The 144,179-nt window shown below is 45.9% G+C and overlaps 1 protein-coding gene across 1 annotated transcript; it reads left to right on the top strand.

Moving 5' to 3' along the window:
* The first annotated feature begins 52,162 nt into the window (after nt 1-52,162).
* LOC119461778 (lanC-like protein 3) lies at nt 52,163-113,725 on the top strand. The gene is made up of 5 exons (XM_037723154.2): nt 52,163-54,587; nt 59,611-59,737; nt 77,942-78,065; nt 85,489-85,704; nt 99,100-113,725. Exons 1-5 carry the CDS (start codon nt 54,157-54,159, stop codon nt 99,459-99,461), a joined length of 1,260 nt encoding a protein of 419 aa, XP_037579082.1. The 5' UTR covers nt 52,163-54,156; the 3' UTR covers nt 99,462-113,725.
* The last annotated feature ends 30,454 nt before the right edge of the window (nt 113,726-144,179 follow it).

The raw sequence follows: 144,179 nt of genomic DNA, 5'->3' as shown, positions 1-144,179 counted from the left end.
TAAACGAGGACAGCGAAAGGAAAGCGTCAAAATGTGTTGGCGGTGTGGCTCTTTTAAGCACGTGAGCAAAAACTGCAGACATGCGTCAGCGACGTGTTTCGGCTGTGGCAAGAAAGGGCATATTCAGCGTATATGTCAGTCTGATAAGAACGCAAAGTTGTCTCATGCGCGAGCGCACAACATGAAAGTTCTTGACTGTGCCACAGAAGTGATGCTAAACGGCATGACGTGCTCGGCAAAAGATTCCATAATCGTACGCCTGCTGATAAACAAGACTCCGCTTGAAATGGAATTGGATACGGGAGCGGCGGTATCCGTAATTTCTCGCAGGCAACAGCAACAGTTGTTCCCCTCTTTGAAGTTGCGCATGACAAATTTGCGCCTACGCACTTACACAGGTGCATTAGTCGAACCAGCAGGAGTGGCTGAAGTTGTTGTTGAACATAATGGGCAAAGTGTTCCATTACCCTTGTATGTCACTGAGCAGGGAGGACCGCCACTTCTGGGCTGAGAGTGGTTACAGCACGTGCGGCTCGACTGGAACGCTGTACTTTCCTGCAACAAGCTCTGCTCGGCACGGGAGCCGACGAACACGGAAGCAAAAGTAGAGGTGAGCAAGCTTTTGCAAAAGTACAGCAACCTTTTCAAAGAAGAATTGGGATGCATCACAGAAGAGAGGGCAGAACTCTTTCTCAAAGCGGACGCTCGTCCAAAGTTTTTGAAGGCGCGCAGTGTGCCTTTCGCACTGGTTCAAGCAGTTGAAAAAGAGCTTGACAAAATGCAGTCAATGGGTGTGATCACACCATTAGCCACGTGCGAGTATGCCACGCCGGTAGTGCCGGTGATAAAGAAAGACGGAAATATCCGCCTGTGTGGCGACTATAAGACAACGGTGAACCCTATGCTAGACACCGATCGCTATCCTTTACCACGTGTTGAAGCAATTTTCACTGCACTCGGTGGAGGACAAGAATTTTCCAAAATTGACTTGAACAGGGCCTATCAACAGGTAGTGCTAGCGGAACCGGCACGTCGTCTTCTGGCGATCAACACGACGAAAGGACTGTTCGCTGTAAACCGGCTACCTTTCGGCGTGTCTTCGGCGCCTGGTATTTTTCAGCGAATAATGGACACCATGCTCAAAGATCTCAAAGGTGTCGCATGCTATTTGGACGATATTCTAGTGACCGGAAGGACTAGAGCCGAACACCTGCAGAACGTGGAAGCAGTTTTAACCCGTTTGGAAAGCCGGGGAGTTCGATTAAGAGCTGAGAAATGCACTTTTTTTCAGAAGAAATTGACCTACTTGGGGCACAAGTTGAGTGCCGATGGCATACATCCCACGACGGACAAGACTGATGCCATTATAGCAGCACCAGCGCCAGAAAACAAGCAGCAGCTTCGTTCTTTGCTCGGAGCCGTAAACTACTACGGAAAATTTCTACCTCAACTGGCAACGCTGGCCCATCCCCTGTACAAATTGCTGCGTGACGACCAAGCATGGGCGTGGACCAGCGAGTGTCGAATGGCCTTTGACGACATTAAGGCTGCGTTGGCGTCTACAGAAGTTCTGGCTCACTATGATCCGCAAAGACCACTTCAAATGGCTTGCGACGCATCTCATTACGGGGTAGGTGCTGTACTTTCTCATATTTTTGCTGATGGCACCATTCGCCCTGTTGCTTACGCTTCACGGACGCTGTCCGATGCTGAGCAGAAGTATAGCCAGATCGAGAAAGAAGCGCTAGCTATCATCTTCGGCGTTAAGAAGTTTCACTACTATATTTACGGGCGTCCGTTCACCCTGATAACGGACCATAAACCACTGCAGACTATTTTAGGCCCAAAGTCTGGCATACCAACTTTGGCAGCAGCAAGACTTCAACGTTGGGCAGTGACGTTGTCTGCCTACACGTACTCCTTGAAGTTTCGACCGGCGAAAGAAAATCTAGAGGCTGACTGCTTGTCGCGCTTGCCAGTTCGTCAGGAGTCCGCTAATGACGCAGAAGAAACGTTCTACTCGTTACGCTTGCAATCAATGCCGGTCACACACAAAGATATTGCACGTGCAACCTCGCAGGACCAACTTCTTTGCAGAGTACTCGAGCTCACAAGTACGCGGTGGCCTAACCTTACGGACGACGTGGAGCTCAAGCCTTTCTTTGACAGGCGAACACAGTTGACCACACACCAAGGCTGCCTCCTGGGGGGATGCGTGTTGTGGTGCCTGCAAAGCTGAGATCTCTGGTTCTACAAGAACTTTACGACGGTCATCCAGGTATTGTGCGATCCAAAGAGTTGGCCCGCAGCTATGTTTGGTGGCCTTCAATTGACGCGGATCTTGAGTCTCACGTCAAAGGATGCAAACCTTGCCAGGAGCAGCGTAGTGCCCCTAACAGTGCTCCTTTGCACCCATGGTCGTGGCCAACATCCCCCTGGAAGCGAGTACACATCGATTTTGCTGGGCCCTTCCGGCAGCACATGTTCTTAGTTGTGGTGGATGCGCATTCTAAATGGCCAGATTTGTGCATCATGAAAAACACAACTAGCACGGCAACCATTGATCGTCTTCGCGAAATGTTTAGCCGCTTCGGTTATCCGGCAACAATCGTGTCGGACAACGGGCCACAATTTAAGTCTGCCGAGTTCCAGACGTTTGTTCGAGAGATAGGAGCGCGCCACGTCACAACAGCGCCTTATCACCCAAGTTCGAATGGCTTGGCAGAACGTTTCGTTCAGTCCCTAAAGACTGCCATGAAGAAAGATTTTAGCACTGGAAACCTGCAGGCCAGCCTTAACAGCTTCTTACTTGCTTATCGGAATACACCCCACGCTACGACAAAAGAAGCGCCGGCTAACCTTATGTTCGGTCGCCGTCTTCGTTCCAAACTGGACATTCTCAAGCCAGAAGTAGAGGAATTAGTTCGCCACCAACAATTTATTCAGTCCAGCCAAGGCAGCTTCAACGCTCGACAGTTTGCTGTAGGAGACTGTGTTCTTGTTCGAAATTACAGGGGACCACCCAGATGGCTTCCGGGTACTGTGGTACGGCAGAAAGGACCCGTTTCGTATGCCGTCAAGGTACGCACGCCAAGGGGCCTGGCCGTGTGGCATCGTCACCAAGATCAGCTTCCCCTGGGCGCAGCTGACGTCTCCAAGGGTGAGGAGAACAAGGACACCTTCTGGGAGTTCTCGGACGCCACTGCGGAGACGCCTACGGCAGCGCCCGCAGCCTCGGAGGCAGCACCACCAGTACGAAGATATCCCGTACGCAATCGACGAGCGCCAGATCGCTACACGCCATCTTAATTTTGGTGTAACGGTAGTTCCCCACAATTAAGCGGGAGGAAATGTCATGTATGCGATAGCGCCACGTGTTGTTGATAAGAGCGGCCAGCTAAGCTGCCCAGTAATCATGTGACCCGACTGCGATAACTATAAAGCTGGCATGTCTCGGCTGCCTCCGCGCTCACTGTTCACTTCCTTTTGTACCGTCGTACTTGCGGCACTATGTAGCAATAAAGTGCTTGCTACTGTTCTACGTTTGTCTCCGGGCTTTGGACATAACAGCTAGCATTAGCCAAATTAAAGCAAACAAAAGCTTTGAAAGTTGAGGAAGTGCCGTCAGAACTAGAGGGTAGACCTCAGGCGTTTGAGGGCGGTATTCTTGCCGGTTTTAGGATCGCACTGGATCGTGATGACATAGGAGGTAAGCCGCCGTCCTAGAGCAGGAACCTTCGGAAGGACTCGCACGCTTCCGCTGGTATAGTTCCAGAGCAAGAACGCTTGGCGTTGGTTGGCGCGTGCGATACCGGTCGTGACGGCGCGGTCGTAGTAGAGGCGGAGATCGAGGCACTAGATGCGATCGACGCAACGCAGGCCATTGTGGGTTTGGAGGCGTCGGATCCTAGTTTTAGGGATGAGGAGAGTTCTCAGCGTGAGAGCGTGTGTCTGAATGAGGAGCAGGATCCACAAGCTCAACTGGTAGTTCCAATTGCCGACCGAGCGCGTGATCGTCATTGCGCTCGGTCGTTCCCTGTCCCCCCTTGTCCGCCGCCCCCCCGCTGTGGAGGAAAACTAAAAGGCGCAGTTCCGGAGGCAAGAACTGCGATCTCATCGAACTGCTCAAGCCCTCGCTTATCCCCTGCGAACGTCATTGAAGTTTATGCGGAAGGTATCGCTGTTCACGCGCTTGTCGACACCGGTGCCGCGGTGTCAGTGATTGCCGACCAGCTTCGCCGTACGCTCCGCAAGGTCGCGACGCCGTTTTCCGCTATTTCGCTACGTACAGCAAGCGCTGAGCCAATTGAGCCTGTAGGAACTTGCACCGTCCGTGTCGCCATACAAGACAGTTTATATCACATTGAGTTTGTTGTTCTTCCCCGCTGCTCTCATGCCATCATTCTAGGATGGGACTTCCTCTCTTCTAATCGCGCAGGTATTGATTGTGCCCGTGCAGAACTTGCGCTGACTACATTTTGCGGAAGCCTTTCTGAAGATTTGCCTCTTTCTTCTGCTAGAGTGTTCGTCGCCGCCGACACCGATATCCCTGCTTTCTCTTCCGCCCTTGTGCCCGTTTCCTGTGCTGCTTTCTACGAATCTACAGTTCTCTTCACGCCATCGAAACTTGCTGCACGCCGTCGTCCCTTCTTGCTTCCCTTCGCCATCCTTCCCATTCGCCAGAGCTCCAGCGCACTTTACGTTACGAATCCGTTTTCGTGTCCATCAAGCCTACGACATGGCGAGTGCCTCGGGTCTGCTGACGAATTCGAGCCGAACTTTCTCTACGATGTGCCTGATGACTCGACTCCTCTTCAGGTTGACGCCATGGCTCTTCCTGTCTCTACGTCTGAGCCAGCATGTGACAGCACGTTTGCTCGGTGTATTGATCCGCAGCTCACTCCTAGTCAGCGCGCGCAGATCGTCGACCTCCTTACCCGATTTCGCACTTCTTTTGACCACCAACAACAATGTTTAGGGCGTACAGCTACAGTCGTTCATCACATCGACACCGGTAGCCATGTCCCACTACGACAGCGTCCATACCGTGTGTCCGCGACGGAGCGCCGTGTCATCGACGAGCACGTAGGCGACATGCTTCAACGCGGCGTGATACAGCCTTCCCACAGTCCTTGGGCCTCTCCAGTAGTGCTGGTGAAAAAGAAAGATGGGACAATTCGTTTTTGTGTGGACTATCGACGCCTGAACAAAATAACCCGGAAAGATGTCTATCCTCTCCCCCGTATCGACGACGCACTAGACTGCCTCCAAGGCGCTGAATTCTTTTCGTCCTTAGACTTACGATCTGGTTACTGGCAAGTCCCGGTGGCTGAGTCAGATCGCCCGAAAACGGCATTCGTTACGCCTGACGGCTTATATGAATTTACCGTGATGCCCTTTGGCCTGTGCAATGCGCCTGCCACATTTGAAAGAATGATGGATAACATCCTCCGCGGCCTCAAGTGGCAGACATGCCTTTGTTACCTCGCTGACATTGACATTGTCATCTTTTCCCCGGACTTTTCTTCTCACCTGCTCCGACTCGAACGCGTTCTCACTTGCCTCGCCGACGCTGGACTCCAGCTCAACATCAAGAAGTGCCGCTTCGCCGCCTGACAGCTAGTCATCCTTGGCCACGTTGTTTCGAAAGATGGTGTGCTTCCAGATCCTACCAAACTCAAAGCAGTCGCCGAATTCGCACGACCAAAGACCACCAAAGAACTCCGCAGCTTCATCGGATTGTGCTCATACTTTCGCCGTTTCATCCGCAACTTCGCCACCATAATAGCGCCTTTGACGCAGCTTCTCGCGGGTAACCACGACCTCTCGGCCTGGTCGCCACTTTGCGATGCCGCATTCACGACGCTGCGTCGTCTTCTAACCTCACCCCCGATTCTCCGTCATTTCGACCCCAGCGCACCGACAGAAATTCACACGGATGCTAGTGGTGTCGGCATTGGCGCTGTTCTTGCGCAACGAAAGACTGGCTTCGATGAATACGTCGTTGCTTACGCCAGCCGCGCTCTGACGAAAGCGGAAGCCAACTATTCCGTTACAGAAAAAGAATGCTTGGCTATCATTTGGGCCATAGCTAAACTCCGCCCTTACCTCTACGGCCGCCCATTCGACGTAATAACTGACCATCATGCCCTCTGCTGGCTGTCGTCCTTAAAAGACCCTTCAGGTCGACTCGCTCGATGGGCGCTCCGCCTCCAAGAGTACGACATTCGAGTGCTGTACCGCTCTGGCCGTAAACATACGGACGCGGATGCCCTGTCCCGCTCCCCTATGCCAGGCCAGCCCAATTATTCGAAGGTACCGATATGCGAGTCCTCCCTCACCGCCACGGACATGCTTTCGGAGCAGCAGAAGGATCGATGGATTGTCTCTATGCTGGCTTTTCTGTCCAACCCATCAGCGCCTTCTTCTGACCGTACACTGCGTCGCCAAGCACACCACTTCGCTGTTCGTGACGGACTCCTTTACCGCCGTAACTACCTCTCGGACGGCCGCAAATGGTTACTCGTGGTCCCACGGCATCTACGTTCGGACATATGTGCAGCGTTTCACGATGACCCGCAATGCGCGCATGCAGGAGTTCTAAAAACGTGCGCGCGCCTGCGACTCCGTTATTACTGGCGCGGAATGTACCGATTCGTCCGCCGATATGTGCGCTCCTGCCTCGCTTGCCAACACCGCAAGAATACCCCTTGTTCCTCAGCTGCCCCATTGCAACCCTTGCCTTGCCCAGGACGCGCCTTTGACCGCGTCGGAGTTGATCTTTACGGGCCCCTGCCGAGTACTTCAGACGGCAACCGCTGGGTGATTGTGGCAATAGACCATCTAACGCATTACGCGGAAACTTCGCCTCTGGCCAGCGCATCTGCGCGTGATGTTGCATGGTTCCTTCTGCGTAACATCATACTTCGCCATGGAGCCCCCAGAGAATTGCTCAGCGACAGAGGCCGTGTGTTTCTCTCTGAGGTTATAGAAGCCCTACTCAAGGAATGCCACGTAATTCACCACACCACTACTGCATACCACCCGCAGACTAATGGGATGACTGAGCGCTTTAACCGTACTCTTGGCGACATGTTATCCATGTACGGCGCATCTAACCTGACCAATTGGGACCGCGTTCTACCCTTCGTGACGTATGCTTACAACACCGCCACACAGACCACTACGGGATTTTCCCCGTTCTTTCTTCTTTACGGACGCGAGCCTTCCTGCACAATGGATACCATCCTCCCGTATCGCCCTGACACAACGGAGTCTACTGCCCTGTCCGAAGCTGCTGCACACGCGGAAGAGCGCCGACAGCTCGCCCGCACATTTACTACGGAGGACCAGCAGCGACAGAAGCACCGTTGGGATACTTACGCCTCTCCTGCACCCTATGCTCCTGACTCACTAGTCTGTCTTTGGGTTCCCGCCACCAGCCCTGGACTTTCAGCGAAACTCGTTTCCAAGTACCAGGGTCCCTACCGTGTGGTCAGTCAAACGTCTCCTGTGAACTACATGATAGAACCCCTTGAGCCACCTTCGGATAAGCGCCGCCGAGGGCGCGAAATCGTGCACGTTCAGCGGCTAAAGCCTTATTTCGACCCCCCTGTGCTATCCTGCCCGTCGGTCACCGGGTCGGCTCCTTTTCTCCGGGGAGATAATTGTACTGAAGAAGAACGAGCAGTATGCACTGCTTCAAGAAAGACGACGACGACGAGTTGGTCGAAGCCGTGTGCCTGTGTTGCCTGCGCTGTGTAACCTCTCGTTGCAGTGCTCTACGCTCTAATTAATTAAACTAGAGTGCCTCTCTACAGTAAATAGAAAGTTTTTTTTGCTCTCGTCATCTGTGTCTACTTCGATCGAGCAGAAGCATCCAGCGGACCAGTCGCCGCTATCGTTAGCGGCAGTACATCCTCTACTTGCGTAAACCGGCTCTGGCGGTGCGTCTCGGACGCCCAAGTAGAAGAGTGGTAAAGAAGAACCTGAACTTTACTGTACCTCTCATGAGACGTGAGCCCTGACTGATTCACAGAGGCGGCAGAAAGTTAGGCCACGTGGGAATAAAGCAAACTCGTCTGTTTCTGACGTGAATGATTCATATTCAGGAGCAGAAGCGGGACATTCGGTGGCAATGTTTTATGCAACAATTTCACCGCTAGACGTAAACGCACCAGGAACGCGAGCCCGAGACACGTTGAGTGCCGCCATTGTTGCAGCTTTTCCACCTGCGGCAATGGTGGAGACGCCTGCACCTGCTTCGAAGCTCCGTCTTGGATCAGATCTACCCCGCACCTTCACAGAAAATCTGGCACAAGGAGTAAGCAAGCAGGGAAATATATTTAAACATTTTACGTTATAGTGCCCATTATTTACAAATAATAAATAATGGGCGCTATAACGTAAAATGATTCCAAACTCCTGACGTCAAATTTACGTAACCACCGACGCAAGCATCGGGCGGTAACCCGCAGCCTTGTCTGAACAACCCAATCAAACAGTCTCCTCGTTTATAGTAGGTCACCTTTGTTCGCTTTCAAAACCAATAACATTGTCTACACTCAGCGGTTTTTCTAATCTAATTGGCTGACAAGATGCGAGGAGCACGCTCTACTGGAGAGGGTTTCGATGGAGCCAAGCTAGCACAGTGAAAATAGATGACCACATGAAGAAGGTGGTGCTGGCTTCACCGATTGGTCCGCTTCGCCTTACTTAGCTTGCGGTGACTCGTCGAAAATCGCGGCGGCGTGCAACGGAAGGATAAGAATGCCGCTAAAACCGATCCTCAACAAGGAAGAGTTGGCAGAGCAATGTCGTATGCATGCCGAAAGGGCTCGATAACATTTTACTGCCACGCAAAAAGATTTATCATGAGCAAATAAATACATGCTCACCGGCAGGCGCGAGTAGAGAGGGCATGAGCGATCGGCGGGCAGCCATCTTTTATTCCTTTCGGAACGGGGCAGTGTGTGGCTATTCAGAAAAATTGTAGTTTTGTTCGGCATAATAATGCTTTTTTTTTTCGCGTACACGACACTTTGACGTGGTGAGTATTCGCGGTTTTGTGAGGTCGCGTGACAGACAGGCGAAGTGGGCGTAGCCAGAAAACATTGGACCAAGAGCAGAGGGCTAATGGTGAACAGACGTCGAATCAGGAATGATTATTTTTCTTTTGTGCGGTTCAATCATGCATAATCAGTGTGTACACGTTATATCAGATGGGGAGCTATCGCGGTTTTCGTGACGTCGCGTGACAGACAGGCGAAGTTGGGAGTGGCCCGAAAATCTTTTGACCAATCGTGGATGCTGAATGCAGAAATTGGAATCAAAAGAGTTTGAAATCATTTTACGTTATAGCGCCCATGGTTGTTTGTTCCTCAGTGAAATGGCTTAACTGTCTTGTGGCGATGCGGCATGGATGGGGAAGTATAACGTTTAAAATAATTAAAATGTTCCGGGAAAATTAATTGAAAGAAATTTAGTAAGTGAACCTTGTAAAATTGGAAGTTAACTGCTGCGGATATGAAGTCTACAGTAATTAAATATTATGCGAATCAGTATGTAAATAGAACGAGGGAAAAGGAGACATTTTAGTGCCCGATTCTTTTCGTTCTTAGTTTTCTTGCGCCATGTCCTTTACGGAGAAGAAAAAGCGAGAAATATGGACGACCCAAGCGATTGAATGAAAGCGCGACGGTATTTGCGCTTTCGATAGTAAGATGATCAAATTTTCGCTCGCATATTATTTATTGGTTGTCTTCTTCCTATTTGTTCTTTTTGTTCCCTGTTAAAAGAAAGCGCAAGAAAAGTACGAACGTGCGCCAGGTTGTTTGTTGCTTTGCTGAAGAATTTTTTGGTCTCGAACAGAAAATTGCGAATTATGCGTATTATTATCGCATCTCTGTTACATCACATAGATTCTAGGCAGAGTGGAACTTAAGACCTGAGTTCATGGGGTCTGCAGCATGTCTTATGTAATGTTTTATCAGCAGTAATTTAACTTTTGCATGCACGCTACGAAAATTGTAGCAACGCTCCAAACAATTGCTTTACAGCTGGAGGTACTGCGCTGTAAAAGTGACAACTCATTTTTATATACATGGGCGAATATTTACTTCACTTTACTATACAACACTTTTCGTTACGACCACGTTGCACACTCTGGTCAGAAATGGCTAAAATCTGAAGTCAGTTTGCGCCATTTCATGCAAAGTAAGGCTAACGTCGTTTCACAGATCACCTAACTGAGCAGATTATGCACCTCCCGAATGAGGCTAGTACTCACGCAATAATCTCACGAATAAGATAAGCGTCGCTATAACGGAACGCTCCGGCGACGGTCTCGATTCTGGCGCTGTGGGAGATTGCAGCGAGAGCAGCGACCTATAAACTCTCAGCACACCCAGGGATATAACGGAAGAAAAAAGAAAGAGAAATAAAGATAACGAACAGGTGCACGAGTCGCCCAATGGGTCGACAGCGAGATATCCGAGACCAGGTTTTATGTTGGGCAATCCTTTTCCCTCCAGGTTTAACGCGATTTTCCGGACGTTGCCGGGTGCAGAAATAATGGTTTGCTCAGAGAACAGACGATGCCTGGTCTGCCCACGCGAGATCTCCTGCGGCACGTGGACACTGCAGAAGAAGCAACGAGACAAATACTAAATAAGTACCCGGCCTGCAATAATGAGCCACGCACTGAGGCATCACACACACACACACAAAATGCTCGTCTTTTTCTTCAATATTGGTCGTGCCTGTCTTATTTGTATTTCCCTCTGCCCGTCTCTTCAGCTCCCTGACTTCCCCGTGTTGCGCTGACTTCGTTTCCAGGCAACGAGACAGAGCGTGGGAGTATCACGCTCAGCTTTCTCGTACATCGTTGCGGCTGCTGGGGTACATTATTCCATTCACCCACGCTCGTCGCACCGTGTTCTGCCCCGAAACGTGTATTCCGCCTAAATTTGGCGTGGTTGTACCTCGCTCACTGGATAGAATATTGTTATTTTGCGGGCGTCTACTAGAGCGCCGACAAGCGCAATCGCGCTCGCCCGTTCACCACACAGCCGTAAAAAGAATTGCAGTAGAAGTGGTACGTATTCTTCTCACATTCCAGTGAGAAACAGGACTGATGGTTGCATAGTTCTGCCCCAAAATCGCCACTTGCATTCCGCCTAAATTTGGCGTGGTTGTACCTCGCTCACTGGATAGAAGATTGTTATGCCTGTCCACGAACGTGCTTAATTACCTTCTCTTCGCGTGGGCGAGAGACAGATGACACCGAGGAAAAATGCATCAATGCAAAGAAAGAGTTAATAGGAAAGTGCAGGACACCATCTCACATATATGTATAGCGCGGCACCTCACAGTAGCACACCGCACAACAAGCTTTGTTGGCAGTCGTCTGATCCGAGTTCTTTCTTCACCGCAGCTAGCAAATTGCTCCGCAGTATGTCGTCGGTTCGGTAGTAATATCTTATTTCAAATATACACAATGTTCATGTACGATTATGGCTAAACAATGCAAGGAATGCACGTTCACACGGGGAAAGAAACATGACAAGACTCTGACCTTCGACTAAAATTTTGCACTCACGTGCAATAATTTATTATAAAGAAATCACAATAAATGTTGTCACGTGCAAAGCATGCAGTCGTGGTCGTGATCAGGTGCAAAATGTGGTCTATTTGAAACGCCTTCATTTTGATAGCGTGTATTAGCGCCGTGTCTGTGTGTTCATACGCCTTCTTTTGTTCTCGTCTGTGTGCGCTGCATTAATATTCCGAGTTACCGATGACGTTTGGCCAGTGGCGTACCAGCTATTTCTCGAGTGGAGGGGCCGCAAGCCGCAGACAATCGGACTCTCTCTCTCTCTCTCTCTCTCTATATATATATATATATATATATATATATACAGGGTGTTTCAGCGAACACTATCAAAATTTATTTAAAGGGACACTAAAGAGAAACAGGAAGTTCAGCTGGAATAAAAGAGGGACCTTCAGGAATGCATGCAGTTTTTGTTGGGTGCAAAAATATGAATTATTAGCGGAGAAATTCGTAAACAAAAACCAAATATCTCTTCCTCAATTTCTCTCACCCCAGATTTGGCGCTGAAGCAGTGTCGTCACAGATTTCATTGCTCTCAGCGAATCAGAATGCGCCATGATACGTCACCGCTGCGTAAACGGCCGAGGCGCTGGATGCATCATGACTGCATGCATGGTCGCTGCGTTTGCGTTCGCCGCGATGGATACCATTGCTGCCACTGAACCTTGCAACGAAGAGCTCGCCAGGGAAGCAGGACTGCATTTCAGCGATATTCAGTGAAACGGAGCGCGAAATGATCCTCCGTGCTCGAGCGGTAGGTGTTTCCGCGTGCGATGGCGGTGAGCCGCCGGCCGCGCCGGCGTAAAACAGAGCTTCGTTTTCGTCGACGGAAGGCGAAGCGTCCGGTCCGCCAGGCGACGATGTTCCCGACAGAACAAGCGTAGAAAGTTGCGCACGTACTCGGTATGGTTATTTCGTGGCTTTATTTAATGACATTCAGCACTCACCGAGCCGCCAGTTTGCTGCTGCAGGGGCACCGGTAGGGGGTTTGATGAAGGCCGCATTGAGGGAACAGCTGCTCGAGAAAGGACTGGCCTCTGGGGCACGCCAAGATACTTTCCGAGGGCAGGATTACACACATAATCCGAGGGCGAGAAATGCAGAGAGCACACCATCGGTTTCTCTGGCTCTTTTGCCGTTTTATCATCGGCAGAGCACTGATCATTGCGAACGCCGGGGAGCCGGGGCTCTCCGCGCGACACCACATGAAGGGACACAATCGAGTCAACACTGCCGCTGCCCCTGAGCAAGCGCCTTGGGCCATTTATACAGCCCTCAACACTACACACACGAGGTATTTTCTGGCTGTTTCCCGCGAAGTCAACGTTTTTCGAGCAACGCAACACGCAACCAAACACCGTAGAGCGGAACAGGCGCGCGCGACGATGCATTGACCAAAAACGAAACTACGAAACTATCACGGCCGCATGTATTGCCATGCCATTTTTTTCTTTTTATTTTATTTTGTGCTAAACTTGTACTTCCTCGCTTGAAACGGTTTAAAAAGTTGGCAAATGCTGTTTATGTACGTTTAAGGTGTATTTCATTTTGTGTTTTATTAACAGCGATAAATCGCTCACGACCAATCGCGACCGGCCTGCATTTGTAATCTCCGACGTCACGAACGTGTAGTGCGGGAAATTCGAAGAGGCGTCAGCACCTATCCTTCAGTTTTTCGGTATTTTCTCACTTATTAAACATCTGTTTGCAGTAAGAATGGTATGGCTGTGATCGTGAAAGGATAATCTACCATTAAGGCTCAACTTCCGGTTTCTCTTTAGTGTCCCTTTAAGGTTGCCTGTGGCAGATAGCCCGATTCTACTTAATGAACTGGTCTACTCGAAGAAGTGGACATTACTTGCACAAAAAATTGAAGTGCATAATCGACTAATGAACAAAAGTTCACTAATTAAGTTTCTAACTAATTACCTGAGGGCCCATATTGCAATTTACAAATTGTAGCCGTGGAGTTCGCAAAGCGGATCCTCTTGGAATTAATTCTCAGGATGACACCAGTTTCAAGATAATAATTCCCAAACTTTGGGGAAAATGCATTGGCATTCCAGTTAATTTTGTGTTTCAATGCATAAAGCGACGTTTTGTTAAGAACTTAACTAGAACGCCAATGCATTTCTCCGCAAACTTCGGGAATTAATATCTCGAACCTGCTGTCATCCAGAGAATTCGTTCCAAGTGGATCCGCCTTGCGAACTCCACGGCTACAATTTGTAAATTGCAATATAGGCCATCAAGTAATTAGTTAAAAACGTAATTAGTGAATTTTTGGTAATTATTTGATTATGCATTTCAATTTCTTGTGGAAGTAATGTCCGCCTCTTCGAGTAGACCAGCTCATGAACTAGAATTGTGCTATCTGCCACAGGCAACCTTTAAGGATTTTTGAAAGTGTTCGCTGAAACACCCTGTATATATATATATATATATATATATATATATATATATATATGTGTGTGTGTGTGTGTGTGTGTGTGTGTGTGTGTGTGTGTGTGTGTGTGTGTGTGTGTGTGTGTGTGTGTGTGTGTGTGTGTGTGTTTCGAACTACTATTACAATAACTGAACAAGAATGGAAATCCTTCTGTCCGGCATTTTTTTTTATTTTTAACCGACTTGTAGACCTATTTCTCAATCACACATGGTGAACCATCGAGGCCCGACAAATCATTTGAATTCGCATTTATTTCTTGACGCTATAAAATTTATATGTGATATGTGATTTTTCTCATTCTTCGTATTTCTTTTCATTGTTGCCGCCGCCGCCGCTGCTGCTGCTGCGGCGGCGGCGGTCACCTCCGTTCACATGGTGAACGGAGGTGACCAAGAAACGGCTCGAGTTTTGGTGGCATGGAGGGATGCGCCGATGACTATGCGAACGTTTTTTAACAGCGAAGCTGTTTAAGCCAGCCGTAATGTGTGGTTCGTGTTTCGTGTAAAGAAATTGCCGCGCCGTAGCCATAGCAACCAGCGAGGGCGCCGACACCCAGAAGGGGGGCGCGGAGAATGCGCACGCGGTCTCCTCCTCGACAGCTCCCTCCCTTCCCGACCTCCGCCTCTCTTCTTTCCGCGGCGCGCTGTGCCAGGAGAGAGAAAAAAAGGCGAAAAAAAAAGGGCGCGCAAAGCTCAAGACTCAGCGAAGCTGGCCGATTGATTGCGTCTCTTGGTTGTAGCATACTCCCTATTAAGGGACTATGGTTGTAGCTAAGTTGAACTTGGCTTTGTCGAGGTTTAAACTTCGTTGTAGCTAGGCCTATAGTCATGTGTGCTAGTACTGGAAAGGTTGCGGTAGTACTGAAAGGTGCGCGGCGGTAGCGCGACGGTGCGGAGGAGCATGACGTCAAACCAGCGGTGGCGGCGGCGATAGCGCGGCGGTGGCGTGATGGCGCGGCGCACATTTCCAGTACTCTAACAGCCTTTCCAGTACTAGCACAGATGACGTACACGAGTATAGGCCAAGTTAAAACCAAGTTTAAACCTCGACATAGCCAAGTTCCACCTATAGCTACAACCTAGAGACGCAATCAATCGGCCAGCTTCGCTGTCTTGAGTTTTGCGCGGCCTAGTGCAAGTTTCGCCTTTTTTTTTTCTGAAGTTCACGAAAATATTTTATCGTGTGTGTTTGGTTCTTTTTTTTTTGTTTTTGATGTGGTCACGCCGGTTTGTACACGGCCATTCGTATCGGCGACCCGATACGAAGGGCCGGACCACCATCACCATCATCAGTAGTACCAGTATAGTTGCAGAAGTCTCTTGATCGAAGGGAAGATGTCACCGTCGCACATGCAGAGCGCTTCAACAGCAGTCAAAGAGATGTCCGCTCCTTCTTCGCTTTTGCGTTTCCACTTTTCCCGCAATAACCACAGTTCGGCTCCCATAACACTTGCAGTTATCGGGGCATTCCATCCGACGAGTGAGCCATACCGCTGGGCAACGTCCGTTACTACTTTCGCCTCGCCTTCAGCTGTCATGTTATACAGTTGACACCACTACAGACGAAGAGCCTGCAGACTCCAAACTTATCTTCGTTAAACCCTCATTTGAGGTCTGCCAACGCACTGTCCAGTAGTGGGATGTATACAGGTATCCTGTAGAACATATCTCGATCGAAAGCTGGAGTGTTAGACATGTGGGTCTTTCTATTCGTGATGCAAGGTAGCCGCCGCTCTGTTTCAAGCTCATCCGCTAGCACGATGCCTTGCTCGTAGAGAGACTTGAGTACCTCGCCACAGTTTTTTTTTCTCTGAGCAGTTGTAGGACTTGTGGTGAGTGTCAACGTGTTCCTTGCTGTGTGCACATCGACGCACTCCTTCTGGTAGAGGCGACTCAATGGGAGCGTGTGCACCTGTAGGTCCGAGAGGCAAACTATCGCCATTATAAACTTGCCATGGCCAACAGCGACGCGGAGTGTCCTCGCTTCTAGTATTAAGCGCTTTCCAGTTCTCTCCAGTTGGCGACTGCGTTGAGAACTTTAGCCACGGAGCCAAGTGAGTCTCGAAACTGGATGACACTGTCGTGTGGGTCGACCCATCTCGCCTCGCAAAGGGCTTCAAGCTGGTGGCCAAGTGTCTCTTACGCGTGAGCGTATATGCCCTCACTTTGAAGATTCGCGATGCGGGTGTATGAAGATCGGCGATAAAAATTGGCACAGCGCCAAGAATTAGGTCAACGGCCGATGGCGGATGACCTAGATAAGAATACGCGAACGGCACTGCGGATAATGTCATCGCCAGAGCTGGTACTGTGCCAATTCTCACAGGTAGCGCGGCACGCAGCGGATGGCTTCAGCGCTCGGAGAGGCACATAAGCAGTTCTGTATCTGCTCTATGTCCCCCAAGTGTCTGTACGTACCACCTGAATTCCTCAGTGTCCTACCTCAGGAAAAGCACTTCGTCGTTGGTACAATCCGAAAGAGGGTGGCTTCACTGTTCTCCCGAGGGGTGTTTACAGTACTAAGGCCCTAGATGCTATGTAAACTCTTCATTCCGTAAACGGCATGATGTGTGCCTAGCCAAAGTGAAGAAGCAAGCACGCAGGTTGTATGAAAGCCTTGGATTAGGTGCGCTCCGTCGGAAACTGGACAAAAGCAAAAACTTTAGTTTAGAAATAGTCTTTACGGCCAGAATGCATAAGGATGACTGCCAACTCTAGGTTATTGTTTCTTAAAGCAGTTGCAGGCAAAAATCGTTAGCATGTTTCCTGCAAGCAAAACTGAAAGTCCTAACAATTGATAACCTGTTTCTGATAAAAACTTCTAATGCAGTTATCTAATATTAAAACAACGATACCAAGTGCAGTTTCACTTCCTTTTCTCCAAACATAATGGACTTAGTATAATCCATACCACGAACTGATCTCTTCCTCTGTGGGGAAAGCGCTATTGACACTCATGGTGTAGTGAATTTCCAGAATGAAACAGGTTGATCCTGCTAGAAATTTTTAGAACTTATCAAGTTTTATCTATCCTCAACTTTCGCATCTTGTTGTGATTCTACCTTCATAGAAAAGACATGCGTCCGCAAAGTTCTTGCATCGCGCCTTGTTCGAGTGACTTGTTTCTGGCTCCTCTAGAAAGGAAAAGTGCTTTCAATTGGAGGGACTAGGAGAGCAAAAAATATTCCGCTATGTTGACGACTACTTGGTCTTATTAGGACTCTGACAATAGTTTGTCGGCCGCCGCGACGTCCGCTGTTTGCTTGGTTTTCAATTATTGGCTCAGACCTCATGATATTTTTTGAACATTTCAAGTAAACACGCACATCGAGTTCAGGGGCACTATAACGTAAAATGATTCCAAACTGTTTTGATTCCGAACTCCTGGCTCAAATTTACGTAACCACCGACGCAAGCATCGGGCGGTGACCCACAGCGTTGTCTGAACAACACAATCAAGCACTCTCCTCGTTTATAGGAGGTCACCTTTGTTCGCTTTAAAAACCAATAACAATGTCTACACTCAGCGGTTCTTCTTATCTAATTGGCTTACAAGAGGCGAGGAGCACACTCCAGTGGAGAGGGTTTCGATGGGGCCGAGCCAGCACAGTGAAAATAGATAACCGCATAAAGAGGGTAGTGCCGGCTTCTCCGATTGGTCCGCTTCGCCTTACTTAGCTTGCGGTAGCTACTCGAAAATAACGGCGGCGTGCAACGGAAGGATAAGAATGCCGCTAAAACGGATCCTCACCAAGGAAGAGCTGGTAGAGCGATGTCGTATGCATGCCGAAGGGCTCGATAACGTTTTACTGCCACGCAAAAAGGTTTATCATGCACAAATAAATACATGCTCACCGGCAAGTGCGAGTAGCGAGGGCCTGAGCGATCGGCGGGCAGCCATGTTCTTTTCCTTTCGGAACGGGGCAGTCTGTGGCTATTCAGAAGAATTGTCAGTTTTGTTCGGCATAGTAATGCATTTTTTTTCGCGTCCGCGTCACTTTGACGTGGTGAGCTTTCGCGGTTTTGTGACGTCGCGTGACAGACAGGCGAAGTGGGCGTCGCCAGAAAACATTGGACCAATAGCAGAGGGCTAATGGTGAACAGGCTTCGAATCAGGAATGATTATTTTTCTTTTGTGCGGTTTAATCAGGCATAATCAGTGTGTACACGTTATATCAGATGGGGAGCTATCGCGGTTTTCGTGAGGTCGCGTGACAGACAGGCGAAGTTGGTAGTGGCCCGAAAATGTTTTGACCAATCGTGGAGGCTTATTGCAGAAATTGGAATCAAAACAGTTTGGAATCATTTTAAGTTATAGCGCCCCAGAATGCCGTCACGATAAACGATGCCAAGCGCTGCAGCGCTACGCGCCGCGGGCGCGCCACAAAAAAAAAAAAAAAAAAGAAAAGAAAAAAAAAAACAATTCCGTCCTTCTCTCCTGGCCTTTCCGGTATCCCCAGCGGTCGTCACAATGTCAGCAGGGTGAATCTGGTGATTGCAGCGGCGATGACGTTGCCCACTGGTGGAACAAGAACCTACGACTTCCGGTTTGTCTCTAGCAGGTGCGCGCGCTCCCTGCTCTTCCTCGTCATGTTGCTCGTTTGTGCGCCCTTGCGAATCGGTAATTACAGCCCGCAACGCAAGTACATGAAGTGAATCGCTCGCATTCCAACACAGTCGTGCTTGGCGGTCTGATTAGCTGCACGAACAGAGTGCGACAGTGCTGGCCTTTTTAGACGTGCGCGCAACACATGTCTATAGCGGCACGCTTCGCATAACACGCGTGCCGGCACCGCAGAAGCAGCGGGTAGTCGAGAAGCGCTGAGTCCACGTCCACGTTACCGGCACGGTAACTCGCCAGCACGCCGTTTGCGATTCGCGGGCCGCCGTTCGACAGCGGTTTTGCTCGCTAACGGCGAGATTTCCTTGCTGTACGTAGAGAGGATGAGACCGGGACTCATTTGTGCGGCCGCCTCACCGCCGCTGATCGCTCGACGGCGCCGATATCGTCGCTAGGAATTTCCCGGTTCCCTTCAAAGCTAAAGCGGACGGCGCTTCGAAATGAATTACCGACGCTCGCAAGCCGCAATATTTTCTTATCGTTTTTATCGCTCTTCGCAATAATTGTACACAAAGAAGAAAAATACGCTGATATTAGCGGCGCCGTCGGCTGCGATGCGAGCACAGCCGAGCCAGTCGGCTCTCGTCGGTAGCCGTACACTGCAGCTGAGCTGCAGCCGATGTTTTCGTTGCCGGTGGCGGAGGGGCGCAGCTTCGCGGTCGTCGATTGGCCCGTTGATCGGGCAGCGGGCGGGGCGCCGGCCGAACTGCCGTCTACTTTGGACACACCGCTCGCGGCAGACGTTCTACGGCACTGGAGGCCGGCTCGCCGTCGGTATATGTGCCGCTAGCGTGGATGTGCCTTAACCGGATGTAGGCAGTCTTTTGAGAAGCGCGTTGGCGATGACGTATGTTACGTGACATTTCGAGAAGCACTCGGCGAGGAGGGGAGACCAGCCAACGAGGAGAGTAGCGAAGGAAAGAGCGAAACGAGCGAGGGCCGTTTTTCGATCATCAAACGCGTGCAACTCCGCTATTACGGCACCATTTTGAAAAATTTTCACGGCTACGTGTTTGTTGTAGACTCGTGCACAACTGCAACTCCACAACTAAATTTCGACCTCTGGGTGGTTTAGGGGCCCTTTAATCTAGCACCAATCGGATTGCCAACAAAACTAAACGAAAGAGAAGGCCTAAATAACACCTTATGGACGAATAGTGCCAGTGATGGGCAAATAGAACAAACACTTCATTACGAGAAAGACCGAGTAGAACGATAATTAGAAGGGACTGGGTCGGCCTGCTCTGCAGAAAAGTCGGAATTGTTGCTATACAGGGCCACACGACGAGAACGCAAACAAAATATAATAGCAAAGAACGGAATGAGCCATAAGAAGCCGAAATACAACTAAGAACTGCGGATGGAAAACTCATACCTAAAGTGGATAAAATCAGAATACTAGGACTAATACTAGGACAAAAGCAACAACAGGAAAACAATCAGGAAATTAGAGGGTACGGTTTTTCAAGTAAGGAGATTAATCAAAAGCATAACTAACAAACCAACGGAATGAGAGCAAAAGACACAATAAGACTGGTAAAGGCATTTGTGCTCAGCAGAATAGTATACGTAGCACCATACCTCAGGTGGTATGTGGCTGCAAAGGACAAACTAGAATGCCTAATAAGGAAAGTATACAAGCAGGCGTTAGGACTATCAATAAGCACTAGTACAGAAACACTACTAGCACTAGGATTACACAAGACATTGGATGAACTTATAGAAGCTCAGCGCATATCACAATATGAAAGACTAAGACCAAGAGTATTAGAAAGCATTGGGTATTAACTACCACACACAACACGGAGAAAAGAAGGAAATGACAAAAGAGATGAAGAATAAGATAATGGTTCCCCCCTGCCAAAGAACATGCATCCCATAAAAAATGAAGGACGATGACAAAGCAGAGCCAAGGAGATACAGAAAACATGTGGACAAGATAAAGCAGCAGTTTTTGTATACACGCAGCTAGACTACAACGCAGGAAAGGATTCACTGCAGTCGTAGTAAATAACAAAAAAATCGCAGTTTCGCCCGAAAGGCGGAGCATCAATTGCGATAGCAAATTTACTATAGTATAGAGCTATACAGAGTAAGGATAGTATATTTATCGGTTGCATAAACATGACACATTCGGTTACTAACTGAATTAACAAGCATGGTGTCAGCGCGCACAAGCAAACGCTCGACGATCCCACTCGACGACCGCAGACAACTGCTGTCAAAACGCTGGCGTGAGGAAGTGCAGCAGCAGAAGCTAGCGAAGGTTCGTGCGGTCTATCGCCTCAACGGAAACTGAGCGGTGAAAGCACAGCGCATCTGCTCGCACAGCAGAAGCCGCACCCGGCCCCTCCCTCCAGCGCTTCCTTGCCGCTTTTCTCCTTTCACCTGCGACGATCTTGCAGACGAGAAAATCATCGCCAGATGGCGATACTGCGCCTCCGGACAGCGCCCCCAATATGGAAATGTCAAGCAGCGTGGTCGCGCCGGGGTCCTTTGTTTTAGATTGTTTCGCCCGCGCATTCCTTCGCTGCTCGTGCTCACAGCGCTCCGTTTTCGACGGCGGCAAATAGCCTGCTTTCGGAATATCGATGCAAATATTTCAATAAGGTTGCCGAAGCCGACAGCTTTTTTCGTGGCGGCAACCTCAATAAAGGGGAGCGTCTGCTTGGAGACGTGTATGGTGTTGAACAAATTGTGGATGGTGATGTGACAGTGAAAGCCAAGTACGCCTCGTAGGTGTCCGACAAGATCGTATACGACGTCGAGTTAGAGGTATACACTGAGTTCAGTAATTTAGTCATTTTTAGTTCTTTGTGATGCAGTCACGAAGCGGTCATGCATGCTTGCAGAAATGGGCGGAGCTGGTGACTACTGCTGTTGGTTTCGTTGGTGGCTGGGCGTTTACGTACGGCTGCTCTCATTTTGGCTCCCAGGAAGTGTCATCAGCACTGCGAGCACAGAAAGAACACATGCATTAGGCACCAATAAGCATCGCACTATACCAACAAGAGTTACCTATGGGAACAGCACCACAAGCGCAAGCATTAGCGATACATGCCTCATCAAATAAAATCAAGTTTCTCGTCGGGCGAATGCACCCGCCGCAGCTAAAGTAAGCTCGAAACGATGGCCGGCTACTAAACGAGCCGAAGGTTCTTGGCAGGAGGAGTGAAGCAGGAAGCGCAAGGTGGCAATTACCTTAAAGCATGCTTGGATATTCTGAACCTAGAAAGCATGGCCAAGCAACAAACATAACGCGCACGCCTCGAGCGGCGGCTTTCCGATCTGCCGCGGTTTGCATCAAATACGAATGGCTACCACACAAAAGACAAGTAGCGCGCGACCCCTTCCGTTACCTGCACAACTAGTAATTTAAGTTGCAGCGTTTGGAAAAGGGAAATAAATCTTGAACTTGTCCTTGCTGATCGCGAGTGTTACATGCCAAAACGACGAAATCATTATGAGGCACGCTGTAATGGGGGGGGGGGGGGTCTCAAGAATAATTTTGACCACCGGGGGTTCTTTAACGCACAAAAAAAATCTAAGTACATGGTAACAAGTGTATTCGTGCATTTCGCCCCCATAGAAATGCGGCCGCCGGGGCCGGGAATCGAGCTCGCGTCGTCGAGATTAGCGGCTCAACACGTCTGCATTTACCGCTAAGCTAACACGGCGGATGTCACTGTACGATTCAACTACGCGACACGACTAAATAAACGGCCGTGCACTAAATACAGACATATTATTATTGCGTTTTTATTCGGCAGATGTAATATTGCACGCGAATGCGAAAGTACGTCACTTACTTGACTCGGTGCGCTGCTGTTATCGATGCTTGTCGACGAAGTTGTCTATACTTCTCGTACCACCTCCACGGAAATCTGTAGAACTTCATGGGCGGCTTTCGACCTTTCGTTTTTTCGAAGCTGTTGTGGCAATGAACAACACAGCAGTATTGCGTTTGCTGGTTGATGAGGTCGTGCTCTTCATCCAGAAAACAACGCGTTGGAGCGCTCGCGCCGAACAGAACACGTGCGCGCGCTGCCGCAGCGACGACCTTCGACACTTCCATCCGTCCGCTAGGGAAGCATTTGGCGCTGGTGCCGCGCGGGCAAACTTTAGGTTTCCTCGTCTAACGCCGTTGACTTTACACGGAACCTCACAGTGACGACGACGGCGACGGCAGAAATGCGCTTGGAGTGTCCATATAATTGCTATCGCAATAAAAAGAATGTGGAACAAGCGTCACAATAAAGACAATGTACAGAAGCAGCAGAAGAAACGGTGATAGCACTAGCAATAACACACACTGAAGCATATATAATAATCACTGACTCACTGGCAGCAATTCACAACTATGCAAATGGCCCATTCTCCCCAGAGGCACTACACATATTATTGAAAGGAGCCAAAAAAAATAAAATACAAACACGTTCAATTATTATGAGCACCTGCCCATACTCAGACTTCACCGGGGGACGGCGTAAACAACGAGGCGGCGCACAACGCAGCTCGAGGGCTAACTGACCGAGTTGCGACAAACATTGGTGCCGTCAACTCGGGGGCGCTGAAGAAGGTGAAGACGGAGATTGGGAGTGGGGAGACAGATTAGCCAAATACAAAGATATTGTCACGGAGCGATCCATACATAGATCAACGCGATGCTTGGCAGAGCGACGAAGACGACGATGAAGACACTTGCACGTGTGCCGATTCAGACATCTCTTGCCCTAGCCTTCTTTGTATATATTCTGTAAATATATACTTCGCCTCCATCTCGCTTCCGTCACACTTCGGCGATGGCGCGGGGTACGTCTTGCCTCGCAACGGAACTTCGCAGCGGCCGTCGTTACGGACATATGTCTGCAATGGAGGAAGACACAGCGTCTACCTCAGACACAGCGCCTACATCAGCGCCGCCCGCCACTTCAACAGTCGTGCTGGTGTAACCCCGGAATCCTGGAACGTTCTGCGGTTCCGATGACGCGGACGTTGAAGACTAGCTGGCAGAGTACGAATGCGTGAGTGCGAACAACCGATGGGACCCCACCCTGATGTTAGCAGATATTATCGTCCACCTGAAAAGCACTGCGAATGTATGGTTCGTTAACCAGGAATATGAGATTGGGAGCTGGGAACCTGCAAAGAAAAACTTGGAGGACGCTTAAGATTCGCCTTTAAGAGTAGAACGCAATAGCGTTATCGGGACCCGTTCACATCGCTTCGTTCGCATACGGCAAGTAGGCTTCATTCACTGCAACACTGAACGTGGGAAAACCAGCTTACACCGATCCCCTTAAAGCCGGCTTCACTTTTAAACTGAAATGCATTGCTAGAAAGACGTTTTTCCAGGGGCAATATAAGTGGCCTTATATTAAAATGTCAAGGCCCTAGCACCTTTATTTATTATTTAATAATTGTTTGCTATTGCCCCGACGTGCGCAGGTCTGGTAGAAATGTTTGAGTTTCCTCGTAGCAGACTTAGGCTTTCTCGTACATTCAAATTACAATCCGACGACGATCAGTAAACAATCCCACGCCGAATCCGACGCCGAATGGTAAAGTCGTACTTTACGATTTTTCTGGCGGATTTCACTGCGAGAAATTCAATTTTCGCTCACCAAAACCTTGCACCACGTGGAGGGCCGGCGCGGTCGATGTGGTTGGATGATTTTCTCCGCCACCCGCGATCACACGCCGGTTGCCGACGCCGGTATTTCTGCGATACGGGGCCCTAAACGCTATCGCGTTAAAACTAGGATACTTGTTTGGGACGCCCGTTGGCCGGAAGATCGCCGCGACAAAGACGCTTCCGTCACGTGCGCAGACGGTTACTGAATCTTGCGTTGCGTACATCGAAGACGTGTTAGCGCTATACCGAAAGGCCGACGCCGAGATGCCTGAGGACGACAAGGTTGGGCATGTCTTGAAAGGGATCGCCGAAGACGCTTTCAACCTTTTGATGTGTAGAATTTGTCCTACAGTCGACGCTATTATAAAGGAGGGCCGACGCTTTAAGCAGGCTAAACCGGCGCATTGGCCACTCGTTTGCCCGGCTTACCAACACGGCGGCAAGGTCCTCTTGCGAAGACCGCATGGCTGCCAGATCAGCTGACACTGATTGTACGCCAAACTTGAGGCGGAAATAGGCCGTAATTGAGCCCTGCTCGAGCTCTATTACGGCTCCATCTGTTCAAGCCATTGTCCGGCAGGAGCTCGCGCAAACATGGACCTAACTCTGTGTGCACCGTGGCCAGCCCAACGCAAACTTAGTGCCGTCCGCCCTCTTCCTATCAAGAGCAGCGATTCGCGACACGATGTCGCGACCCTGCTGCATGGAGAACCCCTGACGATCGACCGATATGCTATAATTGTCACCGTATCGGCCACGTCACCCGTTACTGCTCCACCCGCTGGTCCTCGGTGCCTCGAACGCCGTCACCCCTTACGGCCGTCCCGAGAGAACCCGCTGCCCGCCTTCAACCCAGTCCTTTTCCCCCAACGCCGATGTTTTCTCCAGGATAAATAGCCGATCCCCGTCGCCACGTGGTCACCAGTCACGCTCGCCTCCAGGCCGTCGCCAGTCGTCGCGCTCACCACACTCGCTGCCCATCGTCCCCCTTCAACCCTGCTCGTGCCTATCAGGAAAACTAAACAATGCAACGCACGGAGGTGACGCTGCATTGACGACTGCCAACACAAATCCTCTTCTGACGCTGCCGACAAGACTAAGCTTGTTAGACGTTGATGTTGATGGCGTAACTATTTCTGCGCTCATCGACACTGGAGCGCACATCTCTGTAATGAGTGCAGATTTTCGTCGACGCCTTCATAAAGTGCTCACGCCTGCCGCCTCCCGCATCCTCCGCGTCGCTGATGGAGGGACTTCTGCCGTTCTTGGGATGTGCACCGCCCGCGTCTGCATTGCTGGTCATCCCACTTCCGTCGAATTTGCTGTCATTGAGAAGTACCTCTATGACCTAATCCTCGGCTTAGATTTTTTGTCCACTCATTCTGCCCTCATTGATTGTGCGACCGGTACTCTTCAGCTTGAGCTGCCCCATCCTCCGGACAGTCCAGCCGAAATAACGCCGCGCTTATGCTCTCGCCATCACGTTCGTTTGCCGCCTCAAGCTGCAACATGCGTTACTTTGACGTCTTCAGGCGACATTCCCGATGGCGACTACGTCTTGTCTCCGATTATCGACGTCCTGTTAGCCAGCGATGTCGCCCTGGCTCACGCCATTGTTTCCGTTGCTGACAATACGGTGGTCATGCCGCTTCTCAACGTCAGCCTGTTGACTCAGGTTATCCCGCAAAGCTTGTCACTGTCCACCATTTCCGCGCTTGACCCCTGCAAGATTGCCGCTTTGGATGCCGATGTTTCGCCGCCTTCTTGCTCCGCCATCTTCGCGCCTTCGTATCTCGACGACATTAACAAGATGATTGCTCCCGGTCTAACCCAGACGCAAGCTCAAGATTTCTACCGGGTCCTGGCGTCCTATCGTGACATCTTTGATTTTGATGGCCGCCCTCTAGGCCAAACATCAGTCGTGGCTCATCGAATCAACACTGGTGACACCACTTCTATGCGCCGACATCCGTATCGCGTATCGCATCACGAACGTAAAGTCATCCAGAACGAGGTCGACAAAATGATTACAAAACACGTCATAGGGCCTCCGTCTAGCCCGTGGGCCTCCCCTGTCGTTCTCGTGAAGGAGGACGGCAGCTGGCGTTTCTGCATTGATTATCGAAATTTGAACAAAGTCACTCATAAAGACGTCTACCCTTCGCCTCGTATCGATGACGCCCTCGACTGCCTTCATGGAGCCCAATATTTTTCTTCCATCGACCTTCGGTCTGGCTGTTGGCAGATTTCAGTCGACCCTATGGAGCGCAAAAAAACTGTCTTTATTACGCCGATGGCCTACACGCGTACCAATTCAAGGTCATGCCGTTCGGAATGTATAATGCCGCAGCAACTTTCGAACTTATGATGGACTCTCTGCTACGGGGATATAAGTGGTCCATCTGTCTGCTATTTGGACGACGTAATTGTCTACTCGCCTAAGTTTGAGAGCCACCTCACCCGTTCATCAGCCGTTCTTGCCGTCTTCCGAAGAGCCACCCTTCAGCTGAACTCCGCCAAGTGCCGCTTCGGTCGGCGCCAGATAACTATGCTTGGTCACCTTGTCAGTTCTGCCGGTATTCAACCAGATCCCGAGAAGGTGCGAGCAGTGCAACAATTTCCCGTGCCGCGCTCAGCTAGAGACGTCCACAGTTTCGTAGGATTATGTTCCTACTTTCGTCGCTTTGTCCGGAACTTCGCGGACATTGCCCGCGCTCTTACTGAACTCTTGAAGGAGGAAGTTCGTTTCGTGTGGGGACCCGAACAAGCAGCTTCGTTTTCTGCCCTCGTCCACCTACTCACTACACCACCGATACTGGCCCATTTCGACCCCTTATCGCCTACTAAACTTCGCACTGATGCCAGTGGTCATGGAATTGGGGCTGTCCTTGGCCAAAGCCAGCACGGCAAGGAATGTGTCAACGCCTACGCCAGTCGCCTCCTTTCCTCATCCAAACGCAACTTTTCTTCTATCACTGAACGCGAGTGCCTGGCTTTAGTGTGCGCTGTCACCAAATTTATATCTTACTTGTTTGGCCGAACTTTTTCTGTGATTACAGACCATCATGCCCTCTGCTGGCTCTCGTCGTTGAAGGATCCGTCTGGACGTCTCGGCCGCTGGGCACTACGGCTTCAGGTATACTCGTTTGTTGTGCACTACAAGTCTGGAAGATTGCACCAAGACGCAGATTGCTTATGACGTCACCCTGTCGATGCTCCCAACCACATTGACTCTGACTCTGACGCCTGCGTACTGTCCATCCTTGCGTTGGATGATATTCCCGCCGAATAGCGACGAGACGCGTCCTTACGGCTCATCATCGACTGTGTAACCTCTCCTTCACCAGACCATTCTGTTTGCCTGTTTGAGCTACACGACAACCAGGTGCGTAGCCAGGGGAAGGGGGAGGGGCTGGGGGGGCTTCAGCCTCTCCCGAACTTTTTTCGTGCTGGCATGCACCGCCGACCAAAACTACCACCGACGCCGGGAATAATAATAATAATAATAATAATAATAATAATAATAATAATAATAATAATAATAATAATAATAATAATAATAATAATAATAATAATAATAATAATAATTTATTTCCCATGAAAAGAATTGCATGGTGGGGTTCTGGATAAAAAGTTGCACGCAGGCAACTTGACCAGCCCAAAAACCCATCGAAGGCAACAGAGGGCGTCGGGCGCTCACATGTGAGTAAACAGATGGGAAGGTGCCAATTTACAAAAAAAAATGTGTATACGAGATAGGTAGTAATACACTTTAACAGTTAGAAAAACAAGTAGTCTGCATTAACAAGGAAATATTGAATTTATACATGAGCAATATAGATTACATAAAGAAAGTCTTATTACACGAAAACAGGAAGATAAATAGGGGGAAAACATATTCACTATATTGCTTTAGTTTATGCTGCACTATATTCAGTGCAGCATAAACTAAAGCAAATAAAGGGGGGAAAAGTCATACAGTATTTCTTTTTTCAGTTTCAGTTTCAGTTTATTTTCTTTCGTACGTATAATACAGCTTACATAAGTATACAGAAGGAGGTCCCAGAGCATGTAGCTGAAAGGGGACCTCCTGATAGAAAATATACATTTGTGCTAATATATAACTTAAAACAGCAATGTAGTAATCACTAAGTGGAATATTAGGCAAAGTAAATGAAGTACAAACTGGAAATAATACAGAGTCACCAACTATTAGTACAATTAAGGTAGTAGCTAAAGCATTCAAAACAAAACGAATGAAAAAAGTTTATTGTGTGCATAATTGTAAATCATATAAAGGAAAAAGACACGAAAGAGAAATGAGCCGGAGTGAAATGAATAGACTAGATATGTGATCAATTTTGTTTCTCTAGTAGAAAAGTGAATAAGGTTTTCTTGAGGAGACCTAATGAAGAAGAGCGCTTGACATCTAGTGGGAGGCTGTTCCAAGTGGACAATGCTGCGAAATATCCAGATTGTTTTCCATAATTAGTATGAATTAGTGGCAATAGGAAATTATTGTTAGCTGCAAACCTTGTGCAGTTGAAGTATACCAAGGGAACCTCCGAAAATATATTTACTGGGGGAGGACCATTTATTACTTTAAGAAGCATTACGGCTAAATTATATTTAACAAGTTTATTTATTGGCAGTAGATTGTGGTTTTGAAGCATATCAGAAGCACTGCAGTAGAATGAGCTGAACGATAATATCCGGATGGCCTGATTCTGCAAATGCTGTAGCGGTGTTATATGGGTTGGATATGTGTTACCCCACGCTGTAATACAATAATTGATATGGCTATGAATAAATGAATAATACAGAGTTAGCAATGTTGTTTTGCTAAAATAATACCTAGCTTTAAGTAGAATTCAAATACCGCGAGCAAGTCTGCGCTTCAAATAGGCAGTATGCCTTGTAAATTTTAAGTTAGAACCTAGAATTATACCAAGAAATGAACATTCATTTACTGCACTGATGACAAGAGAGTTTAGGTTGACAGTGGGAATTAATTCAGGTGTCCTATGATTTGAATGAAAAAGCATAAAAGACGTTTTGGCAGGATTTATTTTTAGGCAGTTAAGGTGGCACCACATTAAAATATTGCTCAGATCAGTATTTAGCTTAGCAGTCAGAGACGTTAGTGAACGATCGGTTGCAAGTAAAGTGGTGTCGTCGGCGTAAAGGAAGGCCTCAGTTTCTGATAGACAGCCAGGTAAATCATTTACATAAAGCAGGAATAGAAGTGGGCCAAGTATTGACCCCTGCGGAACCCCTTTATGGTTTATTCTGAATTCGGAAAGTGAAGAATTAAAATACACAGCCGGTTGTCTATCTGTTAGGTAACTTTTTATAAGTTCAAGTGCAGGGCCATCGACGCCTACTGCCCGTAGTTTAGCAAGTAAGATGACGTGACTTATTGAGTCAAATGCTTTGGATAGATCGATAAAAACTGATCCTGCGTAGAAACCGGCATCTATGGCGCATTTTATTTTATCTGTGAAAGAAAGTATAGCATAGTCAGTCGAGGAACCTACCCTGAAGCCAAATTGATTAGGTGAAAGAACGTTAAATTTCGAGAAGTATTTAGTTAGGCGCTTTTCAATACATTTTTCGATAACTTTGCTAAAGAACGGAAGAATTGCTATAGGGCAATAATTAGAAAGGCAGGAGCGGTCACCCTTTTTAAATACTGGAATAATTTTTGCTTTTTTCAGTTCACTTGGAAATACTCCGCTTTTAAATACTAAATTTGTAACATGAGATAACGGGCGGGCGATAAGATGAGCTACTAATTTAATGTTAATTGAACTGATTTCGTCCAGACCTGCTCCTGTAACCTTTAAATGATGAATGACATTGATTATTTCATCTGGGCCAGTTGGAAATAAGTAAAATGATTGTAAGCAGCGCTGAAATGCTAATTGAGTGTCATTGGTATGATGGAAACTATGGTCACAGAAAAACTCGTTAAATGCGTTGGCGATGTCTACTGGTTGCGTATACGTGGCATCTGATGAATGAAGCTTACTTATTGGTTTATCCTGACTGGATCGGTTCAAGAAAGAATTTATTATTTTCCACTGTCTTTTGGTATCGCTTCCGGCTTCTGCTATTCTGAATTCGTAATAACTTCTTTTGGCAACCTTGAGCAGCCTGTTTAGGATGTTACAATAGATTTTATAGCGAGTTTTGAGTCGAATGTTAAACGGGCGTTGTTTAACTTTTCGGTAAAGGTTATCTTTTTTACGTAGGCTAGCTAGTAGACCATTGGTTAACCAAGGATTCTGTAACGCTGGAACATGTCTTCTGCATTTCACAAAGCTGGTAGAATTAGTAATACATTTCTTTATTATCTCCGAAAACTCATTAAAAGCTGATTCTGCGCTTGACTGTGATGTCACAGAACACCAATTTACCTCACTAATGCGAGAAATGAAGACATTTTTATTAATCACAGCACTGTAGAATTCATGACAAGGTTTATACAATTGACAAGGAAGTTTAAAAAAGACAGGGAAGTGATCGGTGATGTTATTTTCAAGTATGCCTTAAGCTGGAGGACACATAAGGTTGGAGAATATATGATCTATTAACGTGGCGGAAGCCCCTAAAATACATCTAGTTGGGAGGGAAACCAGTGATTCGAAGCCAAATCCATGAAGGCAATTAGTGTAGGCAGTAGTTGCAGCGCTGCAGTCATCTAAAAGGTTAATGTTAATGTCTCCGAGAAGCACAACATTTTTCCTTTCTGACGACAAGTTACTAAGTACAATATTCAAGTCATCGCAAAAAGCAGATATTGAAGATGAAGGTGAACGGTACACACAACCGATAACTGTCTGGTTCACATCCTCAAGTTCAATCCACACAGCTTCACAATTCGGCACTGAAAAAGATATGTCGTGCCTGCGCTTATAACGTACATCAGGAGATATAAAAACAGCAACACCTCCATAACTCTGGTGAGAACGATAGCAGTATTCAGAAGCATAGGAGGGAAAACCAAATAAGTTATCATCTGCTTGTGATAGCCAAGTTTCCGAAATGCAGATAAGAGAAAATGTATGGTCTAAAGATGCTAAAAAATTGTAGATGTCATCGTAGTGTTTTTTTTTTTTTAGACTTCGCGCATTAAAGTGAATTGCAGATAGGCATTGGTTCATACCAAAAGATTTGAGTTGCTCAGTTGAAAAATAAGGTGACATTTTCGAATGCAACAAAATATGTTAGTTCCCTGACCCTCCAGTATTTACCGGAAGGCCGATAAATCACCCTCGGACGAGATACGATAGACTCGACTCATTGGTATGATGGAAACTATGGTCACAGAAAAACTCGTTAAATGCGTTGGCGATGTCTACTGGTTGCGTATACGTGGAATCTGAAACTCATTAAACAAGGATTAGTTTGACTGAAAGTAGTTGTGCAGGCTGCATAAGGACAGAAGGTCTATTTCTCGTAAGGCGAGGTTATTGAGTAAAGTCGGAAGTGTATGTCGAAGCATTTGTTGACCATAATTCGTTCTTGAGTGCGGAATGTTCCATTGTTCAGGTGTCCTAGTGTCATAGGCTGCGACATGTTCGTGTAGGCGAGCTATGTTCAATCATTCTGCATTCTGTCTACAATGTCTTTTTCACGCTCGAAAGACATTTCGGCACGAACATTGCGAACTCAGGCTGGATCTCGTGGCACCTGGGGTGGATTTCGTGGCAGCTGGGGTGGATTTCGTGGCACCTGGGGTCACGTAACGCAAGGAGCCCCATCCGAGCACAAACTTTCAAGGGCTTTTCGATAGCGAGCGGGCGCGTTGCGGCATCTCGCAGCGGCCGCGGAATCTACGGAGCCCATGGATTTTAATTCCGAAACTTTATCGGTGTAAAGTTCTCATAAACTTTTGACGCGAAAGGTGCACTGACATTTCCAAATGCATGCTTTAAAAGATTTTCAATTCTGGAACTTTATGGGGTTAATGCTGTTATAAACTTGGACCAACATGCGTGCACTGGAGCCCTCGTGTCCAAGCCGTTCCAGAAATTAAAGCACGCGCTCGCAATCTTCCACACACACGAAAATACTAAATATTACCGTGACTGTGAGCTAGCAGCTGATAATTTTCTCCAAACATTTTCAGGACGCGTGCCCAATGTGATCGATCAGCTGGACCAGGGCAGGCAAAGTAAAATTTGAGAAAACAGGAGAAAGGAAATGGCCTATTATTGAGGAAATTCTTTTTGCGGGCTACAAGGTCTGGCTCTCGTTGGCCACAGGGACAGTGGCCCTATGGATTTAAGCATAGGCCCCGCTGAAAATACAGGTATTTTCAGAGCGCTTCTTCGCATGCGAGCTGATTGTGGAGATACATATCTGAAGAACCATTTGAAAAGTTGCCCCAGTAATGCCTCGTATTTAAGCCCGGATGCACAAAACCAAATTATAGAAATTTGTGGCGAAATTATCAAAGAAAGCCTAGTTGCAAAAGCAGGCTGCTTCTCCATACTTCCTGACGAAACAACGGACATCGCTGGAATCGAACAGTGTACTGTTTGTGCAAGGTACCTAAACAAGGATGCCAACGACATCGAGGGAGCGTTTTAGGTTTTAGCACCGGAATAGATGCCCTCTCTCATTGCCACTGCAGGTTCTATGTAAATGTGTACAAACTGTTCCAGATTCTAGTCACCCTTCTAGTGACCACTGCCAGCGCAGAGAGAATATTTTTTAACAAGAGTTTACTAAAAAACTACTTGCGCTCTACAATGTCTGTGGAACGCATGGTTAGACTGGTGCTTCTATACACCCACAGAGACGTCGGCATCAACGTGTCCGAAGTCATTGACAGCTTCGCTCAACTTCCCCGCCGAGAGAAGTTTATCCTTTAGATAGCGAAGCAGCAAAAATTAATGCAAGTAAAAAGCTCTCTTCCTTCACGTCCATAAGCTCGTAATTATGAAAACGTATCATTGTTCGTTAGCTTTTAAAACCGCAGAAATTTTAGCCGTTTATTCTAGCAGTTAGCGTCATGATCAAAATTATCATGCGAATACGGAAATTACGAGGACATCAATAACCAATTTTGACCGACCTTGCTCATTGAAAGCCCGGCCCACGCGGCGTTTGCCAAAAACGCACTCAGATATTGGGTAGTAACTTGCCGGATCATCTGTGGCTTTCGTTTGTCTTTTTCTTTCCTTTTTAGCTGCCTGCTTTTATTTATTTTTGAAACGAAGCAAAACCCTCCTTTAATTTTGGGTGCAGAATAATTGTTGCCGCTGTGCAGGCAATTAAATTACACGTTTTCGAACTGATTTCTGCATTATTCCTCTATTATTCTGCCTGTATGGTGCTGTCGCGACCGCTGCATGGCCCGAGTACATATCACGATTTCTGCGATCATAGTTTTGTTCTTGCCTAGATCATCTGTCTTTCTATGCACAAAGCTTACTGTCTCTGACTCCGCAACGTGTTTATTTGTCTTGTTTGACGCATAAAATACGGTGACGTTTGCTTAAATACGTAGAGTTATTGGAGACTTAGACGTATATTTAAATATCTTGTTGCGAGGTGTTGTGTATACAAGCAGTGAACTTTGTTTCCAGCGACTCTTTTTTGCCCTTTAGCGAGTTGTATCTTCGCATTTGTATATTTCATTCTATCTTCGCATTTCTAATGTATATTTTGCACAACTCCTACTTTTATGTGGCTTCCACAGATACGAAAATGAGAGGATTGCCCTTCGGACGGCTTTGGGGCACTTAGACCACAGGCCTTTTACGAAGGAAAAGATATTGGGCGCGTAGTCTCGTGCGTCTGCTATGTGCAGGGCTACAAAGGCGCTGCTGTGTTTTTTGAAGTGCACAAGCCTGTATGACCGCCTGTGACGAAACTCAGCGATGAACGCTTAACTGTAAATGTGCAACGTGGGAACTGTGAACTTCTCTCTTCCTTCTCTTTCAATCCCTTCTCCCCCTTCCCCAGTGCAGGGTAGCCTACCGGGCTCAGCATGGTTAACCTCCCTGCCTTTCCCATATGACTTCTCTCTCTCTCTCTCTCTCTCTCTCTCTCTCCTACTTTTTATTTGTACTCACTGTTGCGAGTATAATCTCGGTGTAATTACAATACACGACCGGTAACAGCTGCTCCTGCGCAATCTATTGCAACGAGGGACAGCGTCATTGAGGTTTTTTCCTGGCCATTGCATATGTGCAAAAATGTAAACAAGGTTCTTGAATGACGAAGATTCATCAAAATATTTGTCCTCAACTTATTCATTTCATGGCCTTTACGTTCTTCATATCAGCTGTATACACTGCTTTGCTGGTTTCGAACTGATATAGTTCTAATGTCCGTGTGATATTTGCTTTCCTTATTTACTAGAGAAAAAAAACGCGGCCGCAGTGATATCAGTTATTTCTGCCAGAATTTTTAGGACATACGAATATATTCTTTTATGGAAAAATACTTATTTTACTTGACAGTGCGTAGCGTTCAATAATTCGTTTGCAGCATAAAATATACAATGGCATTGGCAATGCAGTTATTATTCATGTATTTGATCCCTCGACAACTTCTATAAGGAGGAGGCCGCGCTGCAACCTGAGCCCCCCCCCCCCCCCGAACAAAATTTCTGGCTACGCCACTGACGACAACGTTCTGTATCGTAATCTCAGCTCAGATGGCCCTGAGCTTCTGCTTGTCCTACCTTGCCATCTACGCTCCTGTGTTCTTCACCAGCTTCACGACGTACTAACTGCTTGTGAACGCTGCGAACGCCGCAAGCGCCCTTCAGCACTTCCTGCAGGCCAGCTACAACCTACTGATATCCCTGCAGAGCCATTCTTCCTCGTCGGCCTTGACCTTCTAAGCCCTTTCCCTACATCCATCTCGGGAAACAAATGGGTTGCGGTCGCGACAGACTATGCCACGCGCTTCGCAATCACCAGGGCATTGCCAACAAGCTGTTCTACAGACGTCGCTGACTTTCTCCTACATGACGGAATTCTACATCATGGCGCCCCTCGGCAGCTCCTCACCGATCGCGGGAGGTACTTCCTATCAAGAGTGGTAGATGACATGCGTCGTGCCTGCTCGACTAAACATAAGCTCACTAGCGCTTATTATCTCCAGGCGAATGGATTGACCGAGCGCCTGAACCGAACGCTAACCGAGATGCTGGCCATGTATGTTTCACCAGATCACCGTGACTGGGACTGCACGTTAACATTTGTTACCTTTGCGTACAATTCGTCATGGCATGACACTGCTGGATATTCACCGTTTTATCTGCTGTTTGGCCGACATCCTGCGTTGCCCTTCGCGACTCTCCTTCCTTAGGCTCCTCACTCGTCTACTTGAATACGCCCGTGCCGTCGCAGCTCGAGCCTGTGCAGCTCGTCAATTTACCCACGATCGCCTTTCTGCTTCGCACGCAGCCGAAAAGTTCCGTTACGACAGCCGACACAGAAGCGCCACTTCACGCCTGGCTTTCTGGTCTTCCTATGGTCGCCATGCCGCCGCATTGGCCTATCAGAGACGCTCCTCTCACGTTACACCGGGCCCTACAAGATTCTTCGTCAACTCGGTGACGTAAATCACGGGATTGTACTCCTGGATCCTGCTTCTTCGACCTCATCGCTGCCAACTGAAGTTGTTCATGTTTCCCGAAAGGTCCCGTTACGACAGCCGACACAGAAGCGTCACTTCACGCTTGGCTTTCTGGTCCTCTTATGGTCGCCATGCCGCCGCAATGGCCTATCAGAGAAGCTCCTCTCACGTTGCACCGGGCCCTACAAGATCCTTCGTCAACTCAGTGACGTAAATTACGAGATTGTACTCCTGGATCCTGCTTCTTCGACCTCATCGCTGCCAACTGAAGTTGTTCATGTTTCCCGAAAAGTCCCGTTACGACAGCCGACACAGAAGCGTCACTTCACGCCTGGCTTTCTGGCCCTCTTATGGTCGCCATGCCGCCGCAATGGCCTATCAGAGAAGCTCCGCTCACGTTGCACCGGGCCCTACAAGATCCTTCGTCAACTCAGTGACGTAAATTACGAGATTGTACTCCTGGATCCTGCTTCTTCGACCTCATCGCTGCCAACTGAAGTTGTTCATGTTTCCCGAAAAGTTCCGTTACGACAGCCGACACAGAAGCGTCACTTCACGCCTGGCTTTCTGGTCCTCTTATGGTCGCCATGCCGCCGCAATGGCCTATCAGAGAAGCTCCTCTCACGTTGCACCGGGCCCTACAAGATCCTTCGTCAACTCAGTGACGTAAATTACGAGATTGTACTCCTGGATCCTGCCTCTTCGACCTCATCGCTGCCAACTGAAGTTGTTCATGTTTCCCGAAAGGTCCCGTTACGACAGCCGACACAGAAGCGTCACTTCACGCCTGGCTTTCTGGTCCTCTTATGGTCGCCATGCCGCCGCAATGGCCTATCAGAGAAGCTCCGCTCACGTTGCACCGGGCCCTACAAGATCCTTCGTCAACTCAGTGACGTAAATTACGAGATTGTACTCCTGGATCCTGCCTCTTCGACCTCATCGCTGCCAACTGAAGTTGTTCATGTTTCCCGAAAGGTCCCGTTACGACAGCCGACACAGAAGCGTCACTTCACGCCTGGCTTTCTGGCCCTCTTATGGTCGCCATGCCGCCGCAATGGCCTATCAGAGAAGCTCCGCTCACGTTGCACCGGGCCCTACAAGATCCTTCGTCAACTCAGTGACGTAAATTACGAGATTGTACTCCTGGATCCTGCTTCTTCGACCTCATCGCTGCCAACTGAAGTTGTTCATGTTTCCCGAAAAGTCCCGTTACGACAGCCGACACAGAAGCGTCACTTCACGCCTGGCTTTCTGGTCCTCTTATGGTCGCCATGCCGCCGCAATGGCCTATCAGAGAAGCTCCGCTCACGTTGCACCGGGCCCTACAAGATCCTTCGTCAACTCAGTGACGTAAATTACGAGATTGTACTCCTGGATCCTGCCTCTTCGACCTCATCGCTGCCAACTGAAGTTGTTCATGTTTCCCGAAAGGTCCCGTTACGACAGCCGACACAGAAGCGTCACTTCACGCCTGGCTTTCTGGTCCTCTTATGGTCGCCATGCCGCCGCAATGGCCTATCAGAGAAGCTCCTCTCACGTTGCACCGGGCCCTACAAGATCCTTCGTCAACTCAGTGACGTAAATTACGAGATTGTACTCCTGGATCCTGCCTCTTCGACCTCATCGCTGCCAACTGAAGTTGTTCATGTTTCCCGAAAGGTCCCGTTACGACAGCCGACACAGAAGCGTCACTTCACGCCTGGCTTTCTGGCCCTCTTATGGTCGCCATGCCGCCGCAATGGCCTATCAGAGAAGCTCCGCTCACGTTGCACCGGGCCCTACAAGATCCTTCGTCAACTCAGTGACGTAAATTACGAGATTGTACTCCTGGATCCTGCTTCTTCGACCTCATCGCTGCCAACTGAAGTTGTTCATGTTTCCCGAAAAGTCCCGTTACGACAGCCGACACAGAAGCGTCACTTCACGCCTGGCTTTCTGGTCCTCTTATGGTCGCCATGCCGCCGCAATGGCCTATCAGAGAAGCTCCGCTCACGTTGCACCGGGCCCTACAAGATCCTTCGTCAACTCAGTGACGTAAATTACGAGATTGTACTCCTGGATCCTGCCTCTTCGACCTCATCGCTGCCAACTGAAGTTGTTCATGTTTCCCGAAAGGTCCCGTTACGACAGCCGACACAGAAGCGTCACTTCACGCCTGGCTTTCTGGCCCTCTTATGGTCGCCATGCCGCCGCAATGGCCTATCAGAGAAGCTCCGCTCACGTTGCACCGGGCCCTACAAGATCCTTCGTCAACTCAGTGACGTAAATTACGAGATTGTACTCCTGGATCCTGCTTCTTCGACCTCATCGCTGCCAACTGAAGTTGTTCATGTTTCCCGAAAAGTTCCGTTACGACAGCCGACACAGAAGCGTCACTTCACGCCTGGCTTTCTGGTCCTCTTATGGTCGCCATGCCGCCGCAATGGCCTATCAGAGAAGCTCCTCTCACGTTGCACCGGGCCCTACAAGATCCTTCGTCAACTCAGTGACGTAAATTACGAGATTGTACTCCTGGATCCTGCCTCTTCGACCTCATCGCTGCCAACTGAAGTTGTTCATGTTTCCCGAAAGGTCCCGTTACGACAGCCGACACAGAAGCGTCACTTCACGCCTGGCTTTCTGGTCCTCTTATGGTCGCCATGCCGCCGCAATGGCCTATCAGAGAAGCTCCGCTCACGTTGCACCGGGCCCTACAAGATCCTTCGTCAACTCAGTGACGTAAATTACGAGATTGTACTCCTGGATCCTGCCTCTTCGACCTCATCGCTGCCAACTGAAGTTGTTCATGTTTCCCGAAAGGTCCCGTTACGACAGCCGACACAGAAGCGTCACTTCACGCCTGGCTTTCTGGCCCTCTTATGGTCGCCATGCCGCCGCAATGGCCTATCAGAGAAGCTCCGCTCACGTTGCACCGGGCCCTACAAGATCCTTCGTCAACTCAGTGACGTAAATTACGAGATTGTACTCCTGGATCCTGCTTCTTCGACCTCATCGCTGCCAACTGAAGTTGTTCATGTTTCCCGAAAAGTCCCGTTACGACAGCCGACACAGAAGCGTCACTTCACGCCTGGCTTTCTGGTCCTCTTATGGTCGCCATGCCGCCGCAATGGCCTATCAGAGAAGCTCCGCTCACGTTGCACCGGGCCCTACAAGATCCTTCGTCAACTCAGTGACGTAAATTACGAGATTGTACTCCTGGATCCTGCCTCTTCGACCTCATCGCTGCCAACTGAAGTTGTTCATGTTTCCCGAAAGGTCCCGTTACGACAGCCGACACAGAAGCGTCACTTCACGCCTGGCTTTCTGGTCCTCTTATGGTCGCCATGCCGCCGCAATGGCCTATCAGAGAAGCTCCTCTCACGTTGCACCGGGCCCTACAAGATCCTTCGTCAACTCAGTGACGTAAATTACGAGATTGTACTCCTGGATCCTGCCTCTTCGACCTCATCGCTGCCAACTGAAGTTGTTCATGTTTCCCGAAAGGTCCCGTTACGACAGCCGACACAGAAGCGTCACTTCACGCCTGGCTTTCTGGCCCTCTTATGGTCGCCATGCCGCCGCAATGGCCTATCAGAGAAGCTCCGCTCACGTTGCACCGGGCCCTACAAGATCCTTCGTCAACTCAGTGACGTAAATTACGAGATTGTACTCCTGGATCCTGCTTCTTCGACCTCATCGCTGCCAACTGAAGTTGTTCATGTTTCCCGAAAAGTCCCGTTACGACAGCCGACACAGAAGCGTCACTTCACGCCTGGCTTTCTGGTCCTCTTATGGTCGCCATGCCGCCGCAATGGCCTATCAGAGAAGCTCCGCTCACGTTGCACCGGGCCCTACAAGATCCTTCGTCAACTCAGTGACGTAAATTACGAGATTGTACTCCTGGATCCTGCTTCTTCGACCTCATCGCTGCCAACTGAAGTTGTTCATGTTTCCCGAAAAGTCCCGTTACGACAGCCGACACAGAAGCGTCACTTCACGCCTGGCTTTCTGGTCCTCTTATGGTCGCCATGCCGCCGCAATGGCCTATCAGAGAAGCTCCGCTCACGTTGCACCGGGCCCTACAAGATCCTTCGTCAACTCAGTGACGTAAATTACGAGATTGTACTCCTGGATCCTGCTTCTTCGACCTCATCGCTGCCAACTGAAGTTGTTCATGTTTCCCGAAAAGTCCCGTTACGACAGCCGACACAGAAGCGTCACTTCACGCCTGGCTTTCTGGTCCTCTTATGGTCGCCATGCCGCCGCAATGGCCTATCAGAGAAGCTCCTCTCACGTTGCACCGGGCCCTACAAGATCCTTCGTCAACTCAGTGACGTAAATTACGAGATTGTACTCCTGGATCCTGCCTCTTCGACCTCATCGCTGCCAACTGAAGTTGTTCATGTTTCCCGAAAGGTCCCGTTACGACAGCCGACACAGAAGCGTCACTTCACGCCTGGCTTTCTGGCCCTCTTATGGTCGCCATGCCGCCGCAATGGCCTATCAGAGAAGCTCCGCTCACGTTGCACCGGGCCCTACAAGATCCTTCGTCAACTCAGTGACGTAAATTACGAGATTGTACTCCTGGATCCTGCTTCTTCGACCTCATCGCTGCCAACTGAAGTTGTTCATGTTTCCCGAAAAGTCCTGTTACGACAGCCGACACAGAAGCGTCACTTCACGCCTGGCTTTCTGGTCCTCTTATGGTCGCCATGCCGCCGCAATGGCCTATCAGAGAAGCTCCGCTCACGTTGCACCGGGCCCTACAAGATCCTTCGTCAACTCAGTGACGTAAATTACGAGATTGTACTCCTGGATCCTGCTTCTTCGACCTCATCGCTGCCAACTGAAGTTGTTCATGTTTCCCGAAAAGTCCCGTTACGACAGCCGACACAGAAGCGTCACTTCACGCCTGGCTTTCTGGTCCTCTTATGGTCGCCATGCCGCCGCAATGGCCTATCAGAGAAGCTCCGCTCACGTTGCACCGGGCCCTACAAGATCCTTCGTCAACTCAGTGACGTAAATTACGAGATTGTACTCCTGGATCCTGCTTCTTCGACCTCATCGCTGCCAACTGATGTTGTTCATGTTTCCCCGACGGAAGCCATACTGCTCTTCTAGCTCCTCGCCTTCATAGCCAGGCAAGTTTTGACAGGCAAGTTTTGTTCCACAAAAGAAGCACTTCGTCGTGCTTCTGGGATGGTGGTGGCTGTCGCGATCACACTGATTATAATGATTATGGTAATAATGATCCTGATATTTTTTTCTAAATACCACGACTGTCTTTTCTTTCCACGACTGGAGCACCCCCCACTTCGGCTCTGAACAGCAGCTTGAATGGTCAGTGGGATGAGCCCCAGTGTGGAAACATCATTACTTTCCTTGGGAGGATTAATTGCGGAAAGTGACCGTTTTTGCAAACTCGGCATCTAGGAGCCAACCTACCGGTATTTACACTGTCATTCAAAACCCAAAGCACATGAACCACTGAAAAGCAAGCGGAATCAGCGGTTTATTTTGATGATTTGGTCCTCACAGGGGTTTGCGATCTTTGGCTGTCCGGTCAAAAGTATCAATGACTGCTTTTGTTTAAATATTCATGTTGTCGACCACGCGATAACACCGGCACGCAGAAACCATTCCTTACACTGAAAACGTATCACATATTTTCACAGGGTTATGATTTATGCTTACACGGCTGACTGGGGTGCCTCTGCATCTAAATAGCATTCTTCGTTCGAATCACAGCTCCATTATTTCGCAAGAAAGAGAAGAGAGTGCTCCCTGCTGCATCTGCGTGAGCAATAAAACTCCACGGGCAAATTCCACAGAGAAATATAAGCCCACTAGAAGCAAGCCTGTTGTCCAGCCGATGAGACAACCAAACAAATAACAAATGAAAAGCAAACAATATTGTCGAGCTCGCAGATAATAAAGCAAACAGAAAAACTTCGAGACATTCGCTCTATCGCGCACAAGAATTGCTTCGGCTGCTGTTTCACGGAGCTTTGCGGTTGCTTACCGTTGCTTCATTCTGGCATTGCCCTAGACGTCGACGACTCCGCGAAATGATTATAGTCATCTCCAGATTTCCTACGTAGTCGCCTTTCACCAACCAGAAGTTCAACACAAAAGTTTGAAGTTTCGCTCACAAGAACGCGTTGCCGTATACTTGAGCTCAGCTTTCGCTTAGACGGGTCTGGTCGGTCTCCGTCCCATCTTTGTCAGTTCCATAATGAAAGTGAAACCGCAGATCATTTCTTTTCAACGCATCGTGGGTTCCAATTGCAGAGATAGACTTCCGGCCGATTGTCCTTCGAGTCACAGGCTATACTTTTTGTTAGCCGCCACAGCCCCCTCCCCCGCCATTTGTTTTTATTTGCGTCTTCAGCATTTAGTCTCAGTCGTCGCTTCTAATTCCATCTACAATTTCCCGCAGTGGCCCCAGGAGGCTACTATGCTGGATACTGTGCATCACCACTTTTATTCGCATCTGTATAATTATTATTGACATATCCTTTCCCGTTCAACTTCATTGTTTTTGTAGTTAACTACGCATTCATCTAAAATAAGTTCTAGCGTAAATAAATGCGACACAACGAACACAGCACCACGGTCTCAGGGTATCTGTTCTTCGCGTGTGTTGTGTGTGTGTGTGTGTGTGTGTGTGTGTGTGTGTGTGTGTGTGTGTGTGTGTGTGTGTGTGTGTGTGTGTGTGTGTGTGTGTGTGTGTCTGTGTGTGTGTGTCTGTGTGTGTCTGTGTGTGTGTGTCTGTGTGTGTGTGTGTGTGTGTGTGTGTTTTTTATTGAGCTACAATGGATTCAACAAGCGATCCTCAAGGACAGAAACCGGACGCATTAGCAGGCTGCGGTACAAATTCACTGGGCATGTGCCACTTTTCGATGAACGCCTTTCACGCCATCGCTTTAGCGAGCTCCGCCATGAACGAACGAGGTATGTGCCGCTCTCCAAGGAACCGCTCGCCAACTTTGGTTACTGAGTATTTGGCACTGAGTGCACGCGTTCATTTCTCAGCGTTCGCAGGCACCGGCGCATCACGCTTCTGGTCTCGGAGGCCACGCGCGGACTTTGGTGCGGTGCCACTAGATGGCGCAACGTGTCCAGAAAGAAGCGCGAGAGAGGAGTCCGGCTGCTACGCTGCATGACGCGTTTCTCAGGCGCCATGCATTTCGGAGGCCACGCTTGATGGCGCCGAGTGTCCTTAGGGTCCCACTGCAGTACACGCCTCATACATACCTCGTTTTGACGGTGGCAATACGTTGGCTCGCTATATTAATTCAATGATAACGCATTACCCTAGATAGTCATCGTGTGATGGGCTCTGCCACAATATTTATTTATTTGTTTCTATTTTTTTTTTCATTTCCTCTTTCGCTTAATTATGGGTATGTTTAGTTTATTTTCTCTCGCAATGTATCCTGCGGCCCTTAGGCTACAATATGAAGTTGATGTTTGTGCAAGTAATTTTAAATAAACGATAAAGCCGTGATTACTTTCTATGCAGCATGTTGAATAGTACACTTTAGTTCAATTCGTCGCTTGGCCGGCGTCGCAGCTGCACTTAAAATTATTGTCGTTTGTTGCAGTCTGGAGCTTTCCCACTGGTGTATAAAAAAGCTGGAAAACTGTCGTTTCGCACCTTTCCGTCTACCGCCGGCGGCTTCGGCTGATTGGGTATAGCCCGAGTGCGAGCAGAGAGACTCCTTTCATTTTGTGCATTCGGATGCGGACGTGAACGGACGAGGCTACGTAATGTTCAGCTTGTAGAGAAACTCACAGAAGTTCCATGTATTGCCGCGACCATATTTTAATAGTGCCCCCTTTCCTCGCCCGACAGTTCCGCGTCGAATTACAAACAGTGGCCCTTATTTTTGTGTTTCAGTAATTATGCAGGATTGTTCTGGTACATTTGCGTTCTTTCTCGCAAGAGTATCTTTTTAATGAAAATAGATGTTTTTGTACCAATCATGTCCTCGGAGCCCTGTGTATACTCGTATTTTCATGTATATATTACAGTGAACGAAACAAGTAACCCTTCGCCTTTATTAATGCAGAAAAATTACTGAGATATTGTTCGAGTGCAGGTTAGGTTTTTATTTTCTTATCGGCAGCGTATAACATTCCCGAAAAATATTTCTGGCTACGCCACTGCTCCCTTGAAATCACAGCCTCGTAAGCGCCCTGGTTTTTTGTTAACTCACATATTAAACAGGCTAAGATGGAATAGCGGTCGATTTAATCAACGATGGATTAAATGCGCTTGAACAGCTTGCGGCCCTTTATACACATGCAATGCCTCGCGACTTTAAAGTGTATCGGAGAACGGGAAGAATGCCAACATTATAATAATTCATGAGAAAGCAGACGTTAAAGAATTGAAGAATTATAGGCCGGTCACCTTGCTTTCAGTATCTGACGCATCTGCCGTCCTCTGGTGCATATCGTCGCCTGGGCAAAGGCGACGATATTCTAGCAGCCAATGGTTTTCTCGCGGAACGAACTAAGTTTGCTAGAGATTTTTGTGCACGTGTACCGTGGCGCATGTTTATCTAATTAATGCGATGACGACAGTTCTTAGTTAATACTGGCCTCCAAGATCACATTGTACCTCGATCGACAACGACGCAACACAATCTAGCGCGTCATTCAGAACAGTTGCACTTGAATTCTTTTGGCGCTGGTTATGAATATTAAATAACGTTTCCGAAACAGAAATATCGAGAGACTCATTTAACATAGAACCAAACCATGCAATCATTAGTTTAGTTTGTACACCGAGCTACGGTTCATGGATATATATCCCAACAGCATCAAATTCTTTTTATGAGGCTGCGTGCAAAACAGCTTGCAACCGTATTTGCGTTGAAGTCCCAAATTTTTGCTTTGAAAGGTAATACAAATATCAAATAAAAGTTGTGTTGCTCACCCGACAGACAACTCCTTCGCGCGTTATCTTTTAGCCAGTAGTAACCGTAATGTTACCGTAGTAACCATAACTGGGTAGCTTAGCAGGGCAATTTGAGGAATTATCAGGCATTGCCTGGGATATTATTGGTCTCAGCGAGGTAATAACAAGGTAATAACAGGTGAGGCTTATACAGTGCTGACTAACGGCCACGTCCTCTGCTACAGATGTCTTCCAGTTAAGAGAGAATACGGGGTAGGATTTATAATCCATAAGGACATAGCGGGCAACATTGACGAATTCTACAGCATTAATGAGAGGGTAGCAGTCGTCGTAATAAACCTGAATTGAAGGTATAGAATGAAGGTAGTAGAAACCTGCGCTCCAACCTCCAGTCATGATGATGAAGAAATAGAACAGTTTTATGAAGATGTTGAATTAGCGATGAGAAAGGTGCAAACTCAGTACACTATAGTCATGGGCGACTTCATGCGATATTGGGGGAAAAGCAGGTTGGTAAGCAAGCAATTGGAAACTACGGCATCGATTCTAGGAATGCAAGAGGAGAGATGTTGGTAGAATTCGCGTAAAGGAATAGGCTCCCAATAATGAATACCTTCTTCAGGAAGCGCCGCAACAGGATGTGAACATGGAAAAACCCTAATAGAAAAACAAGGAATGAAATAGGTTTCATACTCTCTGCCGATCCCAGCATAGTGCACGATGTAGAAGTGTTAGGTAGGGTAAATTGCAGTGACCATAGGTTAGTGAGGGTCTGGAATTTCTCCCAATTTGAAGAGAGAAAGAATAAAATTAGTCAAGAACAAACAGGCCAACCTAAACGCAGTAAGGGTAAATGTTGACCAATTCAAACTTATGCTCACAAACAAATATGCAGCTTTAAAAAAGGAAGATGAAGACAACACAGAGGTAATAAATGAAACCGTAACTAGGCTGCTCTCAGAGGCAGCAATTGAAGTGGGAGGTAAGGCACCAAAGCAACCAGTAGGTAAGCTCTCCCAACTCACAAAGGGCCTAATAAAGAAACGATAAAACATGAAAGTGTCAAACTCGAGAGATCAGATAGAATTAGCTGAACTGTCAAAACTGATCAACAAGAAGAAAGTAAGGGATATTAAAAATTTTAACGTAGAAAAGATTGAGGAAGCAGTAAAATATGGGCACAGCATGAAATCAGTGTCAAGAAAACTTGGCATGGGACAAGGCAAGATGTATGCACTGAAAGATAAGCAGGGTAATATCATAAGCAACTTCGATGACATAGTGAAAACAGCGGAAGAATTCTATACTGATCTGTACAGTGTCCAGAGTAGCCAAGCGACTTTCATTTGAAGCAGTGATGAACAGGACACAGAGGCTCCTTCTATAACTAGCGATGAATATAGAACGGCCTTAAAATATATAACCAGGAGAAAAGCTGTTGGAGAAGATGGAATAACAGTCGATTTAATCAAAGATGGAGGCTATATTATACTTGAAAAGCTTGCGGCCCTTTATACGCAATGCCTCACGACTTCAATTGTACCAGAGAGTTGGAAGAACGCCAACATTACATTAATCCAAAAGAAGGGAGACGTTGAAGAATTGAAGAATTATATACCCATTAGCTTGCTTTCAGTATTGCGTAAAATATTCACCAAGGTATTTTCCAATATAATCCCGGCAACACTTGACTTCAGCCACCAAGAGAACAGACTGGCTTCAGGAAGGGGTATTCTACGATGGATCACATCCATGTCATCAATCAGGTAATCGAAAAATCTTTGGAGTGCAATCAACCTCTCTATATGGCTTTTATTGATCATGAAAAGGCATTTGATTCAGTAGAGGTACCAGCAGTCATAGAGTCATTGTGTAATCAAGGAGTACAGGATGCATACGTGAATATCTTGGCAAATATCTACAAAGATTCCACAGCTACCTTGGTGCTCCACAAGAAAAGTAGAAAGTTACCTATCAAGAAAGGGGCCAGGCAAGGAGACACAGTCTCTCCAATGCTATTCACTGCATGCTTAGAAGAAGTATTCAAGCCCTTAGACTGGGAAGGCTTAGGAGTGAGGGTCAACGGCGAATATCTCAGCAACCTTCGTTTTTCAGATGACATTGTCCTATTCAGCAGCCATGAAAACGAATTACAACAAATCATTGACGGTCTTAACCGAGAAACTAAGAGTAGTGGGGTTGAAGATTGATATGCAGAAGACAAAGGTAATATTTAATAGCCTGGCAGTGTTGCAGATGCGCTTTCGGTCTGTACGCATTTAACTTCCAATAATCAGTCACACCTACTGAGTATATTTTCGACTCTTGCCCCAGAAAATTTATCCGAAGTCCGCTTTGTCTGGGTCCCCGGACATAGTGGAATCTTTTTAAATGAATCGGCTGACTCGCTCGCTTCGACATCACTAAATGGTCCGGTCATAAATGTTCTTCCTGATTTCTCTTTTATGACAGGAGCTAGATTTAAACGCCTTCTATTGCTGAATTGCCATGACTCGTCCATACTTTCTTCAGACGATTTTCAACATTTAAAATTTCGGTGGAACGCGAGCAGGTGCCTTTCACGCCAATTTGAGGTGACCCTGCCAAATTTCCGCTGCAGAGTTCCGTGCCTAAATTTTTATCTTCATAGATCTGGTTTATCAATCACTGACCTCTGCTCGTTTTGTAATCAACTGGAAACTATTGACCATTTTTTTCTTTCTTGCCACCGCTTCTTCTCCCTCCGTAGAATGTTTCTGTTATTTCCAAGTAGTGATCTGGGTTTGGCACTTACAACGCCAAACATTTTGTCTTTTGGGGCCTGTCAATTAGGCACAAGTCAGGATTCGATGATCACTGCTGTACACAATTTCATCGAAGGATCCGGAAGGTTACGCTGCTAGGGTACCGACCATGGGACATGTTATTTTATGTTTATTTTTGTAGTTAGCTTTCGCTTAATTTTTTTCATTTAGTTAGTTTATGTATAGGACGTCTCAAAATCTTGTGCTAAGGAGTTGCCAAAATCTTAATTTTGATTGTTCACCTTTACCCCTCTGGTCGTTGTTAGGTGTATGTTTTATTTTATCCAGTGTGGCCAATCCCCCTCGTGGGTACGAGCCATGTTTTGAGGCAACAACAACAACATTTGGGTGTGTTTTATTCTCTGGTGGTCCAGCATACAAGATCAACCCCCTCGTACTTCTAGAGCGAGAGGCCCTCCGGATTTGTCTTGGATTGCCAAAATTTGTTGCTAATAATGTATTATATCAAGAAGCCCGATTACCCACACTCGTTAGTAGATTCCGCATCCTTACAGTAAAAACCTACTTAAACATTTACGCATCTTCATTGAGACGATCGCAGTATTTATTTATTACGTAAAGATCTGCCTTCTTTGAAGAAACATGGTCCCGTCTATACAATCCGCAGGTTCTTTTTGTGCAAACTCAACTAGAACCATTAAAGGTTCAGATACGCGAGATCATTCCCCTCAAAAAACCCGCAAATGCTATTAGAATTGAATTTGATGACATGTTTGCTTCCAATGCTAAACTCCTGCCAACTAAATATCTAAGCGGATTGCTGCAAGATCATTTAGCGCAAATTAAAATCAATACTGTAATAGCGACGGATGCATCAGTGTGTGACGAGAAAGCGGGTGTAGGTATTTTTTCTGAGACGCTATCCTGGTCTTATTCAATGCGGCTGCCTGATTTTACACCTATATTTCAGGCAGAATTATTAGCAATTATATTAGCTCTTCGTAAACTTCCTGGAAATTCTTCGACAGCTGTAATAGTAACTGATTCGTTGTCAGTGTGCACAGCACTCACCTCATCCTCAGACAATACAGTTTTGAACGAACTAGAAAGTTTAAGCCCTTCGACCTTACGTCTGGTGCATTTAACATGGGTACCAGGTCACCATGGTTTGTTTTTAAGTGAAATGGCCGACGCACTCGCACGTACATCCCTACAGGGACCAGTCATGCATGTTCTGCCGACTTCTGCTTATATCACCGCGGCTAGGTTTAGAAAACTATGTCTCTTAAATTACTCTGCAAAACAGACATTCCAAATCACAGACTTAAAGCATTTGCTTTACCCTTGGGATAATCAATGGTATCCCACACATATATTGGAAATCTCAATTACAAAATTACGATGCCATATTCCACCCCTAAATTTAAAAAAAAAATTATGGGGTTTTACGTGCCAAAACCAGTTCTGATTATGAGGCACGCCGTAGTGGGGGACTCCGGAAATTTGGACCACCTGGGGTTCTTTAACGTGCACCTAAATCTAAGTACACGGGCGTTTTCGCATTTCGCCCCCATCGAAACCCCCTAAATTTTTATCTACACAGGTCTGGTCTGGCGATGTCCCCTTTATGTCATTTCTGCAATGAACCTGAAACCATTGATCATTATACATTAAACTGCCGCCGATTCGCAATCCAGAGAAAGAAATACTTCGAAATTCCGTTCCGAAAATTAGGCATCGCTATAAACACTGAAAATATTCTATCTTTCGGGGCATACGATACTCGGCAGCGTCTACATAGGCCACGTCCTGAGAGTTTGCAAAGCGTTTTTGTAAGGATTTGGCTCTTTCCTGCCTGCGCTCTTGGTTATGCAGAGGGTGAGTGTATCATGACAGGTATCATGACAAGTATGGTATCATGACAAGTATCATGACAGGTAATGGTGGGACGTGTATGTGTTTTCTTAACTCTGTGGGAATGTCCCGCTTTGGTCCGAATTGGGTGTTGTATGTAATCCCGAGTGATTGGACAATGTGTTGCCCCGTAGGAGAACGCGAGAGTATCTCCAGTTGGGCAATTCTTTGGGCTTCCATGAGCTCGTCAAGAGTATTGTGTACTCCTAGAGCCTCAAACTTTTCGTTTGCGGTCGTAATTGGTAGGTGTAGAGCCTGCTTGTATGCTCTCCTGATCATGAGGTTAATTTTGGAGCGTTCATCATTCTTTAGTTGCAGGAATGGGCTAGCGTACACTATTCTGCTCATGACAAAAGCCTGTACCAATCTGAGTAAATTAGTTTCTTTCATGCCGTGGTGTCTGTTGGCGATGCGCGAAATGAGTCTTGTTGTTTGATGTACGTGCGAGTCTAGTGCCTTTATCACTTCGTTGTTGTGTCCATTGGCCTATATTCTGAGTCCAAGGATCTTGATGCTCGGTACTATTGGGATGTCCTGGTCGTTAGCTTTGAGCATGATTTGAGGGGGTGTGGTGACAGTTTTCCTGCCTCTGCAAGTGGATCTATACAGAAGTAACTCTGACTTTTGCGGGGAGCAGGAGAGTCCTTTAGGTGTTACGTATTCTGTGACAACTTCGATCGCGCTTTGCAAAGTTTCTTGGATTTCTCCGTCACTCCCTCCGGTTACCCAGAGTGTCACGTCGTCTGCATATAAGCTATGCTGTAGTTTAGGGATTTTAGCTAGCTTGCTTGGTAATTCTAGCATGGCCATGTTGAAGAGGTAGGGAGACAGGACCGAGCCCTGGGGTGTCCCTCGATTCCCGAGCGAAATGCTCTCCGAGGTTACCCCACCGACGGTGATTGTGGCTGTCCTGTCTGTAAGAAAGTCTTTTATATAATTGTATGCTCTGGAGCCAACTCCTAGTTTGTTTATCTGGGTTAGGATGGCTTCGTGATGAACATTGTCGAAGGCTTTGGTTAGATCAAGGCCAAGAATGACCCGGGTATCAAGTTCAGAGCTGTGATAACCGTCTATTGTTTGGTGCTTAATCTGAAGCATAATGTCCTGCGTGGAAAGCTTGGGTCTGAATCTAATCATCGTGTGAGGGTACAGGTCGTGCGCTTCCATATGTTTGTTTAGGCGAGTAAGGATGATGTGTTCCAGAAGTTTGCCTAGGCAGGAGGTGAGCGAGATGGGTTTTAGGTTCTGTAGCTGCAACCTCTTGCCCGGCTTTGGTATCATGACAATTTTAGCTTCCTTCCACTGTTGAGGGATGTGGCCAGTCTCCCAACACTTATTCAGATACTTAGTTAGTGCTTCTATGGAGTCATCGTCCAGGTTCCGTATAGTTTTGTTTGTTACGCCGTCCGGACCCGGAGCGGAGTGCGTTCGTAGACCGAGACGTTATGACAGCGGCTCTACTAGATCAGCAAAATCAAATCATCGCTGCAAGCTCAGTTATTACAACCTCGCCGGAGGTCGGGGAGGAAGTCGCGATCGCCTTGGCGTGCGCTTCCTCCGCAGCCAAATTCATAGTCAGGGACTCAAAGACAGCTATACGAAATTTCGCGAGAGGGCGCATTTCGCCTGAAGCCCTCAAAATTCTGGCTAGGGTACCCGAGACCCGGCGCAGATGGACGCAACTCGTTTGGGCACCGGCGCACTCCGGTCTTCCGGGAAACGAAGCTGCTCACAGTGCGGCGCGAGAACTGGCCATCCGCGGCCGCACGACAACCTCTTGCGAGGAGCAGTTCGAATGCCTCCGCCGTTCAGGCAGGGACCGGATGGTATCCTACAAGGAAATTCTACAATTCTACCGCCAGGGCAGGAGGCATTACCCTGCCGCTCACAAAAATTTAGATAAAAATCAACCAGTTACTTGGCGCCTTTTACAGACGCACACTTTCCCAAACCCAGTGACGTACAGTCACCTCTATCCTGGGCTATATACAGCAGATTGCAAATTATGCGCAGGTAGAGCCGATCTTCATCACATCATGTGGGCATGTACCCTGATAAGGTACAAAAAACCCACTAGCTTTTGCCTCCCCTTCCCATCACTACCCTAGAGCAGTGGGAGACTGCACTGCTCAGCTCAGACCTGGATCTCCAACTCCGGGTCGTCTAGATGGCCGAAGACGCCGCCAAAGCACAAGGCCTGGCCGCCGCCTGAGGAAGAAGAGGACGGGCCCTCCCACTCCCCTCCTCCCTAAACTCCATCTCGGACAAAATAAAGTTTATACTACTACTACTTCGGGGCATATACACTGGGTTTTAGCCACAGGAACGTATGTAGGGCCGTATGCGAGTTTCTCGGTGACACAAGGAGAATACCAAGTTAATTTACTGATATGTTGTTAATTATTTTACAAAATTCTAATTTACATTAATTTACTGATTGATTATTTATTAATTTCGAAAATTCCTATTAGACTGATTGAGATTTATTACCTTCTACCTTGATCTCCTTCCAAAAAGCACACGATTCCCTATAAGATAAAATAAAATACGGTTCTAACATCAGTTAGTTTCATTGCATAATTTCAACCCACCTGTTTAACCGCCGGTTTCTTGGCCAATCCCCCGTGGTGGGTATGCGCCATGGCATAGGAAGCAAGCAAGCAAGCAAAGGAACAAGAAATCAGGATCGCCAGTCAGCCTCTGGAGTCTGTAAAGGAGTACGTTTACCTAGGTCAATTGCTCACAGGAGATCCTGATCATAAGAAAGAAACTTACAGAAGAACAAAATTGGGTTCTAGTGCATACGGCAGGCATTGCCAAATCCTGACTGGGAGCTTACCACTGCCATCGAAAAGAAAAGTGTACAATCGTTGCATTCTACCGGTGCTAGCATATGGGGCAGAAACTTGGAGGTGAACAAAGAAGCTCGAGAACAAGTTAAGGACTGCAGAAAGAGCGATGGAATGAAAAAGCGTAGTCTTAACGTTAAGAGACAGGAAGAGAGCGGTGTGGATCAGAGAGAAAACGGGGATATAACCGATACTCTAATTGACATTAGGAGAAAAAGATGGAGCTGGGCAGGCCATGTAATGCGTATAAGATGGATAACAGGTGGACCATTAAAGTTGCAGAATGGATACCCAAGAGAACGGAAGGGCGGTCCCGGACGGCAGAATAATTGGGGGGGTGATGGAGTTCGGAAATTTGCAGGCGCAAGTTTGGATCAGCTAGCGCAAGACAGGGGTAATTGGAGATCGTATAGGGAGAGGCCTTCGTCCTGTAGTCGACATAAATATATAGGCAGATGATGATGATCATCATCATGATGAACCGTAATGTTTGTTTCTGAGATCGCGTTTATTTCTCTATGCTAACGGCGTTGTCCAACAACGCAGCCTACATGGAAGCCCAGAAGCAGCCGTATGGTGTTGAGACTCGGGGTAGCGTTTGGGCCGGTCATCCTTCAGCCATAGGGATGAGTACGCCCGGGAGTAAGAGCGAGAGAAAAAGGGTTAATTCTACATTTTTACAGTGGCTCCAGATATAGAAGCGCACTCCATGGGGGAGAACTTTGAATCTCTCGGGCCACTACATGTCTGAGCACGTATCAGAACACGTCAGGACACACCACTGCACCCAAGGTGTTCGCTTATAAAACGGTCGTCTTCCCTAGTTGACACGACTGGGGAATCTGATGGCCTTGGTGTGGCCAATCAGTGGGGTCGTATTGTTCACAAAACTCCGCCTCTAATGTTGCACCGTCGCCCTCGCATTTGCCGCAACTGCGTGGCCATCTGGGAAACCGAGCTCGTCGCCGTTCCCTCGGTAATACTTCCACGAAGTTGGCCCCTCGCATCAATCAGTGGCATCTCCGTGACGGTCAGCTTGTCATGGTCGGTGTCGGGCACTGTTACCGTCTGGACGGCGCTGATGAAAGGGGTTGCCTCGGGGGCAACACCCAAGTAAAGAATGCACGTTTCCAGGTTGAGACGTAACAATTAATGGCCAAGGAGTTAGTGATGAAGAACAGCCAGCAAATTAAACCTTTAGTACTTTTGCGGAGTGTGAGAAGCTGTCTTCAGATTGGCGCACATTTGCGAAGAAATTTTGGTTCCGCATATGTTTGCTAACGGTTCATTCGACGAACATATGAAACGCGCTACGGTGCACCCAAAAACGCGCCCGCTTCGCGCGCCACTCGGAGTTCCAGTTTCGAATTCTCCGCCAATCGATTGCGGCGGAGCTGGCACATCACTCCGAGCCAAGTCATTCCGAAGCGCTTGGTGGTGCGCCGAGCGAGAGACAGCAGCGGCGCGTCTCGGAGCGCTCTCGGCGTTCTCGCCCGACGTTGAGACCGTCGAGTCGCGCGTTGCAGCTCGCGCAGTTTGAGACGGCACCGCCAGTCAAGGAGGTCGGCCACAATCGGCGGGGCGCCGCTGCAATAGCAACCGAACGAGAAGCGTGGCCGTCACCGGTCTGCCCGTGAACTTCGGCGTTCGCCGACTCCTGCGCGTTGCGCGGGGCTCTGGTGCGGCGGCAGTAGCGGGTAGCCGGCGCCGTCGGCCGTGTGCCGTCGCAGGGCTGGGTAACCTCCTGACGAGCGTCCGCTGGCAGAGCGACGACGGCCGTCGTAGCGGCGACGACGAGGCCATGTCGTCGTCGTCGACCAAGCCGAAGCGCTACTTCGTCAACGCGCTGCCCGACTACGACGGGGCGCCGATCCCGCTCGAGCGGGAACTGTGGGTCGAGCGCTGCCGCGACACGGTTCAGCGCGTGTTCACGCACCAGGGTACGGGGTTCGATGACTGCGACGGCGGCCTGTACGTCGGAGTCGCCGGCGTGGCCTTCATGGCGCACCGCGTGGCGCAGAGCCCGCACTTTGCGGGCGACCGCGCGCGCCTGCTGACCAAAGCGCAGACCTATCTAGGGCACGCACTCAGCTACTGCGACCAGCCACAGGTGCGCGCGGACCGCGCCATGCAGTCGGCTTTCCTGCTGGGCAGCGCCGGCGTCTGGGCGCTCGCCGCCGTGGTCGCCAACGAAGTGGGACGCAACGACGACTGCGACAACTTCTTGGCAAGGTGCGCTTATTTCCGGACCCCCCCGCCGCCCTATCGGCTTAGCTCGCGCTGTTTTCGAGCGCCCACGTCGAAATGCGCTTTTTGTTTTCTCACTTTAACCAAGGCACGCGACGTAACGATAGATGCGCCTTGATGTCGCGATCACACTCTTTCGTGTCTTTTCTCGTACGAAATAATCATGAATTTGCAGGGCCTACTTAAAGGAAAGACTGCGAGGTTAATGCCTCAGTGGTTGCGTTTTTGATTTGTTTGTGTTTGGTTTTTACTGATACTTTTTGCCTTCGCAAAGAGCGACACACTGTAATCAACTCACTAGAGTGATAACGTGCAAATTTTATGTCTAATCGACGGTGGTCGAGGGCTTGTATTTTGAACATTACCTGTCGTGTTGTTAGCAGTGACAGAAACTTGGGGAAGAGTTAATGAGCACAGTAAGAGTGTTTTGTATTTTTCGTTTTGACACTTTGTATGCCAGATTACGTGGCAGAGTAATAGAATTATAACCTACGCTATACTGCTCTCCTTTCCAAGCTGAAAGCGGTGGAAGCTGTAAGTGAAAGTTCTATCCTCGTGCCAGCCATAGTCTTTTAAATATTTTCTATGCCGTTCAATTAATTTATGCCCTAATTTCCTTACTGTTTTTAGTACACATTCACTTCAGTATGTATTGCACACAATTTCTTTTTAACCTTACGAGCTTTGATATGCTTGATAATTTCCCTTTTAGCTCTCAATAATATTGTTTTCAGACAGCTTTGAGGGCTTGCTGATAGCAGTGTCAAACATACCATTGGCACTACCATTGGCAAATTAAGAAAACCCTAATTATATTTGTATGTATATTTTTATGTACAGCAAACGTATGATAAGCCATGTTTTCTACATTTCACTCACTAAAGCTTAGAGGAAACTTCGAAGATTGACTCACTGGATTGAGTGACGCTGCCTAATAGGGAAGAGATTTCATTGTTATTCCAATTGAGCCTTAAGTTTTTCTACATAGTCAATTTTCAAGCTCTATTCTTGATGTTTGACTGAGTGTCACTGTTGTTGTTGTATTTTTGTTCTTTTTATGTTGCAATAAGTTTGCTTTTTGAGGCTTGCTTGAAGAATGTAATTGTCATCTTTACTTGAATACATCACTTCTAGTACACCAGTATGGCCCCGCCACATAATGAGGCTGAATTGCAAATTCAATAACGCTAGTCTATGGCATAAACAATGGGACCAGGAAACATTACCGACAAAACTACACTCATAGGCATAACACAGGGCGATATGAGTTGTTCTTCATGCATAAATTTGCATCCCAGTCATTGACTAAAGTAGTGTCTTCATGTCACAATAGCTGATAAGTTACACTCAAGTACTAAATATGCGTACTTGAGCCTGTCATAATGATAAACTTGTTATAAACTTTTTTTTTTAATGAAAACCGCAGACATGCTCCTACAAAAACCAAACATGAATATGCCTGTGTAGCCTTGTGTGTTTACACCAAAAATGTTTGTGCAGACCTGCTAGGTTTCTATTTTCTAAATACCACACTACTCATTCAGCTATTTATGGACTCAAATTGAATATCATATATGGACATTAATGATGTGCTCTAAACAACAGTTATTTCTTTTTTAAAAACAATGTCACTGAGGTTGTATTATTGTGTTATACCTGTGGCAGTTATATTATTCTGTAGTTATCCATTTCAGTCGTTGGCTCCATGTAGTAGCACTTTCTAACTTACTTTTTTCCTTCCATGCAGTAAGCTGGGGAGTGTTCTGCTGTTGCCATGCTTACGCAGCTGTTTGTTTATTGAGTTCATTGAACCATAACCCCAGCTGTATTCCTATTCAGCCACTTTGAGGGATGTTGCTTACAGCTCATTGGCTAAGCCAACAGCTCCAGTGCCTGTCAATCCAATGACTTGTGGAGGTGTCGTGTCAGAAGGCATGTCACACAAACTCAAAGTATCTCCAAAGGTGGAGAATTGGGATGTCTAGTTTGTGCTTGGTCATCAACATTTTGTGTGCTGTTCGTGCTGTTTTCAGAATTTGTTCTCGAATGTATTGATTTTCTTTTCTTATTACGCAAATACTGGCCTTCCTGCTTAGACCAATCTTTGGGTGCTGCATTATGTTGTAAATGAATAGAACACATAAATTATGCCTTGACTTTGGATCAGAATTGTGGCCTGCGAATGTTTTACCATGGAAAACTTCATGCCTCTGCACACCTCTAAAGAGACACGGCACCAAAATGTAGCACTAAATCACTTTAAACTTGTATAATGCTATGTCAAAAGCATATTTGCACCACTTGGTGTAAAAAGAATGATTTCTAGTAGGAAAAACTGGTATGTTGGTGGTCTTGTCTTTTTGAAGCGAAGCTTTGTATTTCCAGGCTGAAACGAAAAAGCGTTTGTTAGTTGCCTGGTCACAGAAAACTATCATAATCAGCATTGGCTCAAGCGGCGGCGGCGTCTTCTGCAGCTGGCTTGTTGACACCCCTCAGGTTGCGCTCGTGCCACTGCTGCTGCATTTGTCATCGTTGTTTTCTTTCACAGCTGGCTGCGTTGCCGCTCATTATTCGAGCGTGCCATTTTACTTCTCTTCTGTAGTCTTAATGGGGAGGCAGCGTTTACAGGGGTATGAGCCATTCATTGTCTTGCGTAACGGACAGATTTAATTTGGAAGAATTGCAAGCGCCAGTGGCGGGCGAATACTGCTAACCACACTGTCGAGCAAACTCGAGACATCGAACGCAAGCGACAGCAGCGGACTGCGGGCATACCGTCAGTGACATTGTTTTCTCCGTCGCAGCCAAATGTGTGTGTAACCTCATTAAAAAACACACAGACGTAACCAATAACTGGGAGATACTTTAATGAACCGCGGTGGATTAACCCAGTGATAAACACCAGGGCCGCATGTTTCAGCTTTGCTAGTTAACCATCTGTACGGAGTGCTTCGGCGGTGATTTTTCTCAACTTTCACACCTTCTCAGTGCTGGCACATTGACTGTTATCTTAAATTTTAAATATTTGTTCTATTTAGACTGCTAGTGTGAAGTAAATTGCAAAATTTGCTTTCCTGAGTTGCTTTTCAGTTAAGCGTGATAATATTTTATTGACAAACGCTTAACTAGTCTCGAGCAGACAGTGTCAATAACCATGCTGTAATCGGGAGCTTTAAAGTGGTATCACCACCTGTCTTTTGCTTTTGTATTTCTTTTTCCTGTGAAGCCTTTCCTTATGCTAAAAGTGATAGTTTTGTCACATCAGCATAATTTGTCATTTCAGCTGAGCTCTTTCATTACCGCTCCTATAGAAATTGATGATCTACAGATTTTCTGTGCGTTATTAAGCATTTCTGTTGCAATTCTTTTACTAGCAACAACATGCACCATCTGAAATGACGACTGAACTTTAACTATGTATGTGTCAGATTGTACAGCTTTTGGCAGATTGGGGAGTCTGGAAAAATGTAACTTCGACTGGTGGTATCACTGAACTTAGCATCCAGTGCTCCTAGCACATCTTCAATAAAAAGTCACCAAATTTGTGTTTGGTCAACTTGGCAACATAATATTTAAGTGACGGCAGCAGTGAAGACACAGAAGCTTCTCTCCGTTATCAGTTTTCCGATCTGATGTATGGGCTGTTTTAACGATGTCTCAAAGAGCAGTGGATGCTCATGAGTGAGTCTTATTTAGATAATTTTGTTCGACTAATATCAAATACAACTTTATTTTCCACGCCGTGGGTTGCTTTTATTCATCAGCGCTTTTGACAGCATATGTACAAATTGTTATGAGCAATCCTTCCTGTCGTGTGGGGTTTTCACTCACACAAGAGCACACAGTTCATTTCACACTGACCTTCAACCGAAGCTTGACTAGCAGTCTAATCTCTTACATTTTGAACACCGCCTGTGCTAGTGCCATTCTTCATTACTGTACAACATTGTGCAACACTTCACATTACTGTACAGCACTGTACAGGAACTGAACAAAGGAGGTTTATGCTTCATCACCAGTTCTACGCACACTGTCCTGCCCTACTTGCACAGAAAAGCTGATCGAACTCATTAATCAAGTTCGAGGCGGCTTCTGCATGCTCCCTGTCCTGACAACCATTGCTTCGCGGCCCTAAAGAATGCAGTAAAAGCATACCAGGTTTCTGCTGCAATGGGTAAAAACAAATCCTCCCTGTACAATGAGGACTTATCCATCTTCACATTTGCGAAGCTACGGTTTTGCCAGATAGCATGGGCATCTCTATGGCCAACAAATCTCCATAATAATTTTCTTTTTGTGTGATCTAACTTACAAAAGCTGCAGACTAGGAACCAGGTGCATATTTTGCATATTGAGGTTGTTTTTTTACTCCCTCTGCTTGTGCTAAAAATAGCACATTACTTTCATCCGTGTTCCTTGAGGTGCATCTTTAAATTTTGACATAAGAATTCTCACTAATTGTCTGAGCAATTATTACTGCTATACATTCATTCAAAACACCACTGACCAGGCTATAAATTTTCTGTATCGCAGTACGTGTCGCAACGACGCCTTGAAATAAAATGTTAGAACATTAGAACTGAAAATGAGCACATTTCAAGCAGTAACAAATAAGTTAACTGAAAGTCAAAGTTCATTGGAGAACTGTGCATAAATATACAGTTGTCAAGAGCACAGACAAAAAGCACAAAAGTAGGCTTGATGGGGTCTGTACCCATCATGGTTACTGGATAGGTACAGTGTATCAGTAAAAGCTTGCAAAACAACAGTCATTATCAATGTATAGATATTTCGAAGTGTTCTTGAATTGAAAGCTGCAGTCGGAATCGAATCGTAATTCAGTTCTCCAGTCACTTTCGGTCTGTGTTCACCAGCTGTAGTTGCTCAGTGGCTATGGCGTTGTCCTCCATAGCGGACACAAATTCGATTCAGGCCTAATACCAGTGGTTGATAAACATTTGAAGTTGTGTGCGTGTGCACTTATTATTGCACATTGTTGCACTCATAGGTATGCAGCCGTAGCTGACATCTGCATGCCAGTCAAGTTCCTGGATTGTGGCAGTGACGAGCTGTTCGTAGGACGGGCTGGTTACTTGACAGGACTGCTTTATCTGCGCTCCAGGCTTGGACGAGAGGTACGTGCTATTTTTAAAGGGAAGCTCCCTGAGCAAGCCCTCGCGGAATTTCCTGACCGTGGCTGCTGCTGTCTTGTCAAATAGCTCAGCGCAGGACAGCACACGTATAAAGAGACGTCGTATTCCTGCAGCCGTCTGTACTGCCTCTGAAGATGTGCAGATCACTGGCTCTGTTCTTTATGGAATATTACAGTGAAAATGGCAAACGCTGCCTAAATATCATCACTGCAACAAATATACAACTTCAAGCGCACCATTCCTTCATGAAAGTGAATAACTTTCTTCGGTTCTTTTCCAATTATCATAGTCGGGGGAGCATGGGGCCTCAATCACAGGGATACTTTTCTTCTGCCAATGCCAAGTAGCTGTTTCAAAATGAAATTCTGGGGTTTTACATGCCAAACTAAGATATGACTATGAGGCATGCTGTAATGGGGACTCTGGATTAATTTCAGTAGCCTGGAGATCTTTAACGTGCATGGTACACAGGCGTTTTTGAATTTTCTGCCATAGAAATGAGGCCAGCATTCGATCTCAGGCCCGCATATTTTAATGTGTTAGCATTCTTAAGGTACTTCACGCATTTTCCGTGCACTAACTGTCTATCGATATATCTATATTTACGAGGGGTGATCAAAAATTTTTGCAAATTGTATATCAGGAAAACTGCCAGAGGGGGGAGAAAAATTTGTTTTTCAACATTATCTCCCCTACACCTGACTCTGAGCACTGGGTGTGCACTTCTCCCATTTTCCTGGAAGGCTTTTGATACCTTGCTTAAAAAAAACCGTTCTTCCTGGTTGCCAAGCCACTCCTCTGCGGCAGTTTGAAGCGAGTTCAAGTCACCAAACCTCGTTCCCTTGAGGTGTTTCTTAAAATTCGAAAATAAATAAAAGTCACTCGGGGCCAGGTTGGGACTGTAGGGTGGGTGGTCCAGCTGCTCGAAACCACGCTCTCGATGGCAGCCTGGGCAACACGAGACCTGTGAACTGGTGCGTTTTCGTGCAGGAGGAGGGCATCTCTCGTCACTAACCCTCGGCGCTTTTTCACGATGGCTTTACGCAGTTTCCGAAGAACGTTGGCGTAGTATTCGCCTGTAACTGTCATACTGTTTTCAAGATACTCAATGAGCAGGATCCCCTTTGCGTCCCCAAAAAGTGTCGCGATCATTTATCTCCCTGAGCGTTGGGTGTTGAATTTTTGGGGGGGAGGGGACCCCGAATGCCTCCACTGCATAGACTGCTGTTTTGTTTCTGGGTCCCACTGATACAGCCACGTCTCATCCCCAGTTACAAGGCCAAGAGAAAATCGTCTGGGTCGCTTGAATAGAGGTGCAAAAGTCTCTGTGCAAGATCGTCTCTGTGCAAGATCGACAGATCGACGTCTCTGTGCAAGATCGACACCACTGCGTGCATTCATCAATGAATGCATGCAGTGGTGTCGATCTTGCACAGAGACGTTCTGTGGCACCCATCGTGCCGAGACCTTCGACATACCCAAAACATTGTGGATGATAGTGAAAGCACTGCCATAAGAAATGTTCAATTCTCCGGCAACTTTGGACACCTTGATACGGCGATTATTCATGATAAGGCTCTCTGCTGAGGCAGAATGGTCCAAATCGGTTGTAGTGGTCGGCTGCCCTGACCTTGGGTCGTCTTCCACGTGCACACATCCACGATTAAACTCATTGAACCACCAAGTCACTGTAGCATATGACGGACATTTACTGACATACACATTCATCATCCTACAGTGGATTTCTTTGGTGGAACAACCTTCTTTGCGAAAAAATTTGATAACGCTCCGGTACTCGAGCTTGAAATCGTGGGAGGACGCCATGTTTGACTGACTGCTGCAGACCAAGTAGTGAATTGGAAGGCTTGAATATCAAACCTTGCTAGGCTTGAGAGATGACCTAAACAAAAGGTCGAGAAATATCACTGTCAGATATTTGGTTATAGCCAAGTTGGAAAACTTTTTGATCTCCCCTGGGGTATGTATGTACGAGGACGGACCTAAAAATAAGCGAACTTTCTCAAAATTAACATTTTTATTTCTCTTTAAAGAGAAAAACAAGTTAGTCGCCTTCTAGGTTGTCTCCCTGATCTCCAATGCACTTGTCAATAAATTTTTTTCCAATTTTTGATGTATCCTAGAAACTCTTAATTTGTGATACTACCGAGGGCCACCTGTGAAGCAGCTTTTACGGCCTGTACATCATCGAAATGCTGCTCCTAGAAAGCTTTTTTCGCCTCCTCTGCCATTTCTCAGTCAAAATTGGTTGCCATGAACTCCAACCTGTGTTATCTGATAACTCGTTGATTGTGATTTGACGATCTTGGTTGATTGTTTCGTGAATCAAATCAACATTTTTGTCTGTCCGACTGGTTGAAGGGTCACCCGAACGAGGTTCATCTTCACTGCTCATTCTGCCATCATTGAAACAACAATACCAGCCGTAGACTTGAGTACGGCTTAAGGTTTGTTCCTTGAAGGCTTCTTGAAGCATTCCATGAGGTTTTGTGAGAGCTTCTCTCCAAAAGAAAAAAAAAATAGTGCACCAAGTTGGGCTAGTTGGTTGAAGTTCATATTGGAAAGATTTTAACTGCGCTAGAAACATGGACAAAGGAGGACGTGGTGTATTTTTCGTCCTCCTTTGTCTCCGTTTCTATCGCAGTTAAAATCTTTAAAAAAAAATAATACAGGAGTGCTGCTTCTTACAATCGTACATGATGGTTTTGCAGACGTGTCATGTTTAACCTCTTCAAAACAAAGCGATACGAAGAATGACTTGCTTCTACGGTGGCTTCTGTCAAGGCACTGATAGTAGAGGGCTATAGCTAGCTACAGCTAGTGGTGGAACATGGAAGTATGCCCGTGACAGGTGTGAAGACATCAAGTTCGGTTTCTTTTGGGCCACCCTTCGTATGTCTGTAACTGTTTTCCCACCTACCTAGGTCACAGGGTAGTCCACGGTTGAATAGGTAGTGAATGGAGCCGCTGTACTGAGGTAACGGGGTTCGAAAGCAACTGTGGGACCAACTTGGGTCACTGAGCAACTGGCATTCTGTCAGCGAACCTCTTTCTTGCCGACATGGGTCACTGTAGATGTGGCGCTTGGTAGGTAAAGCTGTTCAGTGGAACTCATGAAACCTGACTCCGCGCACTGGGTATGTGCCCCTCGTTTTGTGCTGGTCTTCAATGAACGTCTTTGATGCCAACTTGGGTAATTAGGTATGTGCCGCTCAACAACAACAAGAAAGATCCTTTAATTTCTCCAATGCTGGGCAGAATCGAACCCACGTCACAAGGGTTCCTCAAGGACAGCAATCTGACGCTTTATCAGGCTCACCACAAACACACTGGGTGTGTGCCGCGTTTCACCAAATTTTTTATTCAAGAGCAAGCTTAAGTGTGATATCCCTTGTAGTGGACCATAACTCAATGGCACCAAACCAAACCTTTCACTGCAGCTATAACCCTAGGTCCAAGCAGCTGTTTTTAGAGGTCTCAGGTCTGTAGTGTACTTGCAGCATTTAAGTGTACTTTTTAAGTATATATTGTGCCATTCTAGTGATGATGAACAAGGCTGTGCTAAAACTGCGAGTCATCGATCTACGGGGTTGTTGGGTGGCCCTAGTGGTCCTAGTCTCATTAAGCTAGCCAGCAAAAGCCGCCTTCTGCAACTAGCAACACTAGACTCTCCATCGTTCTTCTCGGCGTCAGCCACTCTGGCATTGCGTAGGTCAGTCATGGGTTTAAAAGCAAGGAGCGCCAGCGCAAAAAGTATCTCCAAGTATTTTGAATGTAGTGCTCAGCCGAAGTGACGTTGGGTAATTTGTTGATACCGCGGAGCAGTGCAGAGTGCGAGTGGCAACTTAACATTGTGAAAAATACGAGGACGCAATGCCACTCGTCCAAGACGCTGGGAAATGTCAACCTTGCAAAATGTGAAGGAAATGGAATTTCTTACAGTCAATCATTATCTGAAGAATTTCTCACCACCCGCCGTGGTTGCTTAGTGGCTTTGGCATTGCGCTGCTAAGCATGAGTTCGCGGGATCAAATCTCGGCCGTGGCGGCTGCATTTAATTGGGGGCGAAATGCAAAAACGCCTTTGTGTCGTCCATTGGGTGCACGTTGAAAGAACTCCAGGTGGTCAAAATTAAGTTGAAATTCCCAACTACGGCATGCCTCATAATCAGATGGTGGTTGTGGGACATAAGTCCCGAGAATATAATTAAAATTTAAATAATTTTTTAAGGCAAAACTAGCAACAACAACATGCTTGCAAAAGTGAGACCTTGATGTTCATATGGTCATCTGTATATGTATAAATAAACTTCTAATGAAGTTCGGCTGGGAGTACTTGAAAATATCGACATTGGGGGGGGTAGGTTGTTGTGTAACCGACAGACGCCCCCCAGTCGGAAGATCTCCCAGATTTAGTTTCTCCAAACTTGGCAGGTATGCATCTATGTTCGTCATACACTCTTGTCATACTACGCCAATTTTTACATACCCAGTTAACGAAACGGCATTGAGAACACCAAGATGTAGGCGGCAGTTTCATGGCCTGCATGACACGCATGTCATGACACTCATGTCATGACCTATCATTTATGTTCATCTTACACTCTTGTCATACTATGCCAATTTTGGTACATACCAAGTTAACGAAACGACCATGAGAGCAAGACGTAGGCGGCTAGATAGATAGATAGATATATAGATACTGCCAAAGTGGCAAATGTTCGCCTAGAAATGCTTCGCATTTAAAACTGCGCTATACAAGAAGACACAAGACAGCGTGCTGTCTTGTTATTGTGTGGTCCTGTTTTTAGTGCTGTTCGTTTTTCCATGTTCGAACTCGGTCATCAACATACATCATATGCATCAATTTGTAAATGTTTTTTTTTTTCAATATCATGATTTCTTTAAATTTAATAATGATGATAGCATAATTTGACGTTAAATGGCTGCATACCTTAGCTATGAAAATCTTTTGTCAGATGCAAAGTGTTGTTTCAGCAAAGTAACAGCGTGCATCCGTGTTTTATATATATATAATCTACAGAGGGAGAGGTAGAAGGAGAGAGAGATATGGGGGGTGAAAGAGGGGGAGTAGGGGTGGTGGCCGGTGGAGAAGCCCCCTGAAATAACATTCTGGCTGCATGTCTTCACATGTAGCAAATTATATGGCCCTGAGGTTAAAGTTTCCTTCTACCGACCAACTAGCTTACGCACCAGCCGGATAACATTATAGAACAACTAAACAGCCGCAGCTTTTCTTTCAAATTGGTGCCTAAGCCAACCGGAATTACTCACCAGGAACCATCAGCAGGAAAACACCACTCCGGAACGTTAGTAGAGGCCGCCACCGAAAACTTGGCAAGACAACCTTATGGGAACAGCCGCCAGAGCCCTTCGCCGACAGCCTCCAATGGAACAAGAGGCACCAAGAATAAGGGAACAACAGTTCGAAGTCTGCCAACAGGAAACAGTGAAAGCCTGAAACGTATGAAGGTGAGCGGGGTCTAAGTCGACGCTGGAAGCTGAAGGTGAAACTGGTGAAAGAAAAGCGAACTGGTTATTGACAGATGATCTTGGGGCTTAGTCGCTGAGTCATTGAAGTAAAGACAATACTAGAATTGTTGCATACCTTTGAGCAGTCTCATTAATCAAAAGGCTAAGGCTGACAGTGCGTACTTGGAGAGACTAAGCGCTGAGCTATGAACCCCCATATCTGGGCCAGTATTTTGTAGCGATGCCTTTCTGATACTAATGCCGTTTCATGCTTTTCACGCTTGGTCAGTGGTCAGAGCGACGGTCCGCTCATGTTATCAACGAGATCAGCCGGCTGTGAGAGGTGGATGATAAGACTAGCATAGAATAAAGCATGACGCATCGCTACAAAATACCGGCCTTAATGGAGGTTCACGGCACATTCATGCTGTTATGAAGTTTGAAGATGCCTCGTCCAGAATTTTGGGCACGCTGAGAGCACAAGAGTCACTGCTGTGGTAATACCAGCATCCCTCGATGACAGTATTCAGCAACAGCACATTCATCACTGCCATATGATCAACACCCATCATCCGGTTCAGTCAAACTTTCGGCACTCCAACTGCTGACCTGCAGCTTTTGTCACTGACCTGCATTGCTGAAGTGCTTCAAGGCATTGGCGCATGACGACAGCAGACTCTGGAAATGCAGAAGATCTCTGTACTTGACCTTCTGAGCAGCACGACAACAGCTTCATTGCTGGCTTGCAAGTGATGGTAGAATGCTATGATGAGCCCTTGATGTGTTTATCAGTTGCCTCATTGAGAAGCATCGCACTGTTCAGGATAACCTGCATCCTTCATAGATGCTGCCAGCCATTACGTCCAAGGAAAATGTGCCGGTTCTTGCGAATCTCCTCCTGTGTTAGAAGCAATATTCTATCCACTTATGGATAGAATATCCACTTATGACTACTCACTTATGCAACTATGATGGTGGACCTTCTAAGGAAGGGCTTGCCAACATCTAGAATCATCGGTTAGCCATTTCGATGTTTTCATCTTGTGCTGCTAAGTTCTGGTCCTGAACATCAGCAAGCCTTACAGATGGCAGCATCAGTCCCGGACGATGAGCTGCAAGATCTCTCTTTAAGCATATGTATGAGAAGTCAAGTGTGTAGAGGGAAGTCAGCTATGCTATGCAAAAGACAACTGCTCTCGACCACAAGGATTGAAACTGTGATCAATCTCTCATTCTACCAGTGACAGCATTTCTGCACTTGACCTCAAAGATGAAACATAAGCCAGTCTGCTTTCCAGCTCTTCGAAGCTCTGTGTACGGTGGCAGCCAGTGCACATTTGTTTGTGATGTGGTTGCAGACTCTTAGTATTGGAGAACTGACTGACGCTCTGTTCACTTTCACATGACCACTTTTTGTCCGACGAACTCGGCCAAAGCTGCATTGGCATGAGCTTTGTATTCAAGGCCGCTTCAGTGTGCAGGTGCCGCTCTTACCTGCCATTCAACTTCAGTTAATTTGCATTTAACCTGTTACGCATGAGTTCATGAAAGTTGTTGAAGGCACGGTCCATCATATTGTGACACTCTTAGGTGCGTTCTGGGTTTACGTCTCAACAGAATGTGGGGCATCCAAGAGGTGTGAAGGAGGACGATGAAGTGCGGCTAGCTAGCTGAATCTCTATCGGCACTCTGCTGATCAAGGCCGTCGCCACTCACTCTACTTCGCTTAATAATAAACGCCTTTTGTTGGCGTAAGAGTATTGTCAACAAGCTGTTTTTACATAGAATAACAGCAGTGCCAGAGATCAGCTTGTCATTTCATGTAATTGTATTTCCCTAGAGATCCCCACAAGGGGGCGTTGCATAAACAGTAGAAACACAGAAACAATGCAAACTTAGTGCCATGGGGTGTCAATTCGAAAGAGGTTAAACATGTTTTCAGTAAATGATAACAGACAGCTTATGGCGACAGTATTGGGAGGAAAGTCCTTTCAATCTTTAGCAGCACAGTGAAAAAAGGAAGTTGAAAAATTCTTTGTTCTTTCTTCGTTGACGCTTCGCCCGAACGGTTATTTTGAACATTTTCAAGTTCATTGATAGGCACAGCTGAGGTGGGTTCTACATGGCTGATACATACTTTTGTTTGGGTTCAATGATAGTTTTTTACGCAAGCAATTCGGCATGTTTAAGAGCATAACAAAGGTGACGCTTCACGAAACCCAGTAATCAGTTCGCTGATGAAACAAGATTAGTAATAGGCGCATTCCATGTCGAGTCATTAGTCATTGTGATGCCTAGGTATTCGAATGATGTGACTGTCTCTAGCAGATGGTTAGTAATGTTATAGCTTAATATAAAGGGTTGTTTATGACAGGTAAAGGAAAATATCTTACACTTAGATGAATTCATCATCAGCCCATATTTATGTCCACCGCAGGATGAAGGCCTCTCCCTGCGATCTTCATTTACGCCTGTCTTGCGCTAGCTGATTCCAACTTGTACCTGCAAATTTCCTAACTTCATCACTCCACCTAGTTTTCTGCCGTCCTTGACTGCGCTTCCCTGCTCTTGGTATCAATTCTGTAACTCTAATGGTCCACCGGTTATCCATCCTACACATTACATGGCCTGCCCATTTATTCTTTATTCATCAATTATCCCATAGCAGCCATAGGCATTGCAGCAGGGGGGTTACAACATTGAATAAAATACACCTTCATACACACAATGCACTTGCTATTCAGTCAGCTTATTCCACTGTTTAATTGTTCGAACAAAAATTGAGTTGGCATACATGGCTGTCTTGGCAGGGTACTCCAGGACTTTGCAACTATGATCAGTTTGCCTTGAAATGTAATGAGGTTTCCGTAGGTAAATTTCCCTATTAATTCTCGTTTTGTTATAGTAAATAGAATATAAATTTTTTTTTCTCAGTTTATAGCGGCGGGCAGAAAGAGATTCCCATCCTAGCTGAGCTAGGATGGAAATCTGGATGGATCTCCATTTCTTTCTCTTAATGTTAATTAGAATACCGCCTTTCACCGTTTGCTCTCTGATCCACACCGCTCTCTTCCTCTTAACGTTAGGCCTAACATTTTTTGTTGCATCGCTCTTTGTGTGTTCCTTAACTTGTTCTCGAGCTTCTTTGTTAATCTCCAAGTTGCTGCCCCATATGTAAGCACCAGTAGAATGCAATGATTGTACACTTTTCTTTTCAATGACAGTGGTAAGCTCTTAGTCAGTATTTGGCAATGCCTGGCGTATGCACTCCAACCCTGTTTGATTGTTCTGCAAGTTTCCTTCTCATGATAAGGGTCCCCTGTCAGTAATTGACCTAGATAAACATACTCGTTTACAGACTCAGTTGACTGGCAATCCGGAATTCTCGTTTCCTTTCCAGGCTATTGAAAATTATCTTTGTCTTCTGCATATTCATCTTCAACCCAATTCTTACACTTTCTCGATTAAGGTGCTCAATCATTTGTTGTAATTCGTCCCCATTGTTGCTGAATAGGACAATGTCATCTGCAAACCGAAGGTTGCTGAGATATTTGCCGTTGATCCTCACTCCTAAGCCTTCCCAGTCTAAGAGCTTGAATACTTCTTCTAAGCATGCAGTGAAAAGCATTGGAGAGATTGTGTCCCCTTACCTGACCCCTTTCTTGATAGGTAACTTTTTACTTTTCTTGTGGAGAACCAAGGTAGCTGTGGAATCTTTGTAGATGTTTGCCAAGATATTCACGTATATGCCTTCTGTACTCCTCAATTACGCAATACTTCTAGACTACTGGTATCTCTACTGAATCAAATGCCTTTTCATGATCAATGAAAGCCATATAGAGAGGTTGATTGTTCTCCTCAGATTTCTCGATTAGCTGATTGATGACATGGATATGATCCATTGTAGAATATCCCTTCCTGAGGCCAGCCTGTTCTCTTGGTTGACTGAAGTCAAGTGTTGCCCTGATTCTGTTGGAAATTATCTTGGTGAATATTTTATACAATACTGAAAGCAAGCTAATCGGTCTGTAATTCTTTCATTCTTTAACGTCTCCCTCACGGATTAGTGTAATGTTGGCGTTCTTCCAGTTCTCTGGTACGCTTGAAGTCGCGAGGCACTGCGTATAAAGGGCCGCAAGCTTTTCAAGCATGATATCTCCTCCATCTTTGATTAAATTGACTGTTATTCCATCTTCTCCAGACTCTTTTCCTCTGGTCATGTCTTGCAAGGCCCTTCTAGCTTCATCGCTAATTATAGAGGGAGCCTCAGTATCCTGTTCATCACTACTTCGAATGAAAGTAGCTTGGTTGCTGTGGGAACTGTACAGGTCAGTATAGAATTCTTCTGCTGTTTTTACTATGTCATCGAAATTGCTGATGATATTTCCCTACTTATCTTTCAGTGAATACACCTTGCCTTAATTGTTCTATGCCAAGTTTTCTTCTCATTGATTTCATGCTGCGTCCATATTTTACTGCTTCCTCAATTTTCTTCACGTTATGATTTCAAATATCCCTTACTTTATTCTTGTTGATCAGTTTGGACAGTTCAGCGAATTCTATTCAATCATTCGAGTTTGCCACTTCCATGTTTTATCTTTTCTTTATTAGGTCATTTATTTCTTGGGAGAGCTTACCTACAGGTTGCCTTGGTGCCTTACCTTCAACTTGAATTTCGGCTTCTGAGATCATCCTAGTTATGGTTTCATTCATTACCTCTATGTTGTCTTCATCTTCCTGTTCTAAAGCTGCATATTTGTTTGTGAGCATTAGCCTGAATTGGTCTACATTTACCCTTACTGCATCTAGGTTGGCCTGTTTCTTCATGAATAACTTTAATCTTCCTCTCTTCAAATTGAGAGAAATCCTAGGCCTCACTAACCTATGGTCACTGCACTTTACCCTACCTAACACTTCTACATCCAGCACTATGCTAGGATAAGCAGAGTGTATGAAATCTATTGCATTCCTTGTTTCTCCATTAGTGATTTTCCAGGTACACTTCCTGTTGCTGTGCTTCCTGAAGAAGGTACAGTAAAAGCTCGATGATACGAATCTCACGGGGTCACGAAAAATATTCGTATTAGCCGAAATTCGTATCATTGAAACACAATTAAAACTACTGTCGAATCTCGATAATTCGAACTCGAAGGGGCCCAAAAATTTGTTCGAATTAAAAGGACGTATTTTTGAAGTATTTGCGCACCATAGCACGATGCACGAACGGTGCGAGTCGTGAAATATCGCGGCGCGCAAGCGCATAGCAAGCGCGGGCCACGAAACTGCCCATGCCGGCTAACGGTCGCTTCCCGATAACGACAGAAAACGAAGCTTCAGGGAGCGAGCGGGCGGCGCCGGCACACGGGTGCGCGCGGAGACCGTCGAAGGTGAAGGAGGAGGGCGGCAGGGAAGCGGATTTGGCCGCGTCAACTCCGCCGCTTCGGTGGCTCCCCTCGCCCTCCCTCTCAACTCCCTCATAGCTCTCTCACCTTCGACTCCGTGCGCACATCTCCGTGCGCCCCCGCCGCCGTGCTGGCGCCAGCTTATTTTAGCCGCCCCCTGAAGTTTCGTTTTGTGCCGTTATCGGGAAGCGAGCGTTTGCGGGCGTGGCAGTTTCTTTGGCCCGACTGTGCCTCCGCCGCTGCTTCCCTCTGCACTGCTGCCGCAGCGTGCAAGGTCAACATGTGACTGGAAAATAGAGGAGAAGGGTTCACTGCCATTTTATCCGCGTGGCTGAGACGTCAGCACTAGTGTGTGCTAGAATACGGTTGTCTAGAACACTCTAGTCGGCACGTACACGCTTGTTCCGGCGCGATGCAGAAACGGCGACCTTGCAATTTGAGAGAGAAGGAAATTTCCGCCGCGGGTTCTTTTTTTTTTTCTTCCCCGTTCCGTTGCGCGCGGCATTGAGGGGTCTCTCCTGAGCTTTTGCTCTATGGCGGTGTCGGAGCAATGCCAGTCGGAGGCGACGCCGCGTGATTTGGTGCGCTGCTAAGAGCATTGTCGGTGCGCAGTATGTTCGAAATAAGCGTGTTCGAATTCGCTTGCTTCGCGTTGACGTTGAATGAAAGCACGTTTTTCATGATAGTCTCACTGTGCAACAATTGTGCTCAGTGTTGACGTTGCGAGGCCTAGCTCCTTAGCGAACTCCGTCCGCTTCCTCTTGGGATCCTCATCGACCTTTCGAAGAATGTCTAATTTCTCTTTAAAGGAGAGTGCTTTCCGCTTGCGAGACATAGCTCGCTGCGACTAGGCAAAATGGCGCAAACGCGAAGAACGCGGCCCGAAGCGCAGCAGCCACTCCATCTGACGGCTCGCAGAAAAGGAGAAAAAGTACAAAAGCACCAAAAGCGCCACCGCTTCTAACTCTTCGCGCCCAGTCGCGGAGTCCGCGCTGTGCGGCGCCGCGCCTCCGCACCAAAAGAGGAGAGAAAGCGCGTGACTGCGTGCTGTTCTCTTTCGCGGCTGTCGGTGGGGCGGCGTTTATTCGTATCAACCGATGCAGGCTGAAAATTGATTCGTAACAACCGTTCTCTAGCACGTTGCAAAGTAATGGGGCTCGGCCGGGACCACAGAAAAATTCGTATCATCTGGAAATTCGTATTAGCCGTGATCGTATCATCGAGCTTTTACTGTATTCATTATTCGGAGCCTATTCCTTTCCACGAATTCTACCAACATTTCTGTTCTAGTGTTCCTAGAATCGATGCCATAGCTCACCAGCCTGCTTTTTCCCCACTTTTGCATTGAAGTCGCCCATGACAACTGTATATCGAGTTTGCACCTTTCTCATCGCTAATTCAACATTTCTTCATCATTGTCACTGGAGGTTGGGGCGTAGGCTTGTACTACCTTCATTCTATACCTCCTATTCAGCTTGATTACGACGGCTGCTACCCTCTCTTTAATGCTGTAGAATTCATCAATGTTTCCTGCTATGTCGTTATGGATTAGAAATCCTACTCTGTATTCTCTCTTATCTGGAAGAACTCTGTAGCAGAGGACGTGGCCGTTAGTCAGCACTGTATAATAAGCCTCAGCTATTCTTACCTCGCTAAGGCCAATAATATCCCAGGCAATGCCTGATAATTCCTCAAACAGCCCTGCTAAGCTACCCTCACTCGAGAAGCTGCGCGTGTTGAACGTTGTCAGGTTCAGTTTACATTGCCAGGGCCAATTCAGTTAGATGAATTAAGGGTCACTAGCCACTGGTCGCATCATTCTTGAATGAGGTCAGTGTCACGCTGGATGGCAGCTTGGTCGGAGACGTCAGTGACTGAATGGTAAATTACACAATAGTCTGCGAATAGGCAGATTTGGCATGATAACTGTAAAGCCAAGTTGTTAATACATATTAAAAAGAGAAGGGGACCGAGAACAGAACCTTAGAGGACACCAGATGTTACGGGGAGAGGATTGGAACAGTGGTGGTTAAAATTGCAGATTGAGAGTGATTTCAGAGCTGGTGAATTTGAGCTTGATGGGACCTGTGACATTGATCGAATTATCTGGCTGGTCAAATCAAAGAAGAGGTAGAAAAAAAAAAACATACTGCTGCTTTATTTCAAATAATTTGCCGGCCAATAATTCGGACATGCTTGGTTATTCGGACAGCTACGCAGCACCGCCACTAGCCCCATAGGCTTAATTTATAAGAGCAACCAAAATTTCAGACACCTTGCACCCACACCATGCGATAATTCGAACTCTGACTGCACGATCGTGTGCTAATTTGGCCACCGAGTTGAGCAGAAATAGCAATACTTTTATTTTGATATGTCGCTAGCGCCTCCTGCATACCGAAACTATCAAAGCTTGGTTGATCCATTACGCTGCCAATGAGAATTCGTTGCATGCATTGACTGCGCTTTCATCTATCTATATCGACAGCTTGACAATGGTAGATATACGAAGTATGTTCAAAAAGAAACCAAACTTTTGAAATACCATGCCAACCGGCAGAGGGAGCGCACTGTGGGTACTGAGCGCATGTAGCTGCAGGTTTAGGCAACAAACTGCCATTTTCCACGTTTCGCTCTGACCGTTAGTTGGCAAGCTACAGCCGCTGAAGTGAGCACATGAACAAGCTGTTCTTCAGGTTGGGTGCCAAAGTGACAATGAAGGAATTAGAAGAACAGCCAGCATGTGTGTGGGAAGTTCTGCTACAAACTTGGAAAAACTTTCACAGAGACATTTCAGTTGCTTAGCCAAGCATACGGGGAGGACTGTATGAGTCGCACGCAGTGCTATGATTGGTTCAAGCATTTTGAAGGTGGAAGAATGTTGGTTGGTGACGAGCCCAAGCCTAGACGACCTTCCACATCCACAGATGAGGACCACGTTTAGAGAGTTCGAACTGTGATTCGTGGAAATCGCCATTTGACTGTTCGTGAAGTCGCCCACGAAGTGGGTGTCAGCGTAGGATCATGTCATAAAATTTTGAGTGACAAACTTGGGATGTGTTGTGTCAGTGCAAAATTCGTGCCGCATTTGTTGAGTGACGAACAGAAGCAGACCCGTGTTTAAATCAGCCAGGACCTGCTCTCAGCGGCCAATGATGATGAAAGCGTTCTTAAGAACATCGTAACAGGCTATGAGACATGGGTTTATGGCTATGATGTTGAAACGAAAGTGCAGTCATCGCGGTGGATGGCCAAAGGTTCTCTTCATCCAAAAAAAGCACGCATAAGTCGGTCAAAAGTGAAGGGGATGTTGGTTGTGTTTTTTGACTGCAAAGGCATTGTCCGTCAGGAATTTGTGCCACATGGTCAGACGGTAAACAAAGAAGTTTACCAGGGAATCCTAGCACGTTTGAGAGATTCTGTGCGCAGTAAGAGGCCTGAATTGTGGGAAAATCAGGCTTCAATGTTGCATCATGACAATGCCCTGGCTCACATGTCGCGCCTTGTCCGCAGCTACTTGGCGAAACCACACTCCTGTTGTGTCCCACCCACCAAATTTTCCGGACCTAGCCCCAGCAGACTTTTTCTATTCCCCAAGCGGAAAACCACCTTGAAAGGACGTCGTTTCCAAACCCAAGAGGAGATCTAGGACAATGTGAGAAGACACCTGCACGCCATTCCAGAAAGTGCATTCCAGGAGGCTTTCCAAACATGGAAGAAAAGATAGGAGCACTGCTTTGCCAGTAGAGGGGACTACTTGGAAGGGGACAGCACTTAAAATGTTGTACCATAAGCAGTAAAGGTGTTATAGCAAAAGTTTGGTTTCTTTTTGAACACACCTCGTACAAGTTACTATTTTGTAGCAATGGCTTTCGCACCATGGCTGGCTGATCCCATTGATAACGTGTTCTGAGTGTCGCTTTGACCACTGACGAAGTGCAAAAAACGTGCAAAGGAATAGCAGAAAGGCATTGCTAGAAGATGCGGTCATGGAATTTCTAGGCCAGGGCTTCTCAAGCACGTTCATTTCAGGGAACCCTGCTAAGCTCCATAAAGTGCCAAGGAACCCCCCCCCCCCCCCCCCGAATTAACCAAAATAAAATGTCCTAATTAACCGAATGGTCGAATTACCGAGGGTATCACGAAAAAAATTTACAAATGCTTAACTACGTCAACACGCTTTTATTTACTCAATGAATCAGCAAATCTTGTTTCTATTTGGCACGAGACCACTGTGGAAGCTGAAATTCTCGAGATACTGATTAGCGCTAGCAGCGGCGAAGGCCTCACGACATCCTTCGCGGCGCGCGTCATCTAAGACGTGCTTTGCACCAACGCGCACACATTCCGATTATTTTTTCGCCAGTCAGCTGCTCGCCAACAAATTGTCCGTCCATCGCGATGTAGCCGGTGCTCTTCATTTTCGACAGCTTTGCAGTGAGTCAAAGCGAAACTACTGCTTGCCGCAACCGCTGCGGACGAAACCGCGACCGCTATCAACGCCATCGTGGACGGCAACCTGAAAACTAAACTTCTGGACTGAGAAGAGTTAGAAGCGGGCGCCACTGGGCGGGGGCCCGTGGATATAGGCAAAGGCGAGGGGGCTGCGAGGAAGGGTGAGGGCAGCACAGTTGCTTTCCAGCCCAGCTAATGGGTCTGCCACAAAAGCGGCAAAGTAGCCAGGGCTAGCTTGGCACTGCCAAGAATGCCGTCGCTTTTGGACATCAATGCTTCTTGCGCTGGTCGCTCATAATTGAAGGTATCCCCAAAATTGACAATCCGAGATTACAGCACAGATTTTGAAGCCATGTTCGGATTAAAATCACTGATTTTCGGGCAAATCCTTATTTCGGACTTTTCATTATGCTGACTTGTTGGCAGTCCCTGTTGCATTCAAATTATCGGTTAGCGACTGTGAATCTACCGCGCGCACATGTTTTGTAGGTTCAAAGTAGAAAACTAGCATAGAAATGACAGAGCTTCGAAACAAAATGCAAATCTAGTGCACCCGATTTGTTAAGAAGAAAAATATGGCATGCTGAAGATTCTGGCAGTCAGAGAAAGATGAAAGCAGTGAAAGTTACATTTACTGAATTGAAATTTATTTACACACCTGGCTCCCTGACAGAACTTCATCACTGTCAGTGTACCTCAACGTGCTGTCCTCCGTATTGTCCATCGCATGCTTGGTAGTATTTTACATTTATGCAACTATGTACTCCGCAACAGTTGCAAACGAGATGGTGGTCCATGCCTAGACTAACCGTTTTGGCAATGTACAATGTGTGCAATTCTCAGGAACACCGTAAACATGTGATGTGACTCCGTTCCTGCCAGCTTTGCTTGCAAGCTAACTCATCTCCTTGAATGAGCTTGTAATCAAAGACAAAGCGTTGTGTTGTTGTCATCATCCTACACAAGAACTTGTTCTATCGCCACAATGTTATGATGCTGTCGACGTAGCTGGCTCCTACTAGTTTGTTGTAAGGCTGTGAATGCAGTTCCAGTTTCGCAGTTTTTGAATCAATTTTCTTATAAGAAAAGACGTGCTCTAGAATCAGATAAATACAGTAATCATTAATTGCAAGCTACCAGTGTCGCTTGAAGATCTTATAAGGCGTTCTGTAAATAGGCTTTTTTGTTGGGAGATACTAATACGAGGTTTGTTAGAAAGGTATCCGACCTTTGGCCGAAGAAAAAAAAAATGGCATAACTGGAGCGTTGGAAACCTAATCACCCTCAAAGTAGTCTCCTTGGGACTCACACACTTCTACCAGCGGTGCTGCTTCCTAGAAGGCCTCTTTCCGAATAGAGTTTAGCTCGGCTGTCGTTGCAGCCATAATGTCCTCGCTTGTCTGAAATCGCGCTCCTTTCAATGGCCTCTTGATTTTGGGAAACAGCGAGAAGTTGCAGGAGCCCACATCAGGAGAGTAAGGAGCCTGTTGAACTACAAGAGTCTGGTTTTTCGCCAAAAAAGTCTGAATCAAGTGCGAGGAATGTGTAGGAGTATTGTCGTGATGGATGCGCTAATTTCCTGTTGACCACAACTCCTATCTCTTGCACCGCACAGCATCACGTAGGCGACGGAGGACATCCTTGCAGTACTCCTTGGTGATTGTTTGGCCCTGTGGTGCGTACTCGTAGTGTACCACACCGCGGGAGTCAAAGAAAGCAATCAGCATCACTTTGACGTTGTTGCGCACTTGGCGGGCCTTCTTTGGTGTTGGTGACGGGGAATGCTTCCACTGTGACGATTGGAATTTGGTTTCCGGGTCGTACCCGTGCACCCAAGACTCGTCACCAGTGATTATGGTGCTCATGAAGTCGGGGTCACTGTTTGTGGAATCCAGCATGTCCTGTGAGACTTTAACACACAGTTGCTTTTGCTCCACCATGAGCAGCTTCATCACGAATTTCACTGCAACTCTCTTCATGGCCACATCTTCGGTCATAATGGAATGTGCAGAAAAGGTGCTGATGCCCACCTCTTCCGCAATTTCTTGGATAATAACATGACAGTCCCGCATCACCACAGCGTTCACTTCGGCAATGACCTGGTCATTTCGGCATGTTGATGGCCAACCGGAGCGTAGCTCGCTCTCCACCGATGTGCGGTAGTCTTTAAACAGGTTGTACCACTCCTTAATCTGTGTGCTGCTCATAGCATCGTCACCGAAAGCTGTCCGAATCTTCTGAATGGTTTCCACTTGGCTGTCGCCCAGTTTCTGGCAAAATTTGATGCAGTAGCGCTGCTCCAGTCGCTCCGTCATTTTCCTTGCAATAAAAAAAACAACTCAAACGCTGCGTCCCAGCGACTGATGCTATTGGCAGGCAGGAAAAAATCCACGCATGCGCACGAAGGTTCAAGGTCGGCTGATGCAAGCGCACTTGTTTCATATCCATCAGGTGTTTGCAAAAAAAAAAAAATAAGGGCCTGATACTTTTCTAACAGACCTCGTATGTCTTCAATGCGCTCACGGTCTGCTATCGCTGTGCCACTGAGCCATTGAGGTCATTTTTTGAGTCACAGGTGAGATTGTGCCAACCAGTCAAGTTCAAAGTAACCTACAAGAGCCAATTTCAGGATTAAAATAACGACAGTTTTGGACTGGTGAAATGTATGGTCACCAGTCACCACCTTCAGTCAAGATTGAAATAAATGAAAAAATCATATCAACAGGAGTCGAAATAATGGAGATCTATGATAGTTGCACACCCTTACTGACGACAATAAGAAAGTTTATGGTTTGTGTGTTCAAATTGTGATGATGCAGGTGCTTCCCGATGAGAAGATTGCACTGCTGCTCCATTCCGTGGTGCAGTCTGGCAGGGAATATGCCAAGAAACACCGCAGCCCTTGCCCGCTGATGTATGCCTACTACGACGTGGAGTACTTGGGTGAGTGCTTCAGCACTTGTGCAAGTCGCATGCGGCAAAGCTGAACCATTCTAACGTGCTTAGAATGGGAGCCCAGCAAGAAAGAAATTGTAGCAAAAAAATGTGTCCCACAGACGTTCTTCGCAACATGTCTTGCAAGAAAATTGGAATCACCAGCTTTGGTTTAGGCTGAAAAATGCTTTGACAGCTTCTTTAAGATAAAATAAAAATTGCTGATGAATATTTGACATATGCTTGCTGTGAATCTCACAAAACGATCCCCTGTTTATTCTGGTATTGTGACCCATGCTTCAAAAACAAACCTTAAGTTGATATATCAGCACTTGTGTCACGTTTCTCATATGGCTTTGCTTGATTCTGCGCTGAATTTTCAGTGTAAAGGAATGTTGGAAATGCCTTGTGGTGTAAAAGAGCAGCTTGGTAGGTCAACTTAGTGCTACAGTCAAAGGCCAACTGCACTGCTTTATTTTGGAAGCCTCTGAGGAGCCGTGCATTTTAGGTCATGTGTCACTTCCACTAAGCGGTAATGGCAGGGTTTTTCTTTTTTTCTATTTGGGAATCAAAACAGCTACTTTTGTGAGCTTTTCATGATGCTTTCTACTTATATATTACACGTTTAATTTTGCCCGGACGGTCCTACATACAGTGTAGACCGCTTATAACGTAAGTCACCGGAGTCGGGAATATCCGCACTATAAATGGTACCACACTATAACCAAAGCAACAATTTTCAAGGCCCGCACATATGCAAAACATGTGCACCGAGCCTGCACGCGTATGCGACAGTTGAGGAATGCGGCTAGAACGTTTGCATTCAATTTACAGTCGACTCTCGTTAATTCGAACCAAATCACGCGGCGGCGCCTCCGACTGGCATTGCTCCGGCACCGCCATAGAGTATAAGGCTTAGGAGAGACCCCTCAATGTCGCGTGTGAACAAAAAAAAAAAAAAATGCGGCGGAGATTTTACTCTCTCTCAAATGGCAAGGTCGCCGATTCTGCGTTGCGCCAGAACATGCGTGTATGTGCCGACGTCTCCGCCACGCGTAGAAAATGGCAGTGAACCCTTCTTTCTCCTCTATGCTTCCTCTACTTTTTAGTCACTTGTTGACCTTGCACGCTGCGGCTTCGGCGCAGAGGGAAGCAGCGGCGCTGTCCCAGGCTGGTCAACGAAACTTCCCACGCCGGCAAACGCCCGCTTTCCGATAACGGCAGAAAACGAAACTTCGGGGAGCTGGCGCCAGGCTGGCTGGAGCGGCGGCGCCTGCGGGCGCCCACGGTGATAGTCAAAAGTGAGGGAGCTACGAGGGAGGGTGAGGGGAGCCACCGAAGCGGCGGAGTTGTCGAGGTGAAATCCGCTTCTCTGCCGCCCTCCTCCCTCACATTCCACGGTGTCCGCGTGCGCCCCTCGCCGTGATGTGCCGGCGCCGCCCACTCCCTAAAGTTTCCTTTACTGCCGTTATCGTGAAGCGAGCGTTGGCCGGCGTTGGCAGTTTCGTGGCGCTCGCTCGCTATGCGCGCCGTGATATTTCACGACTCGCACTCAAGATTCTGGTTTCAGCCTCACTGGCTGTTTGTTCGCACCACGTGCCCTTCTCCTCCACTTCGTCTCTCTTTCTTCCTCGAGCACTCCTTGGGGCGCCCGTTTGAGGGGAGCGTTCGCTCTCTCCGCTGACTTCCGTACTCCCAGGCAGCCGCACTGTAACCGGTATTTGGTTTCCCGCAACTGCACTATAAGCGATACGTGTATACATGGAGTGCCATGGGAAAATTAACGGGAGTCTGAAAAGACCGCACTATATCCGGTCCTGCACTATAAGCGGTTACATTATAAGTGCTCTATACTGTATGTACACTCTCTCAAACTAAGTTTTTTACGCAGTCCAAAATTTTGTTGCAGTTTGCTTTTAAACCTTGATGCAGTCGAAGCCCGCTACATTGAAACTCGCGGGGTACAGAACATTTTGCTGTAGTGGGAATTTTATTGTCATGTAAATTCACAAAAAATTGTGAAAAATAAACTCTGGCAGCAGTTTATTTTCAGAAATCAGTTGTTCTAGCCTGTTACTACTTTTGCGCCAGAAACGGCAGAGTGTGGTGCTCGCAGTCAGTAAGGAGCTCATTTATTTATTTATTTATTTATTTATTTATTGTTAATACCCTCAATCTCCGTAGGTTTGAAGAGGGGAATGGGGGTTACAATCGCAAGGGAAATCGTACAAGAAGACACAAAAAGACGCTGCATCGTTATAATACAGTGGAATCTCGTTGATACAATCTTCACGGGAACTGGAAAATAAAGGGTATCATCTGAAAATTGTATCATGCAATGCATTATCTAACCAACTTATATTATCGGGATAAGAAAACGAAACATATTATCCCGAAAAACGTATTATGCAGAATCGTATCAACGAGGTTCCACTGTATATAGGTATGAAAAGGAGGGAAGAAACAAATGCGCAGTAATACACAAATAGAATATGCCATAATTTTGCAAGAGAATACAGCACCATTTTTTTTTTTAATGGTGGTGGTGATGGTTAGGACACCAACAAAAAGCCTGTGAAGGGGCTTGACAGGGCCTTTTCCGACACTGTAGAGACATAGTACCAGCACAGTACATCGCAAACGTAATTTAGGCTCTCAAAAAAAAAAAATGTATGAAAAGAAAAGTGCCTTCGGTTACACAAAAAATTAGTACAAAAATAAGGAAAAAGCTTTTCGCTAACACAGCAATGAAAATTTCAAAATTAGAACGGGCTGTCTAAGTGACTACAGTGGAATCCCGTTGGTACAATCTTCACGGGAACAGGAAAATAAAGTGTATCATCCGAAAATCGTGTCATCCAATGCATTGACCAACCAAGTTGTGTTATCGGGAAAAGGAAAAGAAAAATGTATCATCCCAAAAACGTATTATGCAGAATCATATCAATGAGGTTTCACTGTACTTTCTTTTAAAGCATTTGGCAGTGTATATCGAATCATTTGTCATCTTTAGTTAGTGCATGTTTTGGGTATTTTCCATCAGTCACTGTTTCACGTGTTGAACAATATAGTTCTTTCTTGGAGGGCTGCAAGGTCTGTAGTGTATGCATCATTGTTTTTCATGCTCACTTCATAGCACTGATGAATTGGGCGAAGTGCAAGTCCAATATGGGCAGAAGCTTGAGTTGTTCAAAGATAGGTTTGGTATCTACATCATACTTTCCGTTGGCGATTGCACAAATCGCTTTCTGCTGTAATAAATGTAATTTTTTTTATATTAGAGAAAGTTATGGTTCCCCAAACCATGTGAGTATAGCTTATTACAGAAAAAAAAAAAAGCATTAAAGCTTACCATGTTTTGCAAGTGAAAAACTGCTTGCACAGTAATCCAGCGACTCAGGTTGTTTACTACTTATATACTCTGTGTGAGTGTCCCATGACATCTTTTTACATAAAAACACTACACACCAAGATTTTTTGCCCTTGCAACAATTTATGTTTTTAACATTAGATTTGTGAAAATTAAGAAGCTATGACTGTAATATGTGCTCCAGTATTTTGCTGGGAATGATACTTAGGGAAATGGGTCTGTAGTTTAGTGAAGATAGTCTGCTGCCCTGATTTATATGATGGAGCCATTTTACCAATTTTCCACTCCAGGGTAACGTGCCATTGTTAAGGGATTGCTGACAAATTTTGCCAGAAAGATGGAAGAATGGGATTTTGTTTGTTTCAGGAACTGTGAGTTGATGCTATTAGGACCACAGGATGATGATAGTTTTAAAGAAACAATTATATTTTCACTTTCAACAGAATTGATAGAAATGGGAAATGTCAGGCAGAAATCGTAACCTGAAGCATCAGGAGATGCAGCTGTCAATTGGGGAGCGAAGCATACTAGAGAAAACGTTAAAAATGGAAGGGATCTTATTTGGTAAATATATATGGCTCATATAGAAATGTTGCAAGTATCTTTTGTTTTGGCACAACAGTATCTTTGGCACAACAGACTGCATTAGTGTTACGAAACATAGCGAGATGGAGTAGGTGCTTTTTTTTATTTGAGAGGTGGGCGAGTACAGTGTTACCCACTAAAAACAATACCAGTTCTAACAATATATTGGATATAACAATAAGCAACCGATGCACCGTCAAGTTTTGTAGGTGTTCTGTGGTAAAATGGACCACTTACTACAATGTTCTCGTGCTGTGTAATCGGAATGCAAAATTCTAAAAAAAAAAAAAAATGCGAGCCCTTTTGTCACATCTGCCTTTGTGCCGCGTGCGACCCCCGCATGGATGAGCATTGCTGAAACATTGGAGTCTGTGGAATTCTGACGGGGAATCAGAAACAGTCACTGTAACGGAGTTTGACTATATAAGTAAGATCGGAACTTTACTTCACTATATCAAAATGTCACTACATTGAAATTCGACCTTGGGTGCAAAGAAGTACACTTACCAATGAAATTTTCTTATATGGGAGGGTCTGTAACATTGCCCCAATCCAATAATCTGGCAATCTAAAGAACTGCTGTGTTTATTCGAATATAAGGCGAGGTTTCTTCCTAGAATCCTTAGCTTTAAGGTCACCACCCACCTTATACGCGAATTTCACCTTTAGGTGTGGCTTCACGGCATTGTGAATTTCTCCTTACAATGTGGCTTTACGGCATCGTGCGCCACTGCGTCATGAAGCCACACCTAAAGGCAAAATTTGCAGATAACTCCGCATGGTGAAGCTCCCCCCCCCCCCCCCCATATTTCATGGTCACCACTTTGTGCCAGTGTGCATACTTCAATTTTTTTTTTCTTGGGTCCCCAAATTGCACTCTCACTTTGTAATCGTCACCGCCTTATATAATCAAATAAATATGGTAATTTCAATGAAATAAGAATTCATTTCACTGAGTCTAAGGGTTAGCAACTAAAGTTATGGTTTGATTTTTGCAGCCATGTTGATGAAAACCCTTTTCACGATGGCCGTATGGCACTCGAGAAGCCAAATAAAATGCAGACCCAATGCACGGTGCTGATCAGTGTAAGCAAAGCCTGCATAATCTTGCCTACTTAAGGTGACCCTGCCGGTCGCCTGAAGTAGGACTGCACTGAATGCTCTTTCCCCTCGGCAAACCACTCTCCACAGTCTGACCAACACAGCATCAAATTTTGTCGGGCACCGCAAAGAAAACTTAGGATTGCATAGTAACCATGCGGCAAGCGACTACCCGAATGGCAGCAACTTTGTTGACAGCCGCCACATTTTATATTTTCGGCCACATTTGCTGTTTTGCATACATGTTATGTTAAAAAACCTAGGAAAATCTGGTACGGCATCTGTAATTTTAGCAGCTATTATGCATTGGTTCCACAGAATAGGTAGTGGTGGCCAGTGGCATGTGCAAATAATCAAGCAGCTCCAAAAATGGGTTGGTTATGTATGCCCAAAACTGGTTGCATGTGCTGTACAACACAAAGTAACTTTGATTTGTGGAGTCTTAATCGTTCAATTGCTTTTGGACAAGGTCCCTACCAATTTAGTCAGGGAGTCGAGGATAGCTTCTTCAGATTTCAAGATCATGGAGAGCCAGCGTTGGGGTAAACAAAAGGCGATGTCGTTTTTCTTCTCACCGACTCAGATTTTTTTGCCAGGTGGGTCATTCCACGTGAAACGTCCCAGGCCGCAAAAGTGACCATCGCTGAAAAAAATTTCTGTAGTTTCTGTGAAGAAGCAAAAGCTACTTAGAGGTAATTTTTTGTAATCAAGTGTCAAACTATGTGCAATGACAAATCTTATTTTAGAATATTCTACTGGCGTGGTTCTTTCATGTGACGTAATAGGTCACATGAAAGGTCACACAAGCGAACATAAAGACGTTTTGTTCGATGTTCAGAAATTGTGTGATTGCCTTAGAGATACAGTGGAATCCCGTTGATACGATCTTCACAAGAACTGGAAAATAATGCGCATCATCCAAAAATCATATTATCCAACCAAATTGTATTGGCAGGAAAAGAAAAAAGAAACGTATTATCCGGAAAAACGTATTATGCAGAATCGTATCAACGAGATTCCACGGCACATATGGAAGGAAATGTGCTGCTCATGCCACTTATGATAGAAAACACAGCTGCACGTAGCTATCTAGTGCACTGTAGCACAGCAAAAGTGCACTCTGGCAAAGGGATGAGACACCGTGAACTCAGCCATGGTTGAGGGATAGCTTCCGAGTTTGGCTCATTGTAAGCACCAAAATCGGAAGTAGCAGTATCTATGTGAACTGCTCGTCACGGTGACAATGAGTAGGTGGAGCGTTGTTGGCACGCCCCGCTCCGCCATAGCCTTCACAAACCAAGGCACCGAAAAGGAGCAAGAGCACCGTCAAGGGGATGAAAAGCATTCTTTAATTGCCATGAAGTCCGCTTCTGCTGAATGCATTGAAGTACTTTATTCTGCAACGTATTTCTGAAATAGTTTATTCTAACGTCAAACGCATTTCCCGACTTCAATAAAAAGTGTTTCATGGCCACTTTAAAAGCACTTGTAATCCCCTCACACCTTACCTTGCGGCTTTTGCCATGTCCCTTGTTTTTTAGCTGAGCGCAATACAGGCCTCAGCATGCCACACCGTGGTGTACAAGGCAGCCGTGAACCAGTAATGAACTCGTACCTACTAATACATAAGCAGCTGTTCGTTGTCTGTGGTGTGCAGCTTCTGAAAGTTGTGTGAATCTAGTCAGGTTTTTTTGTTGCGATAGCAATGATATGGACACTCCAGGCACATTTCTGCTGTTGGCGTTGCCGTCGCCGTGAGGTTCCTTATAAAGTACATGAGAGATAAAATCGTCACCGCGTGCCGTATGCTCTATGTGTTAGTGAAAGTGTGCAAGGGTGAGCTGGCGATCGCGGGTGAATTCGTTTTACTCCGCACCGCCCAAGCGACCACGTGCGCCCGCCGGTTCGCAAGGCTCCGGGAAGGAGGGCAGGGAGGGGGGAGGTCGCATGCTACGCCGCGCGCTTCCGCTTGGGCGGCTGTATCTTGAAAGCCATCTGCGGCAGAGGCAGAGTCCTTCCTCCTTGCGCTGTGTTTTCATGGCTTAGTTCGCGTTGATGCGAGCGGCAGGATGAAGGTCAATTTGCTTGCTGCTGCTGCTGCGCTTCCTCACTCCAGCGTTTTGACAGCGAGTGTGCGTGGTCATTGAGTGACATGCGTTCATGTTTGCATGTGCGCGTGTGACACCATGCTTGTTAATGTAGTTAGTTTGCCTATGTTAACAAGTTTCGTCGACCGATAAAACTACTATCCTTACTTCTTATAGCTGTCCACTAGTTTGCTATCGCAGTTGATGCTTCGTCTTTTGAGCGAAACTGCGACTTTTTTTCTTTAGGCTTCCACAGTTGATGAATGCTGGCGATGCTTTGTCTATACAGGTGCAGCGCATGGCCTGTCATCGATACTGATGACGCTGCTCCACTTCCCATGGTTTGTTGCGGGTGACCAGACAGTGGAGCGTGACATCCGAGCTTCAGTCGACTTCCTGCTGCATGTGCAGACACCGCGCGGCAACTTTCCGTGCGACTTGGAGGACGTCACCAAGCCACGTCGTTCACAGGACGAGCTCATACACTGGTGCCACGGTGCCCCAGGTGAGCTGTTGCAATGTTTGAGAGAGAAAATAAAAAAAAAGTAAGACAATTTTGCTAACCAGAACACAGTCGGATTGGCTACCATTTGCTTGGGGAAGGGAACATGATGAGATGATAAAAGCAAGGAATCATGTCATCAGCATGCACCCACACGTGAATGCCTTGCCATTTTTGCCAGACAGCCACTGTTAAGTCCTGTTCTAGTCCCATTGTACTGAGTATCTTGCATAACTTAACCAAGCTTTTAGGTAGTACATCTTAGGCAAATGAGATGGGCAGCATACATTCTATAGTCAACTTAAAGCATAGGACTTAAAGCATCATACTTAAAGCATAGGAAACAGGCAGTAGAAATCACAAATCAGCTTTCCTCTTTAGAAAATATTGCTGCAGGGGTCCCCCAGGGGAGCATATTAGGGCCGATCTTATTTAACCTATATATAAATGATATTGTAAAAATTAGTAACGATGCGCAGTTCGTTATTTTTGCCGATGACTCAAGCATGTTCGTCCGGGCACACGACGTTCAGGAGCTCTCTCGCATAGCAAACTCAACACTTCAAAAAATGCACACCTGGAGTATAGCAAATTCACTAGAAATTAATACCAAAAAAACTAAATCAGTTTTATTCACACCTTATCAAAAAACAGTTAACCATTCACTTGATCTGTACCTAGGGAGTGAAAAAATAGCTGTTGTAAGTGAGATTAAAACACTAGGAGTTATCTTCACCGAACACTTAAGCTGGGATGCTCATGTACAGCATGTATGTGCAAATCTATCACGAGCGTGCGGTGTGCTTTCAAGGCTTCGTCATATTCTGACGGACAAGATTAAATTATTGCTTTATAACGCTCTCTTTGCAACTCACATTACCTACTGTACTCTTATATGGGGAACTACTTCATGTAGGAACATTCAGAAAATCTGTACTCTACAGAAAAGGGTACTGCGTTATATAGCAAATGTAGTACATGATGCGCATACAAAGGATCTGTTTTTAAAATATGGCATACTACCTTTTCAACTATTGTATGACTTCACTCTACTATTAAAATACAAGAAGAGTCTTAAGCAAAACGAAACCACCTTTCTTGCATTATGTGCCTTAACAAAATCATCCGACATATCATATACACTCAGAAATAGAAGCACTTGGCTGACTCCCTTTTCAAGAACATGTCACGGAAGGAACAGGTTAAAATCGCGCATAGCTACCCTTTTAGGTGACCTGGAAAATGACAATATCGACATACATAACTTAACCCGCGGAAAATGGAAAACTTTTCTACTAAATCGCTGGTGCTCTTAAATACAAATAGACTGTTCATTGATTTTGTATGATTAGACTATTGCACTGAATTGAAATATTTATGCTGTTTTTTTAATTTTTTGTCTTTTTCTAAAGTTTCCCTGTAGACACTCATTGTTATTCCTTCTGTAATGAGGTTTCTAATTACTTTACGTCATGTGCTTTGCATTTTGTGTAGGCTGCTGTTCTGTACGCTACTGTTCATTTTGTATTATACAGTGACATACTACAACAGAGCAGTGGCTGCAGATTTTTGAGTATTTTACATGATGTGCTTTGTTTTTTCTGTTTTTTTTCTTCCTTTTTTAAAACGTGACCATTTGAAATCTGTAAATGTTTCTTTTTTTTCACTCAAATGTATTTTTCTGTCTCTGTTTTTGCCAAGTAATGGGACAAGCACCCAGTCAAGCTGCAGCTTAGCAGCTTTTTGTGCTTGTCCTAGCATTCTTCTGTTCTTGTACAAAAGAAATGCTGAAATAAATTGACTTGACTTGACTTGAACTTGAGTTCCTTAAACTACTTTCAAGGGCACTTAGGTAATTAGCTAAATTCAGTAATGAGAACCTTTAAATATTTTGTTAACGGTATAACCTTGATTGGAAGAGTTCTAGAGCAAGCTCATAAATGCCCAATGAAGTTGTTTCCGTGACATTTTTTTTATGTGTGTTTCCTTTTTCTGTGCTTTGAAGATAGCTGACAAAATACGATGCTACTCGCATTGATAAAATAACTCCAGAAGCAACACAGCTCACAAAATACGATGCTACTCTCATTGATAAAATAAGTCCAGAAGCAACACACACATTTGGATACCTTAAAATAAAGAACCTTCACACGACGCCTTCCTTCATCCGAAAGCTTGCTTTTGAAATATTCGTATTCCCTAAACTTGAATTCGCTTTATCCATCTGGTTATATTTTCAGGATTATCTAATCAAGTTCGTAGAAGCCATCCAGAATGATGCTGCCTACTTCACTGCCAAAGAGTACGGCCATCATTCTAGCATAACTTCGATTGAGACACTGCTATTCGCTATCACTTCCCTAGCTAGAATCATGACAAACCATAGCGCTCCTTTGCTTGCTGCACAAGATATCTCCTAGCTGGTGCCAGTCCACCCTTCCTCTTTTACAGGCACTTCATACTTCATGCAGATTACGCAATCAACAAACTTAGCCTGTTTTTAGACGCATGGCTGTCTTCAATGCATCAGCTCAGCCACGAGTGATTAAGATGTGGAATCGTCTCCCTAATGACGATGTCGCATTCATGATCCTGATAAGTTTTGAACTGAATCACAGTAAAGCCTTATTGACTTGAACTGATATTTAAAAATATTGAACACAAGATATTTTACATCCCATATCTTGAAAAGTATTTGTGCTAAACTTTGGAAATTTCAAAATCTCAGCTGTAAAAATACCAATGAAAAGTCTCTACTCAAAGGATTCCATATGTTGTATGTACATATCTGCACTATTGCCAAAAAGGTAAAACAGAATTTTGTAGCCACAGCGATTTTCGACTAATGGCATCAACAAACCTTCGTACATGCCATGATGTCACTTGTGGGGAAGCCTCCTTGAACCGGCACTTAAGGGGTAACTACAGCAGAATGTTGTTCATACATTTTTCTAAAATATGATTTTAAAAATGCACTAACCAGGAAAACGTATGAAAAAGTCGCTAAAAAACTTGGCTGCGGTTGACCTCTACGTTTTTTCATAAAATTCATTAGGTGTGATGTTACCCGCAGCCTTATATATACGAGGCTGATGGACTCAGTTACTGTTTCAATATGGCAGCAGTAGCACCGTATTTCCAGTGATTCAGTTTTTATACCGATGCAAAGCAGATGCCATTGATCGTCGTTGTCAATGAGCCATCGAGAAAACACAGTGCCTCCTCGACACCTGGTGGAGAGCAGTTGTGGAACAGCGCTATGTAGTTACAGTAATACCCCGTTAACTCCAAGTAGTAAAAACTGGAAACAATTTCGAGATAAGCGGAGTTTAGTCGAATTCATGAAAATATAAGCATAACCACCGCATAAAGCCAACCTGACGCCTTTCCAATATGGTGCCGGAAACCGCTGACTTCCTCACAAAAGCTCAATGTACCAGCAGCGGTACTTTTAGTAGATCATTTTTGCAATATTATGTGCGACCCAGCAACTGGGTCATATACAGGCTTGCGATTGTATAGGCCTGCTTAGTAACGTGACCACCGCCAGCGCAGCGATGCACAACAGTTGCCTCTGAGCACCGGGCATCGAGGCACTGCTGTGCGTGGCTGGCGTGCTTACAAGTGGCGGCGCTCGCCTCTAGCCAACACTACTCTTTCTCGCACTCTGCATGCATCAGCGGTCGTAGCGACGCTCCACCCGCGTAATCAGTGGGATCAGCTGGCCAAGAACTGTAAATGAGGGTGAAGGAGAATCAAGCAAAAAGCATTGCAGGCTTGGGCCGGTATTTTGTAGCAATGCATTATGCTTTATTCTATGCTAGTCTTATCATCCACCACTCATGGCCAGCTGATCCCGTTGATAGCGTGAGCGGACCGTCGCTCTGACCGCTGACCAAGCGCGAAAATCATGAAAAGGAATTAGCATCGGAAAAGGCATGCTACAAAATACCGGCCCTGGTTTCACTTTTTGGCGAGAACACAGCTGCGCAAAAAAGTACCCCAAAAAGTGTTTCGGTGCTGTCTTTTTTTCAGCATTCTTGCAGTCAAGGTTTCGAGATATCTAGAGTTCGGTGCAGTGGCGTTTTGAGATTAGGGGTGAAAAACCCATGGAGTTGACACCGTGCCAGGGAAAAGATTCTACTTATCTGATAATTCGAGATATCAGAGTTCGGTGCAGTGGTGTTTTGAGATTAGGGGTGAAAAACCCATGGAGTTGACACCGTGCCAGGGAAAAGATTCTACTTATCTGATAATTTGAGATATCAGAGTTCGAGTTAACGAGGGTTTACTGTGTAAATTTAGCACTCATCCTGTGGTTTTCTTTTCTCTGTGTTTCGTCTGTCGTACTGTCATATACCATTGGAACCAGTGAAATAAACCAAGCCAAGCCGATGCTGGCTAGCTGCACATTTGCATGTACATTTCTTTTAATGTAATAGATAGTGGCAGAGCAGTTGGTGACTGTTTTCCTTTAGAAGTTTTTGTCACTCAGAATCATTAGCTGACATCCCCAAACCCTCTGTGCCAATGTGGGCAGTAGTGAAGCGCGAAAAGTGCCACACAGTTAAAGTTGCAAACCCACGATCCTTCGTTCAAATGTGCATGATGAATAAGACTGTGTGCACCTGGTGGCTTACTTGAAGCAAATAGAAGAATGGTGTATCACCAATGAGATGTCTTAAAACACAGAAACGTGTGTACACGTGTCCCTTATGAGTAAAATTACCAAAATAAAGAGTAAGTACATCTTTAGCAACCAGGAACTAAGGAATATGTCAACAGTAAAATACTTAGGTGCCTGGTTGTCCCTGGATGGCTCATGGTCAGAACACATTAATAATTTAGTTTGAAGGGCCAGGTGGTCTCTTGGTTCTTTTAAAGCATTATTTAGAACATTTCAGTAAAGAGGTATAGGAATTTGTATATACAGTCGATCTGGATATATTGAACTCGAAGGGAACTGCAAAGTAGTTCGGTATGTGGATAATTCGAAATATAAAATATGCCTATCTGAAGCTTATACGAGATCTCTGCACTTCTCGGACAGTTTCCCAAGTCTGTGAAAAGCAGGAACTTACCGATTTGCTTTTCCAAAGCCTCGTTGACCGCACAACAGTTGACTTATTTTTTTGTCATGAACATTGCAAATTGCTCACGCTGAACAATGGTCTTCACAATGCTAACCCTAAAAGCCTGTGTTGCCTGGATGCTGTGTGCTGCTCGCATGTCGGAGTGCTTCTTACGCGTTTTCAAGCGAAGGTTGTATTGCCTGACTCGTGTTGCCGTCAGTGTGGCTGTTGTACGCAAAAAACCAAGCCGGCACGCCTTGTGCCGGCGCTTGACAGGTTCTCCTTCTCACTCGCATCTGGTGGCTGGAAACCCTCCTCACTCACAGCTGGCGCACCGGAAACCCTCCCCCGCAGGGGCGCCTGCGTAAGCAGGCGTTTGGTGGGTTGCGACACCACGGACCCGAGCACATGGGGGTCGGACCCTCCCACACTTAACCGTGCGTGGCTTAGCCGTGTCCATGGAAAAGGGGATCCTGGGGGTTGAGCCAATGCTGAGTGCTTGGACCTTTATGGCCCCTCGGCAGAGGCAACACACTCCTTTGGCCTCTGCTTCACGTAGACGGCACCCCCGGACTGACCCACCCGGGGGAAATCGGTGGTCGCCTTTTCCTGTCCCTCTCCTAAATCTTTTACTTTCCTATCAACTTACCTTTCTGTCCTGTCATCTCCTTTCTTCCTAATTTTTTCTGTTTCTCCCAGGCGGCTTGGGTTAACCTGGTGCGGTATATCCAACCTTGAGTATAACGCATTGGGTTATAGCAGCGATGCACGGCTGGCGTGTGCAAGTCATTGCTTTGTCAAACTTGTAGCTTCCCCTTGTTGGGCTCCGTGGTGGGTGGCTGCCATTGCTGCCGAAGGAACTACATCTAGCATGCATAGAGCATCATTCCCTCTGTTACCCGATCGTACCGCTGCAAAGCGCGTACGCACCGAAGTCACCTTGAACTTTTTCACTCCGCGCAAAGAATCCTTTCCACGATATCACGTTATCCACAGTGACAAACCTGATAAGCCAGTAAGAGTTATATCACCTTTCCTTGTATCTAAATCCCTGACGGACACCATTGGACCAGGCTTTAAAGCTAGCAAGATGGCAAGTGGCGACCTCCTCCTTGAGGTTCGTGACAAGCTGCAACATGAAAAACTCGCAAATCTCACAACCTTTGCAGACATCCCAATCACAGTGACCCCACATCGTTCCCTCAACACAGTCCGAGGCGTGATCTCAGATTCTGACCTGTTAGAACTTACTGAAGCAGAACTGTTAGAAGGCTGGCAAGACCAAAATGTCATTGAGGTAAAAAGAATACAAATCAGGCGAGACAACAAAGAAATCCCCACAAAACATCTGATCATTACATTTGGCTCTAGTGTGCTACCAGAAACCCTCGAGACAGGCTATACAAAAATCCGTGTAAGACCTTACATTCCCAACCCTCGTCGGTGTTTTAAGTGTCAGAAGTACGGCCACGGCTCGCAAAGCTGCCGAGGTCATCTCACGTGTGCAAAATGTGGTGACAAAGACCACACTTCCGAAAACTGTTCCGGAACACCCCACTGTGTGAACTGCGAAGGTGAGCACCCTGCATACTCCCGATCCTGTGAAACATGGAAAAAAGAAAAAGAAGTAATTACATTGAAAATCAAAGAAAACATATCGTTTCAGGAAGCGCGAAAACGTGTTTCTGTTTTTCATACTGCAAGGTATGCTGGTGCGGTGCGCAAGGGGGCAGCGTCGCAGCAGATTCCAGCATCGGCCCGTTCCACAAACAGTGTGGCTGCGGCTGTGCCACCAGCCCCCGTGGCGAAAGCAGCTGACACTGCTTCGCCGTCCGCGAACGAGGGCCCGTCAACCTCCGGGTTGGTGGCCCCAAAGGTCTCGTCCGACGTGTCGAGGCCTTCACGTCCAACACAGCGCTCTCAAGGGCGCGTGTCCAGCGCCTCACAGGAGGCGATGGACATAACACCTACTCAGACGGCGCAGCCAGCGCCTAAGGAGCGGCGGGATTCTCTCGACCGCTCCAAAAAAGACAAAACTCGCGTCACGGCGCCTGGAAAGGGCCCCGTGAGCTAATCTTAGTCTCCTAAACACACAGCTCAAACACTTTTGTCATCATGGAGACACAAATATTACAATGGAATGTTAGAGGACTTCTTCATAACCTCGACGACATTACAGAACTCCTACACAAACATAACCCAAAGTTGCTGTGTGTTCAGGAGACACATCTGAAACCCATAAACACAAACTTTCTCCGTCAGTATACCGTCTATCGTAAAGACCGAAACGACGCTGTCGCGTCGTCCGGTGGTGTAGCAATAGTTGCTGAGAAGTCAGTGGCTTGTCGACAGGTGGCCCTTCAGACGGCCCTTGAGGCGGTGTCAGTTCGGGCCATTCTATTTAACAGACTGGTAACTGTGTGTTCCATTTATATACCCCCCAATCATCATCTCGAAAAAGCAGACTTTTATAACCTCATTGACCAGCTTCCCGAGCCTTACATTCTCGTGGGCGATTTTAACGCTCACAACACGATGTGGGGAAGCTCCCGTTGTGACACGAGGGGACGACTGATTGAAAATTTTCTTTTGACCTCTGATGCATGCCTGTTTAATAAGAAGGAGCCCACCTATTACAACTTCCAACACAACTCCTACTCATCCATAGATCTAGCAATTGGCTCTGCGTCTCTTCTGCCTGACTTGGAATGGAATGTCATTAAAAATCCTCTTGGAAGCGACCACTTCCCGGTAACCTTAAATTTAATAGCACAGCATGACATCCCTCCTCATATTCCGCGATGGAAATTAGCATCTGCTGACTGGGAGCATTTTAAAGAAGCAAGTCATTTATCACAAGATTTTATTACCGATTTTAGCATAGACGACGCAGTAGGATATTTTACCGCTTTTATACTCAACGCAGCAGAAAAATGCATCCCACAGACAAATGGTAACTCATGCAAAAGACGAGTCCCTTGGTGGAATGATGACTGTAGACAGGCACGCAAGAAACAAAATAAAGCATGGGGCATTCTCCGTCGGTATCCTAATGCAGAAAACCTTATTTCATTCAAACAAATTAAATCGCAGGGAAGGAGGACGCGAAGGCAAGCTAGGAGGGCAAGCTGGGAGAGGTTTCTCTCTGGCATTAATTCACACACACAAGAGGCTAAAGTTTGGGACAGACTGAGAAATGGGTCAGCAAATCCATCCATTGCCCTTGGTAAATGAACAAGGAAATAGTGTGAAGGACCAGGCCGACGCTCTTAGTGAGCACTTTGAGTGCGTTTCTAGCTCCGTGCACTATTCGCTGCCTTTTCTAAAATACAAACAAGCGGAGGAACGGAAGCCACTCAATCGTAAATGTAGCTCAAGAGAACCTTTCAACCTGCCTTTCTGCATTGCTGAGCTGAAAGCTTCCCTAAATGCATGTCAGAACTCTGCTCCGGGTCCCGACAGAGTTATGTACGACATGATTAAACACCTTCACAGAGACACACAAATTACACTACTCGCACTCTTTAATACCATCTGGACAGCTGGGCATCTTCCATCTTCATGGAAAGAAGCCATTGTCATACCTGTGTTGAAACAAGGTAAAGATCCCACCTCAGTAACAAGCTATCGCCCGATAGCGCTAACAAGTTGCCTCTGCAAGTTGTTTGAAAAAATGATAAATCGTCGCCTTCTACATTACCTCGAATCAAACAAAATGCTTGATCCGTACCAATGCGGATTTAGAGAAGGCCGGTCAACAACCGACCACCTCGTGCATGTTGAGGCCAACATTCGCGATGCTTTTGTCCATAAACATTTCTTTTTATCCATTTTTCTTGATATGGAAAAGGCCTACGATACCACGTGGCGCTTTAAGATCCTCCGAGACTTGTCACAAATGGGTATCAGAGGGAACGTGCTAAACGTTATTTAGAGTTACCTCTCGAAACGTACTTTCCGCGTAAAAATAGGCAACACTCTGTCGCGCTCATTTACGCAGGAAACTGGGGTTCCCCAGGGAGGCGTCCTCAGCTGTACGCTCTTTATCGTGAAGATGAACACACTCCGTTATTCACTACCCCCAGCCATTTTCTGTTCTCTGTACGTAGATGACGTACAGATAGGTTTCAAATCCGGTAGCCTTGCAGTCTGCGAGAGGCAAGTCCAGCTTGGGCTAAAGAAGGTATCGAAATGGGCAGACGAAAATGGATTCAAGGTCAATCCACATAAAAGCTCCTGTGTCGTTTTTTCAAGAAAGAGAGGACTGCACCCTGATCCCACTATCGAACTGCAAGGACAGAAGATCCCCGTGAATAAAGAACATAAATTCCTAGGCGGCATACTTGATTCAAAATTAAGCTTTATCCCCCACATCCGACACCTCAAGGCCAAGTGCCTGAAAACAATGAACATACTGAAAATTCTCTCACACACCAATTGGGGCAGTGACAGAAGATGCTTATTGAATCTCTACAAAAGTCTTGTACGATCGCGTTTAGACTACGGGTCTGTGGTGTATCAATCTGCTGCACCGAGCGCCCTAAAAATTCTGGATCCTGTACATCATTTGGGCATACGCCTGGCCACGGGAGCTTTCAGAACTAGCCCGGTACCTAGTCTCTATGTTGAATCCAATGAGTGGTCACTCGAGCTGCAAAGGTCGTTGACCAGTTTCATGTATTTCCTGAAAGCACACTCTGACCTCGAACACCCGTGTAATGAAATCGTAAACAACATAACTTGTGCCACACTTTTCCGTAATCGTCCAACAATGAGAGAACCTTTCTCACTGCGCGTAGGAACCTCAGCGAAGAAATGGCTGTCCCACTTCTCGAAAACCTTTTAATGGCTCCAGCCAAGCTAGTACCACCGTGGCTGTGGGAGCTGATAGATTGTGACACGTCTTTTGTAGAAGTAACAAAGAACGCCCCGGAAATACATATAAAGTCACACTTCCTAGAACTTCAGTCAAAACACTCATGTCCAGAATTTTACACTGACGCTTCAAAGTCGCATACCGGTGTTTCTTATGCTGCAATCGGTCCCTCCTTTTCGGAATCGGGCTGCCTGCACCCGGAAACTAGTATTTTTACGGCAGAGGCCTACACACTTTTGTTGGCTGCACGTCACATCAAGGAAATAAAACTACGAAAGGGTATAATATTTACAGATTCATTAAGCGTTGTCAAAGCCCTAATTTCTCTACAAACAAACAGAAACCCAGTTTTCACTGAACTCTACTCAATCCTCTGCGCTTCATACGCATCTCATCAACATGTCATAATATGCTGGGTACCTGGCCACAGAGGCACCGAGAGTAATACGCTCGCTGATCGCATGGCAACAACAGCACATACAAAACAAAGTAACTCTTCCATAGCTGTCCCTGTCATGGACCTAAAGCCTTTCTTGCGCAGGAAACTGAGGGGCCATTGGCAACGTACATGGGACACACAAACACTAAATAAACTTCACGTCATTAAGCCAAACGTTGGCAACTGGCCACCAATAACAAAAATACGGCAAGTCGAAGTTATATTCTGCCGTCTCAGGATAGGCCACACCTATGGCACTCACTCCTACCTATTGGCCGGTGACGATCCTCCTGTTTGTAGACAATGTGGCGAGACGCTTACGGTCCTCCACGTCTTGTTAGGGTGTAGGGGAATAGAAGTTCAAAGAAAGAAGTACTTTGCCCTGGCATACAGACGACACATTCCCCTCCACCCTGCAATGTTTATCGGCATGGAACCACTTTTTGACAATAAGTTAGTTTTAGCGTTTTTACGAGATGTAAGCACATTGCAAGTTATCAGTCCAAGGTATCGTAGCACATCCTCTCACTAGAGGATGCTGCTGCGATAGCAAATTTTTAAAGCACGTGCCTCCCAACCCTTGCTTTCAAGGGCGCACTGGTGAGGTACGAGTGCTACTGTCACTCACGCTTTTAGTACATCACCCTCGGGTAACAGAACATTTATCGTCATAGCATACGATATTAGTTATTCTCACCATTTTTATTCCTTTACATTTTACGCACTTTACAGCGACTACTTTTTAGGCCTCTCTACAGCCATGCCACATCTGTTTTTTCCACACCTTATAATTCACTATTCATACCACTGACAAGCCATTATCATCGCCTTTGGCCACATCTGGCCCTTGCGCCAAAAAACTCCAACAATCATCATCATCATCCGGAAACCCTCTGCTCCCGCAAGTGGTGCGCCGGATCACGCCACTCTCCCAGTCAATCACAAGTGCTCGATCCCTCCCGAGAAGGGAAAGGAGGGTTTGCTCGCTCCGAACGCATTGTTTCTCTTTGCTCAAAACAACCATGTCTCTTTAATGTGTCTCGGTATTCAGATGGGGAGGCCGCATTTGGTTCATTCTGCCGAAGAGCAGTCTGCATTGAAGGAACGGCAGTGGGAGCGGGCCCGTGAACACCGGGTGAATCGTGCTCGCCGGGTGAATCCACTGTTTCTCATCCACCAATAACTATGTCTCTTTAATGAGTCTGAAACGCTCAAAAACGGTCAAAAAGCTTGTCCTAGGGTTGGACAAGCTTTGCATGCACCCCTGTTCCCAGTAGGGAAGGGGTTTTAATTTTTTTATTCAACATAAGGTATCAATGGATGCACAGTGGAAGCAAACTAGCCTTTGTGGATATGCGCTGTGATGCCACCAGCACACTTGTACTGCAAATGGTGCGTGAACATGTTCGGCCGTGTGTCCATTACAATATGCAGTTTAAACAGATGATTTTGATACGTGGGCAACGAGCCAGCTGGACTGTTGAGTTTCGAAACTAGCTTCCTGTTGGAACTAGTTGTCCTCGCTTTTCAGTCGGCCTAAAAAAGGCTGCGTGTCTTCTTGTGTGCTGCTCAGTGCTCCGAGGCATCGTGGCCAGTAGGTCCCTCTGTTATCGACCCTTCCCCTCCGGCCCCTGCGTCAGTGACTGCCCACACTATGCACACGCTGTCACTTTCGAAAGTATGGCTTTCAGCTTGCAAAACATCCTAGTCCATTCCCACTCAGGTGTAACCGTGTGGGCCCAAATGAAATGAGTTCAGCGCGGACCCGCGAATCGCACCACAAGTCTTGCACATTGCTGCCACATTAATTGGGGGAGGGGGGTTATTTCGGGTCTTTCTAGAAGTGCGGATGTGGTGTGTGGTGGTGTTGTTAAATTCAAACTTCAATCTAAAGATCCGTCCAAGTGGAGGTTGGGGTCGAATTCTTTTTACGGCGTTTGCGGAAAGCCTTCGTCTGCAAGAAGACAAAACTGGCGGTGCAGCATCTCCACTTTAGCATCCCATGCCCCAAGCCACTCAGACTAAAGAGTGGATGTCATCCACGCTTTCTTGTGCAATGCAGATTGGAAAGGGAGGCCTCTTGCGTTCTTGAAGCAGAGTGGCGATCTTCTCTTGCCGATGACTAACGGCCACAGTTTGCACGAGTCATCCATGTGCGCAGTTAGCAACACTGAGAGCGCCTTGCCCATTTTTATTTTCTTTATTATTCAATATCTCTGAGTTCGATATATCTAGGATCGACTGTAAAATTTGACTGTCTTGGAATTTGCATGTCCTGATTGGATCTTTTTCACAGTGTACATATCAGTGCTCTTGAACGTAGGCAAGGTTTGTCCTGGGGAAATGCAATTTATATTCAAGCGTTACGAAAATGAAGAAAGATCTCGGCTGCATTTCTTTAGCGCAGCAGCGTAAAAATTTCCGCCTGAAGCTTTTTCATTCAACATATTCCTGAAAGCATCTTTACCCCCTGCATTATGTTTCATCACGCCAAGATGATCTTTGTAGGGTTAGACCTTATCACTCCAGGACAGATCTGTTTAAGTTCTATTCATATTTTCCCTGGATCATCAAGGAGGGAAATAATTTGTCAGCGAAATTGCAGGCCTGCAAGAATGTCAGCTTTTTTATGAACAGTTCCCTCCGCAATACTGCCTTGATGGCGCTGCCGGACTCTCCGAATAAAGAATATAGAGACGGCATGACAGTGGCTGAAATACACTGGCATGGTCGCATGCAAACGTGTGCACAGCACTGCATTCACTAGCTTTCCTGGCAACTTGCAAAATAAACTTTCGAACTTGGTTCCCTCAGCGCAGCAACCTGATGCTCCCTCCACTCACTAAACCGTGGACTACCCAGAGACCCAATATGGCATGAAAGAGGTTAGACACGGACAGACAGATAGACATACTGCAATTGAATGAAATTCCCAAAGAGTGCTAATCGCGTAAAAAGGCCACCTGGTATGCATGTCTGACTCCCCTCCCATACCATTTCTGTGTGCCCAGGTGTGATGCAGCTAATGGCCAAGGCATACCTGACGTGGCAAGACCCGCGCTACCTGGAGTCGTGCCTGCGTTCGGGCCAGATGATCTGGGAGCGCGGCCTCCTGCGCAAGGGCCCCGGCATCTGCCACGGCATTGGCGGCAGTGGCTATGCCCTCCTGCTGCTCTACCGACTCACAACCGACCTGCGCTGGCTGCACCGGGCGCGCCAGTTTGCCGAGTTTATGTTCACCGACGAGTTCAAGCAGGCACGCACGCCCGACTGCCCCTACAGCCTCTTTGAAGGGCTCGCCGGAACGGCATGCTTCCTGGCTGATCTGCTGGAACCACGCAGCGCCACCTTTCCGCTGATCGACCCGTTCTAAGGGGCACTTGGCCGACGCATTCTGCAAGGCCGTGCCAAGGGCGTGTCTACACCGTCGTCTGCAGCGTCTGCTGGTTGGTTGGTGGCCGTCGAAGTGCAGAAGCGCAGCACAGGGTAAGGGCAGTCAGAATGGGGATTGCCAACAAACACAGGTGACAAGAAGACGCTGAGAAGCAAGCACAGGACGCAAGAAAAAGGGGCAGCCTGCTGACTTTAGCAAACTGAGCAATTGGGTTAGTCGGCAAATATGGCTGATGTAGCAATGTCAAGGATCAAACGGGACATGTAAGGGAAAGAATGATAGCAGCAGTTTAGCATTCTTTTGAATGATAAAAGAAAGAATGTAAGGCACAAGAATGAAGAAAACACAGAATACACACAAATTCAATTCATGTGTTACATCTCTTTCACTTCGTTAGAGGAAGCTTAGGCACGCCATACACAAACTTTCTCAACAGAAGCTTTTTTAAGATTAGTGTCGCTATTGACTCGAGGTAGCTGTAAGCCAGCACTCTTGCCTGTTTTGGAGGATACAGTGCACCTTCATTGTAATCACTGCACTCTGACGGGCTACAACAGTATGTGCAAAACCTTGCCTTCTTGTTTACCACTAGAAATTTACCTTAGTCATAGCTGTGCTAGCTTTGAAGGGAGCCAAATGCTTGTTTTCACGTTTTGTCTGGCTACTCGTTTGAAACGTGATGCTGATAAGTAGGATCACTTTGTTGGTTATCTAGATGTTGTTGCTGCTCACCGATATGGTAGTGCTGGTGGTTATCATTAACAGCAGTACTTTTGCGTTGCCTTCATGTGGCATTCTTAGAATTGTTGCAGCAAACCCAGAGTGTTCTGCAAGGTCGTTGAGCATGCTAGGAGAATTTACTGATTATAGGAAACTGCTCCTCATGCGCTATTGCAATCATGTTGAGAAAGGAAAAAAAGATTAAGAAAAACAAATTTTATGCAGCACTTCGTGTGCTTTGTTAAACTTCCAGCTCATTTGCAATTGTAACTCCTGATTTGTGCTTTTGAAACACATCAAGCAGATGTCCACATTATCGAGGCTCACTTTTAGATATATTTGTCTGTTCGAGCTTCGTTCTTGATAAGCACAACTTGAATAGTTTACTCAATTCCAGCAACATGAAGCCATTGAGTTTTCTTCAAATGTAAGCATATGAGAGTGTGTCATGAAATTGTCACTCTGAGCAAAACAATCCCCATAAACACAGGGTTTTGCGCATTTAGCAGAATATATTCTTATTTGATGTCCCAAGTGCATTGTTCTTGAAAGTAATGGACATCTTGCTGAGCACAGTTGTTTTATGGGCCACTCTATTCTACAATGGAGAACAAGAACGTGTTGCATTGTCTGTTGCTTTAAATGGATGTTAATTGGTAGTTAGTGCTTCGTACTGGTTGCAGTTGATTAGTATAACAATTTATTACTGATTACCAACCTATTGGGCATCCATTGACTTTTTAACGAAGCATCGAAAGGTTGTCCCTCACACTGTTCTCACTGAACTAAGACTTCCTCTTTCATGTCATTTTCTATTCTTTTGCAGAATATGTGACATGTGCAAGTGCCACTTCCAACTTATGCTGAATGCATTGTGCTATGTATTGTTTAGTTATTTATATATAGCGATGTTATCAGTAAGCCAAACGAAAACTAGAACTAAAACAATAACAGGTGGCAATCCCTTGCTAACAAGAATAAAAGTACTAACATACTGAACAAGCAGTTCAGACAACAAGACTACAAGAAGACAACAACATGGGCGCTGTCTATCAACTGGTGGTTTATTTGAAAAACAACCACCATTTGAGAGTCCATGCCCCCGTTTTTCTTTTCGTGTGGTCAGTCTGTGCTGTTCGTTCGTTATGTTGACGTTCAAGCAACTAGTCCAACTTATCACTTTTGTACAATAAAAGCAATCACACATGTCACATGTGTACAGTACTTTGTTCTGTCATAATTATTAATACTAAACATAGCTTGAAGGTAGTGTTTGTATGTGCTCTTTCTTAACTGTTCCTCGTGGTTTTTATTGCACGCTCAGAGTTGAAAAAGAACACACAAGCTAGTCCATTCTTGTATGCTGCTAATCACAAATTTGTATAACGCAAAGGCGCACCTTCCTGTAGTGCACTCCAGGCATTAGTTATGGCGTGAATGACTTGTCAAGAGACATGGTAATCTATAGTCACCTTCACTTCTCCTTGCACTGTTGGTCACTAGAGAAGATGCAGGTTAAAGACTTGGCTGTAGTAGAGTTCAGTAACAAGGTGAAATCCAGGTCCTTCTCAATGCAAGCGGTTAGTCTTTGCTGGGTTGCTGGCCTCTGTCCAGCCATATTTTGCTGGCTGGCATTAAAGGCACATAGGATACTGTCCTACTTATCTGCGTAGGCTTTGTTACCAGCAAGACCAGAGGTATGGTGCCGTGTGCTTGTAGAGACTGGACGATGCCATGTAACTGATAGCTGCCTTTCGTGGTGCTCCTGTGCCTGCCTCAGCTATTGAGTTAGCACATTCTCCACAGGCTGGCCTTACTTGGCTGCTTTTTCTGTTCCCCATGTGGCAGCTTCACTGCCTCCTTACATCCACTGGTAGCCAGCACATTGCTGTTTCATTTGCTTGCCAGGTCGGCCACAGTGTTTGAAAGGAGTACTGACATAACATTCTTGGCTTCTTGTCTTTCTTTCTTTTTTTCTTATTGGTCCTTACCCTCTGAGCCTTAGAAAGAGTACTGGCAAGCTCCAAAGTGCCCAAAATAATTTACTGTGGTACTTGTTTCTATGAACCAGTTTTGGTTGACTATAATGGTTAATCATACTATTAACTCATGAATCAATTAACCAATACCGCATTTCAAGACCAAATTTTGTATCAGATTAACATATCTTACGTTTCTTGGCATTCATACTCGGCAAGTGTCATACTTTTAGTTCATTAAAATGACAAACTGGGCAAGTTTATTGTTACATGCAGGAGGCACGTGGTATACTTTCTACGACTTAGAAAATAAGTCTCTCAGTGCTCCTTTAAAAAGTTCATCTGCAGTTGAGTGCTGCAAGAGCAGATTTTGCTGATTCATACACGCTGCGACACGGTAAGGTCAGAATGTAGAATCACGTTAATACAGTGAATCACCAAGGTCTTTGTACGGCAACATTTGTTGCCCTCAAGGACACTATTTTTAAAAATTTTTTTGTAGGTTGTGACCTGTATTTGCAGTTTATCGAAGCCCTCGCAAGAGACAGAGAGAAGAAAAAAAACAAAAGGTTAGTGACTCCCTATCCGACAGCTCTGTCTTCAGCAGTTTGTGGGAATCTGCAGTTTAACTGCTCTCCAGCAGAGGTAGCTGAAAGCCGCAGAAGTTTCGTTGCCACTGACATCTGAACGGAAGACGTCGAGCATACACTGACTGGCTGGAAAGAGCCGGTTAATATTGAAGGGCCAACTGCAACCAAATCTTGGGCTTCGTGAAAATGTTTAATTTCAGATAGCACAAATATAAGGCAGCCTTCATGCAAAAATTCTACCCTCGAATTACTGTGGATACGTCGCAACAAGCTCACAAAAGTAGATGTTTTTGATGCCACAACTGAAAAAAAAAAAAACGCTGCCATTACCACTCACTGGACTCTGAACACGCAGCTCATGACTCGGAACACGCAGCTCCTCAGTGTGACTTCACAGATTGGGCACCACCTGTGGCACGCTGCATTAACTTGGCGGCAACGTGGTAGGAGTTTGGCCATATTCGTTAACCACCAGATGCATGCATTGTGTGCTTAGGTACCAGGCTGCTAGTAAGGAAGTTGAGACAATTACTAGCCCTGCAGAATTGCCGAGGTTCATTGAGTATATACGGGGGGCTTTCTTAATTTTTTTCTATTAACAGAATTTTTAAAAATCACCTGTGCCTTGCACAATTCCTTTTCCTGAGCTAGATTACTCCTAGAGGCGTACAATATTTTCACAAGAAACCAAAATAAATATTTCGCTAATTAGCAAATTTTGTAAGTTAGCTTTTCATCTAGTTACTTCATGGTATATATTGGAATTCGTGAATTTTAGCAGGTGACCCCAAAAGTCATAACCACTTGGAACAAATTCTGAGGATGACACCAGTTTTGAGATATGCGTCCTCAAAGATTGCGATAAAATGTGAAAAAGTGTTCCAGGAATTTTTGAGCTCCAATGCATAAAAGGCGCTTTGTTAAAACAAATAAGTGGAATAACAGTGCATTTTTACCCCAAGTTTGAATGCACTTATCTGAAAACTGGTAATATATTTTCAAAATTTGTTCCAAGTGAATTTGCCTTGTTAAATTGTTGGCTTCAATTCATGTATTATAATATGTGTGCTAAAGTAATTAGTTGGAAAGTTGATTAGCAAAATTTTGTTAATTAGTCGATTATGCAGTTTGATTTCCAGTGTAATATCCACCTCTTCAAGTAGTCCAGCAGAATAGGTATATTTGTGCTACATGTCACTGGCGAATTATAAAATTTCTGTTAATGGTCAAAATAAAACACCCTGTGTACTACTCATTTGTAAGCATGAGAAGAACTTGAGTTTGGCCTAGTTGGTGTTTACTGCATGACATGTTGACCGCTAATCAAGGACAGAGAAAGAGAAACACAAAACGACGACACGGGCACTATGTCCTTGATTAGCGGTCAACATGTCATCATTTGTAAGCAATTTAACCAAAGCTAAATTTCTTTGAAGTTGGCCTTTAAGGCTTTGTTGCTTCTGCAACTGCCAAGAGGAATACATTTTTTATCTTCGATACGCTGTGCAAAGACTTGCGCAAGGTGTTCTTGTTTTTCGATGCCTTCAAAGTGTGTGGCATCCCACTTAACTCAGATCACGTCTGCAGCTTTTCAATATTTCTCATTGTGAAACCTGCTTGCTACACTGCATTGTGAAGGGCTGTTTGATGGATTGCTCTTATTCAAATGTAGTGTCCCGTGTGATCGAGGCTACTTTCAGCAGGCAATGTCTCTAGCACATGCTGAAGATTGGAACTCTCATCTCATGAGGTTATATATAGAGCACCCAGATTATATCAGCTTCTAGAATGACACATTTCACAAATTCTGGTGCGCTTTTAGCCTGACGGAACATTGAAGAACAGTAAACCAGACGATACCAGTAGGGCATCTGTTTGAAACTCTTATTTGTATTTTAAGAATTCTGAATATTAGCAACAGAAAAAAATCACTGCCAAGCAGTTCCTTTGAAATCCCGCCCAGACTGGCCCATCACCATTCTCACAAATCTCACAGTAATTATGCATATTTATGGTCACTTTTTTCCACAAAAAGCTATCTGAAGTTGTCAGAGCAAGTCTATGCATTCTTTTCAATCCAATGTAATAATTTTTTAATGTTTAGCTGGATCTGGGCAGATGCTGCCAATGTCTACGATGTCATGCAGAGTTGGCATCAGGAATTAATTCAAAGGGCTCGTTGATGTCCATGTTTTTTGTTTGTGCTTTTTGGCTTACTGTGCTTTCGTAAGCAAGGTGACCCATTTGGCATTACGAAAGTACAATACCTACCTGCCTTGCTTAACATTTATTTAACGCCTCCTAGAGCTCCACTTTTTGGAGGTACAGTAGCCTTTGTTGCGAAATGCAGCTGCAAGAAAAATATATTCGGTAGTAACCATGAGAATGAAATCCCAGGTCGAGCGATTGCTTCCCAGTAGACCTGCTGAAAAATCCTGTTGCGGACACTTAATGGTTAGCTCTATCGGATAATGCTACGAAGCATTCAGGTGCTATGACATCGTTGGGCCTCCAGGATGGGTCTGCATTACGAAATACATTAAAACCCTTCTGAGGACCCACATTATGCACTAATACAGTAGACTTCTGTTAATTCGACTCCGGTTAATTCGATTTTTCGGTTAATTCGATCCCGGCCTAGGGTTCCAGCCAGCGCCCATGCATTTCTATGGGCCTAAACTTTAGTTATTTTGATCCTAAAAATGGCCTTTGCCGGATAATTCGAACTTGACCAGTCAGCACACACGTGGCTGACCGCTATGGTGACCCCGATATCAACCCCTTAAGTGCAGCGTCTGTCTCAGCAGAGCTTAGGGGACAGGGAATGCGTTGAACATGCGTCTCTTGTCCAAAATGCATATTTTTGTCCTGCCCTAGGAAGATTTGCGAACAATAACTGTAGCTAACGTTTCATTACGGTATTTACCTGATCGTAAGGTGCAGCTTTTGTTGAAGAAGAAAATTGGGCCGAAAATTGCCTGCGCGGTGCAGTGAGACACGAAACTGAACTACCTTTGCAACGTCTGCATGCCTTGCCGCATAACATGGATGTATTGCGGCGAAGCAGACTTTAATACACGCGTAGTGAAGCTGACTTTAATAAACCTGCCACCATTGTGCAATATCGACGCGTCTGCACAGCGCAAAAGACGAGGACTGAAGGAAGAACACAACACAGTAACAGAATACAACACCTGTGTTGTGTTCTTCCTTCAGTCCTCGTCTTATGCGCTGTGCACCCGTGTCGATATTGAATCACCAACTCGCCCCACCTTACCATTGTGCAACAATTTTTCTTGCAAAAACCAGGTGTGCGTTAGGGTTCTACTTTGTTTAGAAGCTTTAATGTCACTTCTACATTAATTTTATGTTTTGGACAGACAGGAAGTGGGCGCGCGTTTGATTCGGGGGCGTGTTAGAATCGGGAAAATACTGCCAAATGAATCAGCGGTGTTTTCCGCCATTTTTTTTTGCATCGTTTAATTCGGCCTCCCGGATAATTCGATCAGTTTCGTCGGTCCCGTCAGGGTCGAATTAACGGAAGTCGACTGTATTATGATCGAACGTCAAATCACCATTTTTGATTACGCAGTCTCTGGGACCACGCCAGTTTGCTCAGTTAGACAGTCATCCACTAGTGATGCATCACTATTGGTAAACAGTTAGCTTTTTAAACGACAAATAGTGTAAGAAATGGCTATCGATAGTTTAATAAAAACAAATGATAGCATTGTGGTAATTCGCTCTTGACAGTGCAGTTGATAATGTTGAAATTCTTGTCTAGTGACATTACAAAACATTTTGCGATAACTAGCCATCAGTGGTATTCAGTTTATACAATTTGGAATGGTGTAACGTCACCAAGTTTATGTTCCAGTGTTTACGTGCTGAACATTGCGCATTTAACATTATCGACAGTGCTATCGAACACAAGTTGCAATGTAGTGACAGTGCTATATCGATGATTTTGCATCACTACCATCCACACAAATTGGGTTGTAAGAACCAAAGAAAACCTTGCTGCGAAAAGGCAGGTTTTTGCAATGAAATATATTGGAAAGCTGTGATTGATCGGTTTAGAGCCTTCTGACTTCCGTGCCACTGTTTGGCCACTTTGGCTTCTTTGGCTGCACGCAACTCTGCTGTCTGTTGTTGCTCACAATTTCACTCTTGATCCCTGAATGTTGTGTAATGCACCAAGGCACACGCTGTCGTGAAATGCACTCTCAACGTGTTCATTGTGATACCCGTGTAGTTTATGTATGTGCGTCTCGTGAACAACAAATGCACTCTTTAACTGCACACATAACAAAGTCTCACTCTTAGAATGCTCAAGAAGGGGGAAAAATATTTTCTGTCTTCTCATGTCGTTGGTGTTGTCGTTGTCTTGTGGATGAATAAGAGTATATATATAGCATTGGACGGATGTGCTGTGGTCGGCTTTATGGGTGATCTGGCTACTACTGGATACACTTGTGTTTTTTCTTTGTTTTTCTTTTGCTGTTGATCGGTTACATTTGGCTATAGTATTGTCCTGAGTGCCTGTGGATCCATTTTATAATGTGTGTGCATTTTTTACACTTGAGTTTCAGACAAAATTGTTGAGAGAGGCCCCTTTAAATAATGATGATAGACGTGTGACCCATGCCTTTTATTATGCATGGTTGTAAGCCGGTTGCAATGCGTTATGAGGGTAACGTTTGCAGATATAAGGTCTGTAACTAAATGTGACTGTATCTTGTAACAACACATGTTTTCATATTTTCCCAAGTGAAAAGACATCTGTGCACCTGTGTGGCCCCTGTCACACTCCCTGGAACGTTTTGAAGCACTTGAAGCTAGTGCTACAAAGCCAGCTTTAGGAGGTTTTGTGCCTGCAAACAACCTCAAGACACTTCATGCATACGACATCCTTGCCTTCGTGCATTAGAATAGACGATATGCAGAATCTGCAAGTGTGCTTCTCCACACAACTCATCTCACCTAATTGAGATGGCATACCTCGGGCCACAACTGTAAAAATAGGGCAGGATACTGTCACAATTCTCACCATTTGTTCATCGTACTATCGACAGTTTCTTACAATATTACATAGAGAGAAATCTGGCACCTCTGTATATAATTTTTCGCAACAATTATTGGGCCACCATGGAAATGCCGGGATGTCAGTGTGCGAGACTTGGCTGAAAACGAAATTATTTTTGTACGAATAAAGTCCAGACTGCACGTATGCTTGCCAACGTGCACTAGCTCACTCCTACAAGCTGAGCGCCTGCCGTGCCTCTCGAAGAATGGAAATTAGCATACACAAGCGGTGAGCGCCAGGATGTGCTCGTTTCTGGCTAGATGCCTTGGCAGGCATCGCATCGTGCAAACTGCGTTTGGCAACTATCCATTGGTCAAGCTGGTGCAAGACAAAGGTTGTCTGCACCATGTAGAACAGCCGAACTAAAGCATACGAGCACAAGTGCGTACTTATGCCTAGCTGTGCACAAAGCAAACATTGCGTGTAGCTGTGTGTGCCGCATAGCATAGATACCACAGCTTCCACAGAGTGCGTTCACGAGCCCTGTCATTGGTGAGACACTCTGACGACCGCATGCTCTGATTGGTCTCTGTGGCTGGCGAGGCTTCAGGCATGCAAACTGTTCTTGCGGGGTGGTCTCTAAAATTTTTTCAGTCTACTCATTTCTTTAAAAACACGGGAGGGTCCTATGGTGGTGGTCACTTTCTTTGCTTACAGGTAGCTTCTGCATGAGCCACTTACTGTAAGTTCCACCAGGTGGCGCTTAGCATGCCACTCCTGAGAACTGACAAGTTCCCAGCAAACCGGGGCACTGGCTGGAATTTCTTAGTTGTACTGGCAATTCTGTGGATTAGGTGTAATTATAAGTTCAACTACTATTAATTTAGAATCATGCGGTTTAAGATGCAAAAGAAAATCCACCACTCTGTAGGGGTGAAAGGTTATAACATGAAGCCAGTGGTTGCAAGTTGGGCTTTGTGGAAATAATTCATACTACAGAAATACAGAGAAAATGACTGTGGAATTAATTCATACCATAGAGGGAAAATGACATGTCCTGCTCTTTGCACACTGTAGTTTCATTTGTAGCAGACATACAGTTTGCATGTTTGTTTTTTGTCTGGTTAAACACAGGATATTCGTGACACTTTCATGATGCAGTCCTTGAGTACTGGAACAACTTGTAATTAAGTTCTCCAGTTGCCGTATGAACCTGAACAAGGTACCAGAAGGATAGAGTAAACCACGTTGATCTGCTAGGTTGGCTGACTTGACCTTGCGATGTGTCATCACAGTGTCTTTCTCTATTAGGAGCTATGCACAGCATTTGTGACACTCTATGTTGAAAACTATTTTCCTAGCTATGTGACCACAAATATAGAAAATTTGCCTCTCATTGCTTTCTGCAGCAACATATGCAGCATGGTCTGGGCTGACACCCTGCATCTTACGAATGATATGCCCCACACCACACAGCTCTCTCATTTTCAACAGGCTTCTCAATCGGCTCACGCTAGTCTGTGTCTGGGTCGAGCAGTGTTGTGAGCGCATCTGGTTCAGCAGTTCTGTTTGCTGCTGACCTGGCTAATCCAGTGAAATTCTAGACAGGACATAGTGATTAAGAAATTGTTGGGGTGTTGGCTGCGCGCTGCGCGCAGATAACTGCCTTTCGACTTCCAAAAGTCTTCGCTATGTCGTAAGGTCATTAGATACCTTAACTTTACATGCTGTGGGAAGTATCCCAGTCAACAGAGAGTACTTTAAATAGTGGCACTTGGCTGCAGTGAATACAGACAAAAAGCCACCACATTCCCCAGCAGGGAGCTCCCATTCCATACGGAAAGCTAAAAAGGACAGTAGCTACTCTTGGGCAGCATACCCTGGCCCAAGAAAAGATGCATTTCCTCTCGGGTATTTTCTGCCAGTCTTGAACACGTGGGCAGGCAGCAATCAGAAAAGCTATGTTGGCACTGCGTCGGCAGCCAGCACTGGTCTACCTTGAGGATTCTCCACCTCCAGAATGTGTGTACATAGTCACACCACATGTACTGTTCCTTGAAAATACTTTCCACGCGCAGCTGCAGATTCACAGAGGGGCTTATCTTTTGTAGTGTAGGTTCCTAGACTCCTGGGGTCTTGCGTCGTCTTTTGAGATGCCGCAAAGTGATGGCATGCGTCCATTCACCTCACAGCAACCTGGGTACAGTGAAACCTCGATATAACGAACCTCAATATAAAGAAATTCGCGATGTAACGAACTATTTTTATTTCCACATCTTAGTTCTATTGAATTAACGAAACCTCAATATAACGAAGTTTTTCGATGCAAGTACAACTCCATTATATCGAGGTTTGGCTGTATTCGTTGTTGTGTACTGGCGTGTAGCAGTGTGGTTCGACCATATTACGCTCCTTTGTCATGATCTGCCAAAATGATCATGCCCACGAGCAGACACAGCACAGTAATATACAGACAGTGAGAGAAGTTATGAACACTGCAGCAGGCATTCATGATCAGTAATGCGCAACAGCGTATTTCTCCTCTGGAACTGTACAGCTGCATCACACTCGTCAAGTAGTTACTCACGCAATGCTTGTTCTTGGGTAACTCGCCTTACAACAAATGCTTACATGCCATTGTATAGCCCGCGTGTAGACAGTCGACAAGGACAAGGTTCAATTTTGTTTCCCTTCTTGTCCTTGTCTGCTTTTGTTGCGCTGGCTATACCATGGTCCCATACTCATGATGGATGCAAGGAGTGGGCGGCACTCTTTACACTATCCCCAGTACTTCTAGGACACTGTACCCGTGCATACAATGGCAGCAAGCCAGGGCTACTTTTCCCTCTAGGTGATTGTAAGAAACTCTTTGAAGACACATTTATTCCTAACAGCATACCTCAAAGGTCCCGTGGTGCCACACTTACTCTCTTACTGCTTATGTAAAATCAGCCATCTTGATGAGGGCACATTAGATGTGCCGGAAAGGCTGCTTATGGAATTTTAAATTTCACCTAATTGCTTTCTAGTTAGACTATAGGTGCAAGCTAGGAATTCAAATACAACCGTAATAGAATACTGCAAATTTTCCTTGACATGAACTCTGTTAAGTCCAGTTCTCTGCCTAGTTAGAGTTTCTGGGCCTCTGTTCGATCTCGAATAGAGTGAGTGTATATCTCTGATGCTTGACTTCTTGTAAGACGAACTAGTTTCACAGTCCCTTGAATGTCACCCACATGGGTCTGCTGTACGTCTTTCTTGCACTTTATCTTGTGGTGACTGACGAGTAGCTGTAATGATAAAGTTAAGTATGCAGAGTAAACACTAAGTCACCTCATCTATTTGCAGGTGACGCGTCCTTTGTGTAGTTTCCAAGTTTTGTATGCTCAACTAGTGATTAGCCAGTGATAGTGGTCACAAAGAAGCGCTTTTCTTGAGGATTGTATGTAGCTGCACATCTTCTCTGTTCTGTACGGTCAGTGTGATTTATTTTCAACAGACTTATCTAGGTAATATCTTACATTGTGCATCAGCAGTGTTTCTTTTGTAATTGTTTTCTAGTGAACCACCAAAAATTCCCAAGAAAGCACTTTGATAGGACAGTAATGGTCTGTACTTAGTAGGTAAAATCTGCAAAGAAGTTGGCTCAGCTTAAAAGCAAGTATGTTCCAGATAGCTTTTGAATACACTGATATGACATGCTAATTCTTGTTTTAGTTTTCTAACTGCTTTACTTCTTTTTTAAAAGGAAAGTTATCTCGTGTAGCTCTTGGGCATATGCCACAGAAAGAGCAAAAGGCTCGAAAGGAAGGTTTGCGAGTAAAAAAAAAAAAAATCCGAGGATACCTCAGCACTTCTGAGTTGTGAATGCTAAAGTATTCATGTCTAATTGAACGCCGCTGAGCAGTCCTTCGAGTTATGAACTCCTTGCGGGCAAGCAAGCACGTTGAGATGCTTGGTACTTTTTGATTTGGCCTTACCGAGGTGCAGTTAAAATGCAGGCGAGAGCTTCCACGAGCAGGGAACACGTGGATATGCCCGCTCTGCTCTGTTGAGGCACGCTTGGGCCGTGGTGGCACAGCCGATGGGAATTTAGGTGCCGTTTCGCTGCTATGGACGCCGGCTTTTTCGCTCAATGAACCAGACACTTTTGCATCAAAACTTCGTCAAGCAATGCAATGACACGTTGAAACAGAACTGTTGTGTGTTATCACTAAGGGTTTACAAAGATGCATTGCCTATGGACATAATGTCAGAAAAAATACTTTTGCTCACTAGTGTTAGGGCCTGGTCGATCTTTGCAGAAGTAGTTAACCCAAGCAAAGAAACAGTAGTACCACCTCACATGGGATCGCATTTGACATTTTCCGTCCATGAAGACCTTTTGTTTGTAGTGGGATAAGCTCGAGCCTAACCGGGGCAGGTACCATTGAGATTTCCTACTTCGTGTCTAAATTTGTGCAGGCTCGCCTTCAATTTTTTTCTTAATTACTGCCAAACCTCGATATAACGAGATATTGGATATAATGAAATAAATATAGAATTTGCAAGTAATTGTTGGCAATGTCAGCATGTATGCTTATAAAGAATACTGGCTATAATGAAAGTATTTGTTTTTTATGCAGGTGTTATAATGATGTGCAAGTGTATATCCTTTTAGGATGTGGTAGCCGTGACACTTCAGGCATAAGCAGCACCTTGCAGGTAAATATAAAATAAGAGCCGATATTTGCAACATATAAGACCTTGTTTTTTGCAGCATCGTTGCAAGTACAAGGTATGCAAAGGCAATGCTCACATGTACCATCATAATTTTTTTTTTAATGACCAGCCATCTGCTTTAGCCAACATGCATGTGGCAGCAGCTACAGTCCGAGTGGTTATTTGGCATCCGGAGATGATTGTTCCGAAACTTTTTTTTTTCAGGCTGCCATGTAATTACAAAGCACAGTAGAATATTGCCAACTTTTGCTTTAATGAATTTCCTGATTATGTGTTTGCACCATATGCTATTGAAAGCACCTAATTTGATCAGATGGGGTGAATTTTACTCCAAACATGCATTTCTTGAAAGCATGGAATCAGAAGAAAACAAAAACATTACTTTGCTGCTGCAGCCTTTGCATTTTACCAGAAATCGAAATACATATAACCATGTCTTTTAGGTAAATTCCGATCAGAGTGGTGAAGTTGTTTTTTTTTTTCTATGTCATTGCTCTAGAACCTTGTGCAATTGACTGTACAGTTGTTTTAGGTGATATTCATTGCTTCCTCGTGCTTTTATAGTTGGGAATGAAGTTCTACTGTTTGACTGTTCCTTGCCGTACTGCTCATCACCAGTTCTTTTGCCCCGAGCATACAGCAATGTCACACATTTTCCCTTTCTTTTTAAATCTCTGAAGCCACAGGCAGAGGTTGAACGGGAAAGTGCTTGCAGTGTGAAGAAATATCCAAAGTATTTTATTGCTCCTTCATGTATGAGAAGGACAGAAGGGAGATCCCTGCACAAGCCCTATCCTTACGAGCTTGTCCACAGCTGTAGTATGCACTCTTGCACAATATCTATCCATGGAGCACATTTTTCTATGTCATTTTTGTTTGTTTGTTTGACCACATCCCTCTGAGAAAGCCACCATAGAATCCAGTATACTATCCATGTTGTGCATCGGTATATTGTTCAATAGAGTGTTCCGTGTCTTGTTCTTTTGTCCTCCAACATAAACCATTCAACTCTCTACCCTCCAAAGCCTCAGGCAACTCCTTCAAAGTTCATTACCTCCTCAAACAGTGTAACAATCTCATTAACCTTTACACCTGTGTCCACCCGCCTCGATTATATTTTATGGAAGAAGGAATTTTGTATATCTGTAGTACAAAATGCGTGTCATGTTGTCTTGTTATGTAGATAAAACAACTTTTAACTCGTCATTCGCAACACAAGATGCATAGCACATGAAATTCTATTTTGATCTTTCTGACAGAGCAACCCTCGTGTACTGTCTAGCTGTGATGCGTTAATTGGGCTTCTTACCTGGGTTTCACCGAGAAACTCGGGTGGAAGAAGTCAGGGACGATTTCAAACCTGATGGAAGCTCTGGTGTGCAGGGAGCTGGAACTTGTGGGCAGCAGACTATGCTCAGGTATGCAGCCAGAACTGCTGAGCTATTGTGCAATCACGAGCAGTTCACACAAGCACAAATAAAATCGAGGGATAACACATCTCCAGTCTCAGTGGTGCCATTGTCATCACCTTTTAGTAACTGGAGGTTTGACTTTTGAGGCTGTTTGCCTGACTAGCAACATAAAGATGCAACGCCACATTCATATAAAGAATCAATCGTAAGAACTATTCCACCTATTTGTTTCTTTTTTCCCACTTTATGTTGTAATCAAGCTTGGTGATCCATAGAGCTGCGTGATTGAGTCTCTCATTGATATTGGTTTTTAATTGATTTATTCATTTTATAGTTGAACTTGATGATCTATTCATCAAAGTGACTATTTATTCCACTTTTTTTTTATCTAGGGCTTACTTACTTTTTGTTTCTGCAGTTTCTTTTTTTACTTCAGAGAAGTATTTAAACTATTAAATAACTTCGATTGTTTAATCTTCAGAGCGTTAGCAGATGGCATTCATTTAAGACATCAATCATCTCAGATTTGTGTTATATATCTTCTTTGTTAGCAAGAAAACAGCTGAGTGGTTGCACCTGAAGCTGAAGTTATGTTTAGCATACTTCCAACGATTAGTGAAAGTGGTTCACAGGTATTCATGGATATCAAGAGTTATGAGTATCAGTTAAGTAAGTTTCATTATTTTGTTCTTTGTTATATATATAGTACTTATACTAGATGGCACTAGACTATGACAATGATTAGAATTGTAATCGGGAAGATTTATGGAAGCGTTATGTGTCCACACGCTGCTTCAAGTGGCAAGTTTGTCGGCCTATTCAGTATCAAATAATTACCTTATCAACTAGAAATATTTCAAGAATTTTTTATCAACATAAGCAGTAAATTTTCTCTAACAAGTGTTGCAATCGACAGATAACTTTTTGCTGTAGGAGGCATCATTGCAACATTGAAAGACTGGAATATTTCATTCTTGCATTGTTATTTATAATGACAATGAATAATTTATTGCTTGTTAACTGCCTTACAGTGTCTGAAGTTAAATTTTATTTATAAATACTTGTATTCTGTGTGAAAGTTTTCTTCTCCCAAAATAGCCTCCATAAGGCAAACGTAATTGTGAAGAATCATGGCTATTAATAGCAAACTCTGCTGATGCACGCCGTGGTGCTTGAATATGCACAGCCTTCTGCTGCCAAGCATGAGCTCAGAGATTTTGTTCCTGGTCAATAAGGCCAAGTTGCAATGTGAGTGCAATGCAAAAATGCTTGCATACCGTGCTTTTACGCCCATTAAAGAACCTCGGGTAGTCATGGTTTATGTGGAGTTATGCGGTACGATATCTCTCGGTGCTGCTATTTTGCTTTGGAATACAAAGTCCACTATATAAAATTTTCAAGCTCAACATGTAGTACTATTGCAGTACCATCTGTATTGAAAGAATATATTGTGACTTCCAGGGTGTAGGCACCAGACTTCCATGTAGTAATTTTTTTTTTTTTGCACGAAGCCATTGTTTGGGTCGCATGATACGCGAGAGTTCAGAGAGTTGTGTCGGCATTCAAAGTCATGGTGGTCTATGCGCTACCTGGTGTCATAGGCTCACATTTGTTCTACGTGTGTGGGCTACTTTTCTGCTGCCCCAGTGTTCCAGCTCATTGCATTCTTGCGTACATAGTGAAAGGTTGTGATATCACTTCACTGTGCCTCGTGGTGCTTGTGTACCCCGCCTGTGTTTCTATTTTTGCTTTCCGGGACTTTCCCGAAAGTGGCCGAAGTTCCTGTCTCACTGCCCAAAATAAATACACAAAAAAAATTCTGCTGGTTTCTTTTCTGCCGCACAAAACACTGGAATAGCCTATGGCAGTCCTGGATTTCTGTGTGGTTTTCACGCACGACAAGGTGATCATACACATACCACGTAGAGAAAGTCGATGCGATTCTACACAACGGCACCCACCCTGGAAGCTACACATGACGGCTTGTCTGCATTTAATAACATGGTTCTCGCATAATGCCACTTTTCGGTATTGACTCTTTTCGCGAAGCACTTTGCTCTAGAGGAACGAGATGGTGCTTTCGGTGGCGTGCCATACGTTGCCTCAGCGAATGTGTATGAATATGAAACCATTACTGCTTCTGCCGCCCTGCTACTGTGCGATCAGCTGTCGGAAATGCAACTGGGTGTTCGCTAATGCACTGTGCCCAATTCATGCTGAAAAATGTGCAGCGATAAAGGGAAGACGTGTGCAATAGTTAGCTGCAAAAAAGTGATTGCATATTAAGAAATGGAATCAACCTGGGTCTCCACTGCTACATAAGGACCTGCCTGTGTTGTCGGCCCTTCGCGACGCACGTCTTTCCTCGAGGATAAAAAAAGATAATTAATCCGCCAGCGCTATACTGTATAGCTAACCTCCGAAGAAAAGACTTCTTTGAAACGTCGGCACTTAAGAACGAGTACCACTCTTTACAAAAGGAAGTAGCGCCACTTACTGGCATATTAAGTTTCTCGCACGTTATCTACACACATTCCCCCCTACTTGCACGCAAACTTACGCCCAGCCTATCGCCAACGTATCAATAATGAGTGACTGGGCGCACACTTGAATCAAGTGCCGAAGCATGAGTGACGGCGACTACACCGACAACACACGATTGTTGGAAGCTGAACATTTCATGACGGTCAACAGAATAGACTTCAGACTCTGCCCAGGCGGCGCAGCGGAAAAAACCCGCCACCAGTGCCCCCATCGCAGCCTTGGCGCAAACTGCAAAGAGCGGTCCGCAAGCGAAGCTGCATAGGCCACAATGGAGCCCCCTCTTTTGGTTGTGTTGAGGCGCGGTTTCCTAAAAATCAAGGACCTGGAAAGCTTCTTCCGCCCATCCAGGCTTCGGAAAGGGAGGAAGCTCAGCAGAGCGAAGTATGTGTACAATGTAAAAGAAGTTTCAGGTGTTATTTCGGCGGGCGCTGCAACTCGCAAGTACAGCGAGCATCGTATGACATGGAGTTTGAGGCAAGCACTCCGACGTCCGTTCTCTAGCGCCTAAATGTGTTAAATTTGAGTACGTACATAATGTCAAAGCAATGAAGTACATATATGATTAATTCAGTTAGCTATGTAGCTTACGGTCAGAGGGATTTTCAGTTGCGTTCTCGCTTCAGCTCTCGCTTCCTGTGCGGTCGAGCGTGTTATCGCGTATCTTCGAATGTTGTCTTCCGTTTGTATTTACTGTAAATGGAGATACGTCCGTGTCCGCTTTCGCGGGGTACAACCAAAGGCAAAACAAACCTAAAGGTGGTCACGTACAATATTTTGGCATTTATTCGTTTGAACACGTGTTAGCATTTCCTAGTTGTTGCACGCGCTAAACTGATGGCTATCTGGTTTAAAATCGCTCAAAGGGTGACCGCTTGTTACTCGATCGTTTATCGCCCACCGCCGCGCGATTACATCTGTTCCCGGGCAGGCGGGTATATGCACAAACGACGCTGCCATTTTTGGGTTTCCTTTTTTGGAGACCACAAAAGCTCTATCGCACCTTGTTGGCGATAAGACGAACCTTGTTGGCGATAAGAGGAAGGCGCCTCACTTGTTTCGGATTCCGGACGTGCACACACCATTTTTCAGTGCGCTTATCTTCTTATTCATGAATAAACATTGTATATTTTACAACACAAACGATTTTCTCGTCACTTTACGGTCACTCTAAAAAAAATTACGGCCATTTTTTTTTTCGAAATAGGTTCTTTAGAAGAATTTAAATCAGCAATTAAAAAATCGACCCTAGGGGGGTCGCATTTGGCAATAAAATTCGGTGCTCAAAGGGTTAACATTTTATCGTAATGTTTAATGTCGTAATTATTTAGAGCGAATAAATTCTTCCATAGCCTTCTTCGGGCAGCAAACAGAAAACGTTTTCCAAGGCAGAAAACAGCGTGCGAACATAATGAAAGTAATTAAGCTTCCTACAGTGCCTGCGCGTCACATATTCCTGTCTCGCGGGAGCTACAGCACCGCTCAGTACCCTTGAATTTTTAGCAGACGCCTAAAACAACACACGCGCACAAATGTAAATAAACGCAACATTTTTTCTACACACGTGCATTACTTCGCAATTACTCATCCAGTGCTCCTACAGCAACTTTATTGCTCACATAAAAAAAAAAAAAAAAAAACGCAGTTGAGAGGGCTCAGTGCATTGCGAAACGTGCTCGTTGTATCGGAAAAACCGAAACTAGAAATGAACTCGCGGTACCACAATGCCCTAGAATACGATTTCGAATTCATAAAGGAACCAAAATGTTTGGTTAAACTGGTGTAAATATCGATGGCACATACGCCGGATGGTTCGCAACATTGTTTTTTCTGTTGCCAACGAAGTGGTGGCTGCAGATTCTTGAGTTTTCGCTTGGTAGCCATAGTCCCCCGTCAGGGCTACGCAACACAATTACAGCAGAACAACATTATCACACTTTCTCGTGTGAGCGGCCCATAGCCAGCGCTCTCGCCTTTCTCCTTCATACGACCGCGATGGAAATCGGTAAAACTGAACGTTGCTATTCAATCCTTCACGTTCATTGCAATTTACAACGCAACAGTAGCGTCGATTGCGGCATTTCTTCGTAGCTCGCGGAGCTGTCGCGGTTACTGTCGTGCTCGCCATCGTTCTGACGAGTGAGCCAACAAGAACTTTAGGGTTTTCTGGCAGTGCTGTGCAGTGTTGCCAGGTCGTACGAGGCGGCGTAGCCCAAAGTTACAGAAATAGTAGCCAAAATGTAGCCGAACACAAAAAAAGAGCAAAAAATGTTGTAGCCAAATATAGCCATTTTTATTTGCAGTTTTTTTTATACATTTTCATATTCGACTACGGCAAGCATTTTTTGCACAACCCGTCGTAACAAAACGTCCGTGTCGCCGTGACGGCCGACCCTTGACATCAACAACAGCGACATCATGCTTGCACACAGAACACTTCCAACGAATCGCTTCAGAGGGCGAAATCACAGTGTTTTTATTTTATGACAGATAGTATTAAGTTATTACTTTTAGTTATTTACAGTAATATTAACTACGAACTCTACTTTTTAGCTGTCGTGAATGCAAAAAATTGTTCAGCATCATAGACCTCTCACATCACTTCTGCCTACAACGTAGAAAAAGATCAGCGGTCTGCGACGGTGACGCGCCCAAGGCTCCTTTTTTTTTTTTTTTTTGTGAGCCAAAACCAGTCTTTCGCGCTATGATATCTGGCGTTATTATTCTGATCGTCCTATCTTGTTCTTTCTTTTTTTTTTGTAGTTAGCTTGGCCCGGGTTAGCTGGGCCACACACTATATAGTGTCCATTTACATCACCCCGGCTGTCATTTTAGGTCTCTAGCATGCCAAGAACATGCGTTAAAATAAAGTGATAGACAACAGATGCCTGAATCTGTGTAAGTGAAACTTTCGAAAATTACTGCGCAAAACTACACCATGTGCAAGAAGCGCGCGGTCGTTTTCGGCGACGAGTACGTCCCTAACGTAACTCGCTCGAAATGATGAAAGCCACGACGGCGCAGAAATAGCAAAGGTAAACGACAAATTGATAACAGTGGTAATCCTCTGAAAACCGGTTACTGTCAAAAAATGTCGCAGTTTCGCCCGAAAGGCGAAGCATCGATTGCGATAGCAAATTAGTAGAGAGCTATTCGGAGTAGGGATAGTAGTTTTATCGGCTGCATAAACTTGGACTCATTCGCTTGCTAACTGAATTAACAATCGTGGTGTCAGCGCGCAAGCAAACATGAATAGATCACACTGAATGACCGCAGACAACGACTGTGAAAACGCTGGCAGCAAGCGCAGCCGCTGCAGCGGGCGAAGGTTCGCGCTGTCTATCGCTTCAACGGAAACTGAGCGGCGAATGCACAGCGCATACAAAAGTCAGAGCCGTGTGGAGATAAGAGATGGTGCGGGCGACCACCACCGCCCGGCAAAGTGCAGAGGAGTTGTGCAGACGAGAAGTTGTTGGCAGAGGAGAAGCTGCCCCCCCCCCCTCCCTCCCGCGCTGCCTTCCCGCTTTCTTGCTTTCGCGTGGGAGATTGAGTGGGCCGTTCCCCTTGTGCCCTGTAGTACGGTGCTTGCACTAAAAGCGAGGCTAGAAATGTATTCCAAGCTGTCCAAACTTCCCGCTTATGAATTAAATCAGGATAACTGTTCTCGTTCTTTATTTGGCAAACATTTTGAAGCAGCGGTCTGTCATGTTTCTGACTCAGTAATACTAAGTTCCTCGATGAGGCTACTATCTGATTGTTTATTTTCAGCCTAATCGCTCTCCCGAGTGTGCTCTGCTGCGATAGATTTGTTCTTGCGGCGCACAAAACTTGGAATGTAAATGTTCTGTACTTTGTGGTAGCTTGTAGCAAAGACATATTATTGCTAGTCCGTCGCTTATTCTGTGGACCGTCACGAAACGTTCAGCTTCAAACATTCGTGTCTTGGTGTAGTTGCCGTCACTCACGCTTCAGCACATTGATTCAAGTGTGCTCACATCCACTTATTATTGATACGTTAGCGATAGGGTGCGTGTAAGTTTGCGTGCGAGTAGGGGTAGATGTGTAAATAACGTGCGAAAAACTTACTATGCCAGTAAGTGGCGTTACTTCCTTTTGTAACGAGCGGTACTCACTCTTAAGTGCCGACGTTGCGGAGTTGAAGTCCTTTCTTTGGAGGTTAGCTATACAGCGCTGGCGGATGAATTATCCTTTTTTATGCTCAAGGAAAGCCGTGCATCGCGAAGGGCCGACAACACAGGCAGTCCTTATGTAGCAGCGGCGACACAGGTTGATTCCATTCCTTAATATGCGAATCACTATTTTTGCAGCTAACTACCATACATGTCTTCCCTTTATCGTTACACATTTTGCAGCATGAACTGGGCACAGTGCATGAGCGAACACCCACATGCATTTCCGACAGCTGATCGCATAGTAGCAGGGCAAAAGCAGTAGTGGTTTCGTATTCGTGCGCATTCGCTGAGGCAACGTATGGCGCGCCGCTGAAAGCGCCATCTCGTTCCTCTAGAGCAAAATGCTCCGCGAAAAGGGTCAATAAGCGAGGGACTAGCGATAATACGTCTTTGCTACAAGCTCCCACAAAGTACAGAACATTTACATTCCAAGCTTTGTGTGCAGCAAGAACAAATCTATCGCAGCAGAGCACACCCGCGAGCGATAAGGCTGAAAATAAACAATCAGATAGTGGCCGCACTGACGAACCGAGTAACTTTACTGAGTCAGAAACATTAAAAGCCGCTGCTTCAAAATGTTTGCCAAAGCCAAATAAAGAACGAAGAGCACGCTCATCCTGATGTATTTCATAAGCGGAAAGTTTAGACAGTTTGGAAAGCATTTCTAGTCCCACTTTTAGTACAAACACCGTATACGCTGCTCGCGCCATTTGGACAAGGCGTAATGTGCTCTGCAAGCGCTTAAATGTCCTCTAAAGCTGTGGCCAAAGCTTCTTGTCATCGACACAGTCACTGTCTATGATATCCGTCGAAATGGAGGTATGCTGAGCCGCACCGGCGTCGCGCGCTTGCATTGTAAACACGGAGGCAGCTGAGGCAAGTAATGGACACGTCACCACGTGACCAAACATGACAGTACCCACGGGAGCGCCGGGAAAAGGGTCAATAGGTTGGTCAGTCTATAACTGTATTACAAATGCTCACTGATAAAAAAAAAAGTGCAGTTTCGCTCGAAAGGCGAAGCATCGATTGCTATAGCAAATTAGTAGACAGCTATACAAAGTAAGAATAGTAGTTTTATGGGCCGTATGAACTTGTAAATATTCGCTTACTAGCTAAATTAACCAGCATGGTGTCACGCAGGCGCAAGACTCACTGTCAAAACGCTGGAGTGAGGTAGCCCGCCAGCAGCAGCGAGCGAATTGACCATCGTACTGCCTCTCGCTTCAACGCAAACTAAGCGGCGAGTACACAGCGCACACGGAGCTATCAGCGCTCGGCGCTCTCTGTCCCCATCACAGATCACTTTCAAGATAGGAACCACCCGATATTATATAAGCGGCCTTCATTTGTGCTACATTTGCCATGAGATGTCGGTTAGTTGATATAAATATTCTTTCTGGGGTTTTACGTGCCAAAACCAGTTCTGATTATGAGGCACGCCGTAGTGGAGGGCTCCGGATTAATTTTGACCACCTGGGGTTCTTTAACGTGCACTACAACGCAAGCACACGGGCGTTTTTGCATTTCGCCTCCATCGAAATGCGGCCGCCGCGGCCGGGATACGATCCCGCGATCTCGTGCTCAGCAGCGCAACGCCTTAGCTAGTTGATATAAATAGAGCAGAACGATTCTGAACGCTTTCAAGATAATTTAATAAGATCACATGATGAGGGTTCCACACGGATGATGCTTAAGTGCTAATGGTGCAAGCTGGACGTTTCTGCGAAGGTACTCTAGTGTGCGATCAGCTTTTGACGTTAGGAAATTGGTGTGTCGTTTCCAGGACAGGTTATGGGTTATATGGATGCCAAGTTAATTGTAGCCTCTTACGTTCTCTAATGGAAGGTTATCAAGTAAGCAGGGCAGGCTTCATTCCCACAGAATGCCCGCATATATTTACGTTATTTAACATTAAGTTCCATTTGCCAATTCCAAGTCTGGTTAAGCAGTGTGTTAAAGTAAACCTGAAGTTAGAACACGTTGGAGTCAATAGTAATTTTACAATATATTACGCAGCCATCTGCAAAAAGACAAAGCTTAGATAAGATATGTTATCAGGCTGGTCATTATTGTAAATCAGAAATAAGAGGGGCCCAAGTACTGACTCGTGTGGTACGCCCGACTTAGCAAGTGTTAAGGTTGAATTAACTTCAGTAGCATTTATGAATGGCACCCGAGATGTTGGGAAGGCTTTTATCCAAACAAGCACGTTAAGGTCAATATTTAGACCACTGAGTTTAGATAGCAGTAACGTGTAGTGCACTTTGTAGAACGCTTTATCAAAATCAAGAAATATACCGTCCGTTAGAAATCCTGCATCTAGGTTGAAATGCAAATCTTTAGTAAAAAAATCTTTAGTAAAAAAAAAAGGAGCTGGGTGTCACACAAGAAAATTTTACGAAAACATTTTACGAAAACCGTGTTGCCTGGGAGTAAAGAAGTTAGATTCGAGGTAACTTATAACCTGCTTTAACCTAGGCAGATTAAAACCTGGCTCTCAGTGCAGTGTTTCTATGCGTTGCAGTATCTTGCAGTCGAGAAATTCTGTTCCCGTACATGTCGGAAGAAAGAAGCATGGAAACTAAGGTCCTGAAACACTTGCATATTGTTCTTATGCAGGTGTGGGACTCCTGCGCCAATTGCGCCATTTTGATACAAATGCAGATTCCTGTGCCAAACTGCGCCAAACACAGAAAATTGGCTGAAATTGCGCCACGCTGCGCCGGAACGGCTTCAGCATGTGTGCTCTGGCAGTGGCCACGAACAGCGAGCAGATTCATTCTCCTAAAAAGAGTGCGGCCGTTCACATTCCGCAGACCGCACGACGGCGCTTCCCGCAGTCTCTCGCGATTTTCGTGCTTTTAACACTGGACTTTTCGGCGCTTCCTGCAAGTGGCCGGCTGTTGTCACTGCTGTCAAAACGGCCAGGGCAGCTATATTTAGAGTGTACTAGAATACAGTTGAATGGGCTGAGCGGTGCGGTGCTCCCTAGCTGAGGAGCGAAATAACGAAAAGCAGGCTTAGGGCACTGCGAGCGAACTAGATATTAGGGAGGCGCACGCTGCCGCGGGTTCAGCGGGCGGCCATCTCTGTGTCCTGGGCAAGTATACCGTAAAAATATTCCAATCTGTTCTTATGCCGACATCGGCGAGGCCTGAGACATTCTGACAATATCGTAACAATATCGTGAAGGGCTAATTGCGGATTTGGAATAAAAAGTCGCAGTTTCGTCCGAAAGGCGGAGCATCGATTGCGATAGCAAATTAGTAGACAGTAAGGATACTAGTAAGGAAGTAAGGATAGCAGTTTTAACGGCCATATAAATGTGTAAGCATTCGCTTACTAAGTAAATTAACAAGCATGGTGTCACAGGAACACAAGCAAACATGAACACGTCTCACTCGATGACCGCGGAAACTGGCTGCCTAAACGCTAGAGGGAGGAAGCGCGGCAGCAGCATCGAGCGAATTGACCTTCGTGCTGCCTCTCGCTTCAACTCGAGCTAAGCGGCGAAAACACAGCGTGCACAAAGCTATGAGCGCTCGCGCTCTGTCCCCATCGCAGATCGCTTCCAAGATGGGGCCCGCGCTGCCGAGCCATATATACGCAACAGCAGCAGAAGAATGCCGCCCTCCCTTCCTTCCCCCTACGGTGCCTTGCACGTGACCGGCGCGCTTCCTCCCTCGCGCGCGCGAGACTGACCCGCACATCGTCGGCTCACCTCGCACGCTTTCACTCGCACGTACAGCATACGGCGCGCAGCGACAATGTTATCGCGCCTGGACTTTATCTAGAACATCACGGAGACGACGACAGCAGAAATGAGCCTGGAGTGTCCTTTTAATTGATATCGCAATAAAGACAGATTGGAATAGTTTTATGTTATACCAACCCAGGATTGACTGCGGCTCCCTGGGTCTGTGGTTACATATGGTGACCAAGAAGTTATGTTAGCGCTTCGATTGGACTACATAATTTGAGAACATTTTCCGCTGTCATCATGAGCATCTGCGTGGGAATCTATAGTTCGATTGTAGTTCCACCAATGTTTTCGGCTTTACAGGAAAACAAACGCCGTGCCGTCGCTCGACCCACTCTTCCATATTCTAGTACGCTACAGCTACAAAGCGTGCTTCTACTACGCGCTTTGTGTTGGTTTATTTTCCGTTTCATCATGGTTTTGAAGTGTGCTGCCAGCCATATTCCCTTATTCCACCGAAATTCGGACTGGCCTGCTCCAAACTGCTCCAAAATGAAATTTACTCTGCTCGAAGTTGCTCCAAAATGCGATTTTGTCTGCTACAAACTACTCCAGAACGCAATTTTACTTGTTCCGAAAATTGCTCCGAAATGACTTTGAGCAGTCCCACCCCTGTTTTGGGATAATCGAATAGAAAGGCCATGTAGGGTGGGTAACTTTTGAATTATGCGTCTTCAAAGCTAGATCTTTCTAGAGGATACAGGAAAATACATAAAAGAAAAAAAAACAATCATCGTAACAAGAACAGCTGTTATTATTTCACAGAGATTACAGGGGAACCCAAAAATTTGAAAATATATAAAATGCAGTGTACTTCATCGGTGGATTGAAGAGGCAATAATGCCACGTCGATGACAGTGAACGCAAGTGCAATAGTTTTAGGAGAATGCATATGCAGACAGTGCATCTACTATGTTTTCTAATGTAAAAATTATCATGCAATGAAGTTGTGAAGTATGCCGGGAACCAAGTTCCTGGCTTCATTTTCTCAGCCTTCTTTGGCATGGCTTGGAACACACTAGCCAACTTACAAAGGTTCTGACGGCTAGACCACCGCGTAATTGATCTGAAAAACAATGAACATTATATATAATAGCTGTAAGTCTGGGTTGTCTTGCCTGCTTCTAAACTTTTTCTCTACAAGTTTTATTAGCATAGCCATGTATTCAGCAGCTGTTCATTTTCTCTCTTTGGGGTCAAATTGAAGAACAACTTCACCTAAGTATTGCTTCATTTGCAGTGTGGTCCTACTTCGGTCGACTGCTCAAATGGTACTTTGTTTTATCTAAGAAAAAGTTCTCGGAGAGAAAGCGGATTTTTTCATTAAGATTAGGAATGGGAATCCCAAATGATTCCCAAATAAAACCTGAACACATAAATTTATCTTCTTTGTTGCAGCACAGGCAGAATGACAATTTATTTTATGTATTATGACACCAGAAATCGCCCGAAGGCATTGCTGTAGGGGGGGATGTTACAGAGGGGGGGGGGGGGACGCAAATGATGGTTGCAAGGTGCACGCACCAAGAAACATAGCGAGAGCTAAGAAACCAAAAGCGAACACACCAAAAACATAGTTTCAGCAAGTCAGGATAAGCGCTACGCGTTATCACAAATATGCCGTCTTCGCTCATACACAAAACCTTTGCCGTTTGTCGACAACACAGCCTGAGGCAGTCTCTTTCATTCTTTAATGCTGCGGGAAAAGAAAGACGGGAAAGAAAGCCGGGCTCTGCGGCGACGACCGCTACGAGACGGCGCCAGAGAAGCGCGGCGGCGTCTGTTCATCAATACCACATAGACACAAAAAGGCACATCACACAACACAAAGTGCTAACTTCTAGCAATAGGTTTATTTCCATTTCTACAGCTGGATTTATACCACTCAAAACGTCATATAGGACATGCGTACATTGCCTGGTCAACATAAACAATCCAGAAAAAAATCACAATTGCAGACACTTGTGAAGTAACACTGATTAGAATGCGTTCAGCGTACAAAAATATATTCTGCAAGGCATGCCACGCCAAAGCTGAGAAAGCAGGCAACGAAAGCTTCGCTTTAAAACAAAAAGGCCCGGGGGTCCAGCTGACGAAACGTTCTTCGGGCGCGACTCTGAACTCCGTTTGCAACAAAGAACTAGGGACGCAGCACAAAATAATCTTTAACCCATGAACTAACCTACTGGTGAATTGATATTTGAGCAATTTTAGAGCGCAGCTCTTAGGCGCCCGTTCCTACGGCGAGTGTCGGCGTCCCTCGTAACCGAGTGAACGAGCACAGCGAAGGATGAAAGAGCAGTGGATGCAGTGGATGATGATGATGATAAGTGGTTCTTGAGGGAAAGGGAAAGGTTGGCGCTATCTTCTGCAGCCCTTGAGGGAGCACGGCTCAGCGCCAATGCAGTGGACCCTCAAAGACGGCGATAGTGAAGAAAGCGCGAGGAGGAAAGCGGGGAGGAAGGTGTGGCGAAAGCGTGAGAAAAAAAAAGCGTAGTGCCGCGCAAGCCGGGCTCTAGCTGCGGCAACGACCGCTACGAGATGGCGCCAGAGTAGCGCGCCGTCATCTGTTCACCAATACCATTTATAGAAACAAAGCACTGCATGACCGGAGATCTGTCTGCGGCGGCTGCTGTGAGTCGCGCATACGCTGCCTCTCGCAATCTCCCGATTAGCGAGGCAGTCGTGCCACACTTCGCTCCGTTTGCAACGTGCCGCGCGAGACATTGTCCGCGCCAGCTATAAGCGAAATGAAAAAACGTATGGAGCTGCGCTCAATTTCGCATTAGTAGCGTCATCGTCGGTGAGTTTTGCTTTCTGTGAGTAATGTTAGCATTGAGATTATTGCAAAAGAATCGAGAGCTGGGCGAGTTGGTACATTATTGCAATCCTAGAAACAGTGTAAAAAAGACGACGGCCGGGGAAAGAGCGCTCTCCTGATGTGTCTTTTACCGTCTGACGTCCTTTTTGCGCTCTTTCTTGTCTTCCGAAACTGAGGATACTGTTCGTTACCGGAACAACGTTCTTTGCGTCGATAAGATTCCTTTTCTCACATAGCTACAAAACCGCCATGATTTATGGAAGTTCTATACTCCGTTTCATACATCATTAGGTGCAACGCTGTGGAGGCTAGAGATACTTTTAGGGGCGAAGCTCCTTAGGGTCGAGCCTTGTCCGTCGTCGCGCCGTCGTAGCCACGCTAGTACTCGCCGCTCCCGCTAGAGGCGCAGCTGTGCTCTCTTTCTCTCTCGTTCCCGACGCGCGCGCTCTCTCTCTCGTCCGTAGCTAGGGACGCTGCGGTGCACAAGGGCGTTCATTCCCGACGCGCGCTCTCTTTCTCGTTCCCGACGCGCGCGCTCTCTCACTCTCGTCCGTAGCTAGAGGCGCTGCGGCGCACAAGAGCGTTCGTTCCTGACGCGCGCTTTCTCTCTCGTCCGTAGCTCTGGTTTACCCGAATGATCCCCCGGTGCTTCGCCCACTCATTATCATTCACGTCGTGGATATGCGGTGATTTTTATTGCGATAGCAATTATATGGACACTCAAAAGCAGATTTCTGCCGTCGGCGTCGCCGTCGCCGTGAGGTTCCGTATGACGTCATTTGGAGATGAAATCGTCGCCGCGCGCCGAACGCTGTATGTGCGAGTGAAAGGGCGCGAGGGGCGCGTCTTTCACGGGGAGTGAACGCACGGCGGAGAACAAACGCGCGTTCCGCGCCGTGCTCGCTTAAGGGCTGCAGAAGTAGGCGTCTCTTTTCTCCTTTACAATCACCATATATGTAGAGCAAACGCACCTTCTTCCGACGCGCGAGAAGCCGTGGGGGAGGGGGAGGGAAGGGAGGCGACGTTTAGCTGCGGCACCAAGTGCCTATTTATATCACAGGCTCCGGCAACAGTCACCAACGCCGCACGCATTTTGAGCGAACGCGGGCAAAACGCCGATGGCGTCGACAACAGTTCTGCGTGTTGCCGATGCTGCTGCATGTCCAAGTTTATACAGCTGATAAAGCTAATATCATTACTCCGTATAGCTCTCTACAAGTTTGCTATCGCAATTGATGCTTCGCCTTTCAGGTGAAACTGCGACCACTTTTTTGCAGTGTCGGCGTTGGCCCTTAGAAACAGTTCGGTGTTTATTGACCGATTTTTGTGGAAATGTTCTTTATATAATCAGTTCTGAGCGGAAAAATAAACTTACCCTTACAAACAAACAAACAAACAAACCATGTACTCATACGGCTGCTAACACGTTGTTTTAGATGAATTTGCTTCTCCTTTTCAGTTGGCGCTGAGCCGTGCTCCCTCAAGGGCTGCAGAAGATAGCGCCAACCTTTCCCTTTCCCTCAAGAACCACTTATCTCTATCAGTCGTGACAGCGCGTCGCGGCAGCCTCACTAAGCTCGCGCGAGCAAACGCCGCTGGCGCGCAGCAAAGCATAGACGCGGAACGCGCGGAGTGATAAATTTTGGTGAACGTACTTCTCGCGTAGCATCCGCAGCGTTGCACCTGATGTATGAAACGGAGTGTAGACATAAGACATTTTCTGACTCTTTGTTTGAATCTCCCGTTGAATAGTGAATGTGCCTGCAGCACCTGTGAAGATACACAGGTGTTTTTAGCGGGGCGGCTCGGGGTGGCGTCATCTCTAGCAGAAGATTGCTGGGGCAGTAAAACGTAAAACTATTCCATTCTGATTTTATTCCATTCTCCTGACGTCAAATTCACGTAGCCGCCAACGCAAATGGTAACACTCAGCCTTGTTTGAACAGCACAATCAAACGCTCTCATCGTGTATTTTGTTTGCCTTGATAGCGAATAGCCTTGCCGACCGTGATAGTTCACGAAGGTGTCTGGGCATGTTGTTACGACATGAAAGAACTTTATGCGCACAAGACGAGGACAGAAAGGAGACTAAGACACGAGCGCAGACTTACAACAGTGTTTTATTTCGAAACAGGCAACTATATATAATGCAAAATCTGCGGCTATCTTCACGCAAGAAAGATAACTTCTTCCTAGAAAGGGCGATAGAGCTGTTTTGACACACAGGTGTCACCAAACATGCCAATCAATACCGCTTAGATGTTCTCGCCGGTTAAAGGATTACGACTTTTGCTAACAATTGATCGATCAGACGCTATATACCGGACTACACGTGACCTTATTTGTGGCATTTGCCTGATTACGCATGTAATTTCTACAGTGTGCATCCAGAAACCCCCCTCTTACTGTATCACATTGTTGCGATCGATGCTCCGGAAGCCTATCGTTTAGACGCGGACTGCTCTGACCAACATATAGTTGGTCCCACAGTTCAAAGGTAGATTGTACACGATTCCTTCCGCACAGTCAACGAACTTTGACTGATGTCTCTTTTTGCAGACAAACTCTTTGAGGGCACACGCCCTGGCCAGATCTGCACAACGATTGTAGTTTATTGTTAAAAAAAAGAAGAAAGAAAAAAAGAAAGTAAGAAAAACTAAACACAATAGACACAGATCAGCCACATTTCTTGAACAACACAATTAAAATATAATAACTAAGAACAAAAAATATATATGCGCATCATGTCCGCTACAATCCGGTCCATATAATATCCACAGGAACTACTAGGCCAACCTTGGCGGCCGCATTCACAAAATAATAAAGAAAAAAAAATGAACTACACAAAGTATACAGAGCACTGTGTCACTTCGCACGTATCTACTATACCCGACGTGGTTTCTTGGCCCGCATCATGTAGGCTTGGTCCACAAAATGCAAATATTCCTCCTTTTCTTCATCTGTTTCGTTTCTAATATTGGGGATACTCGGAGCTTCGATAGAAATTTTCATCAGCGCGTCGACATGGGCAACCGTCACGCGACACAAAATTGACACAGATCTGATGTTAAGATCTTGTTCATGATGGAAAAGCTTCTTTCAACGGCAGCAGTATCTTCATTGCAGCTGATAAAGCAGGGAACATTTTCTCTCGACCTCGCACGCAAGCATTAGCAGCGCTTGCTGTCAAGCCAGCTCTCCAGGAGACCGTCTCTAAATTAAATTCTCGGTCACCATGTCGTCCTCTGACGTGCCGCACAATTGAGAGATACTTTTAAAACCAGCATTCTCCTGTTATAAATGAAAGATGTCATGGAAGTTGAAGGGGGCCGCTGCTGGAGGGCTCGCGGGTGCTAGTGACACCGGTATGGGCACAAGAGATCTAGTTGTGTTGATAGTGGCCAATAGAGGCAGCTCCAGTGCGACGGAGCGTGTACGGCCGAACATAGTATACCCGTGTCGACAGTGAAATGCCTCGAGATGTCTATTAACCATGACTATAGTACCGCGCGCAACTCTGAGCGCCGGCAGTTGCATTGACGAAAACACACGGATGTGTCTTGCGTTTGCCGCGACGTCAAAGTTTTTCCGCTTTCTGCAGGTCGCAGTGTAGCACTGTCGTCTGCGCGCTGTGGTCTGCGCGCTGAACACCAAATTGGCCTCAAAATTAGGGCCACGTAGATTTTTTCCAGGATGAGTGCCTGTCTGTAAGAAGGCACTCATACTCGGAGCTTCAATAGAAAGTTTCATCAGTGCGTCGACATGGGCATGATTTTTTTTGGGGAGGGGGGGAGGGGGGGCGTGTCAGGATTCTTTTGGGGGGTGTTGGGGTGTTTGTATAAATCCCTCGGTGAGCCTCAGCAAGGCGATTGGCCGCGGCTGTCTGGTGTTGAGCGATCGGGCAGTGACAAGACGCTCTCTCTATGTCCATAATTATCCGCCAACTTCGTTCTTGAGTCCTTTTATGCGCGTCACCTCCCCGCCCACCCCCCTCCTCGTATCCATCACCCCACTGCCTTCTTAAAATTCTTGTCCGTTTGTCACAGTCGCACTCGGCAGCCCCTAACATTCATATATTTCTGTTTTTGCGTAGACTTCGAGGCCATTCACCTACCTGCCCCAGCCTGTTTGTTGTGGTGGTGTCTTGCTTCCCTGGCCCAACACCCCCGTTCTTGATATATTTTACCGAGCGCAAATCAACGTTTTGTAGGTCTTTCTTGCTTTCTTGTCCCGTTTTTTGCCCTGTTTTCATTCTTACAGCATGTAGAAACTAGCCTAACAGCAAACTCTTCTAAAGTTTATTCACGTAATGCAAGTCAGAGACAATTAAGGGAGAGAAAAAGAAGAAAAGAAAGGGGGGGGGGGGTTGCTTGTTATGCGTTTCCTAGACAAGCAAGTTGCAATATTTTCTGAATGCTTTTCTTCAGCGTAGCGTGGTCGACCATCGGTCAGTACCAGAAATGAGAAGCTCTACGACACGAAGGCCTGGTTGAGAGCAAACAATGCCTACAAGTTTTATTTTTATTTTAATTTTATTTATTTATTTACAGAATACTGCAGGCCCGAAATAGGGCCCAAGCAGGAGGGGCAAAAGTACATAAAGATACATCCAAGCAACGCGTACAAGTATTAGTATAAAACAAGATCATATACACAGCAAGAAAGAGGACTAATAATTGTAAAATCACAAAAAGGAAAAAGAAAAGAGCACGAACCGTAAAAATATTAGCAAATAGCAACTTCAAGTGCAGGGCAATGAAGCGTAGCAACACAATGAAATATAAAGTTGTTTACGCACTTGTAACATAACCAAATTGCCAAAAGCGTGGCACACACGCAGATACACCCCCCCCCCCAAAAAAAAAAATAATAAAAAATTACGAGGCCGTTACTGCAGCTGACGAGATATACGATACCGAACCGAAGAAAAACAGATAAGTGTACGTATAAATTCGCAGTACATTAATGCAGTGATGTCAAAGACTTATATGTTCAAAAAAATCTGCACTAGATAACTGTGAAAAAGGTATGTTGTTCCACTCTGTTATGGTGCGTGGAAAGAAAGAATACTTGAAAAGGTTAGTTCGGGCGTTATAAGGTGTTAAAGAGTCATCATGACGATGCCGTGTTCTACGTGCTGCAAGAGGTTTTAAATAAAGATCCGGGTTTACAGACAAGAGATTATTCTTGAGCGAAAACAGAAATTTTAATCTTTGTATTTTTCTTCGTAATTGTAGAGTCTGGATGTTATGCTGCATCATTTGATTAGAGGGAGAGTCACTTGTACGATATTTAGAATAAATGAACCTGACAGCTTTACGCTGTATCATTTCAAGAGCATCGATGTTAGATTTTGTATAGGGATCCCAGACAATGCTGGCGTATTCGAGTTTAGGTCGAATTAGGGATGTATAAGCCGTTAACCTAGTACTAGGAGGTGTGTGTTTTAGCTTATGTCTGAGAAAACAAAGTTTCCTGAACGAAGAGTGACATATGTGAGAGATATGAGTACTCCAACTGAGGTTGTTGACTATTGTGATGCCTAAGTACTTGTACTCGCTGACTACCGCAAGCAGTTCGGAGCCTAGTTCGTAAGAAAACGACAGCTTTTTAATTTTCTTTCTAGTTATTGACATGTAGACTGTTTTACTGATATTTAATTCCATGCTCTACTGCCGACACCACGAAAGAATGCTTTGGAGATTAAGAGTTTAGTAATAATTGATCTTCATGACAGTTAATCTCATTGTACAGTTCACAATCGTCCGCGAATAATCTAATTTGAACAGGGGAATTAATTTCATTTGTAATGTCATTAATGTATATTAAGAATAGTAAAGGGCCCAGTACACTGCCCTGGGGCACTCCAGATGATACCGGAAGTTCGTTGGATGAGTGATCATTAATTGAAACAAACTGCATGCGGTTAGTGAGATAAGCAGCCACCCAATTCACTAAGTAGGTTGGAAGGTTAATAGATTCTAGTTTATAAATAAGCTTACTATGTGATACGAGATCAAACGCTTTTCTAAAATCTAGGAATATTACATCAATTTGACCGGTCTTATCAAGAACACTAGCAAAATTGTGAATAACTGTTGTTAATTGTGTTACAGTAGAAAAACCCTTGCGAAAACCGTGTTGACAAGAAGAAAGTACGTTGTTATCACCTATAAACTTATTAATTTCCTTAGCTAGGATATGTTCAAGTAGTTTGCAACATGATGAAGTTAGTGATATAGGACGATAACTTGTTACTAGTGCGGCATCTCCTTTTTTCAGTAGAGGTACAACACGTGCCAAGAGCCAATCTTTAGGCAGGGTAGCTGAAGACAGAGACACTTGAAATATAACAACGATAAAAGGCGCCAATGCTTCGGCATACCTCCTCAAAAAAACGTTGGGTATGTCATCTGGACCTGGGGAGGATTTAGTTTTAAGGTTGAGTAGCATTGAAACAACACCTGGTAGTGACACAATATCACGTGCAGTGTTGCATGACGTACAGTTGTGAAGTGTAGTAGTATCACAGTTAGAAAAAACACTGTGGAAGTATTGATTGAAATATTGAGCAATATTGTGCTTATCATTGATGATATTCTCATCGTGTACAATATGGCTAACTGCCTTGTTCTTTTTTCTTAGAAAGGCCCAAAATTTTTGCGGAGCGAAGCGCATAAAATTTGGCAGTGTATAGTGGAAGTACCGACGCTTAGCATGTCCCAACTTTTGGTTTAAGTTATTCTGGATTTCTTGAATGGCATCACGTGAACCACATCGCCGTCTTAAGCGCTTAACTCTGCTTTTAAGGTGTAATATTTCTCTTGTTATCCAGGGAGTAACTTTAGATGTTCGTTTAGTTTTGCTCGGAATAAAATTGTTGAGGCAGTGATTAACAATTTGTTTAAATGTGTGCCAAAGTACGGTAATATCATGCCCTCGGAAATTGTCAAGGCATGTTTCAAGGTAATCTAGAACGCTTTCATCATTGGCTCGAGAGAAGTCCTTAACAGTAATTGTTTTGTTTTTACTGACATGACACGAGTTCAACGAGCATGTGAAATACACGAGTGCATGATCAGAAATGCCAGGTTCAATGGAGACAGAAAAATTTTCAATGGATCGACTCACAAAAACAAGATCAAGGACCGTTTCCGACGTGCCGTAAATGCGTGTCCGATGTTTGACAACCTGCTGCAAGTTATGACAAAGCATAATATTGCGTAGGTAGTTCACGTGCAAGTTAGAGTCGGTGAAGGAAGATACATTCTCCCAATCAATGTGTGGGAGATTAAAATCGCCTATGAGCAGCACATTATCACTTGTAAACGATGCAATATGTTCCCAGAGATCACAAAGGAATTGCGCAGGTGAGTCAAGGGCTCGATAAACGGCAAACAATAAAAATGTTTTACCCCAGCAGGAAAGCTTCAATGTAACAGCTTCTAGGTTACTGGCTTGACGCAAAAGAACAGCAGTTATATTTTTTTTAACCAAAATTGCTACGTCGCCTCCCCTCGAGGACCTATCACGACGATAGGCCTGATAAGACGGGGGAAAGACAACTGTGTCTTAAATAACGTCATGCAGCCACGTTTCGGTTAAAACAACTACATGGGGATTGTAACTCAAGATAACCGATTCAAGTTTCTCCGATTTGTTAACAATGCTGCGAGCATTAATGTTTAGAATCCGTAGTTCTTTAGCTGCAACCGTAGTGCGTCAGTCATTCATTGGAGTACCTTGATTGCCTCGAATTTGCGTTCTCGAGTTTTCTTGCTCATCCCAAATGAAGAACTTATTATCTACTCGCAGTTTGTCATTAATTAGGCTGACTTTCTTTCCTTGCTCCTTCTCAGCTTTTGCGCTGTTCCAGAGAAGTCTTCGCTTATTCAGAGTACTTCGCGAATAGTCATTCTGGAGTGTTATTCTGGTGCCTTTTAATTTGTAAGCGTTTTTGAACGCAAGTTTCTTTTCATTAAAATCCTGGAAATAAATTATGACTGGTCTTTGTTTTCCCGGCCTTCCAAGGCGATGAATTCTACCAACGGATTTACATTGAATGTCAAGCTTTGCAGCAAAAATTTCGTTGAGAACTTTATTTTTTAGGACCGATTCTGTCTCATTCGGATCTTCAGGAATACCAAAGACCACCATGTTTGAGCGCCTAGTCCTATCTTCTAGGTCAGCTAATTTTGCTTCCAAAGATTTTACTGTTCGTTCAAGGTCGTCGACACGCGAAACTTTTTTTTCCAACTCAGCAAACCTAGTTCCAAGATCAGCCACGAGTTTTTCCATGTTAGTCTGTTGTTTCGTTAGCGCTGTTACATCCGTTACCAGTTTATTTTGGCCTGCCAATAGCTCCTTGAGCATGGATTCGATGGAAGAGTTACTGTCGTCAGAGGGGCCGGGATTTAACTCAACGTCCCCGCACAGCATGAGCAAGCACACACAACACATATTTTGACAATAGAGATGCACTGTTGGGGGCACGGCAAGACCACAAGACCACGATAATCGCTCTTAATAGTGCTATAGTAATTACTAACCTGCATGAAGCAGAAGAATGGCTTATAAATCCACATGCTTGTTGATGGTCCGCCGTGCCCACTGAAAGTGCGCGGCTGGGGTCGATGCTTTTTGAGGCAGAGCGCCGACGTCACGTGACGACCAGGTGACTCCTCTGATAGAGTATCTTGAAACAGCAAAGGGGCGTCGTCACGAAGGCAGTGATGCGGCACCATCGGAACCGGCGAAGCAGTTGTGATCCGGGGCCACATTTGACAGCGCGTCAGATACGGCTGGTGCAGTCCCGCGCTGGCAACTGTATGTAGTTGCAGAATTGATGCGGCCAGACCAATATTGTACACCTGCATGAAGCAGAAGAATGGCTTATAAATCCACATGCTTGTTGATGGTCCGCCCTGCCCACTCTCGTCCCGCACTCGTCCCGTCGCACTTGTCATGCACGCACTCGTCCCGTCTTTATCTGTGTGTGGCGAGAGAGAAGTGACTTCATTTGCACCTGTCAAATAGATGACGGGATAGAGGCTACAGCCGAAACCCACACTCATCCTCCCCAACCGTCGGCCGGGATCCCTTGGGACGCGGCGGCGGTCAGGGCGAGACCAATGACTTGTCGTTGCGCATTTTCTTCTTCGTTGATTACCAAGGACTCCCAGGATTCTCTACATCTATCGGTGTGTGGAAGTTTTTAGCGCTTATCCCCCCTCAGCAGTTACGGCTGACACGATCCGGAATGAGGTAGAGACGCGCCATGAGTGGAGCCACAATGTTATGTGCATGGGAGAGGGGATCGCCCCCATGACAACACCCCCCCCCCCTTCGCAGCGCCACTAATAGCCATCGCTTTGCTTTCCCATTGAAGCTTACCCTTTCATCCATGTCGCTCTTTCGTAGCTCACCTCCTCGAACTTTATTTTCCTTGGGAAAAGGGTGAAGGTGTGGGTTTGTCCGAAAGCTTTATTTTTTTTGAGGGGGGGGGGGGGCTTCGACCCCCCCCCCCCCGGCTGCGCTAATGCCGCGGATCACATCACATCACTTAAAGACCTTTCCTTAAAGACCCCTCTAGGAGGTATTCCATAAGGGTGGGTTTACAATATTGACCCTTTTCGCGGAGCAGTTTGTTTTAGAGAAACGAGATGGCGCTCACGGCGGTGCGCCATACGTCTCCTCAGCGACCACGCACGAATACGAAACCATTACCGCTTCGACCTTGCTTCTGTGCGCTCAGCTGTCGGAAATGCAACTGAGTTTTCACTAATACACTGTGCTCCAAAAATAGTGACTGGCATGTTAAGGAATGAAATGAATCTGTGTGGCCAAGTTCGCGGACCGCTGCTGCAACTGTCCGAACGTGTTGCCGGCACTTCGAAATGCAAGGCTTTCCTCGAGGATACAGATATTTGCTCATCCGCCAGCCTTGTATCGCTAACCTTCAAAGAAATGGCTTCATCCCCAGAACGTCGTCAAGAGTGAGTACCACTCGTTAAACAATGACAAAGGGAGTAGCGCCGCTTCCTGTCATAGCAAGTTTCACGCACGTTATCTATATACATCTGTCCCAAATGGCAGGGAAACTTACGCCCACTCTATCGCCGACGTATCAAGAATAGGTGAATGGGAGCACAGTTGAATATATGCGCACTGCATACGCACAATAAATGACGGACTACACCGATGGCGCACGAGTGGTCGAAGCTGAATGTTTCGTGACGGTCCACAAGAGTAAGCGAGTTACTAGCTCTAATAAATATTTGCTACACGGTATTACAATGTACAAAACAGCTACGTTGCAGGCCTTGTGCGCAGCAAGAAGAAATCCATCGGAACTGAGCACACCCGCGAGCGATTAGGCAGAAAATAATCAGATAGTGGCCGCACCGAGGAACTTCACGGAGTCAGAAACTGACAAGCCACTCTTTCAAAATATTAGCCGAATAAAGAACAAGACACACTAATCCTGATTGAATTCATGAGCGGAATGTTTGGATAGCTTGGAATACATATTTAGCCCCGCTTTTAGAACAAGCACCATATACGCTGCTTGCGCCGTTGGGACATAGCTTAATCAACTCCGAAAGCGCTTTTGCATGTTCTCTGAAGCTGTGATCAAAGCTTCGTGTCGTCCGCCTAGTCAGCGCGATTACGATATGTCCAAACACAGAGGTTTTCTAGGCCGCGCCGGCGTCATACACTTCCATTGTAAACAAGGAGGCAACGGAGGCAGTTCAGGCAAGCAATGGACGTGTCACCACGTGATCAAACATGGGAGAGCCCACGGGATCGCCGCGAAAAGGGTCAATAGCCACATGACGTCACTCAGAAATAAAATTGGTTACATCATTCAAGAAAGTTGATGGACAAGTGATTGCTGCAATTTCGTGGGAAAGGCCTTTCCATTCTGATGCTGCGCGCGAAAAAAAAATGAAGATGAAAATGTAACGGTGCGGGCACGTGGGCGTGACACTTGCAGTTCATGGCCGACGCGAAGGGATATGCCGGCAGGGGGTGCAATGTAAGGTGGATGGCCTAGAGAACTGTAAAAGAATTTGTGGAACAAAGACAGTGTGGCAATGCGACGGCGAAGATAGAAATTTGATAAGCCGGATTCTGATTTTAAAGATGATACACTAACGTGGTATTGATAAGTGATAAGTGATAAATGATAAGGCCAGACTTGCATAAAGAATTGGACAAGCTTAACTTCGCGATAGGTGGTGGCGTGGAGCAGAGGTAGAATACCCGGCCTCAAATCTGAAGGTCGTAAGTTCGAATCCTACTCCAGTCCACTACATTTTCAGGCATGGAGTGGTGCCTGACAGCGGCAAGAAAAAAAAATACTGTCGAGAGCTAGTGGGGCTATACTAGTTCAGGTGCAACCAAACTAGGCAGGCCCACTAAGCTTCATCAAAGTCACTCCCTCACCAGAACAGGAATTGGCCTCCCTGGTGCAGTATTCGGCCACTACCTCCCTCATGACTCCGACAATTAACCCATGGCCCTCAGTTCCCAGTGGCTGCGGAGCACCTGACCAAGGCGGCGGTCAGACCTGCTACGCGGCAGAGGGTGCTAAGAATCTCTGGGTCCGGACAGGCCGCCAATGGAAACTGCACCTGGCAACGTTCAACACGCGCACCCTCTCGAGTGAGGCTAGCTTAGCAGGACTATTTGAAGAAATATTAGGCATTGCCTGGGACCTTATTGGCCTTCGTGAGGTTAGAAGAACTGGTGAGGCTTACACAGTGCTGACTAACGGCCACGTCCTCTGCTACAGAGGTCTTCCAGATAAGAGAGAATCCGGAGTAGGACCTCTAGTCCATAACAACATAGCGGCCAACATTGATGAATTCTACAGCATTAATGAGAGGGTAGCAGTCGTCGTAATAAAGCTGAATAGGAGGTACAAAATGAAGGTAGTTCAAGCCTACGCCCCAACCTCCACTCACGATGATGGAGAAATAGAACAATTTTATGAAGATATTGAATTAGCAATGAGAAAGGTGCAAGCTCAGTATACTGTAGTCATGGGTGACTTCAATGCAAAAGTGGGGGAAAAGCAGGCTAGTGAGCAAGCAGTTGGCAACTACGCCATCGATTCTAGGAATGCAAGAGCAGAGATGTTAGTAGAATTCGCGGAAAGGAATAGGCACCGAATAATGAATACCTTCTTCAGGAAGCACAGCACCAGGAAGTATACCTGGAAAAGCCCTAATGGAGAAACAAGGAATGAAATAGATTTCATACTCTCTGCCGATCCAAGCATAGTGCAGGATGTAGAAGTGTGAGGTAAGGTAAAGTGCAGTGACCATAGGTTAGTGTGGTCTAGGATCTCTCTCAATTTGAAGGAAGAGTGAAATTAGTCAAGAGGAAACAGGCCAACCTAGAGGCAGTAAGGGTGAAAGCAGACCAATGTAGGCTGGAGCTCGCAAACAAATATGCAGCTTTAGAAAATGAAGATAAAGACAACATAGAGGTCATGAATGAAACAGTAACTAGGTTGATCTCAGAAACAGCAATTGAGTGGGAGGTAAGGCACCAAGGCAACCAGTAGGTAAGCTCTCCCAAGAAACAAAGAACCTAATGAAGAAACGACAAAACATGAAAATGTCCAACTCAAGAGATCAGATAGCATTTGCTGAACTGTCACAACTGATCAACAAGAAGAAAGTAAGGCATATTCGAAATTATAACGTGGGAAAGATTGAGGAAGCGGTAAAATATGGACGCAGCATTAAATCAGTAAGAAGAAAGCTTGGCATAGGACAAGGCAAGATGTATGCACTGAAAGATAAGCATGGTAATATCATCAGCAATTTCGATGACATAGTTTATAAAAGCAGCGGAACAATTCTACACAGACCTGTACAGTGCCCAAAACAGCCAAGCTACTTTCATTCGAAATAGTGATGAACCGGATACAGAGGCTCCTCCTATAACAAGCGATGAAGTTAGAAGGGCCTTGAAAGACATGACCAGGGGAAAAGCTGCTGGAGAAGATGGAATAACAGTAGATTTGATCAAATATGGAGGAGATATCATGCTTGAAAAGCGTGCGGCCCTTTATACGCAATGCCTCACAATTTCAAGTGTACCAGAGAGCTGGAAGAACGCCAACATTATACTAATCCATAAGAAGGGAGACGTTAAAGAATTGAAGAATTATAGACCCATTAGCTTGCTTTCAGTATTGTATAAAATATTCACCAAGATAATTTACAATAGAATCAGGGCAACACTTGACTTCAGCCAACCAAGAGAACAGGCTGGCTTCAGGAAGGGATATTCTACGATGGATCATATCCATGTCATCAATCAGGTAATCGAGAAATCTGCGGAGTACAATCAACCTCTGTATATGGTCTTCATAGATTATGAAAAGGCATTTGATTCAGTAGAGATACCAGCAGTCATCGAGGCATTGCGTAATCAAGGAGTACAGGAAGCATACGTGAATATCCTAGCAAACATCTACAAGGATTCCACAGCTACCTTGGTTCTCCTCAAGAAAAGTAGAAAGTTACCTATCAAGGAAAGGGCCAGGCAAGGAGACACAATCTCTCCAATGCTATTCACTGCATGCTTAGAAGTATTCAAGCTCTTAGACTGGGAAGGCTTAGGAGTGAGGATCAACGGCGAATGTCTCAACAACTTTCGGTTTGCAGATGACATTGTCATATTGAGCAACAATGCAGACGAATTACAGCAAATTATTGAGGACCTTAATCGAGAAAGTGTAAGAATTGGGTTGAAGATGAATATGCAGAAGACAAAAATAATGTTCAATAGCCTGGCAAGGGAACAATAATTCAGGATCGCCTGTCAGCCTCTAGAGTATGTAAAGGAGTACGTTTATCTAGGTCAATTACTCACAGGGGACCCTGATCACGAGAAAAATTTACAGAAGAATAAAATTGGGTTGGAGTGCTTACGGCAGGCATTGCCAAATCCTGATTGGGAGCTTACCACTGTCGTTGATAAGGAAAGCGTACAATCATTGCATTATACCGGTGCTAATATAGTAGTTGGCCGAGCAACAAGAGTAGTTGGCCGAGCAACATATGGGGCAGAAACTTTGAGGATAAGAAAGAAGCTCGAGAACAAGTTAAGGACCGCACAAAGAGCGATGGAACGAAAAATCTTAGGGCTAACGTTAAGAGACAGGAAGAGAGTGGTGTGGATCAGAGAACAAACGGGAATAGCCGATATTCTATAGTTGACATTAAGCGGAAGAAATGGAACTGGGCAGGCCATGTAATGCGTAGGATGGATAACCAGTGGACCATTAGGGTTACAGAATGGATACTAAGAGAAGGGAAGCGCAGTCGAGGTCGGCAGAAAACCAGATGGGATGATGAAGTTAGGAAATTTGCAGGCGCAAGTTGGAATACGCTAGCGCAAGACAGGGGTAATTGGAGATCGCAGGGAGAGGGCTTCGTCCTGCAGTGGACATAAAATATAGGCTGATGATGATGATGATGAACTTCGCGATGGCGCTTTTTACCAGCTGTGAGTGCGCTGACGCAAACGGGAGCTGTGGCTTTTTGGCATGAGGCTCGTATTTCCAGATACGTTTGTATCGGGAAAAAAATCTAATGTCGAGGAAGCATAAGGCTTCCTCAGATGGCAACTCATGAGTTAAAACTAAAGTCGATAAGTCCTGAAGTGCGAAGAAAAGTGCGCTTGTAGCTATAGCGTCCTAATACAGCCAGACCTGTAATCAAGAAACATTAAAAAAACCATGCACGTACCTAAAGGTCTTTGTGATGCTTAATTTATGAAGGCGGCCGCTGAGGCGTCTGTCCAGTTCAGCTAAAAACAAATCGTTCAGAATGGGGGCGATGCAGGAGACGATACACATCCCCTCCTGTATAAATGGCTGGGCGCCCCACTGAATAAAAGTAGACTGAAGGTAAAAACTGAGTAGCTGCAAAAAGCCACTACATAACACCCCGTTTCGTTTATAAAGGTGACAGTTCCAAGCCTATCGATACAATTCTGTATACAGGAGAGCAGACAAGGTTGGTGTTAAGAATAAATTAAATCCTTGATGTCTATTGAAAACGCCTCGAGGTTGTCGTGTGAGGACGACCTAAGGTAGTCTAGGAGTTCTTGACCAGAAACGGGTCATCGATGTGTAACAGACTAAGCGATTTTTGCAAGAACAGGGCAACGGACGTCTGCCATGTGCCATTTTCTGAGACGATTGCTCTGAAAGGGGCGTCCACCTCATGTGTTTTTACGCTGAAAACCACATCGGGGCAATCTCGATTACTCGCTCCTATACCTTTGAGAACACTATCTAAATTAATCCTGCTACACATTTTTTTGCCTTTGATTTTTATTTAGAAATTGACAGGTTTCTGGATGGAGCAAATGCTTTTTTTACCGCTTCAAAAGAATTCTCACTGAAAAGACCGTGAGGCAGCACTGCAATACCTTCCTCTTTGTCTGCCGGTAAAACACAAACATTATTATCCTTCAAGAAAGACAAGGCACGTTTAACAGGTACCTTCGGTCCAGGGGCCTTCTCCGGTGTCAAGCGTCCACACCGTCCGACACACACCACACTGAGTCCTCATCTGAAGCACGCTGGGAAACCTGTCTGACGAGGGTCAGAAGTTCCGGGGCTGTCCTCCTCTCGATGGCGAACTTGGGTCCCAAGCCGAGCACCTGCTGGACGTGATGAGGCAAACTGACGTGTTGGAGGACGTGGATGTTTCCCTTGGACACAGGACACTTGTCAGGAAGATCCCGATGAAGAGCTGCTTGAGTTGGAGCTGCCACAGGGATTCAGTGGTCTGGTCAAGCAAATGAAAGAAAACCCGAAGCCTCCCGCTGTGATGTGTCACAGATTTTGCCATATATGTGGTTGCTTGCTTCGCATTTAAAACAACGTTGTAAGTCTGCGCTCGTGTGGCTTAGCCTCTTCTCTGTCCTCGTCTTGTGCGCATAAAGTTATTTCAGACTTTGATAGGCTTTTTTTATCCATTTGGCTAACAGGAGGCGAGGAGGACGTCAAGTAGGGAGGGTCTAGGTGAGTCCGAGCTAGTGTAACAGATAACCGAATTAGGAGGACGTGATGCCGGCGTATGCGATTGGTCCGCTTCCCCTTTATTAGCTTGGGGTGGCTGCTCTAAAAACGCGGCAATGTGCAACGGAAGGTTGAAAATGCCGCTAAAACAGATCCTCAGTGAAGAGTAGTTGGCCGAGCGATGTTGCATACGTGTCGAAAGGACTCGATAACCTTATATGGCCACCCAACAATTTTTATTATACGGAGAGAAATCCATTCTCCCCGGCAGCTCCAAGTATCCAGTGCCAGAGCGACCACTTGGCAGACATCTTTTATTTCTTTCGGAACAGTATAGTCTCCGTCTGTCGCGAAAAAAATCTGATTCGTTCGGCATATTAATCTATCTTTTGTGCGCACGCGTCAATTTGACGTGATGAGTTTTCGTGGTTTTGTGACGTCGCATAACGGACAGGCGAAGTGGGAGCAGCACGAAAAATTTTCACCCGTAGTGGAGGTCTAATGGCGAAAAAGGCGTATAGTTTGAAATAATTATTTCTTCTGCGTTCAAGCATATTTAATGTGTACGCGTCATATCAAATGGGGCTTTCCGCTTTTTTCTTGACGTCGTGTGACCGACAAACGAAGTGTTACCCGACATATTTCTGACCAGTCATGGAGAGCTAGTGGCAGGAACGGAATAGAGACACATTGGAATAGTTATACGTTATAGCGCCCTTGCTGTCTGTCCGACCAATTTTTGGCCCATCACCCAGCCGTAGATCGCGCCATTTCAATAGACATCAGGGAACCAACCTTCCGACCAGACTGTTCGCGACCGAAAATGCGAAGAACGTCGTTTTGCGGGCATACGAGTACACTGCTACAGCACGTTCA

The sequence above is a fragment of the Dermacentor silvarum genome, chromosome 8 (assembly GCF_013339745.2).
Source record: "Dermacentor silvarum isolate Dsil-2018 chromosome 8, BIME_Dsil_1.4, whole genome shotgun sequence".
Taxonomy (NCBI): domain Eukaryota; kingdom Metazoa; phylum Arthropoda; class Arachnida; order Ixodida; family Ixodidae; genus Dermacentor; species Dermacentor silvarum.
This window is presented reverse-complemented; position numbering and strand designations above follow the sequence as displayed.

Coding starts and splice junctions, on each gene's coding strand:
- LOC119461778 (XM_037723154.2), top strand. CDS start 54,157: ATGTCGTCGTCGTCGACCAAGCCGAAGCGCTACTTCGTCAACGCGCTG. Junction 54,588..59,610: donor TGCGACAACTTCTTGGCAAG/GTGCGCTTATTT, acceptor TTGCACTCATAG/GTATGCAGCCGTAGCTGACA. Junction 85,705..99,099: donor CTGGTGCCACGGTGCCCCAG/GTGAGCTGTTGC, acceptor CTGTGTGCCCAG/GTGTGATGCAGCTAATGGCC.